Here is a 144,179-nt window from a genome sequence, read left to right on the forward strand (position 1 = left end):
CCGCAACATGGGTGTATGTGCTGGGGAACTCTGAAGGACTCGCAGCGCTGAGACTTCAACCTGGTCCTTTACTGAGTTGTTTGAAAACCTGTCCTTCCAGCCACCCAGGGGCTATCTTGAATTTTCTTTAATTTGACTTAACTGCTGCTCCTTTTTCTATCCTTTGTCACTCCTGAAGATTATCACTTTTTCCTTTTCTTTTTTTTCCTGTCTGGACCAGGCTGGATGGGGCTTTGAGCAACCTGGTCCGGTGGGAGGTGTCCCTGCCCAGGGCAGGGGGTTGGAACTGGATGATCTTTAAGGTCCCTTCCAACCCAAACCATTCTGTGAATCTACGACCCTGCCCTGCTCCAGCCCTTCAGTCAGTCACGAAGCTGAAAGGCGTCTTCAGGGAAGAACTGGTTTATGAATTGGAGGCTCTCGTGAAGAAAAAGCAAAATATGGGAAAAAAGAGGATTTTCATGCCCCACCGAATGAAAAAATAACAACTCTCTATGCTAAAAATCCAAGCCGAACAGCAGATTGCTCTAATCGTTCACGAAGGAATCACTGGAAGACAAATTATAAACCAAAGTTTAAAATATTCAGGCATGTTCTACAGTATCTGAAAAAGCATCAAAATGGAAGTTTTCAATGGCAACTGAATCTATGGAATGACCTCAATATTCCAAGTATTTTTAAAAAATAGCACGTAACTTTATTTCTAACAAAACACAAGACGTACAGTGTGACTGGGGTGTCGCTCAGTGCAAACCTACCTTTGGACAAGCAAGATTCCAGATAGGATCCAAATGGAATTCAAGTTCTGAGTGTCACATTATAATGATTTTTCCAAACTATTTTCCATACCTAACTTTGGATATTAAAATCCTGCTTCTCTAATCAGCTCCTACCCAATCACGTCTTCCAACAGCTGCCCGTCGTGCCGAATCCACTGGGATTAGGGGCTGGAATAACCACCCCTTGTTTCTGCAGTTCGCGTAAAACGTCCAAGATGGAATCCAGTTCCACTCGGAATTTCTCCAGCTCCTGGTTCTTGCGCTGGGCCAGCCTCCGCCACCTCTCGGCCTCCCGGCTCGGCCCGGCCTCGGGAACCTGCTGCCATCGTTGGGCCGCCTGCAAGCGAGAGGCAAGTCAGCGTCGGGATTTACGAGCCAAACGCTCGGGCAACACTGCCCCTTCCCCAAAACGTGCCCCTTCGTTACATTTGCTGCTCGGTCTTTAAGCCCAACGCTCAAAATTAAGTGGAAACAATTTGATCTGAATATTAGGAAAAAAAAAAAAAAAAAAAATCATTCTGATATAGCAATAAATTCCTTTAAATATTTGCATTAACGACAGAGGGGTAGAATTCATTAGTGACTAATGAGCCCCCGGAGAATTTAACTCGTCCTCTCCAAAGCAGCAATTAAAAGTTTGAATATTTAAGACAAAGCTGAGCCTGTAACATAAACCCCTCTGTAATCAAAAATGAACCTTTTCAATTGCCATTTAAACGTGTTAATTAAAAGACCGCTCTGCAAGAGAAACAAACCAGATGCGATGGACGTGTTGTGAGCTCTTACTGCGCCTTCAAAAACCACACGTTCTGGCAATTACCAGACAGTATCTTGTAGTCACAAAGGTCTGAAGCTGCTGCAGATGAAACCTTGCATTGGTTTTTTACATGAATCCAAAGTGTAATCCTATTCAATTATCCCAAATAAAATATAGTTTGTGGAGGAGAAAGGCTTTTTTTTTTTGTTGTTGTTTCAGGTATTAAAATCAGTATGTGGCAGATTGGCTGTTTCTATACTTTTAATGCAGCTTTTCTGAATCACAGAATGATACGGGGTTGGAAGGGACCTCTGGAGATCATCCAGTCCAACCCCCTGCCAGAGCAGGGTCACCCAGAGCAGGTCCCACAGGAACGTGTCCAGGTGGGTTTGGAATGTCTCCAGAGAAGGAGACTCCACCACCTCTCTGGGCAGCCTCTTCCGGGGCTCTGCCACCCTCACAGGAAAGAAGTTCCTCCTCATGTTTAGATGGAACTTCTTACATTCAAGTTTGTGCCCGTTCCCTCTTGTCCTGTCCCTGGGCACCACTGAGAAAAGACTGGCCCCATCCTCCTGACACCCACCCTTTAAGTATTTATAGGCGTTGATCAGATCCCCCCTCAGTCTTCTCTTCTCCAGACTAAACAGACCCAAGTCCCTCAGCCTTTCCTCACAAGAGAGATGCTCCAGGCCCCTCATCATCTTTGTAGCCCTCTGCTGTACCCTCTCCAGCAGTTCCCTGTCCTTCTTGAACTGGGGAGCCCAGAACTGGACCCAGTGCTCCAGCTGTGGCCTCCCCAGGGCAGAGCAGAGGGGCAGGATGACCTCCCTTGACCTGCTGGTCACACTCTTCCTGATGCACCCCAGGATGCCATTGGCCTTCTTGGCCACAAGGGCACAATGAATGGGACTTCTAGGACTAGGAAATAAAACTGCAGTTCGGTTGAGGGATATATCACTGCTTAACAAGCTCTGCATTTACAAACTCATTAAAATTTCAATATTTAGCTTTAATTACGTAACTGAAATAGCCTAATGACAGAAGGGACTTCCAGAGGCTCTGTGGTCCCGACAAAAAGGTCCTGCAAGAGCGAGGCCTCCTTAGATGAGCTTGCGAGGAAGTTCCGTACCCGGTACACGAGTCATGTAGGAGTGACCTTAATTACGGCAGCGAGGAAGCGCTGATTAGCGCCGCATCTCCATTCCCTTGCAGCAGCAGGCACCAAGGACAAAACCAGGGCTGCATCAAAAAGTACTGTCCCCCCCACCCCCCAGCGGGGGCTAAACGAGCCTGGGCAAATACCATAAAATTACAGTTAAATGGGTAAATTGGTCTTGAGAATTAAATGCAGATAATATTCCGGGGTACCTTTTGAATTTCTTGCTCTCTTACTGCACGTCTGCTCTCTATGTGCCCGATTTTCTTTTCCAGGCCCAAGAAGTGTTTCATTGCAGGACTCTGGCTCTCTTTAGCCTCTCGCAGTTCTTCCAACAATTTCGTCACCTACAGTTTGAGAGAATTGATGAAAATCGTTACGGCGGTGTCGAGCAGCGTATAAAGCAGGCCCCTTTCAAAGTGTATTATTTGCGTTATTTAATCGCTCCATTCAAAAGCTGCAGAAAAGGAAGACATAAAAGAGAAATCTCCTTTATGCAAAAGCTTAAACAGGGGCTCGGGGACTTGGATTAGGATCTTTCACGTGTCAGACGTGGCCCGAGGATACGAAAATCTAGTCCTTTTTGATAAATCCAATCCTGTTTGTAATACGTTACGAAGCGATTATCCACAGTCAATTTTTATAGGAGGTCTTTTTTTTTTTCCTCTCCCTACAAACTTCACAATAGAGCTGGAATTTTGCACGGATAAGATAAATACTGAATAAGTTTACCGAGATTAAGGTTAATTAAATATTAAGTACGTACGAAACACCTACTGATACTTCTCTCGTTTCTTCTAAAGAAGGGCAGCAAACAAAATTAAACGTCTGGAGTTCTCAGTCCCTTCCAGAATAGGAGAATTCTTTTTAATAACTCCTGCAGGTTAATTACTGTATTATCAAAATGAAGTTAAAATTAGTAACGTTCATACATCAAGGAGACGGCGAATGGAGCAGAGGCGCAATGTCAAGACAGGCTACATCCTTCTCCGGAACAGGAGGTGAATAAAAAAAACCACAACAAAAAAAAAAAAAGAGATGGGCGGTACTTCAGGGCCAACAAAAGGGCCAATAGTTCAAAAAGCTTGAGCTCAAAGACAGAAAGCGATTTTGCACAATATTACCCCAAAAAATGAATACGTGAAGAAGCGTAATTTTTATTTTAGCAATAATTTTGATTATATGCTATTAATAGAAGTCAAAGATTAGGAAAAAAACCTAACATACCTCTCCGAAAAACCAGTGAGATTCAAAAGAACTATTACAACGCCCCTTCTCAAGAGACCTCAAGTTCCATAGATACCAAAGGAGATACCAAAGGAGAAAATGAAGAATATAATGGCCCGAGTCAGTTTTACGGCAATGAAGGATGAAAAAAAGGAAGGGTTTGTCTGAACAAAGAATGTGAAAACAATAACAAAATATCCTCTTGCGCCAGGGGAAGTTCAGGTTGGATATTAGGAAACATTTCTTTACTGAAAGGGTTATCAGGCATTGGAATGGGCTGCCCAGGGAGGTGGTGGAGTCACCATCCCTGGAGGTATTTAAGAAACGTGTAGACATGGTTCTTCAGGGCATGCTCTAGTGTCCAAGATTACTGGTTTGCGGTGGGGTGCTGTGTGGGTGGGTGATGGTTTTTGGTTTGGTTGTTGTTGTTGTGTGTTCAGGTGGTGGGTGGTGGTTTTGTTTGTGGTGGTTTTTTTTTTTTTTTTTTTCTTTTTTTTACTGTTGGTTGGACTCGATGATCTCTGAGGTCCCTTCCAACCACTACGATTCTGATTCTGATTCTGATTCTCTTAATAATAAGCCCTACGGTCCATTCAGCGGGTGGGTAAATAGATGGGTATCACAGCTCTCAAAGAAGAGGCCACGAACGCTTGGATTAACCTCCTGATCGATTTTCATACAGAAGTCGCACATTTCTAACATTAAAAAAATAATAATTTAAAAAAACCCAACCAAAACCAAAGGTGTTCAAAGTTCCACCTTGTGTGCTGTGTTATTCTCTTGTTCGTATTAGAAAAATATAGCACCTTCTCAGGTATAACTGATGTAGAAACAACTGAGAAAGGTATTGTTTCTAAGACTTATTTGACTGTATCACTTGAGGCTTTACAAGGACGAAAGTGAAAACTCAAATTTTATTAGAACGAGGTAACCCCAATCCCAATTTAAATATACCTCTTTTTGTAGGAGCTCCTCTCGCATCTGTGAAACAAGAAGGGCTTCCTGATGTTTCTGCTGTTCGCCGATTTGTTCTTGGAGATGTTTTATTAGTATCTAGAAAAAGATTAAATATAGTCACCATTAACATAAATACCCAGGACAACACGTGAAAACCTACACAGGAAAAATACTCCAAAAATAGAACCGATATCGTAGTACTGCAGGTGTAAGTGGTGCATACATTAACAATATAAACTCTAACGCGTATAGGATATGAAAATAAGTCTCAATCTTCAAGTTATAAATCCTCACTTATAAAAAGTTCTGAAATAATCTGACTGCAGTAGCTCTTTCTACCTTCCTACTGTGTGTAAAACTTCTCCCAAAACTTTAATGCACGGATATAATCATAGGCCCAGGTCCTCATGGGGGACTTCAACCCCCCTGATACCTGCTGGAGGAACAACACAGCACGGCATAAGCAATCCAGGAGGTTCCTAGAGAGCATCGGTGACAACTTCCTGACCCAGGTGACAGAGGAGCCAGTGAGGAGAGGTGCTCTGCTGGGCCTTAAACTCACAAACACGGAAGAGCTTGTTAAGGGACGTGAACATCAAAGGCAATCTTGGCTGCAGTGACCGTGAGACGATGGAGTTCAGGACCCTGAGAGGAGGGAGCAGGCTAAAAAGCGTCATCACAACCCTGGACTTCAGGAAAGCAGACTTTGGCCTCTTCCAAGATCTGCTTGAGAGACGGAATGGGGCCCTTGGGAGGAAGCTGGTTGACATACAAGGATCACCTCCTCCAAGCTCAAGAGCAGTCTATCCCAACAAGCAGAAAGTCAGGCAAAATGCCAGGAGACCTGCATGGATGAACACGAGGCAGGGACCCTGGTGACCCGGGACATGGAAAAGGCTGAGGTACTGAATGATCTCTTCACCTCAGTCTTTACTAGCAAGGCTGGCCTTCAGGAATCCAAGGCCTCAGAGCCCAGGGGGCAAGTCTGGAATGAGCAAGACACACCCTTGGTGGAAGAGGACCTGGTCAGGTAATACTTATGCAAACTGCACATACAAAAGTCCATGGCGCTGATGGGATGCAACCATGTGTGCTGAGGGCAAATGTCATTCCTCCCTTCACAAAGGGCAACAAGGAGGACACAGGGAACTGTAGACTAGTCAGCCTCATCTCAATCCTTGAGAAGGTGATGGAGCAACTAAGCCTGGAAACCTGGCAGACACATGAAGGACAAGAAGGTGATCAGAAGTAGTAAGCATGGATTCACAAAGGGGAAGTCATGCTTGATCAACCTGATAACTCTCCATGATGAAATGACTGGCCTGGCAGATAAGTCTTGCAGAAAAGGACCTGGGTGTCCTTTTTTATGTTTTTAACAAAAGGCCAATGGAATCCTGGGCTGCATTGGTGTGACTGTCACCAGCTGGTTGAGGAAGGTGATTCTTCTGCTCTCCTCAGCTCTGGTGAGGCCACACCTCACCTCACCCAGAACTGTATCCAGTTCTGGGTTCCCCAGTGTAAGAGACATGGAGCTAATGGACAGAGTCTACAAAGGGCCACCAAGACGATGAAGGGACTGGAGCATCTCTCATACGAGGAAAGGCTGAGAGAGCTGAGACCATTTAGCCTGGAGGAGAGAAGGCTCAGGGAGAGGGTGCAAAGCCAACAGAGCCAGGCTCTTTCCAGTGGTGCCCTGCAACAGGAAAAGCAGCAAAGGGCACAAACTGAAACACAGAAAATTCCATCCGAACATAAGGAAAACTTCTTTACTGTGAGGGTAACCATGCGCTTGTTTAGGTCTCTGGGCCCAGAGAGGTTGTGGAATCTCCCTCCTTGGAGACATTCAAAAGCCATCTCTACATCGACCTTAGCAACTGGCTCTAGATGACCCCTCTTGAGCAGGGAGGTTGGACAAGGTGACCTCCAGAGGTCCCTTCCAGCCTCAGCCATTCTGTGATCTATATGTAGTGAATGTATGTACTGTATCTTACCTCTTGCGTTGAAATTCTGCTGTTCAGTTCAGCTACTTTAGAAGCAGAATGCTCCTTTGCGTGCTGGCAAAGGATCTTCTCCACCTCCCTCTGATGGGAAGCTTTCAGAGATGCAACGTACTCTGCTGCGTCTTCCTGTATCCTGAACAGGGTGAGAGAAAAATAAGATGTGCTAAAGCAGCTACAGATAGTTCGTCAGAAACGTGGCAAGGTTTGTTGCTTGAACATATAAAATACCAAAAACATTAAAAGGCGGCATGTGTTTGAAATTTCATAACAAAAGCTCACAAGATAGCACCACCATTATTTCTGCTGCTCGGGAGGGATGACGGGGTGGGAAGCCCACAAGGCTGGATAAATGCCTTATTTATCTAGAGGCAGGTAGAATACAGAAAACTCAGCCAATCATCTCTTTTTATTAAAAAAAAAAAAAAAAAAAAAAGAGAGAAAATCGGTGCTTTTAAATCACAGTTCAGCTCTCCTATTTGTTATCTATTCTAGAACAGAATATGTTGCAATCTAAATAAGCCAATTTCCTCTACTTTGAGTAAGAAGGGATCTAAGGGAGACTGAGTGAAGTGTACAGGTTCTACGGTCGGTCAAGTAAATCCCACCGGAAGCGTACCCCAGTTTGAAGCAAAGTGTGTGTACAAAATATTAATGCTATACATCACAGATACAAAGCATCTAAAATGCAACCATTTATACTGAGACCTTCTTACTCAAAACCATGACGAACCGTAACATTAATAAGATGGATTAATATAGGTTTGCCTGTAGGAAGAATCGGGACAGAGCACTGCTCCGAAAAAACCCAAACCCACCAACTAAAAACTCAAAAAAAACCCCTAAAACCAAAACCAAACGCTAATAATGAGATTTACAGAGAACGTTGGCCAAGTACAAGCCAGCTTCACACATGGCTGACATCTTAATGTGTCCTTTCAATCCTGTATCAGCCAACACTTTAATGAGGTTTTTAAAGCATTCACCTTCGTATGTTATTTTCAGAATAAGCCAGTGTTGCTTGAGACTTTACCCTCTGCTGGTTCATTTCTAGAGACAATCTTTCCAGCTCCTCTTTCAGCTGTGCGTTTTCTTGCAGAACTTCCGAGAGATCAGAACCAGAAAAGGTCTGCGGTTGGTACATTTTGTCATTGTTGAAAATGCTTAGAAAGGGTTCACTGTTGCTGGAATTCCTCTTATCTGTTGCTAAAGTATTCTTTTTCAGGATCTCTGTAGAGTTTTCCTTGTTAACCATTTTATTTCTCAAATTATTATCAGACAACATCATCATCCTTTCTTTTTGAAGTTTCTCTACAGTTTTTGTAAGGTCTTGTATTTCTCTATTTTTGGTGATCAGTTCTTCATTTAGTTTTAACAGCCTGTCTTTCGTGTTACCTTGTTTCATTTGAGAATCTGCGGACTCTAAGTCTCTGTTATTCTTTTTACTTCTGAGTTTTAGTTGGGAATTTTGACTTTTAAGGTTTTCGATTTCTGTCTGGAGGTTTTTCACGGTGATCTGATGGGTCGTCTTTAGATTCTGCAGCTCCTGTTCAAGTTCCGTAGAAGCGGCTTTGTCGCCGTTCAGTTTTGGTGATTCACTCATAAATTTGTAGGCAAGTAGTTGCTCAAGCTCTACAAGTCTTTGCTCGTACTGCATCTAAGGGAGGGGAGAGGGAGAAGGGGAAGAAAAAGCATTTTCCTCAAGTGTATGTTTATTACTAAGCTCTTTTTATTATTCTTTAAAATTACTGCACATCCAAAGATTTCCTAAAACGCATCAGTGCTACTAATAAAGCTACTCAATCAGTGCAGAAATTAGCGAGTGAAAAATTACGTGAAGCAAACTTAATTCTGCTGTAAAACAGAATTACTCAAAGCATTTGCTATAAATTAATCCTCTGCTCCCAATGAATACAGTAACTCTGGGAAAGAAAATTAAATTGACAAAGAACTATTTCATTTTTATATGATTGCGTTCCCTTCAGATATTACCAACTTGGACAGGCAAAGTAAAATCTTATTTCGATATAGCAAGAAGTCTTTAGTTTTGTTAAAATCTGCCATTGTTCAGTTTGCAAATAGTCCTGTCATATGCCTCAAAATGGTATTTCACATTTTAAAAATAATCTTAAATTTTAGCAGGACAGATTTTTTAAAAATTATTTTTTAAATAATATTTTAAAAATATTTATAAATATATAAATATGAAATCAGAGATACACAATCTTTCTTCCCAATGAGCTGAGGGAAAGGTAACCTTCTTAATAGTGCGGATAGCCTCTGAGGAAAGCACAAAGAAATTCACACGGAGAAAAGGAGGAAGAACCGGCCAGTGCTTTCCTTTCCTGTTCATTAAGCACCTGCGCAGTTCACATTTCCATGAAGTAAAATGACAGATTTTCCAGCCTTAACATCCACTATAATGTAATTTTGGGATAGAATGTTTAGTGCTCCCAGACGTTCCCCTCAAAAATTCCCAGGCAGCAGACCTTTGAAACCACAGCCTTTAGTCCAGCAAGGAATTAGGGAAGCAGCTGCTCTGACCCATAGGATGAAACCCACTTATCTCAATTGTAAGAATTAAATTATTACGCCTCAAGAACTTATTTTCTCAGTTTCAATACTACTTTAACCATTTCAATGCTCTTTATATCTTAGATGCTGAAGCCACTGAAATTCTGGTTATAAATTCTTTGAATGTTTTTCCCCTTGAATGTGGTCTTTGCCTTCAGACCTCTGTAACCTACTGCTTTCGGAGTAGACTACTCAACAAGCCTCCAACTTTTACCTTTATTTTTTGAAATTGTTGTTCCATGGCACGGAGGCTTTTTTTAGCTTCGTCATCTTTACCTTCAAGTTCCGTTTCCAACTTTTTTATTCTTTTCTCCAAAAAATCCACTGTGTCTGTTTTAGCTGCAAGATCATTAGTTTTCTCAGCAGCAGCAGCAGCATAAATCAAAGCAGGCAAAGAGTTGGGATACCTTCTTTTTAGAATTCCTTCCATTTCTCTGATCTATCAAAAAGAAAATTAGGTCAGAAGTCAAAAAGGACAGAGTTCTAATGAAAATTGAACTGTAAGAAGCGACAGAACATAAACAAATGTCATCCACGAGCTGGGTGAAGAATGAAACTAGAGATGCATATGTTGGGAATTTTTTATATTATTTACATTTATGTTATTGTTTACAGAAAAGCAAGACTCACCATCTCTTATGAATTGACTTATACATCATCTTAAACAAAATATTGCTCTGGTCTTCAGATTGTCTTATGTCAGACAGACCTTTTGTTTACTTTCTTAGCACTTAATAATAACAAGCCCCTCTTTTGTCTGTGGATAAGATATTCTTTCCCATTTGTCCCACATCCCTACCAAATGCAGCTGCCACCTCCCGAAGTTCAGCAAGGCCCCCTTCTTCCTGACTTTTCCTCAGCAGAAACATGGATTTTAAGGTGTCTACTCCTCTAGTTTTCATAGGAATCCTAATACATTTTAAACCCTTCCTCTCGAATCAACTCGGTTGAAATTGGTCATAACGTTAAGGGGTTACTGAACACAGACAAAAAGAGTCTTAGAAGACAAACAGCAAGTCTGTGTGTGCTTTTGCCCTCTTGCCCCATTCCAAGGAACTCTAAATGGTATTTTAACGTTAAAGCATTTTAAAAAGGGAATCATTAAGCAGCTTAATACAACATAGTAGCAGAAAAGCCCTTTGTAAGTAAATAATTGCAGCTTTTTGTGTCGAGTGTTCCATAGCACGCGTTACTTTATCACAGGGCTCCATTCACTGCTTTATCCTTACGAAAGGGCTGGTAAGTGTTGTAAGAGACCTTATCTGAAATAAAGGTTAAATGCAACACAGTTCTGTTATTGCATACTTGTCGCTCAAGATCCTGAATTCTTTTAGCGTCTGCTGCTCTGTCTCGCAAACGTTTCTTCTGTTGCACACACTGATCTCCAGCTTCAGCTCTGAGCTTCTCAACCTGTCCAGTTCAGGAGAAAATAAACCGAAATACATATTCAGAGACATTTTCCGTTATTACAAAAGTAAGCATTTCAATTGCACACAATATAATGGAAGTATTCAGCAACTAGTAATAGCAATTCCTGTACTAACTGATTCTTCATGTTCTTAAATTAAGTTACAGCTTCTTCAAGCCACTTAAGATCAAAAGGAGCTGAAACTAGCTTCAGAAATCTAGAAGAGAACTTCAACTCTGGGACATCCTTCTCTTCAGAGCAGTAAATCACCACCTTTCTACCATACTTCCAGTTGGTTGGGTTCTAGGCTTGGTTAATAAGCTAGAATATAAAGTACTAGAGTACATTCCATGAATTCAGGGTGAGTTAAGGAAATAGTTTGTGATTTGCAAGGCTACGCTCCGCGATGAGGTACAGAAAGAGCCAAAGAGCAATGTTATGTTGTGCCTAAATAAATGCTGACTCCCAGGATCAGGGGAAGGAGCTGGATAGCTAATGCTGCTGCACGTCCATAAAGCCTGGCCGTGAAGACTCAAAGCTTTAATCTAAAATTGAATTTCCTACCTTTATCAGGCAGTATGATCACTGCACGGGGATATTACACCTTGCATAGTTGGAAGTATTCCTATCTTGATTTCTCTCTCGCATTGGCAACGTTAACATAAGCAATGCTTTTGTGCCAGCAGAGTTTGACTAATTTGATTGTTTCTATGAAGTCAAAGCTCTTCATTGTTTTTAAACACCACTCCGTCCTGGAGAAAATGCAAATACAAGTATTTTCTTTCACAGCAATGATATGTTGATCAAAGTTTGATGTGGTGGTGTTTAAGGGATCTCTTTCCCTGGCGTCTCCTTCAGAGGCATCTCCTTTCATCTGTGATGTCTTTAATTAAACACCACAAAAAAAATTCCAAGATCATTTTATCACTGGTAAAATTCTTTATTTCTATGAATCTTAAGGCAAATCTACTGACAAGAAGGCAATGCAAATCTCAGAACTAGTCAAGATTCATGAGCTAGTTTTCCTTGCTTTATATTTTGAGTGTTTTGGCTTTTTCCTCCCTCCTAGAGCAACCAGACAATTTTTCTAAGAAAAAAAGAGTTTAGAACCGGTACTTAAGAGGAAGAAAACAAACAAACAAACAAACAAACAAACAAAGCTTTGTCTATGCTACAATGGAGTAAAAAAGAGGAAAAGAAAATCACAAGAGGGATGTTCCAAGTTGTTAAATGTAACAATGCACCTCCTTTTCTTAGTGAAGAAATTTGGAGGTTTGAAGGAAACACACTACTTCAGTTTCCAGAAGCATCATTAAGGTGTCCAATACAAGCAAACCCAGGTTTTAAGCATTATGCACTTGCAATTCTCACTGTATATGCAGTAATATCTATTTTGCATATGAAGACTCTATATTTGATTTAAAGCTTGAAAAAAATGTGATTATTATGGACAGAATTACATTATACTCATCACTAGAAAAGAATCGATTTAAAGTTTCAGCTTCTTGGACAAAGCTAGATATTATCACCTCTAGTTTTAGTTTCTCAATTTCTTCTTTTGCATCTTTAAGACGGGCTGCATCTTTATCCAGAAGATCTTGATTTTCTGCATACCACTGAAGTCTTCTTTTCAAATGAGCAATTTCCTGTTTGTAAGATTCTTCCATGACTTTAAATTCGTAAGACTTCTCACCTACAAGAATAAAACATCCTTAGTATTATTTTATTAGTAATTATGTATTGAAGAAGTAATTAGCCAACACTATCCTTCTCAGCACATTTCATATATTTACTAATCCTGTTACTGCAGTAAATTTTTAAAACCAGACCCAAATTAGGATTTTAAATACAACAGTATTTGAAAACAAAAAACCAAAAACCCAACACTTTTTTCTCTTATACATAGTAGCACTCAGTGGTTCACAGTTTACCATGGAATGTATTTAAAATATAATCCCAGGGGGATCTATTCCTGATCACGTTCTAGTAAATAGATTTTCAGTAAGAACATGGAAGACAATATAGAATATATTCTTAGATATGTATTGACCGTACTCCTCCTACTTAGGGATCAATCACTTTGAGAAGAGAGATGGAGGCAAATAGTACAGCTCTTAGCACTTGTGATGTCTGATACTGGAAGTCAGAGTCCAGTTTCTGACCCTCTCTCATTAAGAAAGCTAAAGTCAAACTGGAAAGAGTAGGCATAAGTTAGAGGTAAAAAATTGTCAAGATCTAAATAGGAGACTAAGATGCAACACAGTAAATTTTTTCTTATGAACAGAGTTGTCATGTAAATGGAGTCGTTTGCCCATCAGTGGGAGATGGGCAAAAAGTCAAACTTAACAGGCAACAACAAAGGGTTTGGCTGGATACGAGAAAAGGCTTTTCCCAAAGGTACTGTAGCATGTCCTTCACTGCGTGCTTTTATTAGAATTTTAGACAATAAGTGGAAATGGTCTAGATTCATTTGACTAAGTAATATTTTAATAAGAAAAAAGTTTTAATTACATATTTATTTATTGAGCAGGCAAAATTATTATGAAGATGCTTTACCTGATGTGGATGCAATCTGGATTTTGGCTAAATCTCTCTCCTTCTTTGCTTGTCCCAAGTCTACCTCAAGTGCTTGCTTATCTTGTTTGAGACGCCTTATCTCTTCCTGTAATTTAGTTTCTTCCTTCTGAGTTTTAGAGAAAAGGGTAAGACAAGAAAAAATAAACACACATCATCATACAAAAAACCTAAACGTGCTTTTTTACCATAAAATGATTAAATCACAACAGTTGCATCAGACCACAGCAGCAAAGAGGTTTTCTAGTTTTGATATTATTCTCAGACCTTGCTATAGCAGAGCATGAGAATACTTAAGCTAAATATAAAAATACAATAGTTTTTTTTTTTTAATAAGTTCTACATAATTGTCTTTGAAGTAGAAAACATCTGCCTTTTGAGAGGGTCAGTAATGAAAATGGCTTTATCTATGGACATAATGTATTTAAATGGACAGATGTATTCTCCAATGGTTCATCTTACTACATTCTGTTTCTCACCCTTTTCTGCATGCACTCTCTCTTCTGTTTACGTGTTCCTGAAAACTTTTATTTTTAACACGAAGCTTACTAAACATCCTTCCTCAAACCCACACACATCTGTGAGACTACAAAAAAAGCTACATGAGTGAATAACAAATTACTCTTTTCACTCCCGTGTTCTTTTCTAGAATTTAGTTGCTACAGAGGAGGAATAAATACTCTCCTGGATGTGTCTTGTGTGGAAAAGCTATAGAGATATTGCTACTTTCTGCAAGGTCTCACAAGGTGTTTCAGAATTGCCAGTAAACATGGCAGCACTGCACTTTGTTCAGTGAATCCGTGTCTTAGGGGATTTCTTCTAGGCTTCATCTGATGAGACATTCATGATAAACAAGTGGGGCAAATAATAGCACGCTCCACCGCCTTCTTCATTTACATTATTAGTCTACAACATGGACGGTTATGCATTTTTTGTAAGAACACATGAAAACCAGGCACAGCAAATACCTACCTGTGCTGCTCGAAGCTCTGAAATCAATTCTGTGAAACTGTGATTTCTGGCTGGTTCAGAATCCTGGAGGATCCGTGACTGGATATTATTAGTCTTCTCTATCTTTTCTCTAAATGGTAACAGCAAAACCATTTATGCAATGCAGTGACTTGGTGTACCAACAGTGGCGTACTGAAAAAACAAACATCCCCCCCAAATGGCACTACAAAGTCAACCTGTGCAAGTGTAAAACAAAGAAAGAAGCAACTACGCAGTATCTTTATACCAAAAAATTCCACCTGTAGGGTGGAACCTGCTCACCTCGCACAAACTTGTTTGTTGGGACTACATGAGGGAGGGAAACAAAACCTACTCTGCCTCAGTGGAACACATCCATGGCAAAGATTTGTAAATTAGGAATACACACAATCGCTAGGTTTTTTTCCTCATTACTAGCACAGGATGCAAATCTTACAGGATCTTCAGCACAGTGAACCTGATGGTTCCTCCACTACCAGGATCTCTTGTGGCCCCTGATCTACTGTGTATCTTATAGCAGTATCAAAACATTTTGATATGTGAGCAGAGCCATAATACCAGAACAAGCGTAGCATATGTATTTCACTCTAATATGAATAAGAATGTTTCAATTTTAGCATTGAAATAATCCCCACATAGAAGACTAGTCTTCCCACAGGTCTGCAAGACCAGCAAGAAGGCTAAGACTAATCAACTTAAAGCAATTCTCAAAAGAAAAAACAAAACCACAAACCCAAGAAACACTGGAAAACGTGCATCTGACAGACCCCACAGGGATTCCTCATAAATAAACTACAGAGATTTTAGGTTGGGTGTTTAAATAAGCATACCTTAAGGCTATTAATTCAGACATTAAACACTGATTCTCCTTAAACATTCGTTCCTCATTTTTTTTGTTTTGGACCTGTAGCTCTTTCATTTGTTTGTATAACCTCTCGTTTTCCTACGGTGAGACAGACAAAGTTAAAGAACATTCATAAATTACTGTTTATCCAGTTCAAAAATAACTGTCTGTGCTTTGCATAGTTTGCCTATTGAATCAGTGGAAGCAAACACTAAATGTTTTATTACTAAGTCTCTAAAATGGGTATCAACTTTCATTATCTTTATGCTAAAGTTGTATACGGTGACCTCTATAATCCCATCCAAGAGTCTGCACTCTCTGGAGAACCTGGGCCAGTTCCTCTGCAAAACTAACCTATTCCATTTGTTTACAGCTGCAAGTATTCAAAAGGATTATTAAGCTTACATTATTTATTTCTACACTTGACTAAATACTAAAAATCAGCCACACTAATAAGGCTTCCTTGAAATCAGCTGCTCAGATCCTGTGAAAAACATCTTAAAAAATCAGAACCCTTCAGATTTCTAGTATTTCTTAAAAATACTCGTTTTCTACTACATTTGGGGCAGAAAATCTGTGGTTCTTTATTGGCCGTGAAGTGTTTTCCCAGTTCTCAATTGACAAGTCAGAATATTTTTACAATTTAGAACAGTTACATGGAATCGTGGAAAAACTTAGCCCAAACTAGACACGTGAAATACCTTTAAAATGTGCAATACACGTTTGCCCTTCACACCTAAACTTCATCCACTTTTCAGAGAGCAAGATAACTGTTTTCAACATAAAAGTAGTAACCATTAAACAATTTTCTTTCTGAAACTGGCTAGAACACAGCTTAATATGCTGTGTATGCTGCTATACCTGTTGATAACCTTGAATAATGACCTCTTGATCTTCAATTTCTTTTTTGATTTGTGCCAGTTTTTCTTCAGTGACAGGAACTGTTGCTGTATGATGGATCCATCTCTTTTCTTGGGTCAGCTCTTCCATACTTCTTAACTTTCAGAAAGAAAGAGACCCACAATTAATAAGAAAGTTTTGTTAGTAATTTAGAATTCTCTACAAGACCACATTTTGATAATATAAATAGGTCAATTTTTTCATTAAGATATGAAAAAAGACCAATGAGACAATCTTATTATTGGAGTCTTTACAGAAGCATTATGAAATGGGAAAAAAAAGGAAAAGTATAAAAAGTTTGGGAAAAGTTAACAAAGCTTTGCCCTCCCTCTTCTGTTCTTATGTATGTAGACAGGAGGGTGTAGCGGAAGACAAAACACAACACTGAAAAATGCAAAATAAACAATATCTCAACATATTAACATGTTGCTCTAACATGCTCTGGGCAATCCTGCTTCAGCAGGGGAGTTGGACTAGATGATCTTTATGGTCCCTTCCAACTCTAAAATTTCAGTGAAATTCAGTGAAATATAGTACTTATCTCTATCAAGTGGTATCTGTTAATCTTTTTTTTTTTTTTCACAAGTTAAATCTTTGCAAAAAATCTTGGCAAATTTTCCTGCTCAGTAACAACTCACGTAGAATAACATTAATTTAATTTTCAAAAGCAATTTTTCTCCATTTCTATAGTAATGGGATGCAAGAGGATAAAGTACCTTACTCTGAAGAACAAAGTTTTCCTGACCCAACCGAGAAAGCTCTTTTTCATGCTGTGTTTTCAATTCTACTATCTTTGTCTCTATTTCTTTCTCCTTTTGTGAAACCCTGCTGGTTAGCTGTTGAATCAAATCACGAGCTGCGTTCAGGTCCTCCTCTGCAACTTGCACTCGTTTTAGCAAATAGAGTTCTCTATCACAACTTCTGGTAGGAGAAACCGATACATCCTAATGAAGAGAAAAATGCAGGGAAACATTACACTGATCTGAGTGTTTATCAAAAATTCCGCTCATCAATTTTATTTAACTGGCTTGTCTGGCTCTTGGCAACCACAGAAGGCACTTGAAAAAAAAAAAAAAACAAACACCAAAAGAACTCAACATCCTAATAGTAAAACATCCTGCATTTAATTTAATGAGCTACTTTCTCATTTCTGAAATATGCATGAGGAAAACAAGACAAGAAAATGACAAGAAACAAACACCTCTCATATGAGAGCCACTACACGGCTACCAGAATTATTCTATTATGCATCTCATTTTTTGAAAAGCAGTAATGATTTAAGTATTCAAGTAATAATTTTTTATACAGTTTATAAGAAAGAGGGAAAATCCATCATGGTACTGCAAATTCAGTCATCTTGGCGAAGTCAGGAGATGCTATTAAATATTCGATGCAATGCAAATAGAAAAGAAACCCAAAGAGTAGTACTATTCAACATTCATAACAATACTTTTAAGTAAAAGGTTTATTTAAAATTTTCCCCTTTTCTACCAAAAAATAGTAATTTTTAGAAATTAATAAGCATTCCAACTTTAAGTATATAGAACCAGCCAAGTTATGAAATTATCCGATCAACCGAAAAGCGGTATGATTATACTTGCACATTTTAAAAGCAAAAACTAGTAGTTGACTAAAGGGACGTCTTTATTCAATATTTCAGCACTTGCCAATCTTGTGATAATTATTAAATGTCTTGACAAAACAGGCTTGCAAAGCAAGCTGTATATAGTATAATTAGGAACATCACTGATTATTACTTACATGTTGATACTGCCTGCAATAATCCGTAGCCTGGTGTCCGAGATTATTAACAACCGGTTGGCCAGACATAACCCTGTTAATACTTCCCTTCGAAGCTGGTTCATTTGTTGCAGGTCTTATTATCCTTGTAGCAAATAAGGCGTCTTCATTTAGGCAGAAAGGAAAATAGAACCAAATTAAATTCAGAATATAATGTCCTTTCAAAAAAATCTATTCACGTGATCCACCCCTCAGGCACATCAATTAAGTATTCTACAGCCTGAATTTTGAATTAAATACAGAAACTTGAGAGCAATGAGAAATTATGGAAAATGTTGTTATTTTTTTTAAAGTAAGGAACTGACGACAAGATAAAACAAAACCCAAAGGAACAACTGAAACAAGTAGCTGGATAATAAATCCTTCATGAAACAAGGTTACCCTCAGTTCTATGTTTGAGAAGTGGCCAGTTATTTAAGTGTACAGTGTACAGAAATACAACATATTTTAAGATATAGTGACACAGCAATTTTCAAAATGGACTTTGGAATGCAGACAGCATACAACAGCAACATCTATTTATGGCATCAAATAGCAACTTGACTGGAAATTAAAAATCAGGGAAGTTCCCCTAAGTAACAAACATACGTGAAACTATTTGCACCTTAGTCTTCTGAAATAGAATCACAGAATCATCTAGGTTGGAAAAGACCCTTGGGATCATCGACGCCAACCAGCGAGTCCAACCAACAATACAGACAGTAACTACAACTAAGAGCTCCTGCTTAGAAACATTATGCCTGAAAACAAAAGGGCAATGATAATTTTCCAAATGTAATACTTTTTACATTTCTCACACTACCCCATCACAAAGGTGCTCCCTTAGCGATGATGATGAGGGGATTGTTTGATTCAATGCCATTCTCTTTCTAGCTATAGAAGTTCCTGCAGAATGCATCCTGCTGAGATTAACTTCTGCAGTCACCTGAAACTGCTATGGAGAACGGTTATAGCTAGAGAGGGAAGAACATGGAGTGGAGCGATAGGACGAGGGGGAACAGTTTTAAACTGAAAGAGAGGAGATTTAGATGAGATATTAGGAAGAAATTCTTCACTTTGAGGGTGGTGAGACCCTGCAACAGGTTGCCAAGAGAAGCTGTGGCTGCCCCATCCCTGGAGGGGTTCAAGGCCAGGCTGGATGACCATGTCTACCCATCCTTTAAATACCTTTGGGTCTAGATTTCTTCTACAATTTTTTGCATCTTTTTTCTTTTTTTTTTTTTTTTAAACGTGAAGTAAGAACAGCAAAGCCCTCCGGCTCTTACAACTCAGACTTCTTGCAACAGAATTACCTTTAGATCTTGCTCTATCTGCAGGGCTTTTGGCTTTCACACTGGTCTTTTTGAGAGTTTCTTTTGGTGCTCTCTTTTCATTAGCTGGAAAAGACTGTTTTGAGAATGAAGTGGGTTTCCCATACCCAGAGCTTCTAACCACCCCATGAGGACCATATGAAGATTTCTTTTTATGTACAGGTGCTGGACTTCTGATATTCTTAGTTGTCATTGATTCTGATCTTTCATTCTTCAAGGAACAAGACCGAAGAGCCTGTGATAGAGCACATGTGTTTAAAGCAAGTTTTAGGCTCTAGTGTGATCTGAACGTAGCTTTCACTACTAAAAGAACATAGAACCAGTTACCAGAATTATACAGCTGTAAGACACGGGGCGGTGGGAAGCATTATTTTTAACCAAATTAATAGTATGTCATTTTGCAGAATTCTGCTACTTCAGAAGTATATGTAGCTCAAGTATTTTGTACTGGTTCTGTTAAAATGTTCTGGGAAGTTATATTACATGATAGGATCTTTAGCTTACCAAAGCAGGTAGCTCATGACTAAAGGCTAAGCACAATGAACACAGAAACCCAGTGATGAAGAGAGGAACAGTGGGAGGCAGAGGAACCTGATCATTGAAAACAGAGGATGCAACTCCTAAAACCAACAAATGAGAAAGCTCAGCCTGTTGGCCCTGGTGGGAAACCCACTAGGATGAATCAGCCAAACAACCCCTCTCCCTGCAATGCCTTGCAGACAGAAGTACTGATTGCCTAAGGAAGCGTGGAGCTAATTTAGGGGATGCAGAGAGAAGAGAGTTTGGGGATGCAGGGATTTGGGATTGTGTAAATCTTGTTATGGAATCTTTGAGAGGATTGTGGGAATGTGCAAAATTTATGAGATGTTTAAGGAAAGGACAAAAACTAGGTGAAGGAAGAGATGAAGGTGGATCAAGTAGAAACAAGTGTGGGAAATGGGGGGAAAACAGGATTAAAGAAGGTGGTGACATGGCCAGGTTGCGGGTCATTACGACTGTCTAAGCCCTACACTGATCATTGCAGTCTCTCCTATATTTTTATTGAGCTGTATTTCTACCAGTCCTCTCTGTAAGTATGCCCTCTATTCTGAGCCGGTGTGTGTTTACACATGTCCCCCCACAGGAGGACACGCTCAGACTCACTGCCAGCTTGAGCTGGGGACATGGAATCGCAGCAGCCTTGCACATATTGGGCTGGGACAGGAAGAATCCTGCTGGTCCCCAAGTCCACTGGATTTGGCTACCTCTAACAGCAGCAATGGTAACATAAGAGTTTCAAGAAAAACATCAGAGCATAATCCAATGACAGGTAGTCTAAAAATATATACATTTTAAATGTATTTCCATATAATAAAAATCTGGTTGATATTACTTACTTGTTTAGCTTTGCCGTCTTGTTGTGAAAGTGGAGAGTCTTGTACTATTTTTCCTCTTGGTACATCAGGCTGTACTTCACTGGTTTGAATTTCTTTCTCAGTTACCCTCTGGAAGTTATCGTCATTCACAGCTGGCTGCAGAAAGATGCTCTCTTCTCTGTTAAATTTTTCAAATAAGTTTGTCTCCCAAATCTTATTATTCTGGTGCTCTTTAAAGGGCGAGTGGCTGATGAGGTCATTTGCTGTGCTGCCTACCAGTTTCACAGGACTACAAGAGAAAGGAATAAAGTCACATATAATAGGACTTTTGCCCTTTGTTTTTCTACCCTCTGGGAAAAGTGGGCCATTTTTCCTTTAGGTATCAGCTGTAAAGACTGACTGAATTTGAAAGAGCCACTAGGCTCCTTTTAAGAACAACCTTGCACGTTTAGTTATACAGATTCACTCCCACGCTGTGCAACAAGAGCCATTTCCCAGCAGTGACTGTTTTTGTGGAGGTACCAAACTTGGCTACAAGACGAACACCTGCAAGCATGCAATTAACGCCAATAAAACAATGAATGGTAATTTGTGCTGGGTGCAGCTATGTGATAAGCTCCCAAAACGTGTTTGTTAAGCATAATCTATTTCTCACAATTCCAGGGCCAGAGCTTTCTGCTCTAGATGCAAGAGTTGGAGCAAACCAGGAGGAAGTACAGAGCACAGGTCAGTGGGAATCACAACAGTAAGCAGAGTAAGAGGATTTGATCTTAGGTTATGGAGATTGGAGAGCAAGGATAGGATGTGGGCTGAAATCTGTGTATGGAGGAGGGGAACGAGCAGAAGACTGGGAAAGCAGAGATCATTGCTGTGGTAGCTGTGAGAGTAAGGAACACTCCTCCAAAGGATTTGGCAAACGTTGCTACTTATCACTCAAAGTTTGGAAATACCTGGTCTAAACCAATTAACCCTGTATATTCATTTTATGATTCACTGCAAATGCCATAATGCCAGTGCAAGACATAATGAAATTTCAGTATTTAATTAGGGAACAAGACAGGTAAGTTATTTAGTAAGCTACTTTTCACAAGCAGTTAATGGACTTCAGTTATTACAATTCTAAAATGCATTCTGAAATAAATACCTTTCAGGCTCCACATCAACACTTCTGATATTGCACGAATGTCCTTTAATTGGTTTCATCAATTCTTCCACAGTAGGTAAGTCTAATTAGTGCAAAATAGTGTAAAAATTAAAACACTTCAAAAAAGTATTTAGAAAGAGTATTTGTAAAAAGGACAACATTTCAAAGTGTTTCATAAATGCAGTATTAAAGATATTACCAGTTCACTCATTTTAAATGCTTATACAAGACATGCCTTCCTTCGAGGTATTTACCCGATTCAATAGTTGACATATTTTTTGAACAGATGTCGTTATTTTGTGAAACACCTTGCGCTAAGCACTCCGAGATGGCTACTGGAGAATCGTGCGGTTTTTGCTCATCAGTGTCCCCCAAGGACTGACCAACATGATGATACGCTTGGTGTAACGCTTCCATGTCGCTGGTGGTTTGTCCATAGGAAGTGCCTGTGAAAAAAAATAAAATAATAAAAATCTCCTTTTTATAGTAAAAATAAACAGTTGCCAAGTTAATTAGTACATACTAAATAGCCTCATCTACAGTTTGCGTGCCTCCCCACCCCTCTTCCCAGCCTCAGTTAAAACTAACAGCGTATGGGATAGAACTGTATTAACAGCTGCCATTAGAGCCATACTCTGGATATAAGTGCATACACTGCTGTACGAACTTGGATAATGTATATAATTTTATAATTGTGTTCAATGCTGTCAAAGAAGAATTTTAGCTATGATGAATAACCAAAGGAGATGCTATTTAAAAATCAAACTGCCATGTCAAAAGCAACTTCACAATAACCATGTGTAAAAAGGTGTCTTTTTAGCAGAAACGTGACTTTTTCCTGAAATATTTCCTCCTTCTTTCAAGAGTTGTTACTAAAAGCCAAGTTCACTTATAACCTAAGAACAAATGAAGACATCAGAGCCATCTATTCTAACCGAAGTAAGATTTTTGCGGTTTGGGGCTCTGTTGTGTGGTTTTGTTTGGTTTTGGTTTGGTTTTTTTTAAAGTAACCCTTACCCGCTTCATTCATTTCAGTTCCACTGACTTCTTCAGGGAGCTGATGTTCACCTAAAGCTACATCTGATGTTTCAAAGGCCTTTTGAAGTTCTGTAGTTGAATCTTGTGAATCAAGTAATACAACTAAAGCCAAGAAGATAAATGTTAAAGAAAATACAATTCTCATACTTTGTCTACACTGGAATTAAAAGTATGTCAAAGCTTATCTCGTACTAAACTTTACTAAACCGTACTAAAGCTTCTCATGTCCTAAACATGCAAAAAATACTATACAGATTATTCTAATGCCATTAATGGTAAACTGATTAACTCTGATTACAAGCATCAAAATCTGAGTACTGACTAGGTGTAGTAAAATAAACAAATACATCGATGATCCCTTTGAAGTGCAAACTTGTAGATTCCTTTTTAACCAACAGACTTTGAGTAGAACACAATAAAATCAGGTGAAAAATATCAAAATCATAAAAATTGGGTAAGAAAGTTTCAAAAAGGTACATTTAGTATTCTCCTACTGATCAAAGTTTGTATTATACCTTTAGCCAGCATGCCAGCATTTGCTTCTTCCTAACAAAGATAATAAAAAAAAATAAATTACTTTTTGAATTTCAGGGGAAAGAAAAAAAATCAGGCTGAACAACCTTTAAAAGTTAGTCCAAACCCTAAGAACAGTTCTTAAAACTAAGCAGTTCTTGTGCTAGAACCTTAATAGAACAACATAGTCCCAGGACAACTATATCCTTTTCTTTCAGATAGTATATATTATATACAGGTTTGCTAAATTTACAGTTATATACTGCGGAGATTCTACAACTCATGCAAATAATAGAATCATTTGGTAGATTATACCTGTTCTTGATGACTTAAATCAACTCCTGATAGGATGTTTTGATTCACCTGACTCTCCTCCGTTTTAAAGGCAGGATTAGCATCTGCTTCTTCTTCAAAATCATCACTGTAGCTGCCTGAAGAGTAAAACAAACATAAAACAGAATTAATGTTCAAGGAAGATCAAGCAGCTTTCATGTCTGTTATTCTGTTTAACAAGGTTCTCACCATTCTTAGTGTACACACAGAAAAAAGAATTAATAAAACAATTCAAATTAACGATTTTGCAAGATGGTATTACCAGATTTCTCTTCATGTGTGGATTCCTCTTCTCCTTTTTCATTTTTTTCATTTCTGAGAAACAAAATGAAAATTTTACTCTCTTCTTGGACAGCAAAAAATATAGGGTTTTTTCTATAATTCCAAACTTTGATACTTGTTACAATTAACAATAAAATTAAAAACCTGAATTTTTCCATCATATTAAATCATAGGTAAGAAAGGGGGATAAATGTCAACTTAAATATTTATTTTAATAATTGCTTTTACAGCTGTCCATAGTTAAAATTCCCAATCTAACTCTAAAAATCACTCTTTCTGAATTCCCTCCATCTGCATTAGCTTCTCAGAGAAATTTTTATCATCAGGTTTGCTTCCTGTTCCGACCTTCTCATTCTGCATTAGCAAAAAAAAAAAAAAAAAAAACCCAAACAAAAAAATCTCCTTTCTTTCCCCTTTTCCTGTGAAGTTAATGTTTTATCCTTACCTAAAACTCTCCAGAATTCTGACCATCCGGCTGTTTTCACATTGGAAGTTTCCTTTGCACACAGCCTTTTTAGCAAGAGCAGTCTGAATTGCCCCTTCATCCCTTTCTCTCACATACGTTTGAACTTATTTTCATGTTTCTGATCATAAATGAATTGCCCCGGTCTATGAAGATTTTGTATCCTTCCCCTAGATTCATTTGTAACATCATGTCTAAGGGGACACAGAATCTTTCCTGATCTATTTCCTTGTTATTAACAGTTATTAACTTTCATTTAGTTACACCTCTCAATTCAGAATGTTAAATCGACTTGTAGCTATTGAGTTATGCAAAACCGTGTAGCTACATCCACCCATCACCAAGTCATGCTCTCACCTTATTCCTTTCTTTTATTTATTAAGCTCACTTCTGTCCTTGTCTTCCAAAGAAAAACCCCAAAACCAAACCCACAAATCAAAATAAACAAACCACAACGAACAAAAAAAACTAAGAGAACTATACAGATCTTGTCCCACAAAATCTCATGGTATTTGAATACCTAACTCACATGTGCCCACTAATATAGTTCACAACTTTTCTTCCCTCTAAATTACCGTGCAAATGGTGCTAGTAATGCAGAATCATTGGAATCCAGCTCTTTATTTAATCTTGAATAATCAATAGTAGAGGCAGCTTCTCGTTCCAGCTTGGCAAAGAAGATCTCTTTTTCTTCTTGTTCTTCCAAGGTATCCAATCCAGCTCCCACGGTACTTTGATTAGGCCCAGAAGCTAAAACTGAATCTAAATTCCAAAACAAAGAGTAAACTAATTGTGTCTGTGCTATATATCCACGTAGAACTGTCATAATAGTTAACAGCAACTATAGACAGACGTACAAACTATTCACTTTCAAATAATCACAAGCAAGTACCAGGAGCCTTCAGCTCACGAGGTGCAGCTGACAGAAGTGAAGAATCCTGACTTGCAATGAATTAAAGGAAACAGTTTGAATTAAGGGAAACAGTTAAAGGAAAAGTAGTTTATTTAGATCTAGGCAACTTCATGAAACGGCTGCACTCTCGGTTCTCACCATTTGTCTCCAGGCTGTCTCTGCTTAAGGAGACAGCAACCCCGTTTCTTCTCTGTATCTTTTCCACGTGCATATTCTCACCCGTTTCCCCCACAGGCTGTGAAATGTTTGGCACCTTGACAAAGCTTCCATTGGCTCCGCGCATTCCTAGGGAAAAAGTTGCAATATTCTTGACTATCATCTAAAAGCTATTTGTATGACACTTCAGTCTTTGCGTCATCTTCCAGAGCCATCAGTTTTAAGCTCATGTCGCAACTGCAAAGATACCCAGTCTCACAAATCATAGAATCATAGAATTGTCTCGGTTGGAAGGGACCTTTAAGATCATCTAGTCCAACCATCAACCCAACTCTGATAAAAAACCATCACTAAACCATGTCTCTAAGCACTATGTCAACCCGTCTTTTAAATACCTCCAGGGATGGTGCCTCAACCACTTCCCTGGGCAGCCCATTCCAAGGCTTAATAGCCCTTTCAGAGTAAGCATTTTTCCTAATATCCAATCTGAACCTCCCCTGGAGCAACTGGAGGCCGTTTCCTCTTGTCCCGTCGCCTGTGACTTGGGAGAAGAGACCGACCCCCCCTGGCTACACCCTCCTTTCAGGGAGTTGTGGAGAGCGAGAAGGTCTCCCCTCAGCCTCCTTTTCTCCAGGCTGAACACCCCCAGCTCCCTCAGCCTCTCACCTAACTTCAGTTTCTATTATGAGATATGTAAATCTTGTTTAATGACAATTAATTAGTCTGTTACATACATTTTCTTCCCATCCTTCATGTTTGTACACAAACATATAGTTCAGCATGGGGCAAATATAACAACTGTAAAAACCGACTCACTGTAATGGTACTTATGGAGGACAACCACACCCACAAACCCTGTACAGAAATTAACACTTCTTTGTTAGAAGTCTATTAATTTTCTTTGATCTAAAGACTTTTGAAAATTGTAGCCATTGGCCCAGCAGCTCCTTTTCATTTGGTGCAAATCAAATGCTTTAAGGAAAAAAAAAAAAAAAAAAAAAAAAAGTAACCAAAATAATTAAAGGTCATTGATGAACACCCAGTTCTTCCATTCTCTGTGTTTATGCAGCTACAACAGGCAGGTGCTCTCCTTACTGTAATTTCATTGCTGCGAGGGTTCGACATCACCTTACCAATATCACCTGTGAATTCTGCTCTCAGACAAAACGCTGCCTTATCTACTTCCTTAGAGAAAAAAATAAAAGCCAAATATTGCCGTACACGACTAGTTAAAAGGCAGTACCAAGTCCCTTCTGCCTGTCCCTAAGACACATTTATACTTAAATTCTTTAGAGGTTCTCTTCGGAGAAGGGCTAGGAGAAAAGCTGCTTATGCATTTTATCCACTGCCATATGAAATGATTTAACAGTTATCATAGAAGGGAACTGAAACCATGCACATCTTTTCCAACACAAATCTCCAGTTAGTAAAATAAACTCAGAATTTTTTTGTTCTGTCTGGCCAAATGATGTTTAGGCTGTAGCTGTGTCCTTGTACTGAACACACCACGAGGGGTGACGACACTGACAACGGCCAGTTTCCTGCTGGCAGGAGACTGCAGGAGATGCCTACCTCAGTAACCCGCCAGATCACGGACACTAAACTGGTCCTCAACCTGCTGATCAAGTGCTTCAACTCTAGGCTGCTACCCTGTCCTCTATAAAGGTCCAACCAAGTCCCCTTTGAGAAGTTCCATACTTGCCTATATCATGACAATGGAGAATCCTCTCCCTTCAGTAATGAAAACATACCCAGGGTGGGGAAAGTAAGGGTCTGAACACCTTTTCCTTCCCTGCTGGGCAGCCTCCCTGTTAAGAAGTAGAATAGGGTTTTTTTTTCTTGATTGCCATGACAAAGTCCCCTTTAAACATTTTATTGGGAAATGTCACTCCAGCTCCATCCCCAACACAGAGCTCTAACTGACTCGCCTTCCCTGCAACAGATAAACGTCAGAGGCATTGACTAAAGGTCAAGCTCCACCTGTATACAAAGTCAATGTCTAAATAAATACATTTTGCCACTACACTGAAAAGCATAAAATGATCCTAAGTGCTGAACAGAAGTGAAAAAGTATGAATAGTCCATTTCTCTGGTAGGTAAATGCAGTAATTTAAAGTCATTTACCCTCTATTCTAGTCATCAAGACAGCAAACGGGAGCTGGGTCACAAGTTTTTTTGCAGTTTTAGATTAGCCAGGACCTTCCCAAGACCTCCAACACCCTGTTTTTCAATGAGAAAATGTTAAGAGAATCAAAGATAAACTGTCACTGCCCTCCTATGGAAGATTTACTAGAGAAAGGAGATGGCAGTATACGTCAGTAAAAAGATAATTAGAACTTATAACAAAATTTTAGAGGAAAACATTCTCTTGAGTTGTTTTATTTAAATCACCTCAAACTCAATGAATGTTCTGACAGATTTACATTGATCTTGAAGGTTTCATGGGATTTATGGAAACTATCTCATACTTTTTAAGTATTTTGCCAGTTTAAACCAGACCACAGCTTTTTTGTTTAAAAAAAGCCCCTCCTATAATAATCTGAAAAATCACATACTGTTTAGCAGCTGCTGAGTTTTTCAGCTCGGCTACTTCCAATTCCCAGGCGCTCCCTCAGATTACAGGGGATACAACCATTGCTACTGAAGGCAAAAAAGCCTTTTTTACTAGCCCTACACTATCTGAACTCCGAGAAACCTGTCAAACTCGGAAAAAAGTAACAACTTGGATGGATTTCAAAGTCTCCATTGTGTTTTTTGGATGTTTGAACAGTCCTATTGATTGCTGTGGGGCTTGCAAGAGTGATTTATTTTTCGGGGGGTATTTGTTAATTGTTATGAAAACCTCTTGAAGCAGCAGTTTCCTTCAACTCCAAAGATTTTACTGCCCATATTCTTCACATTGTCAATTCTTGCAATATTTTGTAAGGCTCATGATATACAATATTCTTCTTTAAAGCCTTGAAATTCATTAAAATAAGGAGATGAGTTTCACCTAGAAAAATATTTCTAACCACCACACTGGCAGATAAAAGTTTGAGACTATAAATACAAAGGACTCAAACCTACATTCAGTAACAAATTGCTATTTAAAAATTAGTTTCTTTTCTCATTAATCTTACCAGGACTTTCAGAATTGAGCCATTTTAGCTTTTTAATATCATGTAAAATACAGTAAATTTGTTACCCTCCGAATTGTCTGGACTGTCAGAAGTGAGGCTTCCTTCTTCTTTGTTTAAGTACGAATCTTTCTTGTCCTTATGAAATTTTTCCAGCATTTTGAATTTAGACAAAGCCTTGCTGCGAGATGCACTGGAAGAAGGTTTAGGGGGAACTACTTTAAAGTATACACAAACATTTATAAGTTTTTATACACAATGGACAGGGAGTAAAGAGAAAAATAAGATGTGAGAATTCAAATTGCCACTTCTGAAAAAGTAATGCAGTTCTGTTTCCTCTAGATTGAATTATCTACAATTTTATAGCTATAACTAAAAATTAAAGTTAATACTTAAAACTTCTGGAAATAAAACTCTTTTTTTTCCCCTGTTTTTTTATGTTTAAGAAAGACAAATTCTTTCTTGCTCCACGTATTTCTTGCATTCAAATACACTGTTCTAGGAGCTCAATATATTACCTGAAAACAAAGAAAACTACTAAACCCACTTCGACAATAAAAGAAGTTTTGTACTACAAGTTTTGAAAGAAAGCATCTAGATCAGTTCAAAGAAAAGTGGAAAACCATAGGTACAAAAATGTGAATTACTACTGTGTATCACAAGAACTGCATGTTGTTCGCTCAAACCCTTGTGAGGACTTGCTCAGCAGCAAATACAACCAAACGCCTTCCAGTCACATGAGTAGGATTAAGTTTTAGATAAGAGTACCTACGTTGAAAGCTGTGCTCTCTCATGACGCTGAGGTGATAGTCACACCACACATTTTACAGACCTCAGGCTTGCACGATGTATTAGTTTTCTTTGTAGGAGTGGAGGGGGCTTCTAAATTGGCTAATTCAGAGAAAACGCTTAGTGACAGGTCTTTTGAATTTACCTTGACACAAGAGAGAGCAAGAGTAGTCTAAGGGATCAGGCCAAACACTTCTGCTGCCTAGAAACATGACTATGGGGATATGTGACCAGAAGGTGACACAACTCAGAAACATCCAAGATGACTGAAGGAAGCTGGTGAGCATACAGCAGGCGCGCTGCAAGAAGAGGAATGGCATGAAATCCATTCTGATACAATGCACGGGGTCCTTCATTCCCTCAACTGATGTCCAAGTCCACTAATGAGGCATTGTTTCTCTAGATGTACATTCTCCCATGTTTTCTGGGAAACAGGGTGTTGACAGCATGCCTTCTGCTGTAAATAACGCAAACACCTGATGCCTTTTAAAATGGTAATTTGAAATAACTCCTTCTATTGCTTATGTTTCAAATATTAAGCCTAATTTGAGAAACAGACTCAGTTTTAGTGTTTATCTCCCAGACCGAGATGCTTTACAGCTATTCTATGCAAATGAGGCTAATGAAAACAGGGCAGCACATACGCTCTAGAAAGCTAACGTAGGGAAATGTTCTATAGGCTACATAGTAGATCACCAATACAATCTAAAGAACAAGTGCCAAATATTTCTTTGTCATGCCTCTCCAAACTGTTATTGATCTGCTTGAATTTAACACCGAAGCCACATTTAGACCAGTACATACAAGTTAATTGCTGTTGTATTTTACACAAAAGTATTTCATGGATCAACATCTGCAACTCATAATTATTCTTTGGAGTTTCTCTTCAGATAGCATAAAAGGTGACTTCACATAAAAGCTTGAATCTGAAATTACATTGACTAAAATAATCCTGCAGATTAAACAATTTAATTTGCCATTATTACATCAAATGTACTGTTTCCCTTCCAGGGGCAGGATGCACAGAGCAGCCTACTGGTCAGCAGAGGGAAAAGACTCACATTCAATAGAAAATAAACAGAACGTTTATCCGTCTTTGAAATTAAAGAAACAGAACAATGAATATTAATACTCCTGGCTTACGTTCAATACTCTCTGTCCTAATACATCATTATAGGTAGTGACGTACGATGTAATGACAATTGAGCAAAAGTTCACACAGTTATTAGTTTCTTCTGGAAATGACAAATGAAGTAAGTGGCAGCTTGTTTTCAGCGAGAACACTATGGTCAAATGGACTGTTCGCAAAGGATTTTCTATAGGCAACATACTATTAATACAAAGCTGATATTGAATAAATTTAACAAAACTTGTTTAATCAAATACCAGACTGGGAGTCTGAATGGGCACTCTTTTGTTCACTATTTCCCACTATTTCAGCATGGCTTTCCATCATTTTCTTCTCTTTCCTCAGTTTAACAAATCTTGTCTGAAAATCTCAAAAGGCAAGACAAACAGCAAGAACAGACAGGCAAGCAAGACACGACAGGAATTCTTATCATCCAATTTCTTTTTATCATTTAAACGACAAAAGCAAGTAGAAAGGACATTAGTTAGAGGTAGGTCTTTAACCTGTCAAATATGGAAGACAGTGTCTTGAATCATAATTTGCACATTTCAGTTTAAAGCTGAAGAACAAAGAGTTCAAACATGCCTAGAATAACAAGTTGAATTATTTTAAAGTGTGCTTTATCTTCTCAGCCAAATTAACACAGTCTACGCTGTTTACCATTAATCCATAAAACAGAGTGAAAACAGGCTCTTAGTTTAAATCTCTGCCTATTTCCTGGCACTTCTGCAACAAGATGCCTTGGAAAAAACAATCAGACAACAAATAAATGTACAGAATATATTTTGTCTTCCAGTCATGTCTTTCAAGAAAGCATGATACAGACGCTGAGGTAACTCAAAATGAAAACCTCAAACTGGAAACAACTTATCAGCTCGGTGCATTACTCAAGCTAATTAGCCAGACTGCACTTTGTTAATATATCAATGCATCTATACAGTGTCACTCAAACATACCAACTCATACATATGGAGCACTTACTTGTAACGCAGTGCCACACTGCAGGTGGAGAAAAGATTTATACATTTACTAAGTTTGATTCATGATGCCAAAACACTTTAAAAATAATAATTCTATTAGCTGACAGCCTGTTAATAAAGTCCTATCTGCAACCAATGTGGAGGTTCAAGCCTAGAATACACAAGGATCTCAACAAATTTCAAAGAATGCTAACATTACACTTTTCAGAAATAAAATTCAGCTTATTTCATAATTTGTTATAACCGCAGCAATACTTACTTTCTCCCCCCCCCGGAGAATTATTTCACTATTTAGGGCACATTTAGTAACCTTACAAAAAGCTACAACTCTAAATCATCATCTTGTCAGTCATCCCGTGCAGTAACTTCTGTTGTAATGCTGTTGTACACAACATACACCCACCGAAGAATATTAGACCTACCAAAATTGGATTTGACAAAGTACTTGGAAGCGTGCAATAGAGAGACACACACAGAGGAACAAAAGGAGAAGTTCTAGAAGCCTATCCACACTGAATTCTTACAGGCACTTGATCCGTTGTTTTAGAACACTGCAAGTATATCTACATGAACTAAAATCACAGCATAGTTTGTAGCGTGTACACACATGTATAAATCCCTCTTTATGTGTGGGAATCATCATTCTCAGTTATAGCCACATAAAAGTTACCTACTTCCTCTGCAACTGCAGAGAAAAACTCCTTATATACTGAAGGTGGCCAAGCTGGCCTCTGCAAATGACTCTCGTTTGACTCTACGCTAACTGCCCTACAACTGGACTTCAGTTAGCAGAATGGCATTCATCATAGTACAGATTGCTTCAGTGCTATGAAGTTCCTAATCTATCACAGTGTATGTATATATATATATATATATTTCAGTATACAACTGCTACTACTTGTGAGTGTCCAGTGTGACAAATATAGCTCTTTCCTCATGGAGTGATACACCCAGGAGCTCTGCTTCATGCCATAGTGTGATCCTCTTCTTGCCAAGTTAAAACCTGGAAAGCCCTCTAGTAAAACTTAAATGCCCCTCTGCTTGGCAATATTAAAGTACTGGGTGGGATATGGCTTACTGTGTATGTCCCATAAGAGTGGAATTCTATGCAGAGAGTGGTGACAGAGGTGCAGCTGAAATAAAACTAATAATCTGACTGGCAAAAGAGTGCTGGGGAAAGAATTCAGTGCACAGATTAGCATATTTGCTCCACGTTCCTGTATTCTCAGTTTTATTACATCCAACTGCCAAGACATGTTGGACTTCTGATTCAAAAAGCATTACACACAGATTACTTTCAACTCTCTCTGAAAAAATCAAGCCCCTTATCAAGAGTATGAAGATGAACAGGCCAGCAAGTGAATGGATTACATACTGGCAAAACTGGGTAGGCTCACCTTCTGAATGTTTTCCTGTTACAGGAGAAACCTTTTTTAAAAGAACCAGTTTCTTTACCAGAACTCTCCCTTTTTTTTTTTTTTTAATACATCAATAAACTGCAGATCAAGATCATGTTTCATTTCTAATAGCTTTACCTCTGGTTAAACTCCACAGATGATAAGGTATTCTTAATTTAAACAGCAAAAGTCACAGAATTAGTTTGGATAGGAATAACTTGATAAAATCACATTATTTCTTCTGATTCTGCTTTGCATTCACTTAACCCATACAAGCATGGTTCTCTAAAACTTGTAATCAGACCGTCTTTTAAGTACCCATTCCACCCATTTTGGTTTAAGTAGCATGAGAAGCATCATTATGGGTAGCCTCAAGCATCTCAGAAAAAAAACATAGAATGCTGAACTTATAAAGTCACCTGAAAACTTTCTTTGCTAGTACATAGAAAACTGAGGTCATGCTAACCCCTTAATTCTCACACCTTACCCAGCAAGAACACTCTCTCCTTCCATTATTTGAAAAGCTGCAAGGAAATCATATAATCTCGTAACTACCTGATATGTAGTTGCACTGTGCCTGATAGGAACTCTCTCACATCCACCTGAGTTTTTCAGCAACATCTTAAAAAAGGCCAGAGACAGACAAGCAGTCCAGATGATACCTAAATGGCACAACTGCTGACTGAGATTTGGCTCCCAACCACTGACAACACCGACAGAACAGAGCTGAGCTTAAAATTGTAGACTACCAGCAGGACCTTAACTCTTCTCATGTGAAAAACTGATTTCTGGAACTTTCTATTAAGTTCCAGTTGTAAGTTATACAAATAAGAAGCCATCAGCTACTACACGAGCAAGAGGCAATCGCCCTGTGGAAACAAACTCCTTATAGGCTTTACTACCCAATAAAAAAATAATGAAGAAATGGAAAACTAGAGGAGGAAAGGTTGCAAACAAACGTATGTTTTCTTCCAGAACTATGTAACCAAGTAAATACTGAACTAGCAATCACGCCATCACAGCCCTTTTCCCCTTGAGCCATGGTTCTTAGCGAGGACAACGTTGAGAATACCCACGTAGCCACACATCTTGGAACCAGCTGCTGTTGAAAAGCTTTTCTGTGCTTCCTCAACCTATTACAAACGTTGCGATTAGCATAAGATTATACAAATTAGTCTTTTCCTCTCCAGTTTGGAAAACAAATCTATAGAACACACATACAAATATTTCAGCAGAATTCATAAATTACAGTTTCTAATTACCTTATTATTTATAATGTACTTACTCTTTATAAGTTTTAGTAACTTGTAAGAAAAAAACAGCAGAAAGCTTCCTTACAGCTTGAATGCGATCCCCTTTATAAAAATACAATTACATTTGAGTTTTTACTTTACAAATTTGCATTGTAATGTTCTAAAGCACTTGAGTGGCACCAACTTAATGTGAAACCAGGCCTATATGAAGCATGAGAAAGAACTCGCCTGACCCCCTGTGGCCAAAAAAATGCAAAACTACATTATTTACCACCATCATCCGAATCTTCCTCAGATATCCACCATGGCACTGAATCCTTTTTCTTCGTTTCTTTTTTCCTGGGCTGTCCCAATGTCTCAAGAACGCTTGACTTTTTCTTTGAATTTCCAAGTGAATCATCTGAAAGAGACTGAGTCAATTGCATATAAGATTAAAGACAGCTTTTACGTTTTCACATTGTTTAACTGTCTTTCAGCCACTCAATTCTGGACTTCTGAGTTTAGATGCCTCCCTTTACTCCCCACTGCCAGCCTTTTTTGTACATGCATGACAAAGTTGAGTAAGAAGCAATAACTACATTCATGTGGCATAATACAGCATATTATAATAACCCCACTGCCACAATTTGGATATGTTAAAAGTTCACTGCTTAGTAGAGCATATGTTCAAATGAAAAGCATTATCAGCTCTTTTTCAATTAGTTACGACATATAAGAAACAAAATCCTGACTACATCCCTGAAGATAATGAAGTAGAGCAGAAGCAGTATTGGCCATGCTTTGTTCATGAACAACATTATTAATATTCTAAAAATAAACCTTCACAAGCAACACCGTAGCGCCCAGCAAATCACATTTCAGAAATTTATTTTAATACTTTGTGTTCATGAAAATGAATAGAAATGCCACAGCCATTATTACCCAACTCTGTATATTAAGCTTTCATACATGTTAGTCACCCGTGTGTTTTTGACTGATAAATCAATGGAGAGAAAGTCTACGAGTATGAACATCCTATGAATTTATGTTACTGAAGAGTAACACGAAGGAAAGGACCTACAGCCAGTTCATAAGATAAGGGCATTTTTTTGAAGTGATGAAGATTTCTTAAAAAAACCACAATAATCTCCGCTCTTTTCCTTTAATAAAGCTCTTTGTGGCTTACAGCAGGCTCAGAGCCACAATTAGCTGTCCAGACACTGAACAAGGAAATACATTCATTAAGCCAGCGCACTGTAACCTTATACACTACATATTCTTTGTGCTTAAAGTCAGTAAACATGGGGTTAAGAAGTGTGGCATACTTCTTATTTTTATCTAATTTTTTACCCATAATTGTTGAAACCAATTGTCCTAAAGTGTCTTAAAGAATAGAGTTAGCAAAAGCCATAAAGCGTAAGAGACAAAGAATTCACATACGAAATACATCATATGGGAAAATTTCAAAAGCTTCACTTTGCTAATAGTCACAAATAAGAAAATGTGATAGTAGAAACAGAAAACTAAAGGCAACAGGATTGTGGGTACTTAATAAGTAAAACACAAGAGGATGTTTTATTAAAACAAGCCCCTGCAGTCCACTGCCTGATTCCTATCGCACAAAAAGCACTATCATAAAAGCCAACCTTCAATTTATATGGGCCTAGCATGAACGCCCATAAATCAAATGCCAATTATCCCAAACCACCATTTAAGAAAAAAACAATTATAAGAAAATAATAATTCTTATTAATATCCCTGACCAATAACATCTTTACAGCTCACAGTTTCACTTGAGAAAACTAAATGCTTGTCCTAGAGTCTCAGAAAGAAAATTTAAGTGCTCTGAGCCTTGCGCTTTAATAAAACACAATTTCAATAAATTATGAAACTGCTAGACAACACGATGTATTGCAATTTCTTTAAGTTGGCTCAGTGACATAGAAAATAACAGCTTTACATTCTTAATAAATGTCCTATAAATAACAACTTCCTTACACTAGTCACAACACAAGTACTAGTGCCATTGTCCCATTGTCCCCAAAGGTCGGAGAGTCTCCTGCTGGCTACAAGTACCAACAGGTGCTTGATACAAGCTCTGTTATCACTTGCTGTTTCTTTTACGACTAACAGCATCCTCTACTCTGCGAGCAGAATTTCAGTGATGCTCGTACTCCTGAGAGTATTGTAACTAAAGAAAGTGAAACTCCCACAGGTGGTTCTCCAGTTCTGGAAACTTTCTCCGTCCAGCCATCTCGTCAACTGCAGACAGTAAAGCTGCAGCAGCTGGGAAAGAAATGCTGACACAAAAATACTAGTGCATTTTTTCCCAACATGTCAGTTGTCTCAACAGCAAAACTTACAGATTTTTTTTTTTTTTCCTTCCTTTGAAAAACAGTACATAAATAAATCAATCAACTTTTTGGACCAGTAATGGCTTTTCAGTGCCAGTAAGCAGCACTGATTTCTTCCTTCCCCTCCTCTATAAAACAGCCTGTCAGCCTTTCGGGAACTCAGACACACACACAAAAAAAACCCAACAAGAGTCAGTTCTTTAATTTCTATTTAAATAAAAGTCAAAAGACTCATTTTTAAGAACTGGGACAATTACATGGCACATAATCACTTACCACCTCCTATACACATGAAAGAACTAAAAAAAGTAGATAGGTAATACAGGATTGGATCTAAAACACAAAGACTTTCATGACAGTTGTCCTAATTATTTCATGAAACAAGTCTTTTTCAATAAAACCAGTCTAGTCCAAATTATATTTTTAGTACAACATAATATTTTAATATATTTGATCTTTTAATAAAAATTAAAAATGTTTTTCAAACATGGTTTCAGGTGTAGCCTTACCCTTCCCGCTACTATTCTACAGATTTTCTAGTAAGTATTGTATAGCTTTTCCTTTCAAAAATTTTCCTTCTCAGCTGTCCATTGAATATCAAGTAGAACAAAAATCAGCCTAGAAGACCAAAAGCAGACGATGGCTTTTTCCTAAATTTGCTTTGCTTGCAGCGTAAAGTAGATCAAAAAAAAGTAGTTAATTAAAGCACTGTGTATTGGAAAGAGCTCCTCGCATTGCATGTCCCAAGGGAATTTCACAACCAACACGCAGAAAACTCAGGAGCAATACCAATATGATGTAAGATGATACGTAAATTAAAGGGACAATAGGGGAAGTATGTTAAAGCGAGACACTGGTGGAATGGAAGGACCACAGGCACACACACAATGGAGGAGGAAGAGAAAAATGATGGATGACAACAGGCTGTTCTGGCAAGGGGTTGGGAATAAGTGTGACCAGGCAGACATTTGTGTTTCCTTCTGTATAACACAAAAAGCCTAGAAAATCCTCTTTGCTGATAGAAAATCCTCTTCATTTTAAAAAGTTCAGTGCATATGCCAAAATACTTTAGTTTATTCCTCATACTAGATCTGCATCACCCAAATGTACCTACAGTCTTTCTTTAACTTTGAACGTTTTAGTCGCAAACATACATAAAATCCTCCCCCAAAACAAAGCCAGTTTCGCTGGGAGTTATTTAAAAGGGAAAAAATATCCTGCTCCATTTCTTCTCTGAAAGAGAAATATTGTATTCCTCAAACTACTAAGAAACACTTTTTGCTATTCCCACCCCTCCGCCGTTATACTCTCAACAAAAACATCACCTACACAAACAAAAGCAAAGGGAGGGACGTAACAGAAGATGCACGCACATGAAATAATAAAGAGTAGATAATGCTATTGTTATTTGAGTCTGTATCTAGCTGGCAAAACATAAAATAACGCATATATTTAATGATTCGATTGGCAGTATATGTGTTTAACCAAGTTTAAACACTTTACAAACAGTTTTAGTTTGAAAAATTAAGACACGAGCTGTTAAAAGTTACATTCTCTGGGACATGCCAAATACCACTTAGAATAATTCAGTGCAGCTATTTTGATTTTTTTTTCTAACTCAAGCATTCTCAATGTGGACAACAGTTGAGGAGCAAGAAGAGGATGTCAAATGAGGAACAAAACACTAGAAGAAATCATATGCAGAGTTTTGTCAGACATGCAAAATAAAGAATAAACCTCCTTTCTCTTCTCCAGAGCAACTCCCTTCATAAAAATAGTAAATAAAGAACTTTTGACAGAGATGCAGAGCCTAATTTTCTATTTTTACTAACAATAATTTCAGGGAATTCAAGAATGTTAACTCAATTACATCATGAAGTTAAAGGCCAAAATCCTTAACAATACCTTTAAGTTATTTGTGAATCTTAATTTTCAGATAGCATTTTGATTTTCTATTTTCCCAATTTAACATTGCTCAGTGAAGTTACATTTATTCTGTATCTGTAAAAACACCTCACAAGCTGCGTGGTCAAAACAGAGTTACAGACCTACCTGGGAAAGCTAAAATCGTCTTGAAAAAGAAGCCTCTGGTTACTACAGGTCTTTAGTACACAGTACAGAGTGCAATTTTTATATAATCTAGCACCTACATTTTCCACAAGTAATTAAACTGTAGAACAGCCTCTACATCTTTAAGCATACATTACATATAACAGAGACCCCAAGAATACTCCCTGCCATCGTTAGCTCCACTTAGATACAGCAACAGAATCTAGTAAAGGCCTTATGTATGTGGTATTTATATTTTAGGGTCACCACGCTGTGTGCCTGATAGACCAGAGGGCAAATTCTGAAATTACAGGTCTACATGCAGTGAAAAAACCATACCAAGTTAGGACATTTTGACTACATCTAATAATTGTTAGCTTAAGTCATAACCCACAGATTTGCCTGGTTTTGCCTGTACTCAAAATCATCAAGCACCATGAGGAATAAAAGGAACCAAATTAAAATTTTCTAGTCACTACAACATACTTCATTTTTTTAGGATTAATACAAGAATTTTTAAATGGAATTCAGTAAAACATAGCTTGTGCCTACATACAGGAAAAGGTTTTTTTATCTCATTTTCAATTATAGATCCATTTGACGCTTCTGCTACTAAATAACACACACAATTAAACTGAAACAAAAATCAAGAAGCAGGGGGTCTTTCTGAAGATACAACCTAGCAGTGACAAAACATTTATTTAATCACAAAACCATTCTCTTGATTTCAAGACAGCAAATAGCATGAATTAAGTTTAGTAATGAAGCGAAGACCTTGCAAAGAGCCACACGTGACAGCTCTGTGGATTATGTGATAAAAGCACAGCTGCATCTTCTATTTCATATTCGTCCATAGTCAATTTCCCCCCTGTATTTTAACAGGGAAAAGGGTTGTGACCTTGCTCTGAAACATACCTCTTTCAGAAACTCTTCAAACTGCTCATCTAATTCTTCTTTTGAAAAGCGATGAGCCATAATGTGCAACTGGACGTTGGCTTCCAAACAAATGAGTTTAAAAACTAAGGGTTAAAATAAAAATAAAGTTAATTAAAAGCATTCTGAAATTAGAGGTAGCTTATTGATTTGCTGCTTTCACAGAGAGCTATAAGCAAAAACCAAAATAAACCTCAAGGGATGTCAAATTTCATTCCTCCCACTCCTAATCTAAATTATTTATTGAATAAGACAATCAATGCAAACATACCTGGATTACCCAAATTCCTTACAATCAAAATAGTAATTTCCAGAACAACAGTTTCAGCATTTAAACAATGAGGGATAAATCAATCACCATCTTTACATTTTTCTTCAAAAGACAGCTCTCTTAGCTAACCCAAATTAAGCATTTTGTCAATGATCAAACAAGAATCCACTGCAGTAATACTTCCCATCCATTTTAAGGGCTTTTAATTCCTTTCTACATTTCTTCTCCAAAACTGGAGACATCTGGCATTTTAAGTTTTGTTTCATCATCTCTGCTGTGCTGAGGACTCCGTAAACAATAAATGCATGAAAGTCGTTGAGATTAGAGGATGATGTTGGTTTGGTCTGCCCTGATGCAGAAAGCCAATGGCACTTGCCCCCCTCCCATTCCCAAAAAGCCTGTGTTGACTTCTCAGGTATAAAATATGCCCCACACTCAAAAAGCTACAAAGCCTTTGTATATCACACTGCTCAACACATATGGCTACCTTCAAAACTGCATATGTATAGCAGCATTAAACCACCCTAGCATCTTCCAGGCTGAGAAGTGCTATGTAAACATAAAAGGGCTAAACATTTGCAGAAATGCTTTTACCATTAAATAAAACTTCTCCCAATACGGAGCCCCTCTCAGTACACAGGACTGTTACCTACCTAGTAAATTGATTTTGACAGGCGAGTTGTGACAACTGCTTCCTGCTTTCACTCCTTATTCATCCACAGACCACCCGACACTTTGGCTTTGGCAGTTAAAAGAAAAAAAAAAAAGTTATAGCAGACTGCCCAGACCTTGAATCGAATAAGATATCCTCCTGTAAGCACTTAGACAATATCTCTGAAAACATGGTAAGGAGATTACGAACGTTACCTCTCATGACACACATAATCCAGTATCCTTTTATACTTTTACATCAAAGAACACTAGATGCTCAACACTAGATCCTTTAACAGTTTACTAGCTGTGACAACTGCTTCAGCAAGTGGAGAATACTGAATTCCAGCTTTGCCAGAAAAAGAGTCTGCTGACATTATCTGTACTTCTCTCTGCCCTATAATTACGGCTTTTATAAACGCTAACAATATGAAACTTTATTTTTTAAAAAGGTCAACAACCATGCCAGGCAATTTCCATAACAGAAGACCACGGACAAACATTAACCTTAACAAATATATTTTGCAGCCATACCTTTAGGCTCACAAATGACTTTGTACATAACAGGAAGGAGTCAGTTGCTGGGATAGACGCTACAGCAGAGGGCAGAAAGCATTAGTTTTGGGAAGGCAGAGCTAAACCACAGGGCTGAAAGAAAGCTTCTACAGCCTAACGCATTTCATGTAATCCTTTAATCATCCCAGAGCTAGCACCTGCCGCGACCTGACCCTCCTCCGCCTTCCCCCAAAGCACAGGCAGGGCTGGCACGCAGCGGCAGCCCCGGGGCCGGCGGGCCGCGCTCCGCCCCAACCCCAGCCGCCACTCCGCGGGCTCTCCTCCGGGCCCTCTCCCGCCGCGGGCCTAGCGAGTGCTGCCGAAGGTGGGCTCGGGGCCGGCCGGCAAGAGGGGGAAGCGCAGCCCCGGGACAGGACGCGGCTCGGAGCCGAGCGCGGCCCTGCCTCGGAGCGCCGGGGCCTACCTGGGCCGCGCCGGACCCCTCCCGCCCAGGGCCGCCTGGCGGCGCGGTTGCCAGGGAAACCCTGCCAGCCACCGTACCGCCCGCCGACACTGACCGCCCGCCCGACCTGTCACGTGACAAGCCCCCAGCTGCCGGCGCGGTTGCCAGGGAAACCCTGCCGGCCACCGTAGCGCCCGCCGACACTGACCGCCCGCCCGGCCTGTCACGTGACAGGCCCCCAGCCGCCGGCTCCCCGCCCCACCGCCGGCGCGCGTGGGAGACACGTGACGGCGGACAACGGTCCGCAGCCGCCATTACTACCGTGGCAGAGGCGGCCCCGCCTCGGCCTGGCCCGGCCCGGCCCGGGAGGCGGAAGTCGCCGCGCGGTGACGTGAGGCGGTGGCGCGAGGCGGTGGCGCCGGGGGTGCGCAGCGGGCGCCCCCTGCTGGGCAGCGAGGAAGGCGGCGCCGGCGGAGACCGGGGCCGGTCCGCAGCGCCGCCACCGCTCGCCGCTCCCGCCGTGAGGGGTCACGCCAGGATAAGGCAGCGGCCCCCCGGCCGCCCGACCCGCGCACCTGTCTCCGGCCGGCGGAGCGAGACGGGGTTTGGCGGGGGGAGCCCCGGGGGCTGCGCCGTGTCCCCCGCAGGGAGGGGCTCGGGGCCCTCTGGCCGCCGGGCCCCCGGGCTGCGGCGGGAGCAGCGACGGGGCTTTGCGGGGTGTGTGTCCCCCGTGCTGTCGGTTCTTCGGAGGTCGCTGCCCGCCTTGTGTCTGATTTCTGCCGTCGAGGACCGGCGCAGGAGCCTGTGGGTAGAGCGGGGGAATTAATACCAAACTGGGCTTGTTTCTCCGTTTGGCGGCGAGGCCAGGCCCGCGCAGGGGAGAACCCTTCCTCCTGGTCATGGAGCCTGTGGGGCTGACGTGGTGGCCACCTGCAGCCAAGGTCTCTTCCTCAGGTTTCTGAGGGACAGGCCGCGCCAGAACTCACGGAATGATATGGGGTTGGAAGGGACCTCTGGAGATCATCCAGTCCAACCCCCTGCCAGAGCAGGGTCACCCGGAGCAGGTTGCACAGGAGCATGTCCAGGAGGGTTTGGAATGTCTCCAGAGACGGAGACTTCACCACCTCTCTGGGCAGCCTCTTCCAGGGCTCTGCAACCCTCACAATAAAGAAGTTTTTCCTCGTGTTGAGATGGAATTTCCTGTGTTTGTGCCTGTTGCCCCTTTGTCCTGTCACCGAGCACCACTGGAAAGAGTGGCCCCATCCTCTTGACACCCACCATTTAGGTATTTATAGGCATTGATGAGATCCCCTCTCAGTCTTCTCCAGGCTGAACAGCCCCAGGTCTCTCAGCCTTTCCTCATCAGAGAGATGCTCCAGTCCCTTGATCGTCTTTGTAGCAAGTTGTAGAGCTGATCTTTTGCAAAAGCAGGGTGGAAAGAGTTAAAAGCACTTTCCCTAACGCAAAGGTCCAAACCAAACCATCCCTGTCTTGCTCCTACACAGAAATCCCCTTCTAAAGCTTTCCTAACGTTTCAGCCTCAGATGTCGGCTGCTGCGCTTTTAAGACATTTTAGCACATCTCTGGCAATGTTTAAAATATGCGGAGAAATTAATGACCCCTGTTTCCCTGACCACTGTCTCTCAAATAACCACAGAACAATTGCAGTCTGTGCTTGCGTGTGCTCTCCAGCGAGGGTCTGTCGGTGGTGTTTGTTGTGAGAGTCACGTTGCTTTAGGAATTTTTACGCCAGCATTTAGTAAATGGGCAAAATGAAACAAGCTCGCTTAAGAATACAAATGAACATTGTTCGCACACACACACGCATTTTTTGTTCTCTGTTGAGCAGACTCGGAATGAAAAGATTTTGAAAGGAAGTTTCCTTCGGCGAGTGTTGGATACTCATCGCAAGTGAGAAACTAGTTAAAATCCTATTACTGTCTCTCATTTCCTGTTAGCTTGCAAGATAAAGACTGTGCTTCCAATATGGCCTTTATATATCCCAGATTTTTTTAATGCAAGTATAAATTACAGTTCAAATTCAAAGAAGATATGGGCTCTGTGCTTTCCACCCAAGTCTATGGGTGGAATATATAATTGCCTTGCTAAAGGTGCTGCAGCGCCTCGTTCAGCTGGGCCTTTTGTCTGCAAGATGGAGTATTGTATTTCCATTTCCATTTATTTCGTCTTTGTGCGCAACTTCTGCTGCCGTCTCTGGGAAATGTGGGAGCTGATCAAGGACAGGATGCCCCCATAACCTAATATACTAGAACAATTTGTTACGCGTGACAGCCTGCTGCTGGTGAAAACATCATTTTCCAGCCTTTGCTCTTTTCTCTCGTCTCCTGAAAAAAGCGTGGAGGGAGGCATGAGCATTTAAAGAGAAATATGGAAATTAATTAAGGGATGTCAGGCTGATGCCACATGCCTTGATCCCGCTGACATTTAAGCCAATGCAAATTTTGCTGTTCACTTCAAAGCGATCGCCGTGACATCATTCATTGATCATGGGAGTTACTTCATATATAATCAAATAATCACATCAAGGGCTCAGTCCTGCAAGCTGCTAAAAAACTGTTGCACATTGAAGCCTTTCTGGTTGAAGAAATGTGTTCAAAGAGGCCTGTACAAAGTATGGAAAAACGTGCAGGGGGATCAATGTTGTTGGAAACCTCAGTGCCCATATGGAAAGGAAAAAAAAAAAAAAACCAACACAAAACCCCAACCACTCTTGATGACTGTGGTGGAGAGGAGGCATTGCCTGGTGTTGAAATGTCATCCAGTGCATTCAAATGACATGCACAATAGCCACTTAAAAGATTTTCATTTCCTTCTAATGCCAACCAGTTGGAGCAGTTTTCTCAAGGCCTCTTAACAGTGGAGCTTAAAAGAAAAAAACCAAAACAAAAACCAACCCCAGAGAGCAGGGTTAGCCATGAATTTCAGGCAGGAACGTGGCAATTTGGGTGGTGATACCAATAAAGCAGAAGGATGGTCACAAATTCTGAAACGGATCCTGCTAGACAGAGCCCCGGATAATCAGGTAAAATTCTGGCTCCGCTGACACGGGTGGGAAGCCTTTGCTGACTTCCCCGAAACCAGACTTTGCCGCTGTAGTCATTGCTTTCTCATTTAAATGTGTGACATGTCTACACGTAACACATTTTTTTCCCCCTCCAAATTGCTAAAATATAAGGCTTTACGTATTAGTATAGTAATTTCAAACAATTAATGGTAAAATTAAAAGGGGTAAAATATCCATACTTCTGTTTTTGCATGTCTGATTTCAGATTCGTATCATCCATAAATGTCAATGGGGAAAAAGACATCAAATAAAAAAGAAACAAAACGTCTGCCACATCCACTTTGGCTGAGGCGTTGCATTAGATAGTATTTCACTACTGAACTTGCAAATATGTGAAATATGAGATTATGAAAACAAATATTTAGCCATATTCTTGGTGATGTTTTTTTAAAGGTTAACAGTTTCATACTGAATGAAAAGCAAACAAACAGTGGTGAATTAAGAAGTTAAAATGGCATTCTCTGTGCATGCCCACTGTGATAACGCTTCCTTACATGACTATGCAATAAAATCCCTTCCCAGTATATGCAGCAGAAAAAGGAAAAGCCTTCCATAAAAGTACAAGTTGCACCAAAATTGGAAATATTATGTGGACCTGTATTTCGTGCGAGAGAAAACGGTAGTCTGGCATTGTTAAATTTGGATTAGTTATAAAAGAGTTCACGTAACTATCATTTCAGTTTAAAAGATTATTTTTAATACTTTCGCTTTTGTTTCACTGCAGGTCTTATTTTATTCCGCCACTGGTTAACCATAGTCCTCGGATCCCGAGGGCCAGATTTATGGTCGACTGCATTATGGTAACTAGCCTGAACTCAGCTTAGCATCTCACCCGCCGGGTCTTTTCCCTCGTGCAGTTTCTCCACAGGCCGAGAACTAAATTCTGTGTGGTGTTTCAAAGACTTAGACCAGTCGCTAATCTTATTTCTACTTCAAGCTGGCATCCCTTGAACGGAGCCGAAGGTTTGGAAGCTGGGCTGTCACGTCACTGGCCATTTCCCTCTTTCTGTTAGCAGAAGTTAGCAGACGTGCACCGTTTCTCAGACTTTTCAAAAACGGATCCTCCCTTTGGCTCATTTGTGTAAAGACTTAATTGCCTTAATGTTGTGCCCTGTGCTGCCAACTTTTCAGTTCCTCCGGAAGATGGGGAGTGCAAAGTTGCTGTAATTACTGGCTGCAGGAGTAAACCCTTCCCCATCCTACAGAAAACTGCTACTGCCAACAAACGTAAGCAGTTAAAAGTTCCTTCAAGAGGGTGAATGTTTGCAGTCAGTAATTATAGCTGCTTTTCACTCAACTTAAAAGAAGTGCATCTGCCAACACTGAACACTGCTTTTTCTTCCATTTGCTGATTCCCCATCAACTTGTTGGGAAACATCGCTCTGCTGCGTAATCCAGCCAGTGGAGCAAGATCCCTCCCGTTACCAGCTTTCGCTTTTGACAAATCCTGGGAAAATTGTTGTGCAAAGATAGATGCAAAGATGGCTGGTGGGACTATCTTTCTAAGATAAACACATCTGCCGGTGCCGTTTATTGTACTTTAAAAATCAAACCGTAGCACATTTGAATTGGCCTAACTCTCCTGCCCTGTGCCTACTGCCGGTCCTTCTTTGCCAGTGAAAATTCTCCATACTTGGCATTGGGCGACACACCTACGACTCCTACTCTACACAAACTTGGGTCGTTTTCACCCTGAAGTCATTTGAACTGCAAGCCCTCATCTGCCGTGAATATTCTCTTTTGTATATAGAAAGTTTTATCATAAATTTTCCTCTTTGCGTGAAGACACGCCGCATATCTTCAGTTCAGAAAAAATTAAGGTAAATATTTTCATAAAAAATTCTTAGTGGCTTAGGGAAGATTAAACTCAGAAAACGCAGCAAAGAAAAATTAAGTGTTCTGGTTTATTCAAATTTTTCAGATCTGTAAAATCTCTCGTTAATCCTGACAACGTATCTGCTTAACGCTGGCAAGAATATTAGCTTTGCATTTCAGATTTTCACTTGGTTATTTTTAGTTCTTCTGAAGCCTGGGAAATAAGAAATATAACTGCTTTGAACAGTCTGAAAGAGCCAACTCTAGCAGGGCCTCTGAATCTGATTAGATAAAACAACAAAGAGGTTCTGTTAGGGCAGAGGCAGGAAGAACTAAGGTGGGTGGCAATATCTGTCATAACTCAGGGGAAATGTAGCCTCAAAGAACTCAAAAGTGGGTGAAAAAAATAACATAAGCAATAGACAACTTTCCCACATCTTAGGTCACTCTCCAAAGGCAGTTTGAAGAATTTTCTCTGTGCTCGACTTTTTTTTTTTTTTTTTTCTTCTTTTTGTTGTATTTTTAAAGTACAATAAACAGCACAGGCATGTGTGTTTATCTTAAAAACCTAATTTAGGGGAACATCATTTCTCTGCAGATAAGTATCCAAAAAAGCACAGTATGGCAAGTGCAATCACATTTGTCGGTACAGGAACAGCGTAAGATCTGAAGCGACAAATTTGCAATTTTCAACGTTTTCCTCTGAAACTAAGGTGGCTTTAGGATTGCCACCGGAGGTTTCTCCCTAAAATACAGCAAGTCATAACATCACGTTTTATCCTACTGGCCGAAAAAAAGGATCAAACTGTTTTGTTTCGTGCACCTGGGAGGTCTTGAAGGCGTTTTGGGGGGTTGATTTAAAAATGATCTGTTATTGGAGTGGTGGGAACCTGGAACACCCACTTGGCCGAGGATCGTGCTTCCCTATTTTCAGAACAGGGTGCTTATTTTGGGTTGGAGTCTCTGCTGAAGTGAAGAGCTGGGAAGATTTGTGCGTCTTCTGAGGAAAACCAGTCAAAATGTTTCCAAAGCTGCTACGCACCCACAGTGTTGAGATTTGTCTCTGTCAGAGCCCAGGAGCATTACCTGTACCTGTTACCCCAGCACAGGAAGGACATGGACCTGTTGGAGCAGGTACAGAGGAAGCCACGAAGATGCTCAGAGGGCTGGAGCACCTCTGCTGTGAGGACAGGCTGAGAGAGTTGGGGTTGCTCAGCCTGGAGAAGAGAAGGCTCCGGGAGGACCTTAGAGCCCCTTCCAGTCCCTAAAGGGGCTCCAGGAGAGATGGGGAAGGACTTTTTACAAGGGCACATAGCGATAAGATGGGGGGCAATGGTTTTAAACTAGAGCAGGGTAGGTTTAGATTAGACATTAGGAAGAAGTTCTTTACAATGAGAGTGGTGAGACACTGGAACAGGTTGCCCAGAGAGGTGGTGGAGGCCCCATCCCTGGAGACACTCAAGGTCAGGCTGGATGAGGCTCTGAGCAACCTGATCTAATTAAAGATGTCCCTGCTCATTGCTGGGGGCGTTGAATAGGTGACCTTTGAAGGTCCCTTCCAACCCAACACGTTCTATGATTCTGTGAAGCCCCCTGCTAAGTGTACCCCAAACCAGTGATGGCTGCAACCGAGGAACATGGTGCTCGTTCCTCGTATGGAGGCATAGGAGAAGAGTCCCTCCAACCTGTTCTTTCCCTGGGTGTCACCGCTGGCATTTCTCCAGTAACTCCAGCCCTGTCTTCCCTGGGACAGACACAGGTCGTAGCGGCGGGTGCATACACGTAGGATAACAAATCCCAGTACCTAAATAACTAAACCCCATACCAGTTTGCATTGCTGCAGTGGTTCAGCCCCACCATGCCCAGCTGGGGGTGTTCAGCACACGTGGACGGAGCTGTAAGCACACGAGTTCAAGCCTGATGGGCAGGGTCTGCTCGACTCTTTGTGGTTTCTGGCAAAAGGCTTGTTGTAATTATGCTGCTGAGGTAATAATTTCGTTAAGCAGTTAGTTACTGGACAAGGTTGTCTTCTGGCTTGAAAGGTCGTTACTTTGCTAATGGATCACTTGCTTTGCCATATCCTAGCCTACATTTTTAGAAAGAAAAATTTGGAATGACCATTAATTTATTTGCCAGGAGTGTGATTTAACATTTTAACCAATAATGTGTTCCACAGTTTTCCTGACTTCATGTCTGCTATAAACAGTACTCCTGTGACCCAAGCGTGTTGTCAGTGGTATTTCCATGGCATTTTCAGCAAGCTAGAGGTAGTTACGGTGTTCATTTGGACAGGAGAGCTGGAGTGGGAAATTTATACCAATTACCTTTTTCCTCAAACTTTTTTTCTCATTATGGTTTCATCCTATGTTAATCTGCTCCCTATTTTTTATTTTCTTTGAAACTCTGCTGTGAGGCTCAGTCTTAACATTCCTGCACAGGGACTTGAGCGTCAAGTCTTAAAAGCTAAAGGGACAAGACTAGATCCTTGCCGGGAATCGTTGCCCAAACAAGTTCCGCTCCCCTGGCTGATCCATGGCCTGCCAGGTTTACGTGTTCCTGTTTCCTAGTAAATGGAAAAAAGGTAGATGGGGGCATATGGATACCCTTTTCTGTCTTTGGCCAGTGGAGGAATAACCACCCCCGAGCTCAGGTTCACACATAATAACAAAAACCCTGGGATGTGTTAACCAATATCGATGGGGGGGGACGGGGTGACTATTACAAGTCTGTTCTCTGTGCGGAGTGAGTTCACGTGTTTGTCAATTTAATGTCACTGTCTCACTCGTGGGGACGCAGGCCCCGGTCTCATGCTGTTTGTACAGATGCTGGTAGTCCAGAGCCGGGGGATGAGGAAACCAGAGGAATCTGAGGTCTCCTTCTCTACTGCCACATCCTCAGCACTTCTTGTGGCCATTTTGGCCAGCAAAATGATTTTAAATTTAAAGAGGGGGGATTTAGATGAGATATTAGGAGGAAATTCTTTCCTGTGAGGGTGGTGAGACACTGGCCCAGGTTGCCCAGAGAAGCTGTGGCTGCCCCATCCCTGGAGGGGTTCAAGGCCAGGCTGGATGGGGCTTTGAGCAACCTGGTCTGGTGGGAGGTGTCCCTGCCCATGGCAGGGGTTTGGAACTGGATGATCTTTAAGGTCCCTTCCGACTCTAACCATTCTAGGATTCTATGATTCTATTCTATAATTTCAGCTAAGTGCATATCCCTCATTTACAACCGCATTTATGGCACGCCACCCTTGTTGCCCTGTGCTGGCAGAACTTGGTAAGGAGTTTCTCGTTTTCTCTTTCTCCACCAGGCAAAGCAACCTTTCTGGAATCAGCATGTGTCCTCCTTTTTGGTTTATTTTTTCATACCTGGAAATAAAGATAATCTAAACTCATGTTCTGTGTACAGAAAAAAAAAAAAAAAAAAAAAAGCCAGCAGATAGGTACGATAGAAAGGAAAACCTCACCCCTCTGAAACTCTCCAATGTGGACAGGCAGAAGATTTCTTTCTTTATTTATGTTTCGTAAACAGTGCTTTTGGTAGGGATACGACCTGTCATTACTTAGCGATTTCCAGCAGCTGAACATTCGGTGTCTGTCTGCCACCCACCTAGTACCAAAAATGCCACCAAGAGATCGGCTTGTCAAAGGACTAAAATAGCCCTCAAAGCTTAGCCTCCAAGGACTATGACACCTGCTCTCCCCTGTCTTCTCTTTCTCTCCATATCTACCCCACTAATCGCCTATTAGCTCCTAAGGTACCAGAAATAAACATCAGCAGCTCCAAGGTTCAGACAGTGTCTATTAAGACCTGTGAAAACTGCCCCTTTTGCAAGCATTTGTCTGGAAAATAATACCTAGCTTAAGGATTTAAAGCCTAGTGGGGTTCTTTGTTGTTTCAGGCTTCTGGGAAGTGGTCATTTTCTTAATGTGATAAGAAACTGAAATGTTTTCAAAGAAAAGACACTTAGATGTGTGGCCTGCGTGGATTAGTAAGACTGGAAGCTGCTGTTCCATGAATCCCTTAATTATGACAAACCTTCCCTGGCGAGCTGCTGTATTTACATAACAGAATATTAAGCTACCATTTTTATGTGTGTACTAAAGGTATTTAGGTGTCACCGCTTTCTTGCAGTGTAATAATATTTGATTTGATTTAATTTAAGTTTGGATAAGCTTGGGCTTTTTGTTAATTTCCTCCACGCTGAGGGATAAAATAGCCCGGTGTGAAAGCCTTTTAAGATTCAACAATATTGTTCAAGCATGGCATCTGCAACTAATAATAAAGACTATGCAACTTTGAATGAAAAGAAGAAAATAAATGTCTAATTATCATGGCAAAGGGAAGATGGTTGACTCATCTTCGGCAGTTTGGGTTACATGTGTGGGATTGTGTTTTGGATGGAGCACTCCAGAATAGCAACACTCCATCAAAAACACAGTTGTGCACCTGTACTCCAAATGGCTGAATAAGGCAAAACACATGTCACCCGAACACTGCGAATCAAATTAAAAAAAAAAAAAAAAAGAAAAGGAAAGAAAGGAAAGCTGGAAGAGAAATAAAGACAAGTACCATAACATTGGTGTGCGTGAAGACTTGCTTCTCTAAAGCTCCCCGAGTGATTTATTTATCGCTAAACCTCTGTTCGCAAGCCATGTTTGATTTTGCTTGATGCTGATATAGACACTGCAACCGGATCTTATGGAGAGGGCTGCCAGCAACTGTTTGATCCTGATAAATTACAATAACAGGCACAATTTACAATGAGAAGCTATTGCTGCTTCTGGCCCTAATGTGTGATGAGGTTTAAAACATGGTGGGCCAAAATTCTCCTTAGCTGGTGGCCCCCTTTGGACCACTTGCAGAAGAGCGTAAGAGAGCCATTGAGCAGAAGAAAATTACATTCGCAGCAAGAGCCAGGCTGAATTTTATATCAAAGGTGAGCGTGTGTGTGCGTGTATCCGCCTGCGTTTGGAGTGAAAGAGATGTTGTGGGGAAAAGAGGTACAAGGAGAATGTATAATTTACATGTTTGGAAACTTGTGTGTTAACTGAGCAGCCTGTTCCCCCCCCCAGTTCCTTCTACATGTGCACATCCCCCTCCCCAACACAAACACACACACACACACCCACCCCATTTATGCCTGTAACGCATATGTGTTGGGAATATTGAAGTGTTTGCTTTGGAAAGTTAATTGATGACTGGCTGCTTATTTGATCTTCGCAGTGTCGAGTTCAAAACGTAATAAGCTATAAAAAACACCCAATAGTTGGACATGGAAAGAAGTGCAAATTCAGAAGGGGATGTGAAGTGATATGAATTAGACCCCCCCCTGTGTATTTTCTTTGCAGTAGCATTTCCAGGCACCTGCCCCTGATTTCAGAAATGTATACAAGCCACAGTCCACACCCAGGAGAGTAAAGCCATATTTCTTAAGATATTTCACTGCCTAGAAGCTTTTGATAATCCCCTCAGATGCTTTTTTTTTTTTTTTTGCCTTTTTAGGGGACTGAGTCTAATCATATCAACATACACCTTCTTACTGATGTGCTAAGAGTTAGCTGTCCTGCAGGCCAATTGATAATAATCCAAAAAACACACAGATCAAAAAAAAAAACCCACCAAACAGATTAAAAAATGGAGTGAAAGGGATGTTGCAGGGGAAAGAGGAACAAGAAAAAGGTATCAACTACTTGTCTAGAAACTTGTGTGTTCTCTGAGCAGCTGGTATTGCTGGTGCCTCCTATAGGGAAGCATACAAAGGGAGACGTGACTGCTTCATACACTTTTATTAGTGAAATGTTGTGAGAAGCTTCAGAAAGTCTCTAGAAGCAGTGGTGAAATTCAGTGGCTCTGACAGGCTGTTTACTAGACTTCAGAAGGACTGTAATGCACCTCTCCTGACACTGTTTTTCTGCCTTTGGGAAGCATTAAATGAACCAAGCCGGTGCCGTAGCTCTTGCCCAACAGCATCTTCTGTCAATTGTTTCATTCAGCTGCTGTCAAGCTCACACGGGACATGTCCAGAGAGGAGAAGATTTCCTCTATTCACCTATTTCCACAAACCCAATTTATCTGTGTCCTCTGCCTTTTGTAGCCTTTGCCATATCAGCTGTGCCACTCCTTTGCTTCTCTCCCCTCATTTCCCATTTAAACACACAGAATCACAGAACGATATGGGGTTGGAAGGGACCTCTGGAGATCATCTAGTCCAACCCCCTGCCAGAACAGGGTCACCCAGAGCAGGTTGCACAGGAACGTGTCCAGGCGGGTTTGGAATGTCTCCAGAGACGGAGACTCCACCACCTCTCTGGGCAGCCTCTTCCAGGGCTCTGCCACCCTCACAGGAAAGAAGTTCCTCCTCATGTTTAGATGGAACTTCCTATGTTCAAGTTTGTGCCCATTTCCTCTTGTCCTGTCACTGGGCACCACTGAAAAAAGACTGGCCCCATCCTCCTGACACCCACCCTTTAAGTATATATAGGCATTGATCAGATCCCCCCTCAGTCTTCTTTTCTCCAGACTAAAAAGTCCCAAGTCCCTCAGCCTGTCCTCATAAGAGAGACATTCTAATCATCTTCGTAGCCTTTCGCTGGACACCCCAGTATTTTCCTGTCCTTCAACCGTGGAGCCCAGAACTGGATACAGATCCCCTGTATGGAATGGCAGTATCTTCGAGCATGCTCAAGTTGCCAAAAATTAGCAGAATTTAAGGTGTTTTTTTCTTAGTTGGTCTCATAGTGGAAGAAGAAGCATGACTGTCATTTCCCTACACTTTTGGGGAGTGTAAGTGATGTATTCACAGCTCAGTGGGTTCCTGGAGTATACAGGGTAAAGGTGACTATGCATCGTGTAGCCTGATCTCCTGTCCCTCAGTATTGTGGTACTGGGACTGGTGACTTTTTTGAGTGTGACCTGCTCTCTAGGAAAGCAGCCATTCAGACATCGCTTCCCCTAGTAACCGATTCTGGTCAGTAACAATGATTGCTCCTTTTGTAAAAAACCCATCTAATTTATTGCTTGAGAGTGTTTGGCTTGAGCCTTGCACTTGTGAGACCATCCTCTGCCAGGTTACAGTCCTGTAGTGTACTCCATTTCACTTCTGAAAGTACTAATACGTTGAAGCCAAACCACTTCTTAATGCCTGGAGGTGTTCAAGGCCAGGCTGGATGGGGCTTTGAGCAACCTGGTCTGGTGGGAGGTGTCCCTGCCCATGGCAGGGGTTTGGAACTGGATGATCTTTAAGGTCCCTTCCAACCCGAACCATTCTGTGATTCTATGAATTATCAGGAGAGTTGCTCACTTGTTATGTAGTGTAAAAGAAGAGAAAGAAGAAACCCAAGTCATGCCTTGTACAAATAGGAGGGCTGGAGCACCTCTCCTATGAGGACAGGCTGAGAGAGTTGGGGTTGTTCAGCCTGAAGAAGAGAAGGCTCCGGGGAGACCTTAGAGCCCCTTCCAGTCCCTAAAGGGACTACAGGAGAGATGGGGAGGGACTCTTTGTCAGGGAGGGGAGCGATAGGATGAGGGGTAACGGTTTTAAACTGAAAGAGAGGAGATTTAGATGAGATCTCAGGAAGAAATTCTTTGCTGTGAGGGTGGTGAGACACTGGCCCAGGTTGCCCAGAGAAGCTGTGGCTGCCCCATCCCTGGAGGTGTTCAAGACCAGGCTGGATGGGGCTTTGAGCAACCTGGTCTGGTGGGAGGTGTCCCTGCCCAGGGCAGGGGTTTGGAACTGGATGATCTTTAAGGTCTCTTCCAACCCGAACCATTCTATGATTCTATTCTATGATTAATCTTCTTCTTGACCGGCTCTGACTTGAGGCTACTTGTTTCATTTTAAACCAGCCTCTAGGATAAAATAACAGTGGGATGTGCGAGTCTCTGGGGTTTACCTTCCTACCTGCTTGGGCAGACTCCAGCCAGCAAACGCAAACGATGAGAAGGCTGATGACCAGACATAGTAGATCTGGCCACGTGTAGTCTCCCCATATGTCAGCTTTGCTTCAGCCGAGCCCACGTTGCCACAGGGTGGGGGTGTCGTAGGTTTTAAGAGAGATGTTCCTCCGTGTGCCTTCTGCCTTCTCCAGGCAGCAAACTGCCTCGCAGAGTTCAAATCTCGTCGTGAGGCGAGAGTTTACCGAGTTGTCAGAGATAAGCCTGGCTCTGGAGGCAAATGTGAGCACGGGGAGCAGAAATGTCAGCAGTGAGCACATATGGCACTGTTTGTACTCTTAAGTTTGAAAGAACTAAACAAGTTAACAAATACAGATGTTTAAAATCAGTAAGAGTGTTTAATGAAAACAAACAAAATACTGTAGTCTATAAAGCAAAACCTGTTTTTCTTTTGCTTCTTTTGACCAGCTGGGATTAGTGTTTTTCTGAGCCTATACCCTCCTTTGACATATGGGACGTTTTTGAGAGACATTAGTCCCAGCAGATGCTGGGTGGCGCTTGGGTGGATACCTCTGATTTTTAGTTAGTTAATAAATCAGCTTTTACAACCATGTGTATCCTATGATTTAACACATGCATAACAATAATACTGGATTAGGAAGAACAAACTGTTTCACTGCAAAGGATATTTTATTTCTTAGTAATATTGCATACAATATGAGCTTTTCTGTAACATAAACAAAGGATTCATGCTATTTTTTCATTTAGCCGGTGCCCTTCATCCCCATGGGTCAAATTGTGCTCGGAATTGCATTAGTACAAATGCAGAGTACCTCCGCCGAGCTCAGTAAAACTCTTTCCATTCACTTCAAAGGCTGCTGCTTCAAACCTCATGCAGCCTGCTTTCCATAGGCACCAGCAGCCACTTCCTGCCCAGCAAACGGACTTAAGCGACAGTCTCCCAATTAAAAAAGAAAAACTCACGTCACGCTTTACCTACTCAGAAGGTTAAATAACATCACGTTGGTTTCCTACGAAAATCTTTTTTCTCTGTCGTTTTTGCAAGGAAGACTTTCTTTTGAATCTTTGAGCTCCCACTGCAGATATGTCTAAGCTACCAGCACACATGACATCATCCTTGGCTTCAGCCGTCGAAAGTGAAACGGTATTTAAAAATATGAAATTCTGGTAGCAATGTCACACCCGAAGTTGAAGTCTAAAACAAAACTGACAATAAAATCAACTGCCAGGAAACGGACTATTTTTTAAATTAGACATCTATCATGTCAGCTTTGGTTTAATCTCTGGAGCCAGCTGAAGGATGGATGAGGTAATATTTGCACATGTTATGGATAAGATAGAATGAAAATGGATTTTCCTTTTTTTTTTTTTTTTTTTTTCTTTTTGGCTAATGTGCTACAAAGATTATGAGCCTGACAGTTGGAGTCAATACGAGCTGTGATTGAGGGGTTATGTGTGAAGCAGCAGATTAGAATGGTTTTAATATGTTGCATGATGGTCTCTGAAAGTCCCAGGCAGAGTGTTGTGAATAGGGGCACTCGCAGGAGGTAGGAAGATAAGTGATAAGCGAAGGGTTGACATAATTCTGGAAAAAGCTCTCAGAGCCAACACATTTAATGGATAAGTTTAAGGACTTGGTCTCATTGCTTTAGTTGTGAGTGCCAGAGACTGAGGCTTAACAGGGAGTCAGGACTTGGTGACAGACCCAGCTAAAAGATGGCTGGATGTGACTTGGAATACATAAAAGAAAATGAAACATTGAATCATAACCTGTTATAATAGCAACCGCTTTTGCTATTACAGAAACTATCTGATAATTTGTTTTTGCCCCTGTTAATAGTATTTAAAACACACGTGAATTACAGCTGGGGAAGGGATTCCATTAATTCCTCTTTTCTGTGGTTTTTTTTTTTTTGTGAAAGCTTTTCTTAGCCTTTGTCCACGCAGTTCGCTAAAGCATATTCCTGGCAGAGGCCAGCATTTGCTCAGTGTTTGCACCAAACTGCCTGTGAAAGGTTGACACGTGCAGGAACCCTCAGAGACCTGGCTTAAAAAGTGTGGGTCTCGGGTGGCTTCGATCTATCTTGTTCTCCTTCTTCAGTGACCTCAGTGGTCTTCTGCATAACCTTGTAGGTTCCGGAGTCCCAGTTAAGTTAAATCAGTTCTTTCTTATAGGACCACACGGAACAGGACACTACACAGAGCATTTTCACAGCCAGCTGCTACTCTGCAAACGGGCAGAGAAGTGCAATCATTCATAAAAAGAACCAGTGGTGGAGAAGGTTTTGGATTTTTCAATAGAATATAAAACGAGTACACAATATTCCCTACTTCCAAAATAGAGTCACTGGAGAAAATGTGACGTAACCATGACGGGGATTGGGAAGGAATAGAAGTGAAAAGCTTTCAAAAAACTTGCACTTCTCTATTTTTTATTTCCCTAAGAGTGTCGGGGTTTTTCTGCATTCATTTTGACTTGCAGAAGGCTGTTTACATGTTATTTATGCTGTATACCTGTCTGTGAAGAAAGTTATACAACAATATATGTCGGTCTATGCAGGTGTTTATAACTGTAAATGTTACTTTTGTAGTTTCCCAAATGGAAAATACACCCAACGGCATCTTCTTGAACCTGTAAATAAACTGTTTTCCAGAGCAGTCATCAAGCACATCATGAAAGGAAATGGCAGAGCAATTCCACTGACAATAGCATGAGAATTATTATGAACCAGATGTGAAACAATACAAATATTAGTGGAAAGAATGCTTTCTGTCTACCCGAGCATGACAAAGCTTCAGGAAACACATAGATGCTGATTGGATGTGCAATGAAAATAAGTGTGTGGTGCTCTGAGTGGAACTGCAGGCTGAAATTCTTCTGGATGAGCTTGCAGGCAACATGTCATCTGTATGAACACCAACCAAATGCCGCTCATCCCTTCGACTGGGGCCGAGCTTTTCTTACAGCTCCGGCACAGTCTCCATAGGGAAGGAGCAACAGCATCCCTCCATGGAGAAGGAGTCCAGGAAGGCTGGACCGAAAGGGTTATCAAACATTGGAACAGGCAGTCCAGGGAAGTGATGGAATCACCACCCCTGGAGGTATTTAAAAGATGGGTAGATGTGGTGCTGAGGGACATGGTTTAGCGGTGGTTTTGGCAGTGTTAGGTTGATGGTTGGACTCGTTGACCTTAAAGGTCCCTTCTAACCTAGATGATTCTACGAGAAAGAGGGCCATCGAGCCCACAGCTCTTTTCTGCTCCACAGCCACTGCTCTGTTATGAGTGCCTGTAGAGCCTGACCCCTCTGGAAGGATGCTGATGTACAGAGAGGCAGGGACATGGGGCGTGGTGGGTCATGCACCTCATCTGCCAGCCCCTCAGGGATGTCTCAGACACAAGGTCATTTTGAAGGGCACCAAGACCTATTTTTGTGCAGCAGAATCATGCCCTAGGTGTTCCATGCAGCAGTAAGATGCTGCCAGCTTGGATGTGAATATCAATAGCAGCTCTGCTCTATGGCTGAAGGTTGAAAATAGTATAACCCTGGCATTTCAGAAACAGAAGATAAGGTTTCACTCTGGAATTTACCAAAGTACCGGTGCTAACATGTAAATTATGCAGAATAATCACATCTTATCTATTTAACTAAGATTAGAGCTCTTCCTTATCAGCAAATGAAGTATTTACCAACTGACCAGGTCTCTGTTGAGACTGGGTGAGGGCAAACTGATGTGATTATAATCTGACACTTTTTTTTTCACCACTGATGCTTCATGTGAGAACTTCAACAGCCCATCTGGCCTCAGTTGGTGGTTTTCTAACTTGCCAGCTTTACTTCAGCGTACTGTGATAATATTATTTCAAAATAGTCACATCATCGAGTATCTTTCAAAATGTGAAATGTTTATAAAAAAATATATATCCCTGGTTCATCTTACACAATCCTCGCCATCCTCTACCTACCAGAACTGTGTCATGCAAGCTTTTATTCTGTTATTAAAGGGGAGATGTAAAGTCATGTGGCCATCCTATCACAAGCTTCTGCCAGCTGTAAACCTCATCACAGTTCCTGTAAAGTACATTTCCACAGATCAAGTTACTGCCAGGGAAGACTTTAACAATCTTCTACCCTACTTTCAACCAGCAACAATTAGTATTAGCAAATGGTCCAGGCCACTGCCTGGAATCACATATGATTTCTATTCAAGAAAGACAAACTTTTATTCAAACCAGACCCGTAAGCTAAACACATGAGTTTTCCGGCTTAAAATAATGAATCTGAAGTAGTTTCTATCATTCATTTTAAAAATCACTCTCACATTTGAAATCAAGTTGGCTATTTTCCCTTGTCTGTATTAGCCATCTGGTAAGGGTGACTTTTCTAACACTGGTGTCTAGGGCTAGGATTTATTCTTTAAAAAAAAATACCTTCCCCTTCCCACCTTATTTTTTTCATTTTTGGAGCTTGTCCTTGTAATGCGGGCAAAACTCATCCTATCTTTGAAAACAGAGAAAAAAAACCCCACACGTGGCATAACTTCCTCTGTAAGATTCTTAATATATTTTACAGTCAAAATGTAGTTTTGTATGTGATGATTTAAGAAGGCACACACATGCTTTCAGGTCATTAAAGTGCATTGTAAAAATAATAGAGACACAAAGGGCTTATTCTCAAGAAACGATGCACACCCTCTTCTCCATGGAATATTGAAGATCTGTTTCATTTTTCAGTATAAGGCAAGTTCAAGATGCTATTTCCTTACCACATACCTCAGCGGTGCATGACCCCAGAAATAAAAAGTGAGGGGATTTATACGCATAAGAAAAAATCTTGGCACTTCTTAACATTTTGCTCCTCTTCCTAAATAAAAGACCTTCAGAGCAAACCCTCTTACTGCTGTTGCAAGGGGGTTGCTCTGTCGGGCAGCAGGCGCCTTACTCTCTGTGGGTGCTGGCCTGAGTGAACCAAGGAATTTGTTAGATGCTGCTTTGTCACAAGCACTGGCGAAACAGATCCGTAGTTAAAACTTCCCTTTTTCCATACCTGATGACTGAGTGTCCACAATGAGGATGAATACCAAGCACACATGGAACAGCAAACTGAGACTGCTCCAAAAACTGGCAAAAATACAGAGGATGAGCCTCAGAGGTAGGAGGCACTTAGAAGACAAAACTGAACTCTATAGGTGGTGGAAAAACATAGAATCATAGAATCATAGAATCTTCTAGGCTGGAAGGGACATAGCATCTCCCAGGAAAAAACACCTGGTTTCCAGTGAAAAGAACTCCCACTGATTTTACTCGAGGATTGCCTTGGCCCAAGGCCGTGTTAGAAGCAGCCAAGTAAAAGAAGAGGCTGGAAGTTGCTCTGTGCAGACATCTGCAACTGGGTGACGTTCAGGATGCTCAACATTGCTACTGACAATGTTTTCTCTGCTGTTGTGACATGGAAGTGAGAATCTGATGAAAACCCCAGAGGCTCAGCCTTTTCATAGGAACGTGGTCCACCCTGTGACGTTACAGCCACTGGCTTGAGGCTGGTACTTTGCAGGGCCAAGCTTCGGTTCCCATCATGAATGACTATCTGGAGGAACCTCCTCCTCCCTACTGAATGGAAGAGAAACATGGGTATGAAAAGGAGAAGTGACCAAAGGATGTCACTGAGAGGAAACTGAGATGCTTACCTAGCTGTGGAAGAGAGACGGCACCTGTGTTATTGATGCACTAACCCTAACAGAATTGGAAGTAAAATCCAAAAGCCAGTTCAGTCAGAACATTTTTCCAATTAAATATAGGCCAAGACCTCTTACCAGGTGCGTTTCTGTATTTTACCACCTCCTTTAAGAGTATATAATATCTTGATACACAGAAACGGGGCTCAATAAATTGCCCTTCCATAACAGTGTAACATGCACAGTATTTCTGATAGTGGTTGGTCTTCCTTTACCATCTTGCAACGGTTCAGGTTTGCCCTCTGTGAAGGTGTTGGTTTCTCCTGAGTGAGTGAATGGGAAAGAATTCGGCTTGTACCACAAATTCAGCTCTGCCTCTATCCCTGCCCTGTTAACAGCGGATCAGCCAAACAAATTCTATGTCGTATGATGATCCCATAACGCAGAACGTAATGAAATTTGGTAACAGCAGTCCCTGAAGGCCTTCCTGGAGGTGTAGTGGCCTGTGAAGAAAGGTAGCGCGTAGCTCAGGTGAGGACCCATTCATGTTTCCTGCTGGTGCAAAAAAAGGGCTCTTGAGCCACAGACCTGAGGAAAGGGACTTGGGGGTGCTGATTGACGAGAAGCTGGACATGAGCAGGCAATGTGCTCTCGCAGCCCAGAAGGCCAATCACATACTCGGCTGCATCAAAAGCAGTGTTGCCAGCAGATCCAGAGAGGTGATTCTGCCACTTTGCTCTGGTGAGACCTCACCTGGAGCACTGTGTGCAGGTCTGGAGCCCTCAATATAGAAAGGACATGGACTTGATGGAGCGGGTCCAGAGGAGGGCCACCAAAATGATCAGGGGGCTGGAGCACCTCTGCTATGAGGACAGGCTGAGGGAGCTGGGGTTGTTCAGCCTGGAGAAAAGGAGACTCCGGGGAGACTTCATAGCGGCCTTCCAGTACCTGAGGGGGGCTACAGGAAGGCTGGGGAGGGTCTGTTTACAAAGGCCGGCAATGACAGGACGAGGGGCAATGGTTTTAAGCTGGAGAAGGGGAGATTTAGATTGGATATTAGGAAAAAATTCTTTACCATGAGGGTGGTGGAACACTGGAACAGGTTGCCCAGGGAGGTGGTTGAGGCCCCTTCCCTTGAGATATTCAAGGTGAAGCTCGACGAGGCCCTGGGCAACCTGGTCTAGTTGGGGGTGTCCCTGCTGACTGTGGGGAGGTCAGACTAGATGACCTTTGGAGGTCCCTTCCAGCCTGGACCAATCTATGAATCTATGAATCTATGAGCAGCCAAAAAGCTTCAGGCAGCAGGATGTCAGTGTGGGCTCTCGCTAAACGAGGACATCCCCCTACTGCAGGTTTTTAAACCTGCCCTTCTAATCTGAATGATAAAGCACTGCTGGAAATCACATTTGCAACATTTTGATCAGTCAACGCGGAGAGGTTTGTAAGGGGAGGCAATATCTTTTATGACACTAGTCTGAAAATTCAGCAGACAAACTCTTCCTCAGGTCAGTACAGGTTTGCCTAGAGAGCCATGAACGTTTCAGTTCTGTAATCACTTTTCCGGTAAAAAAAAATGGCCAAAGACATAAGCAAAATTGAAAGCAAGCTGAAATTGCACAATGCCCTGGAAAGCTTTGCTGTAACATTTGTACCACTCACTACATTTTGGGAATCTGAAATTAATCGTCATTCTAAAATCTCTCAAGGATTCCTGATGATGTGAAGAACCATTAGCTCGCCAATTAGGAAATACTTAAAAAGCATTGAGAAACTTTAAAAAATATTTTTTTAAAAGTGAAATAGTAAATAGACTCACTGTTCATAGAGATAGATGTAGCGAGAGTAGGAAGGACCAGCACTTGCCACCAGTGCTTGAGCTACACCATGGTTCTTTATTGAGCAGCCATTGCTCACTATGCCAGGTTGTTTATTTATGATAAACAATAAATATAAATTATGGTTTATAGTTCATATGTCCCTGCAGGAAGGTGCTGTTCGACTGTTCGCACCGTTGTTACTGACATTTTCAGTCCCAGACCTGTCATGGGTGGGAAGGGAGCTGAAGAAGATCCACCCAGTGCCCACTCCTAGGGAGGACCCTTCCTCTCAGGCTGCAACTGCTGGTCCAGAGCGTGAGTCCCACCTGCAGAGAGTTATCTTTGACACATCAAATATATCTACCCATATCCTCTCCCGTGCTCTGCTCAGACCTGGGGTGAATTAGGAGTACGGGGCAAACGCCGTCACACACAACAGCCTGTTTTCAGGTGTAGCTGTCTAGACCATTTCCTTGTGGCTTTGGCTCAAGAGAGGTCTTTTCAGTGTGATTGCTGGAACATGCACACAGGAAAAACACTGGGCTTTCTGAAAGTGATGCTTTGCAAGTTGGGGGTGTGTTGCGTGGGGTTCCTGAGAATTACGCATCGGGGTATTTCCACTGGTGCCCTGTTCATCTGTGCTTTGCTGGGACATTAAGCCCTCAGCAGGCCACCCGGGGTGGCCATCACCCTGCCTCAGGGCTGCCACCCTGTCTGGGGGTCGGCAGAGGGTGCTCCTGCAGCAATGCAGCCCTCTGCCATACACCCCTGCCTTAAACATATAGGCCAATAGGAAGTATTGGTTTATAAATTACTAACCGCAGTCGTCCGATACACCGGCAGACTCACATCTGTGGACATTTTATGTAAAAGACAAGTAATGGGAGAAGGTGAGATCTTCAAAGTGTCTTGTAACCCAAGAAGGTCTGTACTGCATAAGCACAGGAGGCAGCGAGGGATTACAATAAGTTGTGTTTGGGCTACAGCTCTTTCGGGCCGGTGTTTGATTCCTGGGGCCAGCAGTGCCTTTGCAAGCGGCAAGTTTCCTGATGGCGACGCTGAAGGGAAACCCTGGAGGGAATATTTCTGTCGCCGCCTTTCCTTTTGGGTGGGCAGTCCACGGCCAGCAGCTATTTGCTGGCACTGCTGGCTGCCAAGGGACGTATGGGGATGTACAGGGATGGATGGGAATGTACGGGGATGGATGGGGATGTACAGGGACGTATGGGGATGTACAGGGATGGATGGGGATGTACAGGGATGGATGGGAATGTACGGGGATGGATGGGGATGTACAGGGATGGATGGGGAAGTACAGGGACGTACGGGGATGTACAGGGACGTATGGGGATGTACAGGGATGGATGGGGATGTACAGGGACATATGGGCATGTACAGGGATGTACAGGGAGGAGGGCTGCGGCAAGAGGGGCAGCATATCTAAAGGTTGAGCGCAGAAAGGGCTGCCGCCGGGGGGAGAGGGAGGATAAAAGCAGAAGGAAAAAGTGAAAGAATAGAGGGAGGAAATACTGCAGTGTCCCCAAACACCTGCTGGCTTTGCCGCATTTTTCGTTTCATACTGCAATCGCTTTTCCTGGCGTTTTAAATTAAAACTACTTGCCTGCCCTGTGCGTGTGTGCAAAAAGGAGGTTGTGGGGACGCTTTGCCATGGGGATCTCCGAGCCTGCCATGGGGATACCAGGCTAGTTTGATGAGGTGGAAGGAACCCCACCTTGATGACCTAGAAGATTTACTGTAGACAACTGGATTCTAGGTGCTTTGTCATCTCATTAAAGCCAGTTAATGCACCAGCTGGGTCACAAATACTTCTTTCTGGATGCCTTTTTTCTACTTATTTATTTGCTGGTGTCCGGGAGGTTGGGAGTTGAGGGAAAAAAGATTTTTTTGTTTCTTAAAAAATTTTTGCTATTAAAATTCTCACTCAGCATGTCCTCTTCTTGTCATGTTGAGAAAACCTAGTACAATTACCAAGCATTTGGGTGTAGGCAATAAAATGAAATAAAATTAAAGCCTTTTTGTACTATCTCACACTGTTAGCTCCTGAGGGATACTCTCATAACAATGAGGATGGAATTGAACATAAATTAGGCTGTAACTACAGCTGACTAAATAATAGCCAGAGATTTTTGTCAAGTAAGTTGTTCAATTAATATTTTTTGCTGTCTTCAGCAGGAAGAAATTACTTGACCAGCATAGTTATGTTTTTTTCTGCTATTAAAACAACTTTGATAAATATGGTCTCCTTTGCCTGGAGTGGCTCTGCCTTCATATTCTTTCCTTTTAACCACTTCCTTAAAATATGCTTTTCCTAAATGGCTTGTATGTCCTCTTTTCAAAGAGGTCAGAGGAAAAAAATTACCCAAACCAGCTTCCAGACCCTTGTAATGAGCAAGGTTTATTTCGGGGCACTTTTATTTCCCCTTCTCTTGACCCATCTGTCCTACCAGGGGCGTATCTGCACCTGTTCTCTGTTTCTCCCCGCAGGTAGACCTGTCTGCTCCTCCTGGAGCCCCCTAACTTGAGGGGAATGCGGGGTGTGCGTGAGAAGATGCATCTGCCCCTGCAGACAGGGCTCGTAGTTCGAAAGCTATTTCAGTGGTGACCTTTTCTTCTGCTCTACGGTGGAGCCTCCAGCTGGCTATCAGAGCTCCGGGAACAGCAATAGCCATGTGCACTGAAATTGAGGTAGGTCAGCGCTGACGTGTAACGGCATATATGGGAAAAGTAGCTGCACGTCAAAGAACATGCGATAGTTGGGTAAGAACAGGGTTGTCTGGTGGACATGAGGAGGCTCAAGCCCGCTATATCCATTGCTGTTGACAGTCTTCATAAGTGCAGACCTTTTTAGAAAAATAACAAGGTGTAACATCAGCTATCCATTAAACCAAGGACATTTCAGCCCCTGTTTATCTCTGAAATTCCTTGGATTATCTTCACCAGTGACACTATTGACTTGTCCTGCCTTCAAACAACTGCAAATCAGAGCATTTCCCCAGAGCTAATTCCTCTGGATATTTCATTATCCAAATGAGCCAGACTGTGTGAAGTGGCTTTTTGTTCCCTGGATTCACAGGATTAGCCAGGAGGATGTGCGCTGTGCGGCGTTAGGAGAAAAAGGCATTTTAAGCCTTTGCAAACATGCAACACCTTCAACTCAAGTCATTTCAGTTTTACCCCCACTTTCATAGTGGATCCGAACAGAAGCTTGAAAAGGCTGTAATTGTAATATTACCAAGTGAAAAATGCAGATTTTGCACGCAGAAAACTTTTCTATAGCAGAACAGCAATGCCGGGATAACTGCACGTGACGCCTAAAAGTGCTTTTCTTCTCTGCGTTGTTACAGAGTTGGCTTGATCCTGGAGTATCCCCACCACCACCACCCCAGTCAGTGGAATTCAATGGCAAAATCCCCACGTACTTGCCAGGATGGGGCCCTCGTGAAACCAAAACCTCTCAATGGCCGCAGTATTCCCGCTGGATCCCAGGGCTGCTCACACGCGGCGAGGTTTGTTTAATGGACTACATTAAAGGGCTACTATGTGTGCTCAACAAATTGCAGGATCAACCTGCCTGCCAAATGACTAACGTAGGATTGCAGCTGCTTGGCTGGGCCAAATTTAGAGCGTAGCGGGAAAGGTTGCTATGAAATGGCCATTCTGCCCGGGGGGAGTCTTTGGGCTCTGACTCACACACGGCAGTGGATTAATATCAGGTGGCTGCAGGGGCTCCCACCCCCCGGCCATGTGTTGTGGCCGGCTGAGGGGGCTGTCATCCCACGGGAAGGTACCACCAGCCCACCGGCAGCTCCTGCCCCGCTTGTGACATTGAGGGGGACTGGAATTTGGACTGTTTTGTCTTTCTGTTGAGCTCTCCCAGGACAACTGATTTGTTTGCAGTTCGGGTGTGTGTGTGGGGAATCAAGTTAACCCAAACCTAAAACATTCAGGGGATTTTTCACAGGTAGCACAAGTAAAATCCTAAAACATCAGGGTCACCTATCATAGAATCATAGAATGGTTCGGGTTGGAAGGGACCTCAAAGATCATCAAGTTCCAACCCCTGTGCCCTGGGCAGGGACACCTCCCACCAGACCAGGTTGCTCAAAGCCCCATCCAGCCTGGCCTTGAACCCCTCCAGGGATGGGGCAGCCACAGCTTCTCTGGGCAACCTGGGCCGGTGTCTCACTACGCTTAGAGTAAATATTTTCTTCCAAATATCTAATCTAGTAGGTCTGAGGACCTTAATTTTTTTTTTTTTTCAAAAACAAAATGGGAGGATATTTTGGAATGAAATCTCCTGTTTTGATTAGGCAAAATAAAAATATTTTGTATAAAATGTCACTATGAACCATTAGGGTTTGGGTTTTTTTTTTTAAATATTTCCCGAACTATAAGCAATTTGTGAAAAGCAAAATGTGTTTATAAACTGTGTCCTTGTAAACCTGGTGTGTTCATAAACCTGATGTGGTCAGGTCCACATTTATGCAAAAAAAAAAAAAAACCAAAGTAAAAGAATCAACCGGCTAAATGAAATAACCCCTTTTTGTTCTTTATTCTAAAGTAAAAACAATGCCGAAGAGCATTTTGATGTTCCTCCCGTGACAAATCCCTGATAGAGCTCCAAGCTTAATGATCTAACTTCTAGCATTGGGTATATGTGTAAAGATAATAACATTGTGTAGTTAAATTTCAGCACGGAAACACACAGTTAGGTCTTTGTCTACTGCTTTATCAGTGGTGACCTGAAATCTTAGCTCAAATCTTAGATGGATTTTGCTTGATACTTGCAGTGAATACTGTGTGCTCAGTCTGTAACCTGAAAATGAAATTACATGAAATTAAAGAAATAAGCAGTCGAATTACAGCTTGTTCACAGAATATTTGCAAATAGAAAAAAAAAAAACCAACTAAAATCAGTATCTAGGCTGCTAGCTATGGCTACACCAAAGACTTCCAGTTTGCATATTTCTCTGCAGGGCTGGGAGAGGCAGGATAACTTGAAAAGCATAGAAGCCTGCATCCGAGGTTCATGAAAAATGCAAAACCTTGAGTTTTATGGATTTGGGGTTGAACTCATACCTATGGATCAACAGCAAAATATTGTTTTTGTGTCACAACCATTTTTTTTTGTAAAATTTCATTTAGTGCTTATCTAGGATAGAAGAAAGTAACTGAAATGTTTTTTGAGTTTAATTCAATTCGTCTGTTGGTGAATTTTGTCTCCTGACAGTTGCAATTCCGAGTGTTTGCATGCTCTACATGAAATTGGCCATTTTACAAAAGACTTATACAAATCCTAGAATTCCTGGCTTGCAAATGGACTGGAATGAATTATGACCTTTTCCATAATAGCGTGTCATCCTAGTCGTTGTGTATAAAATTAACTAAAACCCTGAGTCCAGGAAAATGTCTTCAGCCAACCATTTTCGGCTACTAGGCTCTTTCTAAGAGATCATATAGAATTAACTGTTTCAACTCCTTGAACTTCCAAGAAATGTAGTGGTTAGCAAAGATCAACACATTCTCTGATTAATGCAAAAGCCTTGGCTCTATGAAATTGGGATCCTTTTAGGAAAACAGTAGGAAGGCTTCAGTTTTTTATTTTTTTTAATTTTTTTTCATTTTTAATGGAAAGATTCTCCTGGGCTAAGCAGCTGATGCCTGTGCAGTTACATCATGGTCAGCAGAGCCCAACAAAATGAAAGGAGTTGGGTCTCTTCCAGGTATATTTATTTCTGGGGCGGTCATATGGAGTTTCCCTACATAGGAGAGGTGAGGGATGACCATGGAGCCTGTGTGATACAAACGAAGATTTGGATTCTTGAGTCAAATCACAGAAGAAAATCCCATATTTGGGGACAGATCCGAACTAAACAGGGTGTTTAATAACTGAACAGCATTAGATGCACCAAATAGATGAAATCTGCATTCTGGGGAATAGTTCTTACCACAACAAGAGATTCTGTCTTTATTCCTTAGAGACTGAGGGGAAGAACAGGGGATTATGTATCACTTAAATGTGCCACACACATTGTCTCTGAACACTCTGGTAAAGAGAAAAGCACTTTCTAAGGTCATGGCTTCCCCTTGCTTAGTTGGATCGCTTTCAAGTAAAAAAAAAAAGGAATGAAAAATTAATAAAGGAGGGGAATTTTTACATGTTTCACATTACCTTTGTTTGTTAAGCTGGAGTATGATGTGTGGAAAAATTTTAAATCTTTAAGGCATCTTTTAATATTTCAGTTACCTGAAATATTAACTGATTTATTAGGTTCTACGATATTGGATCCAGGTCACTACGGGAAATACTCAGCTGCAGTGAGTCTCTACAAAAAAATAGGTCAGACTATCCATATATCTTCTTATATTATTGGGAAATTGCTTCCCAGATAGCAACGTAAGTAGAAATGTGAGGTTTTTGCATCTTTGTATATCCCCCATGGTCACACTGTGACTTCCTGCACATGCTGTTCCAATGCCCCTCTGTCCTAGTCCATAAAAGAGCTCTCTACATATTCCCCAGAATATAATGAAATATGGAGAAAGCAAGGTTTTCCAATTTAGGAGCAGAGCGTGTTGTGACATTCCACAAAAAAACCACAATGACCAAACCTCTTGGTTACACATTTGTGCAGCCTTAACATCTCAAAGGTGAAAGAGCTTCAAAAGCTAGAGATAGATTGTAATCTTTCCATGGAAAAAGACAAATGTTTTTGAAAACACTATGTATTTATCGTACTAACGGAATCCAACTTAAATTTCTACTACAACTTTATGGGTTTGTCAGAATTATTGTACTAAACAAAACTATACTATTTGCTCCAGACCCTTCTTCCAGTTTGCAGTATACATGCACACACATAAAAAGATCAAGAGGATGAGTGAAAAAAGATGATGAGGGAAAACTGGTTTTCCCCTGAATTATGAATCAAGTCCAAGGTCTTGATGCTCATTTGCAAAGCAAGCCAGGACCTGAGCTCAGGTTTTCCAGAGGACTGTCTAAGAGGTCTGTGAGGGAGGACCATGGATGGCTGCCTGGCTTCACAATGAAGGCTCTGGCAGGAACCGGGACCGTCCGTGTCCATGGAATAACCTATTGTGAGAAAGGAGGGCCATCTGCACCTGACCAACGAGCAGGGTGTGCATCCATGACCTGCTCTCTCCAACACACCCATCACCTCTGTGTACCCCAAAAAGCAAAACACAAACCAAAAAGCCCCCCAGGAGTAACAACCTGCTGCCAAACACATGACTCTTGTCCAGACAACCAGCCATACATAACTGATACCATGCTAAGGAAAGAGGTTTCCATACCTGCATACTCTTGCAATGACCAAAGTTATGAGGAGCACCACAGGCAAAGCCATTTTTCTGGCCTCCAAACCCAGAGCTCCTCCATATTTGGGGAGTTTCTTTGCTCACACCTTCTCTGTGGCCCAGAAAATTTTGTGTTCCTGTTACACTGGGATGACCTGGCACGTTGTTTACACATGGCTATATCTGAAACGCTTGTTTATACCGTTTTAGTCACCATATCACAGGAAGAGGATATAATTTGTCTACTTCTAAAAGCACAGCATGCAGTAATCTGAAGAACAGTAGGTCTCAAGGAGACCTGGTGATAAGGAAAGGTTATAGAAGCTACTTTTTTTTTTTTTCTCAAAGGCAAAGGAAATCTTTGAAGTGGTCTTGTCTAATAACTCAAAATGATAAAAAAAAAGAATTAAAACGCAGCTGTCCTGATGTGCTCCATTAAGCCCAAGTGTAGCTCCATAAAATGAAGCAGGTGCTCTAATGCCCAAGTTTTAGACATTATCTAGTAAAGATATTAGGATTGGTGCTTACGTAGTGCAGTGCGTGGATCAAGTGCCTAAGAATGGAAACCACAAAATGCAATAGGCTGAACTGGACTCACAGAAGCTAAGAACTGGTGAAGAGAGAGGTATATCTTAAAGACCCATCCTACTGTGGGACTTCCGTCGATTATTAACTCTGGACTCAGTGAGGCTTGTAGCCTTTAATGTCCTTTGGGACTTAGGTACTCTGTCACCCTTTTAATGCAAATCTTCAGTTTAGCTATCCACACCTTTGTGAATTGGACAAAGTAGTTTTTGATAACTTGTGGAAACATTTCTATTTGCCCCATTATGGTTAATGCCTTCTAGGTGACAAGGTGATTCTGTGGTGTGGTAGATTGGTGAGATTTGGAGGATGCAGAGATGACCGCATGTGTAATGTTCTCTTTCTATCCCATAATTTACTGGATTAACTCAGCACGTGAAACCACCTTGTCAAGCTGCACAGTCTTTTGTCTTTACTCCTTTCCTATTTAAGGGTATACTCACCTGTGGTGGTGGTGTTCCAGTGCTTCGGGTGGTGAAGCACTGGAACAGGTTGTCCAGAGAAGCTGTGGATGCCCCATCCCTGGAAGCATTTAAGGCCAGGCTGGATGGGGCTTTGAGCAACCTGCTCTAGTGGAGGTGTCCCTGCCCATGGCAGGGGGGTTGGAACTCGATGATCTTTAAGGTCCCTTCCATCTAACCATTCTATGATTCTATGATTCTATGGTGTCCTTTATCTTGGTGCACTGTTAAATGCTTTTTCTCTCTAAAAGCTCAGATGAGCAGACCAATATCTGTACTTGAAGACCTTGCCTGGCTCATTTCAGCTGAACCTTTATTATTATACCTCAACCAACAGAGCAGTGGTTACCTCATTTGGACAGGACAGAGTGGTGCTGCTTCGTACCTGTGGCTAAGGGAAAAGTCAAGCAAAAAGAGTTTGCCCACTTTTCTTTAGGGTGATGGAAAGTTTGCCCGTTTGGCAAACGCCGTTAGCCGCTGGTTGAGTTGCCATTACTCAGCGGCGCTCTGCACGGCCCGGCTGGAACACCTCCAGCGAGGGGACGTGTCTTCTGCACGGTGTCCAAGTCTCACACCTGCAAAGCAGCAACAACAGCCTTGCTCGCCTTCCGTCTGGGGGAGAGGTGGGTTCCAGCCCGGCTCCGCGCTTGCTGGGCGAGCCCGCCAGAGACCACGCGGGCCTTCTGGATGCGAGAGACTACCGCTCTGTCACTGCTGGCACGGCCCTTTGTGGCACTTCCAAGCTAAGTGAGAACCTACGGCTGTTAATAAGGAGTCTGTCCCTACGGGCTAGTTCTCCAGCATCAGACAGCTTTCTTTTCCAACCCATATACGTCCTTTAAAAAACGTTGCCTCTGAATCAGTCACCGAGAACATAAAAAGGTTATTATTTCTATCTCTGGATGGACATGTAATGAATTTTTATAGAAGAAAAGACTCTGTTTTCTCTCTCTCACGTGGCCGGTCTTCCTGCCGTTTTATTCCTCGTGGAACAGAGCAGCTGTCAGGAATGTGCATGTGTTTTGCTGCAGTTGCATCCACAGTGACAACCAAAAATAATACAGGAGGGAGATAATTAACATATTGCTACTTTTCTCTTTGTACTCTGCTGCTTACACATGTATTTACTAACATGCTGCTCTGTCATGGCTCCCATTAGAGTTATAAAGTTTTCCTACATATGGGCTTTAAGCTTTTCTAAGCACAAATTTGACTTTTATTAGAGAAACTTGATATAAGACAGTAATTTCAAAACTGACTTATTGCACACTTATTGGCTCAATTTGTGAAGTTTTATAAGATGCCATTATTTAATTCCCAGAGCCTGCTTACAGCTGCTGCTGCTCTTCTTGGAACACCTTTTTTTGCCTTGGCAAAATTGCGGGCTACAGCCCCCTCCAGTTGGTAAACACACAAACAGACCATTGAGCGCTCAAACAAAGTCTTCTGTATGTTTCTGTAAGTGATCCTAATGCCTGCCTGAAGGGTTGAGTCAACACTTTGGGAAAACAGAGTTTTCTGCGCACGACCACGCAGGCAATGGGTTATCTCCGGAGCCAAGATTGCCTGCGGTGTGGCTGGGATGGTGAGTGCAGCTGGAAGCGTGGCGTGGACGTACTTAAGCTAGTTTTAAACAAGGTGGTTGAGGTACTGGGAGGAGGCCAGCGGCTGGGGCTGCCAAACCCAGCTGAGAGGCTGGCTAAGCCCCCGGGCAACCAGCCACCTTGCTCCTTGCTCCACCACCACAGCTGCTTGCACACATGGTGCCGCCTCTGAACTTCTCAGCCCTACAACTCGGCGCTGGAAGGTTCTGGCCAGATGCCTCAGTGAGAGGCATCGCCCCAGGCGGCTTCACCTCGGGGACAACAGCAGCTGAGGAGGGCAGATGTCAGAGCTATGGGTGTTTTCTGCACCTCACATGGCTTTCTGCAGCTGTTCCTGTGCCTATGCTGGTCCCTAGCCACGGGTCAGCAGGCTGGTGGGATTAAAGCTAGCTCAAGCATGGCCGTGTTGTCTCTACTGAGGCTCCCAGGCAGGCAAGGGTGAGGAACTGGTGACATTGGGTAAGGCTGGGGTGGAGCGGAAGGAGTTGTGCTAGACTGTAAACTAGGAGTAAGCAGATCCTCGCCAGCCTTTCCATCCTACGTCCAAGCTTTCCTTCATGTTGTGGTTTAACCCCGGTTAGTAACTAGGACCACGCAGCATTCCCTCCCTCCCCACCCCCAGTAGGATAGGGAGAAGAGGGAGAAAAAGGGGGAAAAAAAAACCCCAACCTTGAGGTTTGAGATAAAGATAGTTTAAGAGAACAGTAACAGAAGAGAAAATAATAATAATGCTAATAATAAAAGAATATACCAAATAAAAGTGAAGCAGTGCAATTGCTCTTAGCAACAGATGATCAATTGCCCATCCTGAGCAGTGATCACAGATTCCTGCCCCCTGGCCAACCCCCATTCATGTACTGAGTGTGATGTCTATGGTATGGGATATTTCTTTGGCCAGCTTGTCCTGCCTATGCACCCTCTCAGCTTCTATGGGAAGCTGAAAAAGTCCTGGACTTAATATAAGTATTACTTAGCAACAACTAAAACAATATGTGTTATCAACATTATTTTCGTACTAAATCCAAAACACAGCAGCTACGAGGAAGAAAATTAACTCCATCCCAGCCAAAACAAGGGCACCTCAGTACGGAGAGTTTTTAAAACTTTGTCCTGTGATGTTTGTCTTGTGTAACATCGCTAAGGATGGACTGCTCATAAGAGGTCAGTTTAACCTCCCTAAGTGTTTGGTGTAGAGACCAAAACCAGTCTATGAAGAGGCTTAAATTTCTTCTAATTGCTATCATCTTGCAGCATTCACAACAGGATTTTTAATCACTGTCTATCATCATAGGATTTTTTCTGGAATTGAAGAACTGAGCAAGCATGACCCAGCGTTACGCTCCTTTGGGCTGAGGGAGCTGCTAAGGAAGGAGGAAATGCTAGTGGTTCTCTAAACCGTTCTGCCAGTTGGTTGATGTTGTCTTTAATCTTATTCACCTATCTCCGAGGAACCTGCAACAACGACTGGTAGCTCGGTCTTGCTGTAGCTGATTTTCTTTTCCATATGTCTCAGCATTCCTACATCTGGTGCAAGAAACCATAACAAAGCAAGCAAAACCATTACATTGCAAAAACCAAATGCGAAATGTTCTCGTGTGCGCTGTGTATGTGCGTATTTCAAAATGTGGCCATTTAGAGAGGTGTAAGAAGGCGGAAAACAGCCAGATTCATTTCAGCAGACATGTGGAAGGGTGCCTTAGTTGGGAGGCTGGTCCAAGGCACTCCCTCACTCTCTAACCACTGAGAGCTTCACGCTCCTCCGCAGGGAGGTGGAGACCAGGAGCCTGGAGCATGAAGTCAAGAGCTCTGAGTGTAGCTGGACCCTCTGGAGCTGCCTCTCTAGGACCATCCTCAGCACAGGTATTTTTCTACTTGATGAGACTTGTGTCCAAAATACACGTTCGAAGCTGACCTGCTAAGATGCAATTTCAGAGCAAAGGCGCTGATATAACTTTAATTATGCTTATATTAATGCTAGTGATTCAGCTTTGTTGAAACATTCAAACTTATTTCATTAAGCGTACACATTTATAGAGTGTACAGTCAGGGTAACCTGAACCTGTTGCTACCCTAAGGGGAACACACCTTATTTTCTGAAGCTCAGGGTAATTTCCTCTGTAGACTTGCCACCCTTCCACTAGCTAATAAGTAAAATATGCTGGAGATTAAAAACGCTATTCAAGATACCAGGTGATAATTTGGCAATCCTGCGATGGGAACATGAGTTTTCACTGCTTATTCATTTGTTTGCTCTGTAGTGTTTCAGTCTGTGACTTTAACATTTGAATTCAATACTTAGCAAGATGTCCTATGGGTTGTTAAGCTCTCTGAAGAACACTAACATGTTCTTGTCATTGTGAAGAGCTAGGATCACTCAAACCCGGTATCCTGTTTCTGACAGTGGTTGGCAGCAGGCACGTAGTGACAGAATACTAACACAAGGCATGTGGAGCTTCCCCTGTCTTCCCAGCCTCGAGAAATCAGTGGCGTAGTGATGCCCTACACCAGAATCCACTGTGATTAATAACCTGAGATAAACCTCCCTCCCATAAATTTGTTTGATTCTTTTTGGCTTTCATAACTTCACTGTAAGCAGTGTTAAAAACTACTTCTATCCAGGCATTTTAAGCATCTGAAGATTTCACAGGTTGCACAGGGCAAAGAGTAGGTCCAAAGACACTGCGTCTACCTCCAAACAGTAAATAACGATTTCTTATTCATCTTTGCCACTTACAGTACTGTTGGCCGCTCTGTAATGTCACTTTCCTGCTGTCACTTTTCCAAACTGAGGACACCTAACCTAAGTATTCTCCTCTTGAATGGCAGGCACTGAGTAAACTGAATGGTGTGGTTGACACACCTGAAGGACGGGATGCCACCCAGAGGGACCTGGACAAGCTCAAGTCCAGGCATCCCTTCAGTTTGCCTGATTACCTGTTGCCAAATGTTTTTTTGGTGCAACTCGGTAGTTTCAATTGCATCTCTGAATTCCATACACTGTTCTCCAGCAGAGGCAATCCAAGTGTGTAAATGTTTCCACAACATAGGGCTGCATCTTCATTTTATTTGCTTTATTATGAATGCTGTTGCTGCTTTCCAGGGCAAGCACTGGGGCTTTTCCAAACCTCTTCTTTGCCCGTGAGCCTCTCCTGGTCAGACTTCAAGAGCTGTTGCCTTCATTCTCTTCCTTCAGCCATCACTCTGTGGAAAGGCAAGCATGTTATGAAAGGGGAGCTCATTTCCCAAGCAAAATCAAACCGTCTCCAGGTCTTGTACTGCAGTCCTCACCACGTAAGAGCACTGTCAAGAGCCAGACTTATTTTTCCCTCCTAATGACAGTGTATTTTGGCACTCGAATACCTACAAGGCAAAACTGCCACCCTCGGATCTACCCCCAGTGCGCCGGTCATGCACCGGCTGTTTTCTGCACCGACCACGTTTCTCCTTCAAAGCCATTGGAGAACTCAGGAAAGGATAAACCCGGTCCGAGAACCGTGTGGACCACAAGCTCATCTGGGAAAGGCTGGTTCCCCCCTTGAGCTTTTGGGGACCTGCACCCCTGCCCTTCTCGGTGCTTAATGAGGCCGGTGGGCATAGAGCTGGTTTAGTGGAAACTAACAGTCAGAGTTTAAATATGCTCCGATGACAGCTGACTTTACTTGTGAGAGCTGTTGCACAAGGCTTTTGCTAATGATTAAAGCAGATGGACAGGAGGAAGAAAGCAGAAAGCTCGAATGTGTGAGAGGTGAAAGGGCAGGGGAATTAGCCCAGAGATTTCCTGTGGTCTGTGGGTGTTTTTGTGTTGTGCGCTAAATCAAAGAATTGTTTTTAATGAATGAAAGCGCTATACTTCAGCAGCTTAATTACAGCGAGCCTTTTTCCCCACCACAGTGGGAGTGGGTATTATTTTAGATGTGCTTGTGGCAGAGTATAAAATGGTCTCCCTTTACCTTTCCTGGGTGTTATTCTGCAAACTATAGCGTTGTCTTTAATTAGCCATTACTGAGCAGCTGCTGTTGCCCCTGCCCCAGTGGTGTGCTTTGCCAGTGCCCCCCATTTCCCTGGGGGGGGGGGAGCAGAGGAAGGCTTGGGGAGCACAGCCAGCTTGTATACGAGGGTCCCACCCCATGAAAGGCAAACTCTGGTTATGGGGTGTTAGAGGGACATACAATCCCAGGTCGAAGCTCTGAGGTGCATGTTCCTCACCACCTCTTCCTTAAGCATTACCCATTGCATTTCCAGACAATCTTATTTTCTCTATAAAACCCCTACTTATTCTTAAACCCTATTTTCTCAAATTTGTGACCTGTGCTAAAGTACCCTGTGCCCTCCTTTTGCGTTTTGCTCAGGTTTAAATGTCATCTTGGGATTTTCTCAAATGATGCCAAAAATGCCCTGATTCTACCTTCCGTTGCCAGAGTATCTGTGTAAATGAACTCATAACTACATAGTATTCTGTTTTATGTGGCTGCAGTGACACCAAAACCTTCTTTTTAACCTCCAGTGATGAAAATATTAAATATATTTTAATTCTATCTTAAGACAAATTGCAGTACAACTGCTGCTATATTTGCTCCAGCATCAACTGCATTGCAAATTAAATTAAACGCGTTCTTCTGTCAAAGAAAACATCTGCAATTCAAAGCAAAAATTGTGTTTGCTTTGGTGAATTTTATAATTCAAACCTGAAAGGAAATGATTTTGTATAAACAGATGAGGAAAAAATGTAGTGCTACCTGCCCAAGTTCTTTAAATGTTGTTGCTTAATATCTGTTTTTGTGAGGAGTTGGCTATGTATCTACATTAATGTCAAGATAAGAACATATTTTATTTTCAAATTAATTATTTCACTAGGTAAAAAATAAATCTATGCAAAAATATCAACGAGACAATGAGAAAACTGTTTGCAATTTACATTGTCCAAAATTTGTCTGGAAAACAACACTCCACCCGGTGATTGCAAATAATAACAATAATGATATAAGGATAAATAATAACGATAAATAATAACAATAATGATATAAGGAGGTGCAATAAATTTTGCAACGCACGGGAATTCCAGAATAGTAAAATTAGCTTTTTTGTTTTCATCTTTCTGTTACTATTTCATTGTTGTTTTCACATGCCTATTCCCTGTAATTTAACATTTGGAATAGTGATTTGTTTTAACCTTTCCAATAAAACTATGAGAGTTTCTCTCTCTCTTTTTGGTTGACAGTCTCTGCTTATTTTGGGCAAAGAAAGTTCTCTGTTCTGGAGGAATCTATTTGTTGTGAAGAACTCAACCTCGAGAAAACTGCGAGGCCTTCTTACATTCTGGTGAAGACAGGTAAATAACGATCAGGAAAAAACTTGCACTGAAAATCAGTATGATTTTCCATTTGTATATGTGCAGGCAGACCAAAGGAGCAGATAAAATATTTTATGAGTTTGGCTCAAGATGAAAAAAAGAACCAAACCAAAATAACTTTTGTTCCTTTAAAAAAAGGACAAAAAAAGACAAAAAACCCAACAACTTTTGTTCCAGTAATGTCTCTCCAGCTTTGATTTAAGCTTTAGTTTCATTCAAATGAAACCACTTAACTTTGTCTGGTTTGAGAGTCAGAATCATACGAAACAACCCTGTTTTGCCAAACACAATAAATCAGCCCAAGTTCAGTCTAAATTTGTCTCACATTTTTTCCAAATTCAATAAATATTTAACAGGTTGGACCAAGGTTTGAGGTTTCTAATGGATGCCCTGACTGCGTTTGGCCTCCTTTGGTGGTTTGATGCAGAAAGAAAACACAGTTCTGCTGAAATCTAGAAGGCAATGAACAAGGGTAACAGATGGAGATCTGGGTAGACATGTTTGTCTGGTCCCCCAGAATCACTTAACCCATAAAAATCTCTGCCTAATGAAGCACTCTGGTGACAATTAGCCATGCACATGGCTGTAGGCATTATGAATGTTTTGATGGCACCCCAAGTCCCCAATCCCCCAGCTGAACAAACTATTCTCCAAGTGATGCTGTCGATGTTCAAGTCCTTTGATTTCAGACAATGATTTTGTTTTGTCTGGGTGACACTGTGTAAAAATATGAAACAACATTTGATACTTTTAACCTCTATTTTTGCACAGGATCTTCTTCTTATTAGTGCATTTCTGTAATTGGATATGTATTTACTGAGCCTGGAGACAATCCTCCCTATCAATGGAAAGATTTGTAGTTTGATGGATATTCTTAATTTGTGGAGGAAATAGGGAACCATGGTAATCATGTGACTCAGAGATTGAAAAATCCTGATTTATAATGATGCTGTGAAGTTTGCAACACTGTCTTTCCTTTTATAACTTAGTCCTGCCATCCATTCAGAATTGTTTCATTTTAGCTACCAAAGAGAAATGTCTTTGGTGAAGTAACATTGTCAAATTTCCTTGAGTACACAGAATTGTGAAATTTTCCTCATGGCAATTTTGGGATTAGGGAGTGTTAAAAACGAAATGAACAAACACATGGGAAAAAAAAAAAAGCAAAACAGTATTGGCAGTAAAGTGTGAAACAATCTGAGACAAATTATGTACATAGATTGAATTTCATGTTAAGCTTTTAAAGAATTAAATAATGTATTACTTTTTCTGCCATATTAAATTAATATTATTGCTACATTTAAGGAAAAAAAATAAAGGAATGTTATTCTAAAATGTGATATAGTCTACTTTTGCTTTAACCAAACTACAGTTAAAGGAAGAGACACAATTAGAGCAGGGAAAATTCCATATGCATTTAATATCAGTAGAAGCAGAGAACTGATTTTTGTCAGTTTCCATCACAAAGCACACAAATAAAATATAATTGCTGGTGAAAATTAGTGCAGGCTACTGATTGTGATTGTCTGTGGACGCTTTGGTCCTGACTCTTGCACAGCCGAGGGAGACTCCCGCTGTGTATCCTGTGATGCTGCATAGGCCAACAGCAGGACGGGTCCGAAGCTATCTTCCAGTCACATTGCACGTAGCAACATATGATGCCAATTATGAAGGACAATGAGCTTGGACAAAGCAATATGAACAGGTACTTGAAATATCCAGGGGCTGGTTCCAACCCTCCTGGTTTTGTTTAAACCCCTTGCGTTGCCTGCGCTGGGGGTGCCAAGGGGACCTCGGGGTGGGGGAGAACTGGCGTTGGGACTCTTGGACACAGTCTGATTTATGTTCAGACTCCACCTGTGTTCAGAGCTGCGCCCGAGTTACCGGGTTAGAGTTTATCTCTGGATATAACAGTAGGGGACAACTGAGTGTGTATAAAGCCAAGACGAACTTTTTTCAAGTTACCACATAAGTCTACCATTTGAGCCAGGGAAACAAACAAAAAAACCACCCCACTCTCTTTGCAGCTGTCCTTTGCAGCTGTCTTTGGAAGGAAGAACTATGTAAAGAGCAAAGCATTTATTTCCCTAATGTTCTTAAAAGTGTGTGGCATTATTTTTCTCAAATGATCAGTTTTCTCACTTGGTCATGGTTGCCCAGGTATTCAGTCATCTCAGTTGGTTCTGTATTTGTACTAACAGTTTGTCTTTGGAGATGTGAGCAGTGTCTGTAAGATACATCACACAGGCAAAGAGGAGACAGCACACCCAAAAATTTCGAAGCCAAGAGGGGATTTGAGAAAAACGAGATTCAGACATTAAAATAGAGCACTGGCACTTCAAGTTCTGTGAGCAAGCAAGCTGGCGACAGCAGAAAGCAAGGGAAAGATGCATTATATGCTGCATATTTTATTTCACTTCTGAAATGGCATAAGGAGGAGCTATGGACAAGATTAAAGGAGAACGGAAGGTGCCAAGACCAAAGAGGGATCCGTGCATAAACCCCCCAAGTCAAGAAAATGATTTGTTACTTTGTTTTTCCATCCTTTTTGCTCGGGAAAGGAGGAGGGTTGGGAGGCGAGACAGGGAAAGAGCTGGTGTGGAGGAATCGGCGCTGCTCAGATGTTGCCTCCCGTGACCCTGAAGGGAGCACGGTGAAGGCGAGAGGAGCCCCCCAGCCGAAGACAAGGGGTGGCAGAGTATAACGAGTGCAGAAAGCCCAAGGTGGAAGCAAAGGTTGAATGGAACCTGAAAACCGGTCAGTTTAGCGGGTAAAGCTAATTTATGGAGGGGAGAAAGGAAGTGAACAAAAAAAGGGACACGCTGAAGACTAGAAAGTAATTTAGAAAAAAAGGCTCTTGCAGAAAGGGGACAGCAGTTGCTGCATGTAGCCTGAGAGAATGAAGCCTGGATGTGTGGGAGCCGGTCCAAGACTGTAAGTTAAAAAAGGGTAAGAAAACATACCAGCAGGAGTGCTGAATTGAGATCAAGGGCAAGCATCCTTACAGGTCACTGGAAAATCAGCGTCTGCCAGTCATTACCTCACTGTGACCACAGATATCTCCTAGCCAAAGTGTAAAGAAAAAACATATTAATGTCAGATATGTGAATTCTAGATCTCGTGGTGATATGCCGGCGATACCGAGTGAGGTCCTTAGGTCTGACCGGCTTCAGTAGAGAGGTAGCACTTGAGCCCTGATTTTGGCTTGCAACTGCCTGTTCTGCCATTTCATAACACGTGTGTCTGCCCCAGCCCTGTGGGCCCAGCTCCCAGTGGAAAAAACCCCAGGATTTGTCCTGTATAACTAAGGACAGGAGAATGCCGTTGGCTCCACGAAAGAGAATGCGACGCGGGGTTTGAGAAGAGATAGTTCATTTCAGCCTGGCAGTGGCTGCGTAGCAAAGTCCTTGTACAGAGCCCTCTGGAAGATGCTGGTGGTGGAACCAGCCACTGTTTTCTCACATCTTGACAAAATTGCAACAACAAATCACAAGCTTGGGACAAGCTGAAAATGAAGCAGAGGCCTGGACTCCAAATGTTCTTTGTTTCATGGAGTGCAGTGAAAACAATGGTAGAAGCAGTTGGCAGGTCATATTTTAACGACTGAGCTTTTCCATTGTTTCATATTAATTTTCATAAATATTCATTAATGTGACACAGAGAGTTGACTTGTGTAACAGTTAGCAGTATCTGAGGCCATTCTGTTCATCTGATTATTTTATCACTTGCACATCTAATAGTGACAAGCTGGGCAAGCTGAATGTCAGTCTGCTTCATTCCTCCAACTAATTCAGTTACTCCTTTCTTTTACTTGCTTTATTACCCCCGTATTTCCTCCCTCCTAGACTGGCTGGTAGAAGACTAGTTGAAGAAAAATCACACTGCAGCCTGGCTTCTGCCTTTGTAATCATCATAAACTTCTCATGTGCAATGTCTTCTTTCCATATTATACACACTATGCTTTATTCCCCAAGGAATCAGAAAGCCTAAGGTACAATGCAACACTTGCAGAAGAAAATGTATGGATAGATTTACTAAGCAAGTCACCTCTAGGTTCCTTCTCCCAACATTTCCTGCAGGCATGTGGCTTCCAATTCATGTTTCCCTGAGACGTAAAGCCTTATAGATTTGTTACTCTTATCATCATCACTACTATTCTTTAAATAAGAATAGCAGCGGAGCAATGTTGTCACAACCACTGTACAAATGAGTGACAGATAAAAGGAAGGTTCCTCTATCCTAGAAAAATTAAAATCTCGGTAAATGGGAAGAGGAAATACTCAAGGTGTGGCACTGGTGAGGCCACACCTTGAGTACTGTGTCCAGTTTTGGAGCCCTCACTACAGGAGGGATATTGAGCTGCTGGAGCGTGTCCAGAGAAGGGCAACGGAGCTGGTGAGGGGTCTGGAGCACAAGTCCTGTGAGGAGCAGCTGAGGGAGCTGGGGGTGTTCAGCCTGGAGAAAAGGAGGCTGAGGGGAGACCTTCTCGCTCTCTCCAACTACCTGAAAGGAGGGTGTAGCCAGGGGGGCTTGGTCTCTTCTCCCAAGTAACGAGCAATTGGACAAGAGAAAATGGCCTCAAGTTGCACCAGGAGATGTTTAGGATGGATATTAGGGAAAATTTCTTCACTGAAAGGGTTATCAAACATTGGGACAGGCTGCCCAGGGAAGTGGTGGAGTCACCATCCCTGGAGGTATTTAAAAGATGAGTAGACATGGTACTGAGGGACACGGTTTAGTGGTGGACTTGGCAGTGTTAGGTTGATGGTTGGACTTGATGATGTTAAAGGTCTCTTCCAACCAAAATGATTCTATGATTCTATGTTCTACTATTTAATTAAGCTTTCAGGAGACTTAGAGTGCAATTTCACTGTACATGGCATGACCATTTGAAGAGCAAGGAGTCTACAGCTTGGTCTTTATATCACATACAGAGAACAGGGTCCTTCTGCCATCACACCAACCCCAGCAAGGGCTCTTGGCTTGATTTCCGAAGTTGCCAAACATCTGCCGTTCTTGCTGACTTCAGCGCGTGGTGCAAAAGCTCAGCAAGAGCTCAGCAGCTCTGAATGTCCGAATGGCTGCGTGACATCCTGAAGTCTCCTGCAGTACAGGGAGGTCCACAGTGGGTTTGATGCTGGCATGAGACCAGTTGTTTCTTCACTATGCGGGAAGAAAAAAGCACTCGTGCTCTGTGGCCAAACAGGCAATTGATGGGGGAAATGCAGCAGTGGCACAAAAAATGTGGTGCAAGCCGAGGCAATCATCACTCCAGCAAGCACAATGAACACCTTCTGGCTACATACATGGCTACATGTGTTATGCGTTAGAGTTACACATGTTAACTATACCCATATATTTTTTCCTTCTGTAGAGATAGCCAAACCCTGGTACTGAAGGCCAGTTGACTGACAGACATAACGTGATCCACTGGATTCACAAGTCTACGGGTGCAGGAGGCCCAAGATGACTGCTGAACTGCTGACCAGTAGCTTGACCTTGGGTGGCTTTGCTTCTCTGCTACTGCTGTTGGTCATCCCTTCCCTGCAGTTGTAAGCTCCTGTCAGGAAACACTGGCAGGAGCCGGGGGAATAAAGGTAGTGATTTCCAGGGAGTGCTACTACCTGCTGACGATTAACTTTGCTGTAGGAGAAGCTGCAGGGTTGAGCAGGATGGCTTAGGAAGAGGGACAGGTGTCAATATGGACTTAGTTTTTAAGAGAGACAAAGGCCAAGCATAGACTTAGAGATAATAAGGGTGTGAGGAGCCATGGGAGGTCATTACCCATCTCCTTGATTCAAGACAGGATCTGCTGTGCCAAAACTGTTTCTGTCAGAAGTGTTTCTTCTTACAAAAGCCATTAGAACGACAAATTGCACAGCCTCCCCCAGAAGCACCTTCCAGTGCTTAAGGATCCTTATGGTTAGAGGGTTTACCTAATGCCTGACCTCATTCCTCCCTGCTCTGATTTAAGCGCGTTGCTGCTTGTCACATCTAAAGGGAGGGGAAAAGAGTGAGAATAGGTCTTTCCCCTTTGGCAGCTATCATTCAAAGCATTCGAAGCCCATTACCGTTTCTCATCTTAGTTTCCTTTTTTTCCTAGGCTAAGCAAATTTCTTTCTCCTTGTTTCCTTGATCTCTGCTTGTTCTCATTGTCTTTCTCTTGAGTCCCTCCCTTCACATCATTTTGAAGTACCGCATCCAAGACCAGACTCAGTACATCAGTTCTCCAAGTGAACCAAAGGATGTTTCACGAGTCTTGTTCTTGTTTATACCCCCTGCATTCACCTTTTCTCCAGTTCCCTGTGCAGCACCAGGGAGCTCATATTTGATGTCCAAGCCAGGGTCACCCATAGGGTCCTTTTTCTGTGGGCCTGCTGTGTAACAAGCTGTCCCTCCTGAGGAATTTAGGCTGCCGATTGCTGGGGGATAAAGCACTGTCAGGGCAAACTAGAAAGCCAGTGCTCTGACACATGGTTCATTTTGAAATGGACCATGATTTACTGAGCAAGATCCGGAGAACTCAGCACAAATAAAACTGTTCTACAGAGTCCATGGAGAGCTGTCTGACCCCAAGGCCAGTTTGATTTAGCCTCTGCTGGCCAGGCCGTCATAGGAAAAGAAAGCTGCTGGAACAATAGTAGCAGCCGCGGCAGCAAGGAAAACAGAAGCAGGGAGGTTTGCAGGAACTGGATGCCGGCCATACATCTGGGCAAGCCCACTGCGCACAACCCATGATGCGAGCCCTGCTCGGTGCAAACAGACGTGTGCGTTTAAGCCCAGCCTACCCATAAGCTTTTAGCAATTGGAGGATCCCCTGGAGTGCCCCCTCCTTTCAGCATTAAAGGACCGTTTATTTCCATGCAGGAACATCATGGAGAAGGGCATGGCTAAGGTAGAAGGGATGCGTCGCAGGGTCTGCCCATCAGAAGGGTCCCCTTTGGCCTTCTGGCATAAACTTCCTTCACTCTTTGTATTCTTTTATTTATGAATTAGGTTTAAATTTTAAAATAAATCAACACTAGTGAAAAAAAAAAAATTACCCTCGGTAAACAGTTTGAAGTGGTATTTTACTTTTCACTCAGAGTCCTTGCAATATCCAAATCAACGGGAGTGTTTCAGTTGTTCTCAGTTTGAAAAGCCAGTTTGCAGAAGGTACTGCACTGGTCTACATAAAGTTCACCAGTTAAGGCTTACTCTTTTTTCTCTTTATTTTTAGATAAAACACATCTCTTGATATGACTATGGTTAAAGAGTATTCTGTGTGTGCATGTGTGTGTGGGAGAGAGAAAAGCACGCAGCGGTTTTTATTTTCTTACTTTTAATGGGGCTATTTTGTGAGGCTGAAAAAAAGTTGTTAAACTTGCCTTAATTGATTGTTTAAAGTACCATGGTGGATTTGTCTTTTAAACATAGCCCGTGGTTAAAGTTCCCGTTGCATTGTATTTGAAGTAGGTCCTTTGTGCTTTAAAATGAAAACTGTAAAACTTTTGGTGTTTAAGGCTTTCTGACTCCAAGTTAATTGTTTTCCTTTAATATGAGCAGAATTAAAGATATTAAAAATCGACTGTTGGAGCACATAATTGTGGCCTCCCATCTATTCTTCTTGTGGAAATGAAAGGAATATTGAAAGAGTTTCTATTTTACAATACCAGAGGTGGCCAAGCATTTACAACTCTATATATTCTTTTAGTTGAATTCTTCTAAACCTCACGCCTGGCTAGCAGTTTTCTCCCAGACGATTTTCATTTTCAAAACATTCACATCCAATAAACTACACGAAACATAGTGTGAGAGAAAAAAGGGGACAGGAAATGGCTCTGTTGCATGGTTATTACATCCTATTGCCTGTGGGTTGCTTTGTTATGAGTTTTAACTATGTAAATATGACGTATATGACATCAGAATTTAATCTAAAGCTACTAGGTGGGAGATAGAGTGTGACTTTATTGTTAAGGCTAAAATCAACTGGGTGTTGACAGGTCTCAAAAGTCACTGAGTATAAGCTTGAAAAGGAAAAGCTCAGACTGATAAGCTGTTCCTTGATTGACAACTTCAGGCTTGACTGCAAGTATTGAAAACAGTTGAGCAAATGGAGGGAAAGAAGTTTTATTTCATAAGAAACTACACTGGGAAATATAGCAGGATTTATAGGCTGATGTAGCACAAAAACCTAAGAAAAACAGGTGTGAGGTTTATAAAATCTGGAAACTGGGAAAGGACATTGTCCGTGAATGATTTCCCCATTATGGTTTAATTAACCTTGTAAAAGCCCCCTATGCAAAAATAATGCCACAATGGGGGGAAAAAATAAAACACTGGTGTCCGCTAGCTTCGACTTTCAACAAATCATATGTCAACAGCTCATGGCAAGGAGGTGGGTTGAAAAAAATTAGAAGAAAATAAGAGAGAAGGATTTCAATGGGAAATAAATGCACCAGGGAAAACAACACACTGATTTTTCATCTTTCTAGTGAAGTCAGACCAATTTTTGGCACTGTAAAATCCATTATGGAGACAATAAAATAAATACAGTTTAAAGTAGCAATCGTGGGTTGATTGAAATGTTATGATAGCTGCACATGCTATATCTTATCAAATATTATCCATAAGGAAGCATTCAATTCATATTGTGCCAATTATCATACTCTGTGCATCATAAACTTTTATTGCTTGTTATGGAATGCCACTCAGCCAAATTTTTCTTCAGATATTGCATCATCAGAGTCAGATGGAAAACATATTCTAATGTGGCAAAGTGTTAAAGAAATCTAATACTCTGGGGCTGAATGAAAATGTTAAGGTTCATCTCCTGGATAAGAAAAACAATTTATGAATGCAATATTCATTTCCTGAGGTGGGCATAAGCAAAAACCTCATCTGAAACTTAAAACCGAAATGTTGGCCTTCACTTGTTCCCTTAGTTTAACTCATTGATGTCATGTATTATGGACCACTGCTAAGACCACATCTGGGAAGGACTTGCTTTTTTCAGCTCTCCAGATCACTTTTACAGGGAACTCCTTGTCTAATTGCATGTGCTGAGACTGAACCTCAAGAGCCAACAGATCATGTTTCACTTTTAATATATTACTGAAGAATATCAAAATAATCTACTTGTTTAATCTTGATCATGCCAGCCGATTAACACTTTGACACCCTGAATCACAGATGTTAAGTGCTACAGGGTAAGGTTTCAGGGAAGCATACAAGCTATAATGAGGCTTTGTGAAGTTACAGATCTGAGGTTAATATATTTACTTAAGCATTCACAGTATGCAAAGCGGGGTTTTAGCTCTCAAAAGACAACTTGGACAACAAAAAAGCACCCGTTGTAGATGGGGGTAGGTGCTGGAGTCGGCAGCAGCTGGCTGGGATGGAGTGGGAATATGCCTCCTGGAGGAGGTGACAAAGTGCTTCTGACTGCTCTTTCAGGGGCTTGACAAGTGAAGCAGGAAAGGTACAGTGGTAGGAATTCAGTCCACAGGACTTATGCATAAGTGATGTAATGGAATCTCAGAGCATTTCTGATGCACCTCCTACGTGGAAACAGTAACACCAGCAAACAGCAAGACCTGCAGGGAACACTTAGAAGCAGGTGAACCAGGGGACATCCCAAGCAATGCCTCCAGGCAGAGCTGGCACACTGAGGACCAGATCAAATTCTGGCCTCTGTTGTGTTGGATCAACTTGCACCATTTGTAGTGTGCACCTCCTTGTCCCACCTGAAGCCCCATTGATTTCAGTGACCATTCACAAGGGCAAGGTAACTTAACACAGACCTAGAAGAATACCTTCCTGAAGGAGATTTTGATTTTTGTTTTTCTAAATTCTCATGGTTTTCACTTGGTAAGTTTACTGACAGCAACTGCATGGTGTGGTAAAAGCATCCCAGGATCATTGTCGATGTAAAATATAAGACAATGTATCAAGGAGTAGGACAGTGACTCTATGTTTCCATATACCTGTTCCAAACTTTATTCATCTGGGTCGTGCTTGTTTGAGAAGAAAGCAGCCAGATACGGGAGGCAATATGTTAAGGACAATTTATCTAGTGTGTATGATGGAATAGGAAAGACCTGTTCTTAGCTTCTTCCAAGGACTTCTGCAGGTTTCTCTGTCCATCCTGCAGCTGAAGACCAACTGAGGTATCCTATTGCAGGAGACCTCTCTTCTAAGCATTGGAGAATATGCACCTGTAGGGATTAAGTCTGCCAGTCTGCCATGAAATATTTACTCCCTGTGCGGGAATCTTGTATTGCCATAAGCGTTGTCCCCAGGGACACGTCTGTATCAGGGGACAGTGAGTGGGGCAGGAGCTTCTGTCTTCAGTAGGGGGACCATTTGGCTGTTACTATGTCCACTGCTCCAGCAAAGGGAGTGGATTCATAACAAGTGGGAGTCACCAGCCTTCCCTGATGCCCCACCAAATAGATCAAACTCTTCACCTAGTTGAAAAGCCCAATGTATGTACCACATACCTCAAAAAGCCCAGGGGAGAAAGATCGCTGCAAGGTGGCAGATGCTCTGCAGGTGTCCAACTGTTCCACTGGGAAGGAAGTGACCGGGATCCTGACAGATTTGGTGACCACCAGTTGCTGTAGCCTATGATGGTCCCTTCTTCCCATCCCTGAGCATCCCAGTTATCCACTGAAACATCACTGCTGTAGCTCATGCAGAGCAGTCTCAGCTTAGGAAACAAATCCTGTGCTGCTTGTGAGCTACACGTGCTTCGAGAGTCATAGGTTTGGCCACTCCTGTTTCTTTTTCAGCTTTTTTATTTAGCTGCCAGCAGTAAGAAAAAGGCAGCCTGCTCCCAAAAGTGCATATTTCCATTCTGTGAAATACGACCTGCTCCTGAGTCCTTGATCTCTCTTTCCCAAATAAGAAATCTTAGCTATTCCCAGTTTACCCTGGCGGAGAATTAGTTGGCATCTATAATGTGTACATGATACCAGGATCTGCTGCTATAATGCCTCTGACTCACACCGTTGCATCTGAGTACTTTATAAATGAAAAACTAGGAGTCCAGAGATCCTCCATTTCAGCTTTTTTACGTGACCTGTTGCTCTCCTAGGCTGCATTTTTCCTTCTTGCATGACAATTAAGAATGAGGTTTGCAGGAGAACCCATCAGTGGATTATTTCTGTTCTTTTTGAAGTCAATGGGATCAGAATTAAGCCAAATCTGAGCACTTAAAAAAATTGATCCTAAAAAATGGACAGGCAAAAGTAAATAGTTTCTTGAATGTGCTGTGGAACTTTAGAGTTTCTGCAGGTCCTTCTACCCGGGCAGCAAACTGGGAAAGCTACTGTTCTTCCTTTCTACAGAGAAATACTCTCTGTGCCTTCTTCCCACTTTAGCGGCAGGCACAGCCAGATTCCAAGTGTTAAAGAACAAGTTGTTTTGTTGTTTGTTGGTTGGGGGTTTTTTTTGTTTGTTTGTTTTGGGTTTTTTTGTTTTTTTTTTTTTTTTTTAAATCAACTGTTCCTGGTCACAAATACAGCAAAACCCCAAAGCCCTAATCACAAAAGAGAAAAGAGGCAATCACGTGGCTAAGGCTGTCTGCCATCCCAAGGGCCATGACAAACGGGAGTTACTTAGGGGAAAGAAAAAAAAGAAAGTACCCCCATTGCATCTCTCAAGCTCTTATTAGGCCTTCTACGTTTGCTTTTTGGATGCATTTTTTCCCCTTTTTATTAGACCGCAGTGCCAGGACTCCTACCTCACACCTCTGGACCCCCTTGGCAATGTCATGAAAACAGATCCATCAGCCACCACCAGACCCAGTCCAACAAACCAGTGACAAAAGAAATGTGAATATAACCAAAAGTGGTTCCTTGGGCAACAAAAATGAGCAAATAGTTGTGCAACGCACTGCACATTTTTTTTTAAAAAACTCTTTGGAGTAAGACTACTTTTCCCATTCAGTTATGCTTCAAATCTGACACACTATACAGGAACATTTGTCAATGAATTTCATAATCCTTCTGACAGAATTTACCACTAAATTGCTGCTGTTGTTACAGCTGCAGGAAGACGAGGGGCCTTGATCCAAAACTCAGCACTAAAAAAGATGTGGGAACTCAATACTAGAAATGATGTGGGAACCTCAGCCACGCAGAGGAGCCAAAGGGGGAGAAGGAGGGCATCTGCTTACCTCCGTTTGTGCCTTTCCTGGAGAGCTGGAGGGACACTGCAGTCAGAGCCCAACGCTTCCAACCGGTGTGAGTGTGATCTGGGAATAAATACCTTGGCAAACCATTTACTCCAGCAGCAAATTAATGTTTCTGAAGCAAACAGTCCCGGCTGCTCAAGTGGTGGATCCAACCCCTAATCAGCTGGGCAGACACGTGCACCACAGTTCTCAGCAAAGGGGAGATGTTGACCTCAGGGACTTGTGCCTCCAGCGCCAGAGGAAGAGATGAGTGATTCGGATGCTCGGGCAGCGGAGGTGGTTTTAGGAGAAATGAGATCACATTCACACTGAGGTTATTAACAGCTATGCTGTGATCGCTGTATTTTTAGCGCAACCGTCCATCTTCATTCTTCCTCGTGCATCGGTGACGTTCCCTTACAACCATATCTCGTTCTTGCCAGTAAAAACAACCCTGCCTAATCCTTCTGCCAGAGGTTGTAAAGTAGTAACAGGGGCCAGCTCCAAGCAGCTGGGGTAGTCCGAAGTGGGTATGACGGCGCCATCGGCTTTATTCCGGCTCTGTTTTAACTCCAGGGCCTCTGCGTAACTGGTAACTCGCTCTGGGGCTCGACTGTGGAACAAACCAAACCATCTCCTGCAAGAAGCAGCCAAAACACGGAGCAGAGGATGGCTTGTGCCAAGGGCCTCTCCCAGCAGAGTGGCAGTGGGGATGTGAGCCGGTCTATACCAGTGGAGATCTGGCAGGGATCCCCCAAAACAGCTTGGACCTATCCTCTGAAAACCAGCCAGCCATGTCAACTGGTGGATCTGAGAACAGAGAGTAACTTAACCCCGTACCTGCGCAAAGTCTGACCGCTCCACTGACTTGGTGTGGAATGAAAGGATTTTGCTAGGGGAAGAGAGGACCAGCAGGAGTGCACGTGTATGATTAATGTCACAGTCCCCGACAGCAAATACAAAGGAACTCTGTTCCCTGCCTTCCAGCACTGAGAGTTAATAAGCAAAAGCATCTTGGTGCTTGTCCCTTCTCCTTCCCCTAAGCCCTCCTCACGGCTGGCTGCCAGCAGGTAGCGTCACCCAAAACTACGTCGCTATTAGCAAATTAAATGGACCGTCCTCGGGCTCTGAGGGCAGGAAAAGACAGCGCTCAAGCCATTCTTGACCTCTCCAGAAGAAAGACCATAGAAACCTTGCATTTCCCTTTTTTTTTTTTTTTTTTTTTTTTTAACAATATGTAGAAGCAGAAAATTTCTTTCTCCTTGAGTTCTGTGTTAACAGCAATTTTGGGTAAAACATCATAGTCCAATGAAGCTGGTCAGCATATAGAGGCAGGTCCTTATCCCTGCAGCCTCACGATTTACATTTCTAAGTAAGTAGTTGAAAGATATTATGATCTCCTCACCAAAAAAGACTTTTTTACTTTTTTTTGACATTATTCACCTTGCTTCTGTGCCGTGGGCTTGGAGATGTCAGGCCTGGGCACACACGTCTTGCTTTTCAGCTTTCTGTTATACATGACGATGTAAGAAGTGAGATCGATCTGCATCAGCTTGGTTTCTGCAGTGGGTGCGCAAAGGCATTAGCAGAGGCATAAACAGACAAACTGCAAGTGTGTCAGCTGTGTTTGCTTAAGGATGTTCAGCATAGCTCAGTTTCTAAGGACAGACGTATCTCTTGTCCGTATTTTCTTCTGTCTTCTCGTAGATGCTTGGCTAGTCCGGAAGGGTTTAAATTATGTGAAGGAAAAGAAAAAAGAGGGACACAGGAATCAAGAAAGACAGGAGGTCTGAGGAGATTCTGCTTTTTCTAAGCTGTGTGCTTTTTTCAGCACGAGGTGCTTCATAATTCATTAAAAGTTACCCTCAAAAATGTAAATGGGAAAAACAGTGGCTTGTTCACTAAGTTCAAATGGTAAAAAGCATCTGTAAATAGATCCATTTAGCTACTTGCTGACTAAACTTTGATCAAATTCTTCTTGGAGTTACATCAGTGTAAATCTGGAGGGATTCCATCCATTTTCAGTGAGAGCAACTTTTCTCACTCCCAAAAGATCATTAAGTTCCTTCAACACTTATTCTTTATTTTTCCAAGATAAAGATTCAGATGTTTTGATTTTTCAGTTCCATTTCTAGAATGCAGTTGTTCTATGTTCTGACAACATATGGCATGAATATGTTCTTTCCTATTTAATACAGGAAAATTAGTCAAAAGTTCAGTCTTGCTTTAATGTTTTTCATTCCCTTGTAAATGCTTTAATTTTTTTTGATTGCCTTCTGAGCAATGTCAAAAGCCACGACCAAGAAAAAAACAAAAGCCGTCCCACTGAAGTGTCTTCCTAGTGAAGTGTTGGCATGTCCAGTAAAGCAAAAAATTAGGAAAGGAGCATTTTCAATGTTCACTTTGTTGGACAATGGGCCTGCCTTGGTAGAGGTTTCAACAATGAAATTATTGTACATATATTTGCTTTAATGCCTCTGTTGTTATCATGTTTTTTTAACGGCGGTGTTGGTTGTTGCCAGATGTTCTGCTCAACAATGCTTGAGCACACATGGGAATGCTTGTGATGGCCAATCAAGTGGGCTGGCAAAATAGAAACAGATGGCCATGGATGTGTGCTCTAACACATCTTTAATGAAACGGAGTCCTTGCATAAATGATTACATTGCGCTAATCACCGTTTGCCTATCCTAACGTCCCTGCATCTCCGGTTATATACCACCTAGTGACCTAGCTTTGCATTACAACGTGTTTATTCACGTATTTTAGCTTTAGCTGCATGGGGTTGTAGCAGAAGATGGTCCAATGCAGGAAGAACTGCATGAAAACTGCTGGGTTAACAAAAGCAGATGTAAAAACTACAGCCTGGCTTGAAAAGTGCACAAAATGGAGTAGAAATGTGCTAATGATTTATTTGCTGTCTTTTACCTTTCAGTGGTTTTTATTAAATAACGTAGGGCCCGTGTATCATTGAGCTACAGTTCAGATCTGCATCCAAAGCCACTCGTGGTCCATTATTGCAGTGAGAGTAAAACTTTAATAGATGCTCTGTGAGAGCAGAGATGTGTGCCAAACCGAATCCTAGCTGTACAGCTTCCATGGGTTTTCCTGGGGCTCTTTAGCTAAACAGTAACTGTTTTCAGATGCAATCAGATGGGCTCGGGAGGGCAGAAGTCTTGCAAGAAAAGCTGATAAGTTGGTACCTCCTGCAAGTAACTGCATGATCTTTTGGTGCTTTCCTGATTTGGCACTGAACTCCGAATTAATTGCTTAATTCAGGAGATTCTAGTGTGAACAACATGCTTTGTCTCATCTATAGGTAGGCTGTGAATGTATGCTTAAATATAAAATAATTTTACCAAGTCTAATGTTTAAAAACAACCCCAACTTCCAAGCAAATACCCATAACCATTCAATTAAGAAAAATTATGGGGCTGGAAAGGGATAATAACTAAGAAATCTTTTGCATATGCATCCAAAATAGGGACTTGTGTTTTCCAGCTTTTCCTTGCAGCCACAAGAGCTAGAAACTTTGCTTTTTGTAGAAAGCTAGTTGAGATTTGAATAACGAAGGGCTCCACAGATACCCTTTGGAGGCTCACAGTAGCATGGTGACTGTATAACCTGTACTATACTGGTGACTGACAAGTACAACTTGTACTGTAAGTACAACTCTGGTGGGTCCAGAATACCTGGTGAGGAACAGTAGATAACAGTGCTCCATTGCTTCTGCCTGTTGCAGAGGACCTTCAGAAATACGGGCACTGTTGGTTTTGCCTTTGTCAAGGCAACAAAGCATTTCAGTATTGCATCCAAAAGGTTAAATTCAGGCAGTATTTCCAAATGACTGTTGAAATGAGGGTTGGGGAAGGGTCAGGAGGGCTCATCCTCCATTCAATGTAGATCTACACACAGCTGGGGGAGTGTGGTGGAGGAAGCTGATCAGCTGTGGTTGGGGGACAGCATGCAGCAAGTCCAGGTCCCCACACTATGACCACCAAGAGCTCGGTTCCCTCCCACCCTGGTGCCACCATAGCAAGGCACAGCTCTTAATTAAGCTCTTGCATTGTGCTTAATGCAGCCCTGATGGCCACAGCTCAGCATCTTCATCCCTCAATGTACCCATCGGGAGTTTAAATTATTAATGGATACTTTTTCTCTCCAGCTTAGTGCTTTATGGAATTTTTTCACATAATCAGTGGCAAGTTTTATTCAAGGGACCCATATGTTATTTTAAATTTTTTTCAGGTTTTCTTTTTTTTTGCATATCTTAGAAACAAGGGGGGGAACCTTTATGCCCCACAGAAACAGTTATTTTCAGAGTATGTCTGGCATAAGCTTGTTTTAGGCCAGATGTAAATGGACAGTATTCTTTCAAAGCATGTTCTCAAACCCCCTTTGCACTTTTCAAGTAAAAATGGCTCATGTATTTTTGGAAGAGTGCAAACAATGGAATGTCAGATTTCAGTTACTGCTCTTAATATATTTAACCATTCAGCATACTGTAATTGGCTCAATCAAAAGTTATTTCCCTAAGTAATGCAAACAAGACCCAAAGGATGATGAAATAATTCTAAAATGTCAATCTTTCAAGATTCAGATATGTTTTAATAACATTACAGAAATTCCAAATGTCTCAATTTGGAAGTAACAATAATACCACCAAGTATAGACAAATTTTTAAGGCAAGAACTACTGAAGTGATCTGTTCTCTTAACTTCCATTTTGGACTAAATCTTCCAATTTTCAAGCTAAAATAATTCCAAAATATTGTTATATCTAACCTTACAAGGAGGAAGTGCAGTCATTAGCTCGACATATACATAATTGTATTTATACCCCGGCTTTTCACACTTAAGAACATGACAAAATCTGCTCTAATTCTCCTCTGAGTTCCTTGATGGTCTCTTCTGCTGAAATAAAGCTTTTCTTTTTTTTTTTTTTTTTTTTCTTTCCTACACATATCACTACACTACGCAATTCAGCCTAGACCTATTCATTAGACTTTTAAACCACAAATATATTGAATCAATACAAGAATATTACCATCCACGGGTGATGATAATGCCCTATTCTGTGTAGCTGCCAAGGATAATATTTGCTTTACCTTTGCTATTCTAACACCTCCTAAAATAAATTAAATGATTACACAGCTTTTTCATAAGCATCTTGGAAGCAGCAGTGCAGTGCCTCAGCAGGGCTTGAGTCTGGTAGGTGGCGGATGAGGGGACTTCTCATGTTTTGTGCCCAGCAGGATGCTGGGTAGATTTAAATTTACTTTTGAAAAAATATATAAATACCATTGAACAGAACAAGGAGATATCAGAAATCACAGTAAATTCAAAGGATTCGATTCTTTGCATTTCCAAACTGTCACACTGCTACAGACAGCAGAAATCATACTGACCCCTCAACTGCGCTTTTACATTCAGAGTCAAGACTGGAATCTGGGTCAATACAGTTCTAAAACATTAGCCCCAGCCCGTCCAGGTATTTCCTTTCCAATCCTTATACTCTTCTCTATTTATATGTTCAAACTGTGACTGCTAGGAATACCTTCTTCCTTTTTAATTCGTTGAATGTGGGGGGAAAAAAAACTAAGAAGAAAAATCAGGAGTGCCCCATCCTCCCATTTTCCAAGACTAATATACCTTTCTTCTGGATGGTCTTGTCTGGACTCTGATGGCACAGAAGTTTAATCTTTAGATTTTAACTGCAGAGACCCAACAGGACAGGGGCACAGGCTTGACCACGATGAATTTGTGATGGGTGACAAATTACTGCTCAGGCTCAGCCAACAAATGGTAATCTGTTACACTGATGTAGCCCCATCAAGCCAGCTCATATGCTTCTTCTCATAGACAAAATACTGGGAAGGAGGAGGAATAAGTTGGAAACGAAACTCGTTTGCTATTCTCCCAGGAAAAGAAGTTTGCTAATTTAATCAAAATCCTTGTTTGGGACAGATTGTTGGCTTTGTTTGCTGTCACAATGCATTGCTGACACCCAGTCCCCTTGCACTGAAGAAGTAGTTGCGCTATCATGAGACTATAAATACAACACGTACAAGTGGGGCCGGATTCCTCACTGTGGGGAATTAAAGGAGATCTAGAAAGATGAGGCAACAAGGCATTAGCGCAATGAGTGTATATTCACGGCTTAATTATGTATCAACAGTGACTGCTCTCATAACGGGGCTGAGAAGCTGTTGCTCAAAACTTGTGTAAATCTGGGATGCAGGTTATGGGAAGAGGAAAGTGCTTCAAATAGTGGACGTAACATCAGCGTAGAATGAGAATATCGGTGCCTAGCTCATTAGTTTCTCTTGGGTAGCCTGTAGCTCACTGGTGCTGATGCTCGAGCAGCTGCAACTCTGTCAGAGGCTCCATGGTGGATTCCAGGGCATGTCTGGTGTTGACCTGGTGACACTGGCCCTCCTAGCCATGGCCTTTATCTTCAGTTACTAAAATGCAACTGACCTAAAGGCTAAATTTCCTACTTCAATCACACGGAGTTTGAGTCAACGTCTCAGCACATCCAGCAAATAACAAACTTCCAAAGTCACCCCTGACATAAGCTAGCCAGAAAATTACTCAGTATTTATAATTGCCTGTTGCTCCAAAACTGAACTTCAGCGTTGTATGTGGGCGACTGTCTAAGTGACTGCTGGAGTCTCGATATCCTTGACCGCCCCCGGTTGCCTTGTTCCTCACAGACACCGAGGTGTCACTGTCAAGACTGTGAGCATGATGGTATTTAAGCGGCATCATTTGACTCACTGTGGTACAGGATATAGAATAACCTGTGGTATTCATATACTGTCTGTACCTAAAATACAGTGAGTATTTTGGCTGTTGCCATTCAAAGATGGAAAGAACCGATACATGCGTGCTCTCCATGGCTAATGGTATTAACCAAACCAAGAGTAAGAGCGCTGGCCACCTCCAGAGGCTCAGACCCTGCAGCAAGATGAGCTCCAAATTCCTTCTTTATGGAAGCCATTGGAAACTGGATGTCCCCGGGGCATGTAGCCTTAGCAAAGCCTCTCAGACAGAGGCTGCTGAGTTGCACCACACATTTGCACATAGTCCAGGCTAGCACTGTTTGTATTGTTGCTATAAATGGCAACTTTCGTTATTGTTATGCATTATTTGTGCTACCAAAACACCTAGAAGCCCTTGTGGTGTACCAGGGCCCTGATGCACTTGGCAGAACAAAGTCTGTGCCAATAGCTGATGGGTGCAGAAGAAAACTCATTTGGAAGAGTTAAACGATTTACTTTAAAACTCTGTTATGGTTACCTTCCTTATAACACCACCACCTCATAACAACACCTTAGATGCCTGGGATAGTGTTATGATGAGAGCAAGCTAAAGTATATTTATAACAAGAATAGGTCAATGGTCCAGAGGGTAGTTTCCTATTATGGGAGGGATAAAATAACTAAAATCAATAAATCTCCAGATCATAAATGTAGCTACAGTCTGGGCAAGGTTGAGAAAATTATTAGCAGAGCCTCATGATGTCTGGGTATTGTAGCTTGTAAATTTATACATACATATGTGTGTGGTTATGTACATGCTTGCTATTCATCCCCCACAGAATTCATTGAAATGCTAAGAGGAATGTGCATTTGGTGCTCCTTTCTGCTCTGGTAAAAGAAAAGAAAAGAAAAAAAAAAGGAAAAATAAAAAAGAAAAAGAAAGAAAAAAGAATAAAGAATAAAGGAAACATGAGAAAAGAAAAAAGGAAAAAGGAAAAAACAAGAAAAGGAAAAAGAAAATAGGGAAAAGGAAAAAAAAAGAAAAATGAAGAAAGAGAAAGGTAAAAAATAGGAAAAGGAAAAGGGAAAGGGAAGAGAGAAAGAGGCAAGGGGAAGAGAAAAATAATAATTCCTAGGGAATGCATACAGCTTTACTGCTTTTGCCTTTCAGCTCATGGTGATTTTTTTTCATATAACTGACTGTACAGAGACATGACAAAATGGCTGCATGTACCAGCCAGAGATCTGTATGCTTTGAGGTCCGTGAACTGCTGAGTCTTTTTTAAGATATATATTAACTGTCCTCAACCATTTCCTTCACTTACGCCTTTATTGTGAGCTATCATCTCCTTTCATCATTTCCTAAATCTTATTAAAACAAAAGGGCTTCATCTCTTCAAACTTCAGATGTCTAAAGGTCTGTTGTTTTAAGTTTAATGTATTAATTTAGGCTCCCTTTGTTATCTGCTGAGAGAAGAGGTAGCTCCAAGGAGAGTTTGGTCTCAAGGGTCTCAGATTGTTTTGTCCCTAGACCTGGTTGTTCTTCCATACTGATTACACAAGCAGCCTTAGACTTAGTTATTAGCCTCCTTTGATATTAGATAGGATAAACCTCACCTACTCAGCCTAAATTGCTTCCTGTTTTGACATAATCATAATGAATAAGATTTTCAAACTCCAATAAATATGTAAAACATAATTGAAATGCTATGTTCATGCTTTAGTTAACATTAATAGGTAGGTGATTTCTGTCCATCTGTTACTCAGTGATATGGTGTAAGAGTGTGAGGGGAAAAAAAGTAATAGTCTCAGATGATAGAACATTTAAAAAATATGAGGTGTGTGAGCTGTGTTTTCCACAGGCTGTTTGATGTATTTTCTAGAGATGAGCTCAATCTCAGTCTTGACTGAATCCAAATACTCACTAATTTGAGAAAAGTATGAGCCTTGTATTCAGATGTGAGCTTTGCCCCCCAGGCAGCTCCAAGATTGAACTGATTAGGCTTTCAAAAGACATGACTGGTTTGGAAAGCTTTAAAAAAATAAAGGAAAAACTCTGGAGAAAGTCATGACGCTCTGATGTAGCTGGTGATTCCAAGGCCATAGTCACCCATGTTTTTATTGATTTCGCTTTTGCTAACCCCATTATTGTGTTCCGTTCTGGTTTAGATTAAAAAGTTGTTCTGTGAGAGCAGAAATAACGAAGCCTCGTTTCCCATATATTGTACCTAACGTGCCCACATACTCCTTCTGCAGTATTAACTGCTACCCTCATCTTCTTTTTCCTCTTGTTAGTGTCCACTGCTGTATTTTCATCAGTCCCATATAACCCAGACGTGTCCCCCTGTAACTCTGTTAAATCCTCCCAACCTGCCCAAGCCCCTACCCCTGGCAGTGCTTCCAGTTCCTACCCCTGTCCCTAACTGGGCTTCTCCTTGTGTCCCCAGCACCCACAGGACAATACCCCCAACCCATATACACCCAGCCCTGGGGTATGGGGCAACAGGGTCCCTGCCTCGCCCAGAGCTGTGAGAGGAGCCGAGCAGTCATGTCTTTTGTTTTACCCATTTGCCAATGCAAAAATGGCCCCTGTATGCAAAAGTCACCAGGAGAGTGATGAACGGGCAGATGGAGAAGTCCTGTATTAGTTATGGTAGATATTGCTCTTCCAAACAATGCCATCGTATAGTGAAAAAAAGAGAAATTACTGAGAGAAGAAGATGCTGGGGGCAGTATTCCATAAGCCTGAAATATGCTCTCCTGTTCGCAGGATATTATTCGTTATAAAAAAATGTTTAAAAGATCAATGATTTTTAAAAAGGCTTTAGGTATTTGTCCTAACAAACTGTTAGCAGTTATAAATAAGGAATGTGTTAAAACTCTTGCCAATTATCCCAACCAATGTAAAACTGCGTATGAGCCTGGAGAGGCAAGAATTTCTCTGGCTGAGGCATTTTAAAAGAACTTAGTTTAACAAGGGTGTAGAAGAAAGCATGGAAAAGGAGCCAGAAAACGTATGAGTAAATGAAATACCTCAATGTTCAGAGCCTAAGTTGGTGTTTTTAGGAGCTGTCAGAAGATTTATTAAGTCTTTTAACTTTACTACATGCAACAGAGAAATTTAAAAATTATAGACCAAATCAGAGGCCGTAGGGGACTCAGGAGAACCAGCGGGCTGCAGAAATTGCATGGTGCTGATCAGCCAGGTCTCAGACAATCAAGGATTACCTTGGGACAACTGTGGGACTTCTCCGGATGGCAATAATGAGCTCATAGAAATGATTGCATGGTAGAAACCTGGTTCCCATCCATCCCTGTCTGTCAGTGTACACAAAGAGGATGGGTCAGGTCCCAGGGAGTGAGGAATAAGAATTAATAGACTGTGAGCTTGTTAAGATATCTCAGTGGCCTGGCCAAACACTTCCAGTAAGTGAGGAGCTATCCTGCTGGAAAAAACAGCTTCTCATGTCAATAGGGTACAAACCATGTGTGACACTCCTCTCCCAGGAAGAACCTCACCAGGGCCCCATATGCACAAGAAATGGAAGGTGTTTTCCATTTAGAAGAAACGCTGGCAACGTTTGAAAGGCCACCAAAACCACTAGGAAAGCCAAAGGATGCAAATGACATGAGACTCAGAAACAAGGACAGGGACAAAAAAAAAAACAAACCAAAAAAACCCCAAGGTAGCAGAAAAAAAAGAAGGTGCTGTAGAAAGTACAGAAGGGAAATGTATTTAAGACCATTTAACATTGATTCAAAAGGACCGTGAGAGCTCAGTGAGCTAGCAATGGCATCTATAACAGATGGGCAAAAATAAAAAAGGAATAAGGAGAGGCTTATTGGAAATTTAAAAGAAAACGAAAGAATTCTGGCTGAAAACTGCAGCATATCCTCATGAATCAATATCCCAGGGGAAAAAGCCTATTACAGCTTTAGCTGTAGCCGGGAATTAGCCTTGCCGGGAAAATCATACTGAAGGTGGTAGCTATCCTGATGAGTGCAAGACACTTCCCACAGATGCACATTCAAGTAAAAGTGGCAGATAAATGAATAAATAAATAAATAAATGCCTGGCTCAGAGAGAAGTACTGCTTAGAACAGAAAATGTAAACCATTAAAATTGAACATATTGTCCTCTCTCATAGACTGCAAACTCGATGGAGACAGGAAGAAAATTATGCAGATGGCCAACCAGTGAACATGGGGCTGGCTAAGAAAAGGTTACATTAGCCTTTTGAACAAGTTTGTCATAAATGTTAAAAGTTGGTAAGTCTCTGTTTCACCACAGGTGGGTAGTCTTATTTACCTACCTAAATCAACAGATAAAAAAAGGGAATGTTTTCCATGAAATAACATGGCATTAGACAAGATGTTTGTGCAGGTAATAGCATTCTTGCATTCAAATATTTCCTAGCTATTGCTGTTTGTGTATTATTTCTTCTGTGAGAGCCAATGCTGGATATGTGCTCCCAGGAAGATGGTGGCATCCTAGGTCCTGCCTAGGAGAGGCTGAAATCTCATCCCAGCACCCTCAGTCAGTTGCACAAATATTGCTCCAGATGAGCAGGAGAGCCAAGATGGTGTGGGTGGTCTTCAGCTGGTCTCCAAGATCATGGCTGCATGTCCATGGGAGGTCACTGTGGTCACAGACATTAAAACTCTTTCCTGCAAACCAGGGTGTGTAGGAGCACAGCCCATGAGGCTGCTAGACTGGCAACTCTTGGGAGAAGCCGGTAATTATCCCCCTATTAAATCATCCCCTAATCTAGTAAACTTAATCCTTTTATTAGTAAGTAATGTTAAATACACAAAGAAGCAGTTGGCATTCCGTCTGTTCTGTGGGTTGTAGCAATTTTGTACGGATGTGAAGTAGGAGCTTTACTGAGTTCATCCCCTCTACTGCCATTTTTGAGCATGTCCTGGGCAGAAATAGGCTCAAAAAACTTGCTGGTTTTGGAGAGAAGCTATGTTGATATTGATCACATTGTCTTGGCTCGGCACGGCTGAAACTGTCCCCAGACTCCTCCCTTTCAGCCCCCTCCTCCTTTTTTTGGGCACTCAAAATGGTAGTTTTGGGCACTCACACTGCTTTTTATACCACCCACTTTCACAGCAGTATCTAATACTAAACTTGAGTTTTCCAGTTGTGTTCACCTCATGGTTAGATCAACTAGATCCCTACGCTGGTTGGGAGCGTAGGATTTCCGTTAAGTAGTATTTTTCAGGGGTGCCGTGCCATGAAATGAAATGCGGCAGAGAATTGTCTATCCTGGCATTTCAGGAGGTAGATCCCACTTTCTCAGTAAGCTCTTTTGGGAAGAGTTAAATAGAAAAAAATATGTAACCGTGAGAGCACACCAAGGTAATAAGAAACAGTCAAAAGTAGCGTTTTGCTTGTGAGCTTATGGAGCAATATTTGCTGCAAAACTGTTTTACAGAAGACTTTACATGTCAGCCTGAGTGATAAAATTGAGTTCAAGCTACAGAAAATACTTGATGAAAATTCTAACAAGACGATGAAGGCAACTTAGGCTTTCTTTAAGAGAGAGACAGTCATGCCCTTCCAGAACTTGACCCTTCATGGCCAGCAATACTGACAAATAACACTACCATCTCTCTTCTTGGGCTTTGTTTCCTTGTGTAAACTCAAGTACTTTCTGTGTCTCTTTGTGTGGATCTACTGTCCATCTGCCAACATTAGCCTCCTTGCTAGTCACCCACTGTCAAAGCTATCTAAAAATCTTGGCCACCGAAGAACTACTCTGTGACATACACTGAGACAGCAAGTCCAGCCTGAGCCAAAGCCCACCTGTTACCTCCGAGGTCTCCCGGGTACCAGAAGGAAACTGAAAGCCTGGCATGTCAAAGTGCAAAAAAGAAATGCTCATTCCTTGATCCTGTGGGAAGAGAACAATAATCATTTGTTGCTTTTCTTGAAGTCCAGAACTTCAAGAATTCTTCAAGTACTTCAAGAAGAACTTCAAGAAACAAACTGGAATAAAGATGGCTGTCACATCTTTACTGGATCCTGGCAAATCTGATAGAGAAGATGAGAAAGTCCACTCATCACTGCAGTAACGATGAGACAGAAATCCAGTCAGAAACAGCCAGCACAAGTCTGCAGAGCCAACACAAGGCAGCATGGGCATGGTGGAGTTCCATGCCTTCCTTGCAGCAGGGTGTAGAAACACATGTGGAGATGGAAGAATAGGCTCTCCTGAAAGGGTGGCAGAGGGACGGTGGCCCTGTGGGCAGTAGCCGTTACTGTACAGTCCATGCCCTAGCAGACCTGGCTTCCCAAGGTTCTGACGCAGCTGGATTAGTAGCAGGATTAGGGATATTCTGCTGCCTCCAGTTATCTGTTCCTCCCGCAAGTGCTTGTGCATTAGCACTCTCGAGAAAAGATGTGCTCTTGAAACTGCCTGATAACGCTCCTACTGCTCCACTGCTTTGCTGTGGACTTTCAGCTGTTCGTTTCTATTGGGTCGAATACTTGCGTTGTTTCATGTTTGTGGGCAGTGAAGGGATTTTTGGTGGCTGTCTACACATTTTTGACTAGAAAGTCTGGTTTTGCTCCAAGATGATTACAGAATGTTTAACAAAATCTGAGAAATGTGAGTACTACGCAAAATAAAAATAATTTTCCAGACAGGCGAGTGCAGTTACCTGTCTTACTAAGATTTTTAAAATCTTAGTGAGATGCAGCAAGCTTTAGATATATATGAAACATAAGTTTCATAATAAATACCCTGAAATCCTCATGTAATATTTTTGACATTTCCATGGAATGTTGCATATACTGTAAAACAATTTTGGAACCACACCTCTGCTTAAATTCCCAAGCAATGACACATGTAAGTACAGATAAAACTCCCTTATCAGGAGTGATAGGGAGCCAGATAACCCATTATACCCCGTTAATGCTGGAAAGAGTCGTTCAGAGCTGCCCATGCGGTGCCAGTTTTAGCTTGAGATGATTGCCTTGTCTGGACAAAAGATGTTTTTTGCGGGGGGCGTCAGGTCTACCCACTGCAGCCCCAGCAGCTGCCCCAGCCTGACGCTGTGGGTGTGATACGCCTGCATCTCCTGATGGACTGCTTTCCTGTAATCCTTCCTCCAATTTTATTCCACCCACCAGGATCTGCACTGCGCTAAACAGAGCTAGTCACAGACACAAGTTGCTCACAAGTTGCTAATCAAAGTTGTCCTCTTCCTCCCACTGCTATTGCAGCTGATGGGGAAGCTGCTGTTGAAGTGGGGACAGTCCTGCTGCTGCTCACCCTTGGTGTGACACCAAAACACATCCCATGCTGATAAGATATTATGGGAAATAAGGTGACCCTGCTCACCAGAAAGTGAATCCAACTAAAAAAATTAGAGCAGCATTAATCAGCTTTCCATGCGGTGATGAATGTGCTTTAATTAATTGATATTAAATTTAGGCTTTTAGTTAATTAATAAAATTGCTCCCATATTCCCTTGTAAACTCTAAACTCACATAAAAGGGCTAGAAAAAGTTAGACAAAAGATGTTCAAAATGTGGAAGAAACAGAAATCAGGCATTATTTGTCAGAAATATTGATGATATCCATGGCACACTATTGGTGAGTTACTATAAATTATTGTTTTACTGGTTTTTCTGTAAGACCCAGAGGCCTCAGTCAGAACTAGAGCACTACTGTTTGTAAGCATACATAAATGTATGTATACACATACGTGATATTCACAAATACAAATATGGAAAGCCATGAAGTCAACTATTCCTAGAAGACAAAAAATAGTTAAAGTTCTCATCTCTTTCACTTGGCTTTATACAAGCATGTTTTTACAAAAATCAAGGCAAAGAAGAGCCTTTTTAGGGAGACAGAGGACAGGAGAAAGAAAGAAATCAGTAACCATCACTTACAGATCAGAGAGCCTGGAGAAGTAAGCATGAAAAATTACTGGATTGACTCTTGAGGTACTTAAAACCAACAAATACTGAACCTTTTAGAGCAATTTAACTACCCAGATCATTATTTAGTAAAAAATGTAGCCAAAGCATGCATAATCAAAGAGTTCTCTAAATTGCATGGAGACAGCTTTATGGTATTTGGCTTATACATCAGAGCACTGGCCTGTCGCCTATAGATGCATTTGAGACATTTGGCAAAATAAATAACAAATAATAAATACTCAAGCATTTGATGTAGGGTTTTATAAAACCTTGCCTCAAAATTAGTTCAGAATTGCCTGGGATAGGAGAGACAGCTTTCAAAATATTCATGAAAGAATTCGAAAATATTTACAGTTCTTTGCTTTAAAACAACATCATCTGGAAAGGGAGAAACCTGGAAAGTGTTAATACTACGCAGGGCTGGATGCAGCCACGGTGGGGCTGAGGGGGTTGCAGAGGAACATGGCTGGTCCCAAGAACCCCTGGCATGAGTGCTGTGCAAGGTAGTGCCAAAGGAGAAGCCGAAAAGGAGGTGGGGAGGGCTGCCTTAGCTCCTACGATAGACACGTGCCAGCTGAAAAGCACTTGAGAACGAACTAATTAAAACGACGTTTCCAGCACAGTCAGGCAGCGAAGTCAGCCCGTGTGAAAGCCGTCCTCGTGTTTTATATACGGGGAGATCTCGTGCTCTCCTCGGAGCTGCACCCTGGTCTGTTGTGTGCGTTTCTAGGTCTCCTGTCAAACGAGACGTGCTGCGTACTGCAAGGCACCAGAGGAGAGCAGCGAGAGAGACTGAGGTAAGACTGAGAGGTGTTGGTAGCTCACCTGTGCTTACACCTGAATTATGGAGGTTTGGAAGGTGTGACGATATGGTACGTCTGACGTATGGACGATATGACGTCCATATGGTATGGACGATCGGGGGGTACACCACAGCGCTGCAGGTAGGACAAGGGGCCAAAACCTAAAACCTTTAGGTGGAAGATAAAGGCATTTTCCCAACTATGAAGTCTACAAACATATGAGGCAGCTTAAAAAAAAAAATAATATCATGGACCTCCTGCGTGTAGGGTACTTGAGCAAGAGAGGATGGTGAGCAAAGTAATTTGCTGGAGACAGTCTGTATTGCTGGGGTGTCCCAACAGATCTCTCATATTCATATCTCGTGTTTCTGTGTGCTAAGAACCGCAACTTTGGCAATTAGGCACTCATTGGGAAGGAAAAGCAAAATACTTCTCTTATCCTTCAAAGGCCGTTGGAGATGACAGCTTGGGCACATTCGGTTTCAACATTTCGATAATGCCTTTGTGCATCTGGAAAGGGCCGAAGAAGGTGCTGGAGTAAGTTATAAGGCCGTTTTATACCGGTAAGGGCACGTGTGTGTGTGCGGGTAGGGAGATGGGGGGAGGCGGATGTTCTGGCTTGTGTAAATTTGGCTGCATGCCTCGTGCTCACACATGCAGATCATCGCAGACTGATGCATAAATCCTCCTCCGGCTTATTTATAAATGTTTCCACTTAAGCACATTTTTAAAAAAAAATTTTGAAATTACAATCATTTGCTATCTTTTCCAGCTTCAGTCTTTTGGTTTTTGTTTTGGGTTTTTTTGTTTTTTTTTTTTTGGAAGGGTGGGGAGCGTGAATAGTCTTTGGCCGAAAATAACAAAGAGGAGAAGACAGATAAAATAGTGAAGACTAGCACGACCGAGGCTTAGCTGGTCTGTGAGCACGTACGTTCCCTGCCGGACAGATGGCTTCGGAGGCAGGGACAGTGGGGACTCAAAGGATGTTTCCTCTGCCAGCCTTTAAGGCTGCTGTGGAGACGATGGAAGTGGGGCAGGAGCAAAGGAGCAGGAGCTGCCTCCCTGCCTGGTCTCGGCAGTATTTTGCTGCTACTACCCCCAGGTATGATTTTCCCTGAAAATCCCCTACAAAGTAGCTCAGTGCCAGGATTATGTTGTTTTCAGGCAGGAGCCGTGCTCATTCCCCATGCCTGTGCTCAAGGCTGAGCTCTAAAAGAGGGTCAGGGACCCTCTGCTGCCCCTCAAATGTCGGGAGCCTCCCGGCCATCCCAGCCCTCCACTTGAGCGCAGGGAAATAAGGGTTTTGGCTGTGCTCAGATCTGGCCCGGGGGCCTCGGCATTTAGGATCGACTCTAGCCCCATTTCGCCATTGGAGCGAGGAATGCAGGAGCGGTTTCTGCTGGGAAGCCCTGGCGCGGAGAGCCCGGGCTCGCAGCCTGCCCTTCCCCGAAAATTGCGGGGCTACGCGTTACGTGCAGGTTATTAAAGATTCTGCTTACTTTACAATGGTCTGTTAACAGCTCTAATGTCTTTAACATGTGCAGTCCATTGACTTTTAAGTAACATTTTATTGAAGTAACTGCCGTGGTTATTAGGCAGTAAGATTTACGCTTCATTTTCAGTCCCGAATCTGGAAATCTGGGGAAAAAAAAAACCATATATATATATAGGGAGGAGGAGAAACAGAGGGATGACATCTACCAAGAGACAGGGAAGGTGCTGCTTGGGGTGGCTTCCACCTGTGAGACACTGTCCCTGTGGTTGCCGGGAAATGATTCCCTAAACTCGGGGATGCTGAGAAAACCTCTAACAAAAGAGATACGCAGAGCACCCTCTTCCCTGGTGGAAATTCAGTTTGAGTTGCTTTCTTCCCCACTCCTCCCCTTCCCCCCCCCAAGTATGAAATAATATTTGCAGATGTGAACTGAGGGAGAGGTTTGTGGCACATTTACATTGCAATGCGGTTTGCATTAAGGACCTGGCACTTGACTTTTGCTCATTGAAGAATTAACGTAAATCTTAAACCTTCATAATCCATTGGCAAACAGAGTATTTGAATGCAATGCTGCCTGTTTCTACTGGCTGGGTGCTTTAAAGTCTCACATCTTGCATAAATCTCTTTTTAATGTGAAATGAAACGTTTAAAATAACTTGTTAAGCAACGATGGTCAGAGAATATTTTTTTTTTCTATCTGGAATTTTACGAGGTGCGTTTTTTCATTCCCCGAACCGCTTCTTTTAGTCTTGTCATTTTTTTTCTGAGCCACCACTTAGAGCTGGCTGGTGCGCCCAAGAGCTGCGACCGCTCTCACACAACTTTGCAAAACCAGAGATAAGACATTTTTGTACATTTATGGTAAAACAAAGATTACAGCCTACTGGCTGGTCTTGGCCTGCATTAGTTCCTTTTGTTTTCAGAGATGTAATCTCTTCTTTTTCATCCCATCACCCATGTCTGAACTGATGGAAGATGATTGTCTGTCATACTCCAGGCTTAAGTTACTAGCCTTTCAGCTGCAGAGAGACCTTGAGAAATGCACTAATATATTCACAACAGGAGGAAACTGCCAACAGAAACAGATCCTGAACTGGTTCCCAAACAGGATGACAAAAAAAGTCCACTCAGACCACACACAATCCCTCTGCTTTGCATGTGGGTCCCGTTGCACACACTCGCCTTGCCTTTGCTGTATAAACAGCAGACAACCGAGCTCTTTACGTTGGTACACAAGGACGTCTCGGTTTTGGTGAAATATTGCATTTAACTCAACACCTCGGAATTAGCCCCGGTAAAAATTCCTCTTTCTCATGAAGATGGTCCGCGCCCTTTGGAAGACACCATCCCAGCCTCCTTCCAACAAAGTCCCCAAATTCCAGCGCAGAGCAAGGCACCTGCACACACACTACGTTTCCTACAGCTCTTAGGAAATCTTTGATCTCAAGTTATTCTTATTTATATTACTGTGGCTAAAGCAAAGCGAAAACAAAACAACAACTTTGCATTGAAGCTATAGAATAAGCTCAAATTGTTCTCTTTAAAGCACTGATTAATCAAGCTGTTTAGGAAAATAATGCTTTGATGATGCCACGTGTTTAAGCCAGGCACACGCCTATTTGGAAGGAGAGTTTTCCAGCACAGGGTGTTTTCTTCAGCAGGAGAAAAGAAAATCCTGGGAAGGCAAAGTCAAGTCTCTGAAAAGGGGTGGTGAAATCTCGGGCACAGAGGCACAAACCGTAAAAATCTAGAGCCTGAAGTACCTGCAGAGCATCTTGCTGGTTTAGGCTAATTGTGAAAACACTCTGCCTTGTGCCACGCAAAGAAAAGTTTATTATGGCCTGAAAATGCTTGGACGTTCTAAATTCCCAGCCTAATATAAAGCCTCAATAGGGGACTTTTCCAGCACTGGATAATAGCCTAGCCCAACACCTTTAATAAAATCAAGGTGACAGACCATGAAAACATTTGCTTCAGCACTATAAGCAAATCTGATACTGTTGCTGAAAGATGCCTCGAGGCATCTGCACAAGTCTTCAAGAGAAGTGGCGGTGGTGCTAGTACGTGGGGGGGCTTCGGGCCAGCGAACAGAGCGCCGCACGGACAATGGCTGTAACTTTGAAATTTTAAACTGGCTACAAACACAAAGAGCTGGGCTCAAATCCCGTACAAAGATTATGGTGCAAAAATTGTCATTTAAACGCAAAATTTACTTTCCTGTTAAAATTAAAATGTGTTTTCTAACGCTCGATCACGGGAGAGATGTGGTTTCATAAATTAACACTGGTAGAACATGAAGGAGTCCAAGAAACAAGCATGAAATTATTTCACACAGCAGTTTGCAGCTCACACTTCATCAAACCCGACACTGCATGTGTAAGATATGCAACTTCACATCTAAGGGAAAGAGAAAAAGAAAAAAATAAAAAAAAAAAGATTAATACAGCTCACTTTTGTTACTTTCGAATGCTGTTTACCATATAAACAACTAGAGCTGGCTTTGTAAATCCCTGGACAGGAAGCTGGCAATAATAAACCTTAAGCTGAATTCAGAGTTCTTTTGGGACAGGAGAGTTCTATTTAGTTAAGCCTTCATTTTTGTGTTAAAAACTGGGTCAGATTTATTTTAAACAGCTTCTTTATTTTTCTGTTTTGTTTTGGGTGGGGTTTTTTCAAATCTGTGCACCCAGTTTCAGAGCCCAGACACCTTATGCAATTTTTGTAATTTGTAATTTCTATAATACAAAGAGTTTTCAGAAATACCTCTTCCCAATTACTTTCTTTTTATGTCATTTCAATGCTTGTCTGCCATCAGATAATATCACAGCTGTATCCGTATTACGTAGTAGAGGCGAGACTGACCGGACAAAATGTACACCGAAGCATATGATATACAACATTAAAAATTCCATCTAAAATCTATTTTCATTTTGAGCAAAATAGCAGTCAAACTTACATTGATTTGTGAATCGGAGCTGGACACGATTTTTCTACTTCCCACCCCAGATACTGATGAGGTATGGTTTAAAAGAAGATGTTTCTCAAGGGAAGCGAGGGAAGGGAGGATAGTGGACTGTTGAAATGGGACTAGAATTGCAGTTTTGCTTAATCAAGCCAACCTTCTATGCTTTTTCTTTTTTTTTCATTGAGACAGACAGTTAAAACCCACATAGTTTTTTAGAAGGAAAACAGCAAAATAGTAATTTGGTGTGCCAAGTGCTAGACATGTAACGTTCTATGCAGAGAAGGGTATGAAAAATGCTAATACAAAATGGCCTTTTTCATCTCATTATTCCAAGATGTGTTGTTACAGAAAGGGTGGGGGAAAAAAATTATTAAAAAAGATCTAAAATGCAGCTGAACTTTCTGTCTTGAGGCCACTATGAACTTAAAATTCAGCCATGTGTAGCAAAGCCCCACAAGACCTATAAACTCCTTAACTCCCTCTTAATCAGTTTTTTTGGAAGTTTTAAGAACTGCTTAAGACTTGGGCTGCTCCTCTGTGCAGAGATAATGTGTCCCAGACAGAAGGTAAATCGCAGTAGGTAGACTTCCTCATCAGGAGGGAAATTCATCATGTGACATACCAATATTTCACATTGATTTCCAGTTTCTGGAAATCTCCTTTTTTTTTTTTTTTATTCTTTGAGCACTAACAGCAGGATAATGAATTCGTGCAGGATGGGCTGTGCTATGGTAAGGAACCGTGACAGTAACCGATCCCCTTTCAGTTTTGGTTTGAACAGCCCCTGGATCATCTTCTTGTAGAAAACCTCCTCAGGTGCACAGAGCCTGCCCGTCACGGCCAGCCCCTGGTGTCCCGAGGCAGGGGGAAGCGGGATGTGACTTTAGGCATTTGGGGCATGGACAGACCCTCCAAGACCCATGTCCTTCTCCGCTTACACCTCCCAGCTCTCCCAAGAGCGTGACCGTAGCATTAGCTACTTTGCCACTGGGCTTTTCCTGCTGTTGCCGTGAAATCGTAGCTGTGGAAGGGGTTAAGGAGTATTTCCTGCTGCCTAAAGCACGCCAAGCATTTTCTAGCTGCCCAGACGGGCACTGCTGTGCCCTCTGCTCGGAGGTGCTCAGAGACTTTGGGGCTTCAGGTACTTTGGGACAGAGCTGGAGAGGGGTGAAGAAGTTATGGACCCTCGTTGTCCTTCCCAGTATTTGCTAGGGGTGTGCTTAAGCTGTTAATTCTCCCACTTCCAAAGCAGAAAGTACAGTACGGCCCTTAATATCTAAGATGCTGTATTTTCTGTTCTGTGGTTTTAATTTAAAACCTCGTTCAAATGTTCTGTTCAGACACCGTGCGTTAGAAGTGGATGTGGCTCTTTTTGCCGAGAGCTCCGGTTACTTCTGCTCTGGCTCAATTTTCTAAAAATGAGAAGATGAAAAGAAAGCTTTCATTTTTATACGAGGGAAAACCCGTTCAAGTGTTCGGGCAGCCATGCCTCTTCGCTTACCTCTAGAAGGAGGCGTTTTATTTTTCCCTTCCACTTCTTTGTGGAGCCAGCAGGCGCAGAGCACCTTGATCTGAACGCCGGGAGATCGGGGGGCAAGGAGTCATTGGGATTTTCATTATTTTAATTCCTTGTTAAAGCGTTATTCCGGATTGAAATGAGACAAGAAAGTTCTTGGATCTGGTTTTAAATCTTCATTCACTTGTTTGTTATTTTGCTTAGCTTTGAAAACACAATATTGAAGCCGAGGTACAGCAGGGTTACTGTCTGTCTCTTCATTTATTTTAAACTTTCATTAGCTCCTGCTCAACACTGTGATTTTCATGGCAAACAGTTTGGGCCAGCACCTAATGCAGATTATGGGAAAAAGAACGAAATAAAAATGTCGGCTTTTTTAATGTTTAGAAACACCTCAAGTCAAACACGCTCTTTCTGGTATTTTTTCTGCCCAAGCTGCCCTGTGGATTTTAGCCTGAGACAAGCTCAGCGCTGGGAGCGGCTGAAAAGTGCTGAGATGCAACTGGGTGAAGAATATGTGTCAGGAATTCTGTTTAAATGACTGTTTATAGGTACAGGCATGTGGGCTGGAGGGGCAGCTTGGAAAAATCTGTATCTCTGTCGGTAACGGCATTATTTTGCAATGCACTTGATGAGGAAAAAGGAATAAAAGGCAATGGAAATATTCTTTCAGTTTTGGGCATTTCCATCATATGTTTAAATGTTTTTGAAACTAATATGAGCAATAAAAATATTGCTCATAAACAATTATGTTGCAATAGTGAAAGGTCTAACATAACATATTTTAAATAGTGGATATATTGCTTAATTTACTCTCTTTTCCTCAAAAATATACCATGTTCTATGTCCTGAAGTACATCTCATTAATTCATTTTTAAAGAAAACATCTCTGCCACATAAAGAGGATATACTCCACCAGTTATACTGGTACAAATGAGCCAAGGAACAGATTTTTAGACAAATGGAGATCAGGTGTAACTTTAAGTCAAATACTTTTTTCCCTGGACTTATTTGCATTTAAGTTGCTGTAAAAAAAAAAAAAAAAAAAAAAAAGCACAGTTCAAACCCATGCAATTAAATTAAGTTCTTAATGTAATGATATTTCAGAAAAAAAACAATTCTCCCCTGCTAGGGTTGGTCTGTGACTCGCTTGGAGCCAGAGGGAGATTTTCCTGCGCTTCCACCCACAGAGGCGGAATGGGAGCTGGGAGCTGCCGAGGGAGGCACCGCGAGTCGGGGAAAACTGAACAATGGCAGGGGCTCGTTTTAAGATTACATGTAAAATTGAGTTCTTCGTTCCTGTTACCAAGCACTAAAAGGCCACTGAAATTCATGAAACTTTTCATATGTCTCACATCTTTTAGTCCAGGCACTGCGGTACTGATTACAACTTGGATTTTAGCCACCCCGTGTCCCTAAAAATTCTCCCAGCAATTGAAACCAAGGGGGAAAAAATTCTTCACATAATAGATCTAAAGTTGTTTTTACTATTTTTAAATTGCACCAATTGCAGGCTTTTTCTCATACAAATATGAGATACATATTTGATACATATTTGTATGAGATACATTCTCATACACTAAAAACTGAAATGCTGGCATCTCCCTTTTCCTTGCACAGTGTCGTCGTTTACAAAGGAAAAAATAACGGAAACGTTGAAGATTACCCTTTATTTTCCAGTATCTTCCTTCAGGCTAAGAAAAGCCAGCTGGGACTTAGACCAGCAGGTGACAGTCTTAAGACTGGGACAGAGTGACCAAATGAATTTGCAAAATTGTTTTACGCAGAAGTTTCTGCCTCGGTTCTTTTTACTCACTTGGCGTAACAAAATCTTACCACTCAAAAAATGAAACAAAGAAGTGGTATAAAGAGGTTCTGCGAGAGATTAATTTATAGCTAATAAAGGCAGTACAATTGCTCACGGATTTTTTTCTCGAGTTAGATTTGAAAAAGAAGTTACTTTCAGTAAAAATCTCTGGGAACAGCACAATGCCGGGGAAATTGCAGATAAAGCAGCCACTCGCCCTCATTCCCTGCTCTCACCATGTGGTGGCAGCCTAAGGCATGTGTTCACCAGGCATTTTCAGCTTTGTAGCTGCAGCCAGAAATAAAATCTCCTGCTCTTCCCGGTGTGGCTCTACTGGTGCTTTCCCATTGCAGGCGGCAAGGGACTGACCTGTCAAAATGCTGAGCCATATGCCCCGTCTCCACAAAAACTGACTATTCTCTCTCAAGGAAAAGTGAGACAAAATGTGAGAGGCCAGATCGACACAGGCACAGCATCCAAGAGAAGAAGAGGATCTACTGAAATCCTTTTGGAAGACCATTGATACGGCCCCTTCATTTTCCATTGTGGTTTTGGTGGAACATTGACCAAAATCTCTGTATAAATTGCATGAGCCGTTCCCTCTCTCCCTCCCCACCACACCCTGCCTTTTTCATTTTTCTATTTGCATGTGGTTTGGGTTGGTTTCACACACACCACCACCACCCCCCCTCCCGCCCTCACCTCCCCCCAAAAATATTCCAGTTTGGTCCCAAGCTGCAAGCAAGCTTGCAGGCTTTGGAGTGGAGAAGACCTGCTTTGTGCACCGTGTTCTGTCCCCGTAGATTGCAAAGCAGTCTGCAGGATAAGTTTGTGACTGCTGCCTTTAGCTTTGCGTTGGGTTCCTTAAGAAAACAATTAATGGAATTTAACAACAAAAGCCAACAAAAAAACCCAAGGCAATCTCTCTTCAATTTTTAAGCAGAATGAAAAAATGTGTTCCATCTTGCTTTAGATCTCAAACACATAGAGAGAGAGTAACTATTTTTAATTGAATCTGCTCATGGTGTGTTCATTTTGGGACTCATGTCACTCCTGTAATACCTTTCCCTCTGGATGTTTAGTTTCCCCTTTTTCCTTTTTCAGACTTCATCAGGCAACCTTACTGCCCCTCTTCCTCTTTCCATCTGTGCAGCTTCTCCGTAATGGTCCTGGTCTTGTGTTCATGCTCTTCTCCTAGAGAGCCTCTCCCTTCATCTAGCCTTGTGGTATCCTTAGCCCCTGCTAGAACCTGTGTTAAACTTTCCTGAACTGAATTGTATGCATATTTAATTCTTTGAATTCCATTTCTGTTTTCTCCTAATAAATCCTATTGTAATTCCTTGAGTTCTCCCCAGTGCTCACTGGGGCAAAGAAACAAAGGCAGTACTACTGGCTAATGGCTTGCTTAACTTCACCTCCTCTTTTATACTCATTAACAAAAAGGTTAAGGAATCCTAATTTGCTCAGACCTACACTGAACATGTCTTCTCCTTGCCCTAATTCCGTACAAGCTGATTTAAACCATCCTCCGATATTTTTTTTTGCTCATGGCGCATCACTCGGTTTCCATTCCACGTGACAGTAATCATATCCAAACGAAGAAAGAATTAAATAAACGTGACGTTTCGTGACATGCTGTATCAGATGCTTTCCTAAATTAAAGGAAACCACCCACAGCTTGGGAACCCCTGCTAGGCATATCATCCCCTTCTTCCTTTGAAGCCGGGAAGCCGGACGTGGATCCGTGGTGGAAATATCATGACTTCCAGCCTGTCCTTGGTCCCAGGGTGGGCATTGCACGCCTTGTCCCGCACCTTCATTTGGGGGTAGTTAACACAACCCAGTGATGAGGGTATGTATGTTTGCTACCATGGTGTGTCTGAACTGTGGGGTATCGGTGTCGGTATCTGCACGGCATTAACGTGTCCTTTGGCTCAGTGTGTGCCCGCACTCTCTCCTTGGCGTGCCAGACCTGGTGGCAGTCGCCACCACCATTGGTTCATTAGCCTCAGCGAGGGGAAAAGACCACGGAGGGGGTCATCACTGGGGTGGCCAAGGCAGGAGAACCGGCTCTTCCCAGCTGCAAAGGAGCTGGGGAGGGGAAGGAGCCCTGGTCCCCACCTTGGTGACGCCGGGTCACCCGCCGAAGGGAGCTCCATGCTGCGCCATGCCTCGCATGCGTGCGGCTCAGCCGGCTCTGTACTTCCAGTAATTCAATCAGGACAGTCACGTCGTAAGCATGTGGAGTCAGTTACCGAGTCACAGTGAATTACTGAGGAAAGGATTTCATAATTAAAAAGGACAATAAAACGAAGAGCTTTCCACAACAGTGGAGTCCAGAATTACAATGATGACATACGAGAAACAAGAAAACAATTAAATTTGGGCTTGGTTTAAGGATGGGCAGCACCTCTCCAGAAGAGAGCCTGGTCCTGTTCTCTCCCCAACAGCCTGCAGAGGGTCAGAAAAATGGGGTGACAAGGAAAGAAGCGAGAAAGGGAAGGCAGGAGGAAGATGTCCCCTCTGCCCTTGGTGATTAGGCAGGGAAAGAAAGCACTCTGGAGCCATCAGATGGAAAGTAAGGCCCAAGACTTGGTATCAGCTGAGGGATTCAGAGAGGAGGAGAGGCTCACTTAGGAGAAAAGATATCTGTGAGGAGGCACGAGGAAAAGCAATTCCAGCAGTGAATGTTATGAACACAGAAGTCCCCCTCTGGCTCCAGTGCTCAGACCCACAGCACCCCATGGAAGAGTTGTATTTCAGGTGATGTCCACCCTCTTGCACTGTGTCTGTTGCTGCCCTATCCAAAAGCCTTTGTGCCAGCTGGCTTCCTGGCAGGATGAATAATAGCAGCAAAAAAAATATGAACAAGGTTGGACTCAAGCTGTCCCACAATGATCTGCTTTCTCCCTTGCTCTCCAGATCACCACGTGGTCAGAATTCCCCCGAGGGGACCATGCCAGGTCCTCACCAGTTCCTCCTGAACCTGTCCTACCTGGGCATGCGTGGCTGCAGGCACTGTGAAACCTGTTTGGTTTAGGTTATATTTTCTTTTTTTTAAAATGAAGAAAACCGACCCCCCCCCCCCCCCCCCGCCAAAACCCAACCCAGAAAGTAGATTAGATAATGCTAGCTGGTTATTTTGCATGTGACAACCCTTGCTGACAGCCAGTATATATTAGAAGATTTCTTGTAGCCACTATATTAGAAGAGTTCTTGTTTGAAACGCAAAGCCTTGGGTGTTTTAAGATCCCTGTGTGTCATACATGTGGTCATCTGCTGTCTGGGACAGAATAGCTGGGACAATTGTTCACTCCTGGAAGCTGTCAGAACTTCCATATGCAGTAGAGGACAGGGTGTTACACAGATCAGGAGACCTACATTTTATCCCTGCCTTTCCTAATGATTAGGAAGGCAGGGCCCCTCAGTTCTGTCCTCTAAAATACTCGGTAGAGTTATTTTTGTAAAGTATTCTGAACTTCTACAAATGAAAACCATTAATGGATAATTATTATTGTGATGCCCCTAGGTAGTCATGGGGTGCACATACTTACACTTTATACTATAATAAAAACACTGATTTTAGGTGGGAACATCTGTTTTCTCCTTTGTTTCCTGGACTAAATGAAAGCCCTCATCTGAAATCCAAATCTGGAATTAATCCTCACTTTTGAGATGAAAAGGAGGTAAGTTGTCTCCCTATCTGATTATTAGTCAGCTGGGCAAAAGAGGTAATTTGACTCATTTCTTGATTTGCCTGTGGAGAGTTCCTTGCAGGTGATAGTCCTTTGCATTCTGTGAGACACTGTCCTACCAAGTGGAAGAGCTTACCTGTCCACCAAGAACATCACGGAAGGAGAAGACCTCTGTAAAGTACTACCAGTAAGTGCTAAAACGCGAACGTTAGACATGGCAGATGCAGAGGTAGGAAGAAGAGTAGGCCAAGCACCGCATTGTTTTAGCTGGAGAAAGATCACAAGTTTCACAAGTTGCTGCCTCATGCTGGAGACTCTGAACTGAAGCATTTTCAGATGTTCGGATGAAGCACATGTTCGGATGAAGATGTTCGGATGAAGCACATGTTCAGATGAAGCACTTGTTGGAGCACAAGTCTTACGAGGAGAGGCTGAGGGAGCTGGGGGTGTTCAGTCTGGGGAAGAGGATACTGAGGGGAGACCTTATCGCTCTCTACAACTACCTGAAAGGAGGCTGTAGAGAGGCAGGGGTCGGTCTCTTCTCCCAAGTTACAGATGATAGGACAAGGGGTAATGGCCTCAAGTTACGCCAGGGGAAGTTCAGGTTAGATATTAGGAAATATTTCTTTACTGAAAGGGTTATCAGGCATTGGAATGGGCTGCCCAGGGAGATGGTTGAGGCACCATCCCTGGAGGTATTCAAGAGAGGAGTTGACATGGTGCTCGGGGATATGGATTAGTGTTGGGTGGTGTGGTGGTGTGTGTGTGGGTTGTGTGTGGTGTGGGGTGTGTGTGTGGTTTTGGTGGTTTTTTTTTTGTTTTTTTTTTTTTCATTGGTTGGACTAGATGATCTTAAAGGGTCCCTTCCAACCTAGGTGATTCTGTGATTCTGTGAATACTGTACTCTGCTTCAAGATTTGCTCCTTAGTAAAGTATTACTAACATCATGTGAGTGAACAGTTAACCCAATTACTTACTACCTTCTGCGTTTCATAACAATATTGCTTTGTTGATGGCCTCTCACTTACAGTTCTTAACCATTCTCAGTAGTTCCCATGTAAAAATGAAAAACTTTCCTATGCCTACACCTATGTCCATGGTTGTTTGGTATAGAGCAATATAATGAAACTTATTTGCATCTTTTAAGCAAAATTCAAAACATGCCTACATTGTGTAAACATGGTTTTCCCCGTGCAAACATAGCAATGAATTCTCCAGGTGGCTTGCCCAAGACAAAAACAAATAACAATAAAAAGATAAATAGAGTCAATTTCTGAATGGAATGCTAAGAATTGTAAAGAATAAAATCTCTCCCTGCACTTACAATTTAACCCGATGATGGCTATTGCTTCTCATGCTAGTGGGGGAAGTTCTGCTGAAATTATAGCCTGAGGTGTTTTTAAAAAAAATGGGTTACTGACAACCAAATGGAGCAATATCTTGTCCTGCGGAACTTCCCAGGACATCCTATTGATGTCGGTGGAAGTGGGCTTTCATCCACGGAAGTGGACCTGATTCAGGTGAAGCTCTGTTTTTCACCTAGCGTAGATCTGCGCCCGCTGCACTGTCTTTTGTAGTGTCACAGGTAAATGAAGCCAAAGCAAAACACAGTGAAAGGCTCGGGTCTCAACCAAGGTTCGCTTTGAAACCGTCGGTCAGGCCTGGCATGCACAAAGGAGAGCTCTGCTCCGTGTACCTCAGTGAACGCTGTCAAACGACAGCTGAGGTTCACGTCTACAATAAAACAAGAAACTGGAGGAATATTGTATATCTTTAATGTCAAGTCCTTTTGTCGCTGGCTGTCTGCCCGTGGATGTCCGTCACTTTGCTGAAATGAATGATACTATCGTGTCCTAACACACTAGGACAATATGCAGAGTTCTAATTGTATTAAAGGCTATAACATCCATTTCCTTGCCCAACTGATATAAAAATTCAGGTTGATTTTTATACTTTGAGTTGTTATCACACACCTTAACAATTACCTCGTTTATAGTTCCTTTTCCAGGTGCGCTGTGAAGCAACGCAGTACCTTTAAATTTAGTTTTAAGTATCCGGTAATTCTACCATCTAAGTGAGAAAAAGTGTACAGCAACATACATTTTTCTCCTTGATCTCATGGACGAGCGTTGTCTGAAGACTCTGAAGCATTTGACAATGCATCCTCCCCTGGATCAAAGAAAACTCACATCTGTCTCTCAGCTTGGCATGGTCATTTAAAACATCCCCTCCCTCCCCCAGCTCCAGAAAACAACTCTAAGACAAAACCCATACACAAAACCCACTAGAATTCGTACAAATTAATTTTTGTTGGCATATAAAGCAAATTCCAGGGAACTGACCACAAATATTTGAAATCTCTCTCCTGGGTAATGGTAGCACAATGGGACTGGAAGGGGAATAGTGCACACCTGGATATACAAACTCCCCAAATCAAAGGGTTAAAAACAAGGGATCATTTGTTCTTAAGGGATACAAAAACCACATTCGCCAAACAGCTGCCGTGCGACTCGAAACAAAAGCGTGCAAGTGGCAGGTTTTAATGCAAAAACACGAGCGGGAGGGGGCACGAAACATCTCTGATCCTCACGTACCCCACAGCATTAAATCTCTCTTTTCCTCGCACCGGTAACAGCTCAAGCATTCAGTTCCTCTCCTTTTTCCCGACGAGTTTGCCTCCTTTTTTTTTTTTTTTTTCAAACAACCGCAGCTGACAAATACCGCCAGAACCGAGCTGTCAGCTTGCGCCCGCCGGTCCCCCATTGTTCGCTGCAGATAGAGGGATATTACTGCCTGGTTTGTGACCACTGTAGTTAAACACCTTAAAGCCTATAAGTAAACTTGCCTGTAAATCAAAAAGGCAGAGAGTTTTCTCATTTCATCAAGTGTAGTTTTACTGTCTGCTGTCACCACAGCTGTCAGCAGGATGCTTAACTGCTCTAATTGTCTAAGGGCTCATTCCCTCACCCTAACTAATTGTTTAGATCTGCTAATCTGCATCCGTCATCTGTGAAGGGGCTAAGGCTGTTCTCATCTTCCAGTTTATAGGAATCAGCTATAGTGAGTCGGTAACAGGATCTACAGGGTTTACCTACTGCCCTGTGGCCAGACAGTTGCTAGCAGTCGGGTGAGTGATGTCTCGTGAGCTGGTGAGGATGAGGAGGGTAAAATCTTTAGGAGACAGTACATCACAGCAGTCACCCAAACCGTGGCTTAACAAGAAATAATAGCACAGCAAACAGCTACAGCCCTGAAATGTCGAACCCAGCTAGGAACGGACAGAGGGACTACGTCAAAACTTTGTATAACCAAGTCCCTAGATAGATCTCCCTGTATTTGCAGTGTGTGTGTGCTTTTTTAATGTTAGGTATGAAAAATTAATGACGTGACCATGCATTGCTTCTGTATATCAAATCCTTTTTTTTAATGTGATTTATTGCATTTCAAAGGACTTTCATCTCAACTTATTTATACAACTTTCATACAGTATATAGCACTTCATTCGGTCAAATGTTTATCAAAACCCATTTATTTAAAGCCCCTTTTCTGCACATATTGTTTACATACGGAATGTCATCATTTTATGTGGAGGCTTTTTTTCTTCTTTTTTTTTTTTTTTAAATAGCCTTGGAAGTCAGGCTTGAGATTCTTTAGGCTTCTCTGGTCTTTCTATCTAAATTCCCCTTGAGTTTGCCAACTATTTGTTGTAATTAATATTGAGCTGAAATTATCTGGACTCTGTAAGCAGAATCCTGGCTTAAGTGAGGACCATCCCCCAGTCAGCAAATCCCAGGTTGCTCCTGCTACCAGTCACAAGTTAATAGCTGCTGATCCTGCCCTATTCTACCAGTGCAGACAAAAGGCTTGGTCAAATCACAGAAAATTATTTTTGTGACTGTAAGTTAGTGCCAAGGTTTATTTACATCTATAAAGTCCACCCTCAGATATTTCAGTCTGCCTGAACTTTAATTCTGGTCCTTCACATAGGCCTGTTACACAACTTGGATCTCTACCTGAAATTCATTGCAAATCTGCTTAATTGTCAATTAATGTCTTTTGCCATGTTTTACCTGTTCCCTTTTGAGCACTGTCTTTGGCTGTTTCTTGTCCTTGTCGCCTTCTTTCCCCTGGGCCAGGTGCCACCACTTCCGTGAGTGCCTTACTGAGGATGCTAAGCCAAGCTGGAGAAGCCACATGAGGTCAAGCACCAGTGCAACCTTTCTGCTGCCCACAGAAGCACTGGTTGCCAGTTACAGGGATGGAAAGGCTCTTGCCAGGCAAAGGAAACACATGAATGTTATTTGAGGTCTGTGGTCTTTGACATTCTCCTTTCCTCCAATTAAGTATGTGCAAGGATTCAGGCATAACCATAAGATACTTGTCATATCTGACCCTCTTCTTTTACATTCCTTTTCCTTAAAGCAGTTGGAAAGTCCTGCTCCAATAAGCTTACAATGTAGTATGTGTAGATATGGTGAGCATTATGTGAAGGGGACACTGACAATTCATAAAACCCAGTGCTGATAAGTTTCTTTGAAGGAGGTAGGAATAAAGAAACTAGAACATTCCTGTTTTAGAAACAGGGAATGTAGAAACTGAAACCTCATACTTACAAATCTGAAAACTTAAGGGTACTTCTTTAAAGTTAGTTGGTTAAAAGATTCCTCTATAGACAACCAAAACAGGTAGAGTTTGCTTAAGTGAAAAAGACTACTAGGGTAAATGGGCTCCTAATCTTGGCACTTCAGCTAAGTTCCTGAAGTGTGATGGGATGACTTTTGCCCTAAGAGATTAACTGGATTGGTCTCACACAGGAAATCTATGGCAGAGCCAGGAAGCAAGTTTACTGCAGAGCCTTACTTCTAAGACAGGACCCCATAAAATCAGTAGCCATCCATAGCCGGGAGATGACCTGTCCTCTCCCACGTTCCTTGTTTCTCTATTGACTTTTATTTTCAGGGGAAGTGATTATAATAAACTCTGTAAGACCTCATTCCTCATTTTATAAATGTTCAAATCTTAATAAGGGTACAATTATGAGAAAGGAGGTTTTAAATGAACCAAGTCTGTGCCAAGTAGATGAAGGAATCTTTGAAGTGATCCCACCTTTGATTTATGTACTGGCTAAACCTTGAGTTTCAATCTAGATTTCCTCAGCAAATCTCTTAAATCAAAAGTTTCATTGCGCTGCAGTTCAGGAATTAGTCTGACTGTGAGACTAAGGGGAAAAATATTGTACCGCAGAACAGTAAACTGCTGTAACTCCAAAGTTAAACTGAAACTAAAGAAAAACATGCTTTGCATTATTAGTATGATAGGGCTTTAGCCAGCCCGCAACTTCCTCCTGACTCTTGGCCTGCACCCTTGTTCTCAGGGAGGTTTCTGAGTTTGGCCAAATACTCGCTGAAATGTGTCCTCTTTTCATGGCTGGAATCACAGGCTCCAATCAGCCTAACATAAGGACAGAGCAGTATTTTAGATTGAACTTATCCAAATATTATTGGTGTATTATATTTCATAATTACTTTGGATCTTCCTTCTCCTTGCAGTAAAAATGTATTTTGGCTCTACAGTCACATAGTCCTGACACCTCAGATATAATGTTTCTTACAGAGCCATGAGGTGGCTGTTGGTCTCTTTTCTTTGTGAACCCAACGTAACAGAGCATTTGAACAAGTGTTAAAAGTCATCCCTCTTCAGCAAAATGCACTGGGCAAGCTGTGCTTGACCTACATGTGTTGTGAGTGTCTCCAGCTCTTCACGTTCATGAAATCCTCTTCCCCGTCTTTGCTCTGTGAAGTCTTCTCCCAGAGCTGGGCTCTGCAGTCCCTCCCTGGGTCTGATGCTCTGGTACCTCAGGTCCCCAGGAGCAAAATGATGGTAGGAACATTTGCAACCTAGTCACTCACTGAGATGAAGAGAACCATGTAGGAATCGAAAACTTGTGTCATTCAGCAAGTAAATAAAGACATTTTTAATTAACTATTGAAATTTCTCCAACAAATATAGCAGGTCAGTAAGTCTTGCAATTACCTGTCATAATTTACTATGCCAGTCTTGACATCTGTAGTAAATGGCAAGAAATTTTATTGTAGAAATGAATAGGCCACCACTTGCCGTCAATTCTAACCAACGGAGGGTTTAAGAAAAGGTGTTATAAAATGGAAAGGTCTATATTTAAAAATTAGGAAAAGCAACTTACTTGCCTCCATCGCATCCGAGATCAGCTGAGGGAAGACACAGGATTATTTCTGAGACAGGCAAAGGGATGGTACGTTCAGTGAACCAGATGTCCTCTCCTTGGGCTGGTGGGAGGGAGAGATGTTAGCAGAGGAAAGGTGGGTGAGTAGAGGGAGGAAGGCTCTCTGTAGGAAACTCCAAACACTCCAGGTCAACCTGACCCAATGCATACGTGTTAGGTATATAAGGAGCAGCTGAAGCAGCAGAAGGTTAGCTTTTTTCAGAAATTGAGCAGAATATGGCCAGGCAGGGTTGTGCTGCTGAACTTGGCATGGATGCTTTCCCTGGGAGCAGGTAGTTTGAATGGGGATATGAAGAACCAGTGGAGGAGGGAAGGAGTCAGTAGGGGCAGAGAACCTTCACAAAACATGCCTGAATATTACAGCTGCGCAGCCTTTGATCAGCAGTCAAGCTCTAGAAACCTTTTGTGCCATCCGCTTATGGGAATAAACGTTGAAGATGTCAAAAGAGCATAGTAACCTCTCCGGAGCACGCTATTGCACCAGAGAGAGGAGCCCAGCTTCTCTCTGTTTTATTAAATTCTGCTTTCCCGTGAGCAGAGTGTCTCTCAAGGATTCCTTGACACTGTTTCTCTTAGGATTGTATAAATGCGGCCGGATTTCTTTTCAAATCTTCTCATATACCACCTGCTGCCTTCCAAACTGGCCAGTGTCCTCTGTTGTTATTACTGTGGGCGAAGCTATACAAGAAAAATTAAACGCATAAGAAAAATGAAGAATTTGGGAGACACGATGGCTGGAGTAGTTGTGAGACACAAAGTGCTTAAGGCAGACGGTAGCTTTGCATTCAGGACTCCTTTGTGCGGTGTCCTCAGTCAGCATCGCGCCCTGTTTGTGTGCTGTTAATGTTACATGTATTGCTGAGATGAATGAGGGTTGTTACACAGTGTTTATTCATTCTGAGCTTACAAGTCCCTGGATATAAGTTTCCATGACAAATTAGAACATGCTTGAATGGCACAAAACCGGGTTTTTCTTTAAAATGTATTTACACACATTTTCTTATGTTTCAGTAGCAGTGAGCATATTGATTACAGGGCCGTTTTAGTAGCTTTATTTTCCCATGTGAAAATTTAGAGTTATTAATTGTAATTTATTTAAAAGGCACAGAGGGGTAGAGGAGAACCTCAGCTGCATTAGCTAGTAATGTCTGTTGAAGCTACAGGCTCGAGCTGCGCTTGCAACTCCGGTGTCTGTGATGGCTGCTGTGTGAGGAGTCGGCAGTAACTGTCTCACTTCGGAAAAATATGAGAAATTTTGAAGTACTCTTGCCACAACTCAGTTTTAAAAAATAGGGGTTGAGACTCAAGAAGCCTTGACGCTCTCACCACCAACTAAGGGACTACCGATTTGAGGGAGCATGTTCTCTGGTGGTTGCAGGAGAGAAAAGGAGAGGAGCCACATGGGCTGTTGCTTTTTTGTTGGTGTTGCCTTGACATTGTTTGTTGTCTTTTTCTTGTGGATCAGCAGCACAGTGGTCCTAGACAGAATCACAGAATCACAGAATGGTGTGGGGTTGGAAGGGACCTCTGGAGATCATCTAGTTCAACCCCCCTGCCAAAGAAGGTCCACCCAGAGTAGGTTGCACAGGAACGTGTCCAGGCGGGTTTGGAATGTCTCCAGAGATGGAGACTCCACCACCTCTCTGGGCAGCCTCTTCCAGGGCTCTGCCACCCTCACAGGAAAGAAGTTCCTCCTCATGTTTAGATGGAACTTCTTATGCTCAAGTTTGTGCTCGTTCCCTCTTGTCCTGTCCCTGGGCACCACTGAGAAAAGACTGGCCCCATCCTCCTGACACCCACCCTTTAAGTATTTATAGGCATTGATGAGACCCCCCCTCAGTCTTCTCTTCTCCAGACTAAAAAGACCCAAGTCCCTCAGCCTTTCCTTGTAAGAGAGATGTTCTAGTTGCCTAATCATCTTTGTAGCCCTTTGCTGTACCACCTCCAGCAGTTCCCTGTCCTGGGAACCATGGTGACAACCATAGACAGCCAGGGTGAGACTGCTTTGCCTTGGTAGAGCTGGTTATCTATCCATGGGAACCAAAGTCCTAAAACACAAGTCACGCCGTTCCACCTGCAGCTCTGGCTGCAGACACTGGTGTGCTCCAGCTTATTTAGCTTGATAGGTCTCCTCAGTTGGGGTGGCCCGCGCCTGTCTTTCAGTGCTCTTGCTCCCTGTTTTTGTCTTTTCTGATCCAAGTTTCAGCTTAAAACTGCAAAGTGTTTGGTACCCGGCGTATTTAGCATAGCGTACTGTTGCATTTTAATGTAGGGGATGGGGAGGGAAGCCAGGATCTTATACAAACAATCATCTTAAGTTATTTTTATTATCAATGGAGATGAGTCAGATCTATACCAGGCTATCTTCTTATTTTGGCTTCTTTCTGAGCAGCACGAAAGCTACTAGTGGAAAGCCTGATTCGGCAAAGTGTGCTCTGCACTCACTTAAATCCCTCCTGATTCCCCAGCACATGGATGCTGGATGCAGAGAAGACTCTGTGATGGGCCGAGTCACTGTCCTCAGCAGACTGTGATGCTTTTTACAGGGACAATTAACTTCTTCACGGATCTGAGCGCTACCATGTTCCTACGTGATAGGTGTTCGGGTCTGTGTCTGTCCTAGCAGTTTATTTCTTATTACATTAGTGGCATAGCTCAGTGTAAATAAATAAAGCCTCAGTTTCCTGGGAAAAATGATGCTTACATAGCACTTACAGTTCTCAAAGAACTTCTGTTCGATCTCCACACTAATGTGGTTTCACAAGAAGACTGAGATTATTTTATTGCCCCAGGATGCCAGGAAATTTTCATTTCACTTCCTCAGATCTCTAGGATAAAAGTGGGACAGTAAAGAAAAGAATTCCCTTTGCTGTCTTAGATTTCTGTTCTTCAGGAAAATATGTTATGTTTTCTAAGATCTGATATTCTGTAGTTTATTTTTAACTTAGTGACAGTATTATTTTACTTTTTTTTTTTTTCCACAGAGGAATATCTTGCTCTCTGCCGCTTCCTGCTCCTTGCCTTTTTTATAGGCTTCTTTTTCTGTGTGGAGTGTAGATAATGCTTTTCACACTTCATTGGTTTTATTCAGAATATGTTTCCTGACTTTGTGGAAAACAAAGTAGTCAATAACCCATAAAGTGCAGAAAATATGGTTATCATTAGTAAACTGTCAAGTAATCAATATGAGACCATTCATTTGCTAGTGTCATGTGAAAGGTTTGGTGTTGGTGAGAATGTTTAGCAAGCTGTTAGCCAACAAGAAGTGATATAATGAGCATTTGAGGAGGAACCACATGTCTCAGAAAAAAAAAAATAAAAAACAACCCAAAGCAAATCTAGGCTCCACATTTTAACCCTACATGAATTTTAAGGGCAAGTCCTTCCCAAAAGCGTTATTCTTCCATTCAGTCAAACCAGGTTCAAACGGGACAGAGGGAACCAGGCACAGCTGGTTGCAGCTTGGTTTGCCTCAGCATCACAGGGGCATTTATGGCACTTGCTGCAGGAGTACTAGGCAGCGGGGAGCTATTTCTCATGCCCCTTACTGCTCCTCCAGTTCCAAAAGGATGCTCCTTTCCACCCTGATACTGGTTGCTGCAAGGAGCAAGGGCAGATGGCGTAGGAAGCGGCACGAGCATCTCCATCGGAAGGTAAATGAAGGCAGGATGGGTCACCACTGACCACCTCAGGACATTTTAAGGTGACATTGTGCTGCTGAGGTCGTATAAAGGAGTCTTGGAGGAACTCTTTCTGTAGGTTTGGAAGAGTTCCTTCCTCTTAAATGGAAGCCAGGCTGTTTTGGAGACAGATTGGGAGAAAAGTACTGAAAGCTAAAAAAAACCCAAAAAACCTAACAATAAAAATGCTTGAAGTTTATCTGGGATAAAACTTTTAGAAACCTTACTGGTCACCACCACGCAAAACATCTCCTTTCCTTCTTCTGCTAAACTGCATGAAGAAAAAGGTTATATTGTTTTAAGAGTACTACCCCATGCCAACAACTACTGGCATAAGTTGGCACTTGTTCCCTAGTTGCTTAATCTGGTCAAAAGCTTTATTTGTCTTGAGAAATGGCATTCTTACTTGTCAAACCAAAGTCAGAAAAACCCTGGATCTTTTACCCTAAATATCAGTTCTTCATTGGAGTCTTCATAAAATGTCCTGTATTTTTGGAGGTGAATGCCTCCCACCCGGCTGCAAGGAGAGGTGCGTGGGCACACTCCTGCTGAATGCATGGGGTGTGAGAGCCCCACAAAACAAGACGGGCTGTTTTTTTGCTGTTGGGGCTGGACGAGTGAGGTGATGGGTTGCGGTGTGGGTTTTTTTTTGACTAAGAACTTCAGCAATCCCTGGCTGTTGGCTTCAGCTTTGTCCTTTTCTCCCAGCCTTGATGTCAACCCATTTCTGGACATTCTTTGATGACAACCCAGTTGTGCTTGAATGCTGAGGAGCAAGAGCCTGCTCTGTGTCTGTTCCCATCGACTGAGAAATGCACAGAAGTACTTGGGATGAGATTAGCAGGAGTAGTCATGGCTGTCTTTAATTCCCTTCCAAGTTACATCAATTTGCCGTTGGCCCCATCAGGCCTGGAGTTAGCTCAGTCAAGAGTGTTTCTAACAGCCCTGCTCACAGGCTCCAGACAGAAGCTTTCAACTTAATACAGCCAAAAAGGCTTGCAGGTCGGTTTCTTTTACACAAACACACATTTTGTTGACTTAAACATTCTTCTGCAGCTACCCCGTGCTCCTGTGTGGTCACCTACCTTGTGTCACAGCCCAGACCAGAACAAATGATGAATAGCGAGCTTGGAAGAGAAACACTCTGTTCCCTACTATGTGCCAGAGCCCTCCCCACATCCCTCCTGCCACAGCACGGTGCGGCAACCAGAATCTCTGGGACACAGACCTATCTCTGTCAGTATTGGTTCTGCAGCATGAGGTTTCCTCCCATTTCAAACATCCGTGTTTGTTAATATTGTAATATACTGAGTCAATGCCTGGACTTTTGCAGAGACGTGTGAGACCATGATCTTAGGTCATAGGAAGGGAATAAAAAGGTTCAAATCTGTGAGTTGTGCACATTCTTTCCTGGTTTGGTGTTTTTTGTGGTTTTTTTTTTTTTTCTTTTTTTTTTTTACACCTTTTGTATTGTCTCTTTTCTTACAATGTCTGGTGGATTAATCACAGATAAAAACTGGACTGTAATACTAAAAACGCTGTCTGTGTTTTCACAAGCCTTTCAGTGACTAAATTGCACAAGAAATGAAAATTCCAACTTTTGCCCTTACAATAGCATGATCCCACCATACCTAAAAACCACGTCAGGCACTAACTCTTCCAGATTTGATGCCTCTGTGCATCCCTCATTTGTGTACAGAAACGTCTGGATCATCTTCTGTCTCCATCCAGATTTAGTGGCAGAGTGCTGCAGCGGGACTTCTCACTGTAACACCAAGCCTTCCTGCTCATATTCTGTTCTATTGATTTCCCTGAAATAACATTATAAGTTATTTTCATTCCTCCATTTTCAAGAAATGTTACCAGTGTATTTATTTGGTATTGCTAAAGGGACTCTACACAAGAATCTTTAGCAGTAAGACTGATAGAACCTAATATATTACTTACCAAACTGTTTAAAGATAATATTACTTCTCGAAAGACTAGACTTCTTCCAGGCAGCATCTTTTGCCCAGCGATCTCGTTATCCAAACAAGTCTATGCCTTTGAAATGGAAATCGTTTCTTCTAAATAGCCGTGGTAGGGTTTCCATGGGCCCTGTAAGATCTGTCCCTCAATTCCTTATGAGGAAGGTGAGTTCAGCATCTTGCGTTTCTCAACGACTGGGTTATGATCTGACCTGCTTTTACTTCTATATTTTAGATTGGGATTTTTTACTTAAGCAGTGTTAAAAATGGAAACATTTCACCGTACAAATGAAAGAGATATAAAGTAGATAAGGCACAAAGCAGAGAAAAATCTTTTTCATGTTGTAATCTGTTATCTATTTGGTACTTTAAAAAAAATGCTCAAAATATTTTGGCCATTAAATTATGTGGTTTTAAAGTGACAGACAAAAGACCTCTCCTATGCCAGATGAGCCTCTGTCAGAGGAGGCTAAAATCTTACTCAGGTTATGGTATTAAGTATTACATTACTTTCTCATGTTAACGTTTGCTCAGACATATGTTCTTTTCCTTCAAATGTTGTCGGACTTCTTATGCCGTTTTTATAAGACAGCCTTGACTCTGCACTAAACCATGCCACTAACACGTTACCTAATCTAACTGGCACATTGTAAAATTTTACACATGCGCTCATCCAGATAATTACACAATTAATTTTCACTTAGTACAGCTGAAACGGGGATAATGAAATTTCCACTGGTGTACTGTTACGTCCGGGGGTTAGGGGTCAGCTTCCTGTTTGGATAAGGGTGAGTTTAAAGAGGATTTCTGACAGTCTCCTTACTTCAACTGAGTCTAAAAACATTGCAATGGAATTTCAATTTACAGCTAAGTTCAATGGAAGGAACAGATGTTGGGAGTGTGCCACTACCATTCGGGGAGCCCTTTTCTATGCAGGTGTAGTCAAAAGTCAATGTCCTTCATCCCACTCTTTATATGAAGACAGAGCTAAGCTGACACTTGATATTAATTTCTGCACTGAACTGGAGTTGCTCAGAGCTCCGCAGAACTATCCCCAGCCTGAATAGTCGTGGATACCTTGCCCCTGTTGTATTTTTCACCTTTTCAAAGGAGCACACAGGTGACAAGAGCTGGGCTCTTCCCCCTAGGGATGTGTTGTAGGAAAGTCACCACAATGAAAGAGTAGCAGAAAGAACCGAGACAAACTTCCACGTCTTTGGCAAGGCCCCTGCTTTGGCACCAAAGTATATAGTGGCATACAAAGCCAACGATGTTTTAATATCTAAATACAAATGTTGTGGCCTTAAAATAGCACTGTCTCTGATGGCTCCTCTTCTAAGCTGGAATAAGAAGTTTAGTCTATTGCTTGAAATATCTGCGCATGCGTATTGGCTGTCACACCTTTTACTCTGTCCATAGTTGCCCTCAGCAGACTTGCTCCTGCCTGCAGAGCTTTACTTTCTGGTCCCTGCCATTCCCAGGCAGCTGACCTTAGGTGGGAGTTACTCTGGGCTGGTGCCGAATCTCCCAAACACCAACTCCTCCACCTAAACCATGGCCCCAGGTGGACGGGGGCACAAAGGCAGGGTCAGCATCCCCCTTGTACGAGCCTGTCCCTGATCTGCACTGATGCACTGGACTGCTTTTTCTCACCTGACTTGCAAGAAAAGTAATGTTTTCTAAGAGGACAGGAGGAAATGACCTCAAGTTGCGCCAGGGGAAGTTTAGGATGCATGTTAGGAAAAATTTCTTCACAGAAAGGGTTGGCAAACATTGGAACAGGCTGCCCAGGGAAGAAGTTGAATCACCATCCCTGGAGGTATTTAAAAGATGTGTAGATATGGTGCTGAGGGACATGGTTTAGTGGAGGTTTTGGCAGTGTTAGGTTAATGGTTGGACTTGATGATCTTAAAGGCCTCCTCCAACCTAGATGATTCCATGATTCTGTGAGAGGTACTGCAGTTCAAAGCCATAGGGACACGGCTGTCACTCTCACCAGATTCCTGCTACACATTGGCAGAAGCAGGAGACTGGGCAGAGGTGGCTCTGGCCAGCTCAGGGTAACTCACCCCGCCTTGATGCCAACCCAAACCCAAGTCTTCCCATCTCAGAATCCAGTGAAGACAATGCTAACATTCTCATCGATGTCCTGGGCTACAGGATTAGGTCCCAAGGGCAGAACACACTGTCAGTTGTCAATGAATAGATAATATGTCAGAGCACACCTCTTACGGACAACAGTTTCTTGTGATGTGTATTTTCATAGATTCATAGATTCATAGATTGGTCCAGGCCGGAAGGGACCTCCAAAGGTCATCTAGTCCGACCTCCCTGCAGTCAGCAGGGACACCCCCAACTAGACCAGGTTGCCCAGGGCCTCGTCGAGCTTCACCTTGAATATCTCAAGGGAAGGGGCCTCAACCACCTCCCTGGGCAACCTGTTCCAGTGTTCCACCACCCTCATGGTAAAGAATTTTTTCCTAATATCCAATCTAAATCTCCCCTTCTCCAGCTTAAAACCATTGCCCCTCGTCCTGTCGAGGTATTCTGTGGTACTACTAGGCCTTGATCACAGGCTGGGGCTTCACATCCTCAAATAAGGCAGAAGAAAAGGATTACTTACAGGAGAGGCAGATGTTTGCACAGCCAATGATTTTGTGTATTTCTTCTTTCTCTGTCCTTTTTCTTCACTGGTTTTTACATTGTGCAGTTCAGAAAGCATTAGCACTTCTTATGGTAGGCCTTGTTCTTTCTTCGTTCTCTCCTTCTCTTTTAATCTCTCTCAAGGTTGTTTTTTTTAAACTCATTTAGAAGTCCTGCTTTATTCAAAACTTCAAGTTTCATGCTGCTTTCCTCTATTTCAGTCTCTTTGATGCCTTAAACATACTTCACATGTTTTTAAGGCATCAAAGTGTCTTAAATTATATGCTCTCCTTCCTCAAGTAGCTAAAGATGTAACTAATAAAATCCCTCCTCTGTAGACCACACCTTATGTTATCAGGGCCCAGAGACCAGCTTCAGACACCTGGAGCTACAGATGGATGCACTATATAACCCTGACCATCAGACATGTCTACACATTTATGAAGAAAGGTGGAAACCCTCCAACACATATATTTCAAAAGAAGAATAACAATTCAGTTTTACTGATCCATTGGGAAAAGAGACACATGAATTGAGTTTACTAAAGATCCATAGACAGTCTTTGCATCTCCTTTCAACATCAAGGGTTACCCTGACAGCAAAGGGCATGTATATGTTTTACAAAACAAAGGAGATGATATACTGCACTACAGACGTGGCTGTTTGTCAGTGGTTCTGTCTCAGGATGCAAAGTGAAATCTATATGGATGACGTTCTTTGGGTGACCAAACGTATACATATTTACCTTCAAACGAATACAAACAATGCTTTCATTAAATTTTGATGTTACTACTAAACCCGATTACGTAGCTCACGCAGAAAGCACAAATTGTGTTTCTAGGCTAGTGGCCGAATGTAAGGAATATGCCATTGGTAGAAAACGTGCATTAAGAAAGAGTACAAAAGTACTTCTTTTTAATTTTAAAATTTGACCACTACAGAATCACAGAATCTTAATGGTTGGAAAGGATATCTGAGATCACCGAGTCCAACCATACACACACAAAAGACCCCCACAATCTCAGCCACTAGAGCATGCCCTGAAGTGCCACATCTACACGTTTCTTTATTCCAACAGGGAAACATTTTCAAGAAATACAGTTGGGTTTGTTCCAGGCATTAGAAATGGTACTTTGTTCATGAAATCTGTTTCAAACTAAAATTATGCAATACAATTATCACTTTCTATAGTAGAATGCAATAATATAGTAATATAGTAATGTGATAATATAGTAATACAGTATATACATGCTTCCAATTGTATACATTTTCTTCCCTATTTAGCAGCATCTTTCCTATTCTTATTATGTGTTCATCAAAATACCACAGTGTGTGTAGCCACATATGATTGGATAAAGTTGAAAAACTGGCTGCAACAATTTCTTCCTTGAATACTGGGAGTGAGCCAGAGGCACATTTGGGATGAAGAGCAAGCTGAAACACAAAATAGCCCCCGCTACAGCGTGTGGCCCTCCACGTGCTCCTCAAAGTGAGAAGCTACCACAGCAATTCTTGGAATTGGTTTAAAAGCATCCTACTTCTGATGATATTACTGATTTTTTGAGAACTAGCTGGAGTCGACAGCCCTATTCCTAACCCACCTCTGAGCTGTGATTCACCAGTGAAGAAACAGAGCTTGTGGGATGAACTTTTCCACCTTGGGATTTTGCAGCTCTTGGACGTGTTAAAACTTTGACCATCAGGTGAATTTAGGCACAAACCTGGGCTACACGCATGGGGTACACATAGTCAGGATAACTTATATTCATAGTCAGCAGGTTTTGCCAAAAGCACGTGTTCTGTTTTTCTCTGTGTAACCTTCGCCTCTACAGAAATTTTCAGTTTGGTAAACAATATTTTGGTTTACTCTTTAGCAATTTCGTTTGTATCATTTCTCTCTTTACGTTGATGTGAAGTAGACAGTCATTTCCATTTTAATTTGTTCCTATAGTGCCTGCTCAGTCACCTTTCCTGCTTCCCAGGTTTCTGTTCTACGAAACTGGCGGTGTATTGCTGTGACCATCTCCCGCAGCAAACTGTGCTTCAGCGGACATTCGGCATGGGAAGCAGAAACCCACCCACCCAATTTAAAACACTCAGTCGGTGGGGAAAGATAGGCTGGGCAGACAGTGAGTTATTCCCTCTTGGGACAATTAATTCAAATAAGGAAAGAATTGTCCTCTGTAGTCTTCTATCAGTTAAACTGAGAGCTCAAAACTGTATTTCCTACTAGCAGCCTAAACTTAGGGGGATGTTTTCCAGGGAGATGTATCCCACTGTTATGAGTCCATCTTTCTCTTAATCTTATCTTCTTAGCTTTACTAGCTTCTCCCCATGGTCCAGGCAGGCAGGCTCCTTAAAAGCCTCTGCAGATATTTTGTCTCCATTCCCAATTCAGCAAATGATCTTTTGTTTAAAGTCGCCACACCTCACATGTTGTTTTAAAGGCAAAACAGGCTACTGCTTTCCTGCCATTCGTGCAGCAGGTATCCCCTTCTTCTGAGGACTTTTTTTTAACATTTCTTGCTTTCAGTACGGGGAGATCCTATGCACAGCTGCAGGTTAATGGTATCTGTAACAAATTGCTATCTATTTTAACAGGTGCTCCTCCTGTTGCTCTGCTCCTCCAGAGCCCATTCCTTTTCTTTCTCAGGCATTCAGGAGATGTGCTGATGAAGGTACAATCTTTTGCCAAGCCGGCTATTTAGTGGAGACAAATTGTGTGATCATAATAAAAAGAGAGTAGTTACACATTCACTGAGACTACACTCGCTACAAATTGTCTATGTTTACATCTCCCTTTTTGGTTAAAAATACATCTTTCTTATTTTTTTTAACTTGCCCAGTTTTAGAAGTCTGTTATTTCTGGCATTCTGATGTGTCCTTGTTTTTCTTCAGCTTTACTTTATTTTTTTTTTCTTATTTTTTTTTTTCCTGGGGTTTGGTTGTTGCTTTATTTTATTTAATTTTTTTTTGGAGGGCATTGTCTCTTCCTCTTCTCTTCTCTTCTCTTCTCTTCTCTTCTCTTCTCTTCTCTTCTCTTCTCTTCTCTTCTCTTCTCTTCTCTTCTCTCCTCTCTTCTCCTCTCCTCTCCTCTCCTCTCCTCTCCTCTCCTCTCCTCTCCTCTCCTCTCCTCTCCTCTCCTCTCCTCTCCTCTCCTCTCCTCTCCTCTCCTCTCTTTACTCTGGCAGACCTGGAGCGCTCTGTGTGTGAAATTCTCTAAAATCTCATTGATGACATCAATCTTGGCAACTCTATTTCCCTCCCAAAGCTTAGAATAAGCTTTGACTTTCTCTTTGGTGTTTTTAAGAAACCTACAAGGTAATGAAATTCACATTTACCATCTACAGCCAGTTATGGACTACATCATGGCAGTTAGCCAGTGGCTGTCATGAAAGGGTAGAAGAAAGCCCCTTCCCTGGAGAGCTATCGGTTGGGCTGTCTTTGCAGGAGCACCCTATGGTCTTCTGGTCCTTGAGGAGCTGATGGGGAGAATGGAGGGGACTGGATGTGTCAGCAAGGAGTGGGAGAGGAAATGGTACCCCGGGGCTCTGCAAAAATCTCAGCTCTTAATGCAGAATGGCAATTCTTCCTGCAACATGACGAATAATTGTGGGGGAAAAATTGTGGGGAAAAAACAACCCAGCCCAGTTAAAGTCTTAATATTTCAAGTGCTTAAAATACACTGTGTAAATTTTTTTGGCGCTTTCTGACACACAAGTCTCAGGAATGGCCACAACATATTTTTTGATGGTGGTGGTGTTTTCTTCTCCCCTCTTTTAAAAACAAACTTCTGTCAGGAGAAGAAGAATGCGAGACCCTTCTGTCCTCCCTATAGAAGCAAAATTTCCACTAAGCTCACCTGAACATCGGCTGCAGTTTTGTTTATATCCTGACAGCTGGATGGCACTTTTTTCAGGATTTTTGGCTGAAAGAGGTACTGACATCCCTGCTGGTCATCCCAGTGGAGGCATCTGCAGAAGATATGTTCCTGGCCAGTGTGGACAGTGAGCTACTGGACTGTGGATGGACATTGCCTGGGTCTGCCAGTAGTTGGGACCTCTTGGAAGAAATGGTGAGCATGCACTGAGCAGTTTGAGGATAAGTGTTGGGGGATCCTTGGCACCTCACATCCCTTGGTTTGATTTCAGTGTCCCTGCCCATGGCAGGGGGTTTGGAACTAGATGGTCTTTAAGGTCCCTTCCAACCATTCTATGATTCTATGACTCTGGGGAGCACAGAGCTGCTGTGCCCTGCCAGGCAGGCTGGCTACCTGGGATATAGATGTACAAATAGCAAACACCACTCATTTTCTCATAACAGGAACCAAGCATTTGCCACAGCTGCCTCTGCAACTAATGGGCATTCACCCTAATTCTCCCTCCCAGTGCTGCGAATGACTGGAAGAGGATGACAGAGCTGAGAGAAGAAAGTCTCCCATGTTCTGCTCTGCTCTCATGAGTCTTATCTTCTTCCCTAGACTTTCCCTTCTGGGAAGCGCTGGAGACAGACTGCTGACTCAGACAGACCTTTGGTTCAACACGGTACTGTTAACTGATGTTCTCAAGAGAATGGCTCAGATAATATCCCCCTGTGGTGAGCGCTCTGCTTCTGATATATATCGACACATCTTTATGCTACTTTTGGACATAAACTCTCCATCTAAAACAGTAACAGATCTAAAAATGGGTTTACTTTGAACCAACATCTGCAACTTTTCTCCTACTGCAGAGACAGGGCATTGAGAAAAAAAATAATTACATTTTCTGAACAATCTTTCTTGAAAGACAGAAATATTTTTCTGAACCATAACTTGGTTTCCATGTCTCAACTTGGTCAGTCGATATGTTTGTCATAAGAATGTGAAATACTTTGAGTCTAAATTAACACCTTTAGCTTTACTTAGTGAGAAAAACTGCTCGTTACTCCCAAGTAATTTACTAACAAAATTATTATATGAACAAAAACAATTTAATGTAATCTGGCATTTATGACTTCCACATAACATCAGCTTCTAAAGTAAGAAAACAACAAAAATGCCCCTTTTATTCGAAAAAAAACCCTTAAACTAATAAGCATGTTCCTAATATTAAAATCAAGTCAGAGATCCTATTCACTTTCATTACGTATAATTTATGACACTTGGATGTAGTTTAATAAGGTCATAAAAATGCCAGTTGTGGTATCTCATAATACTTTTTATAAACTGGTTTTACAGTCTACCCTTTGTTCCAAAGTTCAAAGTGACAATTGAAATGCACAGGTTGCCCAGGGGTTCAGGCTTTTTGCTATAAGTACTGACTGGTGAATACCTTAATTTCTAATACATCTATATTTTTTTCAAAATCATGGTAATTGTGGGGAACATTCCTTTCCTCCAGATGTGCCAAAGCTGATATTTTTCAATTTAAAGAAAAATATCAAGAATTCAGTAAAAGGAACACATTTTATTGCTGTACACTTTTTTTTTTTTTTTTTTGATGAAATGAAAACTGTGCAACATTTATTTCTAAGCAGGTCAAAGTCAAACAATACTTCTAAGTGCTGTTACAATAGTGGCATTATATTGTCCCTTGTCAGCTTTCAATTACTTCATCCACCTAGCTGATCACTGACTTATTTCCTGGCTTAGGTAAATAGGGCTTTTGGTGCACTTCCCTTAAGTCATTTCAGAGAAGATAAATTAAATAATGATTGCAATTTAATATTGTGATAGTGCTAAAATATTTCCTTCAAGCTTCAAGTTTGACCACAAGTTTCCAATAATATACTTTTTTTCACTCGCTAGCTCAAACCTGAGGTTTTATTAAATTCTACAGCTGCAGTCAGTATTTATGTTTTCATCTAGCAAATTGGACATTTTAAATAATAAAGAGCATGAAGTTATATATAAAAACAGATAACACTTGCAATTCATTTAAGGTGGAAACTTTATTTAAAATTAATCAAAATCCACACAATACGCCACAGAGGTCCAAATTCTTAGCTCATTATACTGGAGTAAAGCTGGGGAAAATCCATCGCCTTCACCAAGGTTACTCCAGGATCACAACCAAATGCTCAAAGCCTCAGCTGGGCATATATTCCTAAGGGACACGGTGCCCCATGTGCATGAGGACCTTGGTGTGCAGAGGCTGGTCCATCTAGGGAAGATGTCCTGTTGATTTCAAAGAGGTGGTTAAACTTTCTCAATGCATTGGGACTCTAGGTCTAGGTAGCCCACTGGTATCATTAAAGGAGTCTTTGCAGTGAAGGTCTCGGCCCTGAAAGTTTCATGGTTGGTCTTCTGTAGGGGAGACTGAGGGTTGAACAGGACGTAAAAGCCTGGACTCTGGCTTTAGAGGTGGGCATTGAGACAGTCCTCTTCCCTGAAGATAGGCACAGTCTTCATTTCACTTTGCCCTTGCAGGTTCACCTGCACATTCCCTTTAGAACAAACTAGTAAGCAAGGAAGTATATAACATATATATATATATATATGTATATACCGCTTGCAGATAAATGAGGTGTGGAATCCTCATTTTTCACTTTGAAATTGTTGTTAACATCCTTTGCTATTTATACCTTTTCTGACTATGTGTACAACAAAGCACGTCACTGCTGCTTCGGAGGAGCAGAGTTTTGCATATGGCTCGTCTCCGTGCAAAGAAGCTGCTTGAGTGATGAGAATGGACCCGTGTTGAGAAATTCCTCCTGCTTTGCTTCCAAAGAAATCTTGTCTTTGCTGTAATGACAACCACGTTTACTTGTTTTGACCTTGTGTGTGATTGCTGGTACGCCAGGTCAATCTTAGATGTTAGCTATGGTTTTCCAAGAGGAGAATTCCCAAACAGTGATTTCAAGCCAGTGCCGCAAAGATGTACCTGAGCATAAATATGTTGGGTTAACTAGCTCGGACGGAGAACAGAAATTTGTTGCAGATGAAGTTAGTGAAGTTTCCAGGGAAACTATTACTATTGGTCATGTTCCTTAGAGTCGTGCTTAAGGACAAACCATGGTCCTAATGTTCTGGCACTATGCAAGCTCAGCCATAGGCTCTCACCACCTTCAGGAAACTGCAGTGTTCATGGTCTGGTCAGAGATGAGTGAGGAAAGGGTGATACTAGTGACAGAACAGCAACAGCTACTCCCAGGCAGGCTGCGCAAGGAAAGAGCACTTAGAAAAAGAAAGAAGCACAGGTCTTCCACTTTCAGATACTTCTTTCCTATGAAGGTATCTGTGTTGTAAGCATAACACTGAGCACAGGGAAATTCACCCTAGAGGAACTGAAAAACATGAAATATTCCAGTTTTGTCCACAGGTCTGTCGGCAATTTTAGAAGTGGACAATAAATAAATAAATAAATCGTGGAAAAAAAAAAAAATGAAAATGGAGCTTATCCTGGGAAAATAACACCATCTTACAGCTAATCTGATCTCTCCCCTTCCCACTGTCCTGCAGGAAATTCTGACTTCATGTTTATTTTCCTTTCTTTAAGATGCTAACTTGAAAAACAAAAAGAAAAGGAATCTCAGTTGCAGCCAAGCTCAACCCGTACAGAAACAACTCAACAATACATAATGTAAAGGATTCCAGCGGATTTGCAAGTAGGAGACTAAAATAAGACAGAAAGTAGTGGAGAAAATTCTGGTATTTAAATGGATACAGACCTTCTAATCATGCTGCTGTAGGAGTAGGAACATAAACTAATATTTAAATGTGGTGGGCCAAGCTCACCCCTGGTATAATCATATTGTAAGCATCTAATAGTGGAGCAAGTCTTGGAGCTGTTGAATATGTGAGAAAGGAAGCACCATGGATGAAGGAGGTCTTCACCAAGCTGACCAAGGCTAAGGTAGGTTAGGCAGTAGCAGAGGAGGAGAGCTGGACTTTGGCTTTGTGAGCACTGTCCTACCTCGGGGGTGGAAAGTTCAGATCACCCTCCCTGCCCTCCCCTCTGGAGCTCTGGGAATCCTGCCTCATCCCTCCCCTCTGCACAGGGGTCAGGGACGCCTGCAGAGAAGCGGCAGGGGCAGAGGGGAAGCAAAGACAGCAGACTTCCTCTCCCTAAGAAAATAAAATTATTTTTGTGGGTAAGGTAAGGTAGTTGGCCATGGCTTCTTGACATTGGAGAGTGGGGTTGTCTTGCCTCAATGGCCAGAGCACGTATCCTAACCCCTTCCCCCAGGCATGGGCACCCTTTCAGTTTATCAGTAAAAAAGGTCTCTCTGAAAAAGCTGACTTTATATTTTTTTGGAAAGACTGTGAGAGAAACAAGAAAGACAGTTGAACTTCAAGGGAGATTTTCCTCCATCGGACAAGCTCCAAGAAGAGCTATGCATGCATAAAATACCTCTCTGCTATCATTTCAACTGGGTCCTTTGGGAAGATTCAGCATTTTGCAGCCAAAGGCCCATGATCAGCAAAGCATCTGGGCTCCTAACTCCTCATTTAAAGTCTGAATTCCAACTGAAATCAGTGGGGAGTTTAAACGGGAGTTGGGAGATTCAATATTTTGCTGAGTATTGGCCACCAATATCAGTGCGCTGCTTAACTCATAAACTATATTTACTATTATTGCTCATATTCATCCACTGACACATTTCAGGTGCTTATAGATGCTTCTAATAGTATGCCGTAAATCACCCTAAAGAGCTGGGATACAATTTTTAGAGTTCAAATGGGAATAGTCACTAGATGTGAGTGTTTGCAGGATCAGGACCTATTTTCCAGAACAGGTGCTTAAATGAAATGATGAAGTCATTATAGTTGAGCAACTTAATACAGAGAAATAGCTCACATTATTCTAGTACCTATAGGGCTCTGGCATAAGTGCCTAAATTAAAAATTTGAGAACTTATTAGGCAGGAGGATTAGATTTGGCATTTCACTTGGAAAGCATTTTGCGGATGTGGGAAAAATATTAACTTCTTTTTGTGCATGTATAGGTATTTTTTGCCACCTGGAATAGTTGCATGGTTTTGACATCACTTCCACTTTTTTCTGCTTTTGCCTTTGCTCCTTTTCTATGCTGCAGACCCCGTTAGTGCTATGAAAATCAGGGTTTGCTCTTGAAACAGGCATGTGTTCAGGAAAGTACAAAATGTCCATCGGAAAGCGCAATATAGTGCACTCTTTGTGGTCGGGAGTGTGGGAAACTCCATTTAGCTCATTTTCATGACAGAAGCACTGAACCACATTAACACAGAAGGAAGACGTAGAAAACGTTTAATGGTAGTGCAGCGCTTTGTTTATTCTTAGCTAAGCCTACACGGCTTCCAAATGAGCCCACTATGCAATGTGACTACATAAGGTTAACTGCTGGGTACATTAAGCAAAATACTCTCTCTTAGATGCTTGTTTAAGTCATCATTTCTGATCATTTATCAGACTTAATGTGCTACAGCAGACTGCAGGTCACAATGTGTCATTTCCAAAAGAACTTTGACTTTTCCCTTTCCAGGGTCAGGAGCCGGTAATGTTTAGCTGAAATGACTGCATTGCACTTCATAGCTTCCAGTGGATCCACTGAGGCTTGGGAGAGCCATTCATACCAGACCAGGGTGCTGGCTTCAGGTATTTGGGTTTTAAAATCTGAGGGAACTGTTAAAGTACAAGCAGTCAGCTGAGATTCAAGCTGGCCACAAAAAAAAAGCTCATTTCATTTGCTGGGAAAAGATCATGAGAAGTTTGGGAAGGATAATTATTTTTCCAAACTGATAGTGGGAGTTCTCTCCAGAGAGAAACACCAAAACCAAACAGTCCCCACCTCCTGAAGGCTGTTTGCATGGAATTCAAGAGCAAATTGAAAAAGTTTGGGGTACAGTTTTTGACATGACATGTGAGCATTTCCCCAATTCAAGGTAAAACAGTAGGGCTATTTATCTGGCGAGTTCTAAGCTAAGTGTATTATTTGCAGCAAAAAGTTTGTTTGGTGGCTTTTGCTCTCCTTTTTTAAACTAGCAAATATGTGGATTTTTCAGATCTATGATTTTTTTTTAACAGGCTGGGGTCACATTGGTGGGAATTAAACAAGGATAAGATGGAGATGAACAGACATTTTCTGTTGTCTCCCATTTCCTTTTTATATTCTAGGCTATGGTCTGTTTTCAGCTGCATTTGTGGCTCCACAGCAGAGTAAGAGGAGTGGCTATATTAAAAACATAAATCATGAAACTAACATGATATGCTCCAAGTGTTGTGACACACTTTTTTCCAGCGTATCAATCCTTTACTCACATCTTATGTGGATGCATAAATAATCTAGGTGAAGATGGTACTACTGCATCTGTTGTCTAACACTTTTCATTATAAGATCCTGCTTTCAGCTGCTAATAGTTTTTCCAGATTTCAACCATCCAGGAATGAGTCGGGTTTTTCTTTTCTGGGGTACCTCCTTGGTATTGACTGGACTTTGGAAAGTTTTCAGCTAAGATGTTCTGGTGTTTCTAAGAGATTTTGGGACAATACGTTGCTTTTTGTGGGCAAAAAAAATGTTCTTCAAATAATTCATTGACAAGCACTGCATATCCGTGACTTGGGGAAGAGGCCTGAGATTTGCATTAGGGATGTTTGGTTGGACAGGTTGAACGGGGCTCTGAGCAACCTGATCTAGTTGAAGATGTCCTTGATCATTGCAGGGGGGTTGGGCTAGATAACCTTTAAAAGTCCTTTCCAACCCAAACTACTCTGTGATTCTATGATTCTGTGTGCCTTTTGCCAACCCTGTGACAATTTGCCTAAATAGTAAAATGTTTGAAGTACGTACTTATTCAAAGGGTGACTGCTGAGTCCTCCAGAGGTTCTCCCTACTTCCATGCAGACAGACAGCATCAGCGCCCCTGTAGAGGATGGCTGGGCAAGTTCTCATCCCAGACTGTGGATGTTGAGCAGGACACTGTCAACTAATGCAAGGCCACTGTGAAGCGGAGCTGGAGGTTGGGGACTGATTAGGAGGAGGGAATGCTGAGAACATCATGTTATAGAACGCTGGGAAGATAAGCTCATCCTAGCTTCCGAATCATTGAGTTAATATCATGGAAGTCTTAAAGAAGTGCCTAAGAAGAAAAAAATATTCTTATATTCATGTCCTTATGCAAGCTGGTGTACATTAAAGAAGTCCTAGGAGACACACTACAAAAGTTGTGGAAGTAAAAAAAATATTGGCTAGCCACTCTGCCCTTAAGAGGGATGGGAATCCATTCAGAAAATAGTACACAACACCAAGTTAAAGGCCATTCCATAATACCGTATGTTCAAAAGGGCATGGCAAATTGTTGTTTGACGAGCTTAGATTTCTCATCTCCTATAAATTCCTTTTTTAAAAAATCTTAATAATATTCCCATAATGCAACGTCTTGCATTGTAGTAACAAAATAACAGTCATCTTGTACTACAACAGGTCCAAGAGTTTTTAGCTTTATGAGGAACCAAATTTGTGAGGAATCTAAAATACCACTTTTGGAGGGAACGATGAAGCAAACAAACAAAAAGACCCCATTGAGGTTTTTAGGATCATTTGCTTTCTTTTTAAATGGTCGTTACCCTTAAATGGGTACATTTCCGAGGGAACAGAATAACATGAGGGGATCCTCTGTGACGAATTTATAGACCTGAACTGTTAAAAAAAGTTCAGAAGCACAGACTGTATTTTGGGAAGGAAAAGCTTTAATAGACAACTGCATTTAAAAATGTCTCCCCAGCAAAGCTGGGTTTCCCATCTGCGGAGGAAAAAGATATTGAGGAAGGAAATAAGTGAATGAAGGAAATAAGTGAATAAAGGAAAAAGGATCTAATTAATCCACAAAGAAAAAGCAAGACAAGATGAAATATCCCAGCTAACCCCTACTCGTTCTCTTTCTTTCCTTCCCCCAAGAATAATAAACAAAGTCGAAGAGAGATTTATTTTGGGCTTTTAATTAAATATTTACTATTGACACAGAAGACATATTATTTCTCCAAAGAGAATTTACTTGTTGATAAGTTCTGACAAATATCACTTCAGTGTCCAAAGTTTATAGGCATAGAATCATAGAATTATTTAAGTTGGAAAAGACCTCTAAGATCATTGAGTCCAACTGTAAACCTAACACTGCCAGGTCCTCCACTAAACCATGTCCCTAGGTGCCACATCTACACGTCTTCTAAACAGCTCCAGTGATGAAGACTCAACCAGTTCCCTGGGCAGCCTGTTCCAATGCTTGATAACCCTTTCGGTGTAGAAATTTTTCCTAGTATCCAATCTGAACCTCCTCTGGCGCCATTGAGGCCATTTCCTCTTGTCCTGTCGCCTGTTCCTGGGGAGAAGAGACCGACCCCCACCTCGCTACAATCTCCTTTCAGGAGGTTGTAGAGAGCGAGAAGGTCTCCCTTCAGCCTCCTTTTCTCCAGGCTGAACAACCCCAGCTCCCTCAGCTGCTCCTCCTAAGACTTGTTCTCCAGACCCCTCATCAGCTCCGTTGCCCTCCTCTGGACCCACTCCAGCCCCTCAATGTCTTCTCACAGAGTGAGTACTTGTGAGATTGCTGAGTTACAAGAGTTTAAATTCAACACCCAGCCAACAGCGAGAGTCAGGATAAATAGCAGGAAAAGACAGGAATGAAATGAGTCGGTAAGGCAAAAGCTCTTTCTGTCTTAAAAAGATTTTAACATTATTTTTAATACAGGTTACTTTCCATCAGGTAGAAAGGGGGACACGAGCATAGACTTACAAAAGCTTGAAATAGTCCTTCAAGTTCAAAGCAGCCTGAGACATCTGCAAACGTCAAGAATATTCACATATTTCATACTACTGGGCACTTGTGTGCCACACGGTGTTATTCAAACAGGCTAAGACGGGGTCATGGCGCTCCTGCGTGGTCAGTGTGGTTTGTTCATTCCTGATTTCCACACAGAGAAACTGAAGAGGAGTGTGATTACGGCTCCATATTCAGAGTGGAGTTCTGCAATATCTCCACGCCGCTGAGAGGAAAAGCATTTTTAAGCAGATACTTAGATTCGCTCTGTAAAATTCCTCAACTGAGCATCTCAAGGTGTAGGGGGAAACTGTGTTGCGTTATTTCTGTTGCCTTATTAAAAAATCATCCCATTCTTGCCAGCTGCTGGAACATGATTTAAGAGTTAAAAATGCCATATGAAAATTAAATGAAATAGAAAATCCAGCATAAATCAGTTCCAATCCACATGTTTACATAAGAGGTCTTTTTTTTTTTTTTTAAATTTCTCTCTTCTCTCATTCAAAAAAAAGGATACATTGCTTTTTCCTCAAACTATCAACAACTGCACACAAAAAAAAAAAAAAAGCCACAATTTGGCAGAAAGCAGGACTGTAAAAGTTCAGCCTTATAGGTGAAAGTTTTGGAAAGTTATGAGCAAATGAAAACAGGGGCTTAGCATGGAAATGCATAGGCATCCTTAATTACAGCTGTTGGTAGCTCTCCAGCTGTATTGCGAACGACATATGTTTTTTTCTACTTAAAGCCCTAATCCCGTTAGTGGATGTGTCAGCGTGGAGCCCTGCAGCTGCGGCATGTTCT

At 41.9% G+C, this 144,179-nt stretch overlaps 1 protein-coding gene across 1 annotated transcript; it reads right to left on the minus strand.

The window, feature by feature from the left end:
- Positions 1 to 679: 679 nt before the first annotated feature.
- Positions 680 to 39,529, minus strand: CEP162 (centrosomal protein 162). The gene is made up of 26 exons (XM_074151015.1): positions 39,432 to 39,529; positions 34,406 to 34,544; positions 25,453 to 25,599; positions 24,977 to 25,163; positions 23,919 to 23,971; positions 23,639 to 23,754; positions 23,326 to 23,356; positions 22,790 to 22,912; positions 22,027 to 22,218; positions 21,773 to 21,854; positions 20,650 to 20,917; positions 19,256 to 19,508; positions 17,925 to 18,067; positions 16,880 to 17,107; positions 16,125 to 16,262; positions 15,250 to 15,362; positions 14,402 to 14,510; positions 13,412 to 13,538; positions 12,385 to 12,548; positions 10,753 to 10,857; positions 9,662 to 9,886; positions 7,860 to 8,530; positions 6,868 to 7,009; positions 4,874 to 4,972; positions 2,905 to 3,039; positions 680 to 1,116 (listed from the first exon to the last, which is right to left on the minus strand). The coding sequence occupies exons 1-26, from the start codon at positions 39,489 to 39,491 to the stop codon at positions 898 to 900; spliced, it is 4,269 nt and encodes a 1,422-aa protein (XP_074007116.1). The 5' UTR covers positions 39,492 to 39,529; the 3' UTR covers positions 680 to 897.
- Positions 39,530 to 144,179: the final 104,650 nt, after the last annotated feature.

This window comes from Numenius arquata, chromosome 7 (genome assembly GCF_964106895.1).
Source record: "Numenius arquata chromosome 7, bNumArq3.hap1.1, whole genome shotgun sequence".
NCBI lineage: Eukaryota > Metazoa > Chordata > Aves > Charadriiformes > Scolopacidae > Numenius > Numenius arquata.

Excerpts from the sequence above, each read along its gene's own strand:
- CEP162 (XM_074151015.1), bottom strand. The coding sequence starts at position 39,491 with ATGGCTCATCGCTTTTCAAAAGAAGAATTAGATGAGCAGTTTGAAGAG. Across the intron at positions 19,509-20,649 it reads AAGACGGCAAAGCTAAACAA|GCTCTTCGGTCTTGTTCCTT; the intron begins GTAAGTAATATC and ends GCTCTATCACAG. Across the intron at positions 7,010-7,859 it reads TCTGAAAATAACATACGAAG|GATACAGGAAGACGCAGCAG; the intron begins GTGAATGCTTTA and ends CACCCTGTTCAG.